Raw genomic sequence first — 144,179 nt, forward strand, 5'->3', positions numbered from 1 at the left:
CTGCTTTTTATCCTTTTCTTTAAAAGAAAAAAAAAAAAACAGGACTAGACCCCAGGCCTTTTCTGTTCTCTAATGAAATTGCAAATTGACTTGTGTTCAAATGGTGACTGAGTAAAATGAACGATTAAAAATGTATTGCTAACAATGAGATCTATCAGCCAGTCTCTTTAAGGATTAATTAGTTGCAGGAACAATCTTTCTTATCCAGTATACCAAGGAGAACAGAGCCATGGTGGGTGGACAAGGATGTGTCAAGGAATAACTTTTTAACATGTGCATGAGCACATATGTATGTGCATATGTTGTCCTACATATACACATATGTAGGACAAGAATGCCCAGATATATGTGGGCATCTTTATGAGTTTAAATGATAAAAATTAGCTGCAGCTTCCTTGGAGGTATTTATTTCACCTTAGCTAGAATGATTCGACTGTTGCTGATTAGTGATCCATTAGTTAGCTTGAAGGCAGCCAACAGATTTTACTGATCGTAATTTATCATTAAAGCAGAGAAATGCTCTAGGTATTTAAATAATGTATGCAGATAAATTCACTCTTATTTTTTAAATTATCCACCTGTACCCACCTTGTAAGAATCTTTGCCCCATATCAAAAGTTTGCTCTCTGAGGAAATTTTCAAAGTTAACTGAAAGGAAAAGCCCTTCTTCCTGGTTTATCAGTTCTGCATGTCAACCCACCACTTTACAAAACATCTGAAATATTTCAGGTTACCTTTGCAGTCCTTAAAAATCCTGAAATTTATCTCCACATTCACTGTTGCAAACTGAGGGCTTATCCTGCAAAATCTGATACCTCTACTGTTTCTTTAGCAAAGATTTCAGATACCATAGAGATAAACTAGGGTCCCCAGGACCCATTGCAAAGCTCCAGGGAAAAATGGACATAGTTTTCTTCTTCACGACTTGTTTAAATAGAGGATGTTCTAGAAAACGTCATTTTTCTTAGGTTGCCCTAAAGTCAGATCTTCTCACTGCCTCTATTGTGCCGAGTCAGCCTAAAAGGGCATTTAGAGTTGAGGCATTTGGTAACTACTGCTTTCTTGGGCTTCATTCTCCCTACAGGGCATTCCAAGAGATGAATAGTAAGTGTGAATAGGAAGAACAAGTTTCCAGTCCTGTCAAACTAATTAGACTAGTGTAGAATGAAGTGAGGTTTGCCGTTAGATTAAGTTGAAAGCGTGTAAATAAAATCATTCAAACCATCTGAAAGGATTTTAAAAGTTTTCATGTTTTTGTTTATTTGTGTGAGAGATATTGTATATGTAGATAATTGTGCACGAATGTATATTATCTTTAAATGGAGAATAGTCCATGTTTTTATAGACCATATACAACATATGTAAAAACAGACATGGCAGGCCAGTTGAAAAAAGGACAGCCACAATTCAAATCACTGCTGTTAAATGAAAACAGACAAGCAAGCATGAATGGACCTGACTCTTTTACTTATAAGAGCAAACCCTGGTTCAGTACTAAGAACTGTGTGCAATGAGCTAATGAGGGGATTCACTGGGGCACAGGGAGTGGTGCAATTTGGTAGTTGTTTTAACCAGGTTCCAGTTTGAGCCATAGACCTTAAGAAAGCAAAGATGCAGGAGAGGGAGAATTACATGGGAGGGCTGAGGTGGTGGAGGGGAGTCTTTCAGGCAAATTTTAAAATGATCTTTTGAAATATATTTCCATATACTCCACTCTATTCTGGAAAATTAATTTTTGGTAACTGAAGTAATCAATGTGTATATCTTTAGAACACTGACTGCCTTGTACCATATCCACAAAGCAGGCTTGACAAAATTCCAGGATGCAAATCCATGTTTTCTATCGAGTACCAAAAGGGATGGCTCCAGCTACCCTAGTCATCCTAGTCAAGTGAGGTGGTTTACCTCCACCATCACGAGACCAATGTTCATTTCATTCATTTAAATCTTACCACATAAATGTTGGTATGTGAGTTCCTTTTTGCAAAGGACATGCAGTCCTGAAACCACATTTTCATATATCCAATTTTTCCTCATCCTTTTCTTAAAACTTTTCCTTTCACCTCACTCTCTTTAACTCCACTTTTCCTGACTTTTAACTTCACGTCCAGTTTCCCCACAACCTAGCATTAATCAACATTGATAGGCCACATTTTAGGACCTCTTCTGTTAAACAGAAGTGGATCTCTAATTTTCAATGGTCTTTCTTCTCTGCTGGTTAATATCCTATCCTGCTGCCTCTTGGGTAGAACTCTATAGCCAGTTCCAAGTAGAGAACTCTGTCTTACCATCAAGTTATTTTCCCAGTTGACACCCCATTTCATTATGTTTCATTCACAAAGTAGAAGGAGACAAAACTGTCCTTATTCTGAGTCCAAATACTGGGATCGCTTTCTCATGTAACTGATGCAAATGTCCCCTGCAAAATGATGATGGTAAGAGACAACCAAGTACCTGTTTTGGCAGGTGATACCAGGATAACTCCAAGATATCCCTACCTTTTGCATGTCAAAAGGTTTGTTTTAACTACCCACCCTTTTTCTCCCCCAGAGAGACTCAACTATCCTTCTGCTACAGAAACAAGACATGTCATCTCCTACACGAAAGAAATTCATGCCCATGATGAGCAACATTCCAATTAAAATTCATCATGAATAGCAAGCTTTATCTCTTTCTTGGATAACATGAATCATTTGTGGTGCTGGAAACAGGCTTCATAAACCTCCACCGTCGGAGAAAAGGGAACCCTCTTACACTGTTGGTGGGAATGCAAACTAGTACAGCCACTATGGAGAACAGTGTGGAGATTCCTTAAAAACTGGAAATAGAACTGCCTTATGACCCAGCAATCCCACTGCTGGGCATACACACTGAGGAAACCAGAAGGGAAAGAGACACGTGTACTCCAATGTTCATCGCAGCACTGTTTATAATAGCCAAGACGTGGAAGCAACCTAGATGTCCATCAGCAGATGAATGGATAAGAAAGTGTGGTACATATACACAATGGAGTATTACTCAGCCATTAAAAAGAATACATTTGAATCAGTTCTAATGAGGTGGATGAAACTGGAGCCTATTATACAGAGTGAAGTAAGCCAGAAGGAAAACATAAATACAGTATACTAACATATATATGGAATTTAGAAAGATGGTAACAATAACCCGGTGTACGAGACAGCAAAAGAGACACTGATGTATAGAACAGTCTTATGGACTCTGTGGGAGAGGGAGAGGGTGGGAAGATGTGGGAGAATGGCAATGAAACATGTAAAATATCATGTAGGAAACGAGTTGCCAGTCCAGGTTCGATGCATGATGCTGGATGCTTGGGGCTGGTGCACTATTCATTTTGATATTTGGCAAAACTAATACAATAAACCTCCACCGTCATAGGACGTCTACTTCCATAAGAACTTGTTTTATATTAGTAAATAAAACATCATCTGACACTTTGTCACTTATGTCTGGGTGCTGATGAAAATAATGGGAATGCTCAGAGGTTACGGGACATTGTTTATCAAGGCATGTAGGTGACACCACCAAGTATAAGTAATGCTATTCAGCAGAATGATTGATCCTGACTGCATATTTTAAAGCCCCTTTCACTGCTTATCGAAACCTTTTAGGTAATGCACTCCTCTCAGGTATCATTTTATGTTTGAAAAGCTTTATAATTCATAATGAAAACTTGCTTAGTTACCCCAAGTGAATCCATAGCTTCAATTATTCTCTGTGCAAATAGTTGGACTCCATTTTGACCAGTGTTTATGGTGTTTGGCAATTTTTCAGTAGCTACTTTGCTCTGATATGATGAATTTCTTGCATAATCCTCTACTTTGCATGTGAGGAGATGAAATAATCTTAGTAGGTAGAAAGAAAATGAAAGACCTGCGTGTTTCAGTTTTGGAAACATCCAAAGCATGACATCACTATGAAAGGGTGCAAAAAACAATACCAGTTAGGCTAGATAAAGACACCCATCAGAGACATGTATGTGTTGATGAGACCAGCCCTGGGACAGCCAGCCTTTGCCTTGGTCTATGGCCAGCTTGCTCTGCCTTAAGACATTGCAGCAGGGAAGAGGAGGGAGCCCAAGAACTTACCAAATTGGACTCAATTGCTAGGAAAATGCTGTCATTTTTCTCATTGGTATCTTTTTCTAAGATTATCATGGGTCTCTTTCTTTAACAAAGTGATGTAAACAAATACTCATATGTATTAAGTGGCTAGACATGAAGCTATTGCCCTCGTACAGAAAGAGTAGAGACATACATAGCTGTCGAGGAAATGAATGAATTTATTGATTCAGGAGCCATCTGTGTGGTGATTAACTGGGCCTCGACTTTGGGAAAGTGTTGCTCTTCCCCTGACCTTAGATGATTTCTGTCTCCCTAACACTGTGGAATTCTGGCGTGCTCCAGCATTTCTGATATTGTCTCTATTTCTTCCAACCCCTTGCCTTCTCTCTGTGAACCAGTGGTATATAATTGTGAAATGATGCCTGTAACAGGAAGTCTGGGGAGAAAGATGAAAACAACATGGGTCTTGAAGTCACACCAACCCAGGTTAAAATTTGCAAATTTCTGATTTGCAACAATCTTGGGAGAATTACTTAATTCCACACAGCCTCAATTTTCCCACCTGAGAAATGGGAATAACAATAGAGACAGTCTGTGTGTACCTTCTAGGAACACTCATTTATTTTATTTAATGCTTTGGTGGTACTTCCTGGAGTACATGCCAGGTTTTGCTCTAAGCATTCAATGTACCAATTAGGTAGCTACTGTCTCTACAGAGGAAGCAACTGAAGCATGAAGGGGTTAAGTAATTTGACCAGGGTCACACTATTAGTAAGTGAAAGAGCCAGGATTAAAACCTAGTCAGGCTAGCTACAGAATCTGTGCTCTCAACTACTGTACAAAGCTGCCTTCTCTCACGGTAGCTGGCATTATTATTGTCATCATTGCTATTATTATCGTGATCACCGCAACCCAAAGCACACGGAAGGTTTGGTGTTAAGGGGAGAAAAATGGCCTATATGGTGCCAGTTAGAGCAGTGTTACTGAGTCAAGACTAAACCCTTCCTTTTCACTCTTAAAGCCTGTGGACAGACATCATCCCCAGTGAGCAGCCCAGAGCTGATGCCACAGCACAGCATCCTCAGTTTTGTAAAGTGATAAGTGTTCCCATAGCCCAAGGGCTCAAGGCAGCTGTAAGCCATTGAATTTTCTTTTCTTCATGTCAAATACACATGTACTCTTGATATAATGTTAAAATATCCCCTCTTTTTAAGATCTTCACCATTCAATGCATGTGTGGGGCATCTTTTATTTAAAATTAATTTTACAGAGGAGAAACATTTTTTCTTATTAAGAGATAGTTCTTTTCGAAATCCTTCATTATGTAGATGGGAATAACAAATGTACTCTCCATTTCAAAACAGAAATTGGCTCAGCTTCTTTCAAAGAGGATGGCCACTTGCCCCTTTCTTGAGAGTGAGAACATGATGTGAAATTATCACCATGAGAGAAAGAGAGACTGAGAGTTGTTACCTGCTGGAGTCATCAGCTAAAGTTATTCAAAAGAGGTGCTGGCTTTGTCAACTCTGCTTTTCCCTAACAGATGTCCCTAAAATCAGTGGAAACCAGGATTTCAAAGAACATGGAAGTAACTGCTGAGCTCAGCCAGATGAACAAGAGATGGACGAGAAAGGGGGAGATATCTCAGATCAAAGCCTATTGTTCAACACAGGAAACAAAGAAATACTTAAAATCACAGATGCTGCTGCTGCTGCTGCTGCTGTTAAGTCACTTCAGTCGTGTCCGACTCTGTGTGACCCTATAGACGGCAGCCCACCAAGCTCCCCCGTCCCTGGGATTCTCCAGGCAAGAATTTTGGAGTGGGTTGCCATTTCCTCCTCCAATGCATGAAAGTGAAAAGTGAAAGTGAAGTCGCTCGGTCGTGTCCGACTTGTAGCGACCCCATGGACTGTAGCCCATCAGGCTCCTCTGTCCATGGGATTTTCCAGGCAAGAGTACTGGAATGGGGTGCCATTGCCTTCTCCGACAATCACAGATGATTGCTATCTAATTCTTGATGAAACAATGTAAAACCATATGGAATACATCTTTGTTTCCTAAAGACTGATCAGAAAGAATAATTCATTTAAAATTTCTATAATTGTCACCACACTTTATTTCTTATCAAGAGTTACTCATATCTAGAGAATTTGTAAAATCAGTTTAAAATGGCAAAATATTCCTGGATGTTGTATGTGGATATTTTTTCCTGCCAATGTATAGAATTTTTTATTACATGAATGTTAATAGCAGAATTACTCATAATAGCCAAAATACAGAAAAAACTCAGATGTCCTTCAACAGATGAATGGGCAAATTGGGGTATATTCATAAAACAGAATACTGTTTAGCCACAAAAAGGAAAAACACATATTGACACATGGTACAACTTGGATGAACCTCAAAAACATTATCCTAAGATGTCAAACACAAAAGGTCACCTATTATATGACTACTTTCATAGGCTATATCCAGAATAGGTAAATCTATAGAATCAGAAAGCAAATTAGTAGTTACCAGGGTCTGGGAGGGAAAAATTTGGAGTGAGTGATTATTCAGTGGATGCAGGGGGCTTTCTGGGATAATGAAAACATGAAACTAGAGGGAAGTGGCAGTTGTGCAGCACTGTGAATACACTAGCTGCTACTGGCTTGCACGCTTTAACTGAATCCTATGCATTGTTTTGTTATTATTTAGTCGCTAAGTCCTGTCCGACTCTTATGCGACCCTACCGACTGTAGCATGCCAGGCTCCTCTGTCCATGGGATATCCCAGGAAAGAATACTGGAGTGGGTTGCCATTTCTTTCTCCATGTATAGAATTAATGAATTAACACATCCACAGTATCCATAATCCTCACAAGAACGGTTGAATGCTTTCATCTTCCAATCTGGACATATGTGAGAGTGAAGGCATCGTGTAAACTCTGCAGAGGAATCCATCCTATCATGGGCTTACTTTCATGTAAGGCTAAAATGTCTCTGGCAAGTTTCATGAAATTCTTTAAACGCAAAGCACACTTGTGTTTGAATCCCAGTGAAAGAAATGGAATATAGTTGCACGATCAAAATTGTAATATCTCCTTTTAATAGTACTCGATTACATGAGGTGAGCAGTAGCATTTGGTTATCAACCAGTAAGAAAAAATTTAAGGACAGCAGGAAAAGGATTTTTGAAAATGGAAATCCTGAAAGGAGACTTCTGCTATGTAGATGTCGGCGTCAGAAAAGACTTTCCCACATCTGAAATGCTGGCCACTTTCCAAAAACAAGAAAGGAGGCTACGTGCACATCTTAATAACTCCCTTCACTTAAGTTTTTCTGTTTCTCCTTCCTCTATTTCTAAAATAAACTATCTTAAAAATCCTAATGTTGAAAGCATGGGGGGAAAAGACACATGTATTGATAATCTGAGATTGACAATTTTTTTTTTAAGATGTAGTATGTCCAAAGCATATGCTGTGCCTCATGGCCAATATGGAAATGTCAGGGGTTTAATTGGCAGCTGTGAATAGCAGCACCTGCAAACAGCTCAGGGCTTGTTCCTGTGGTCTGGCAACATTCTTACTTTCTGCTTTAAATAAAGGCTTACTCACTGGGACAGAAATAACTGACAATGGATGATTGATGATTGCCCATCACGCAAGGGCTGACATCTACCATTCACCAGGTCCGTTTTCCAGTGCACGTCCAGATTTCATTAACAGGGGCGTGACATCCAGGAGCAGGCCTGCTACAGATGGCTCATCAGTAACCTATTCAGAGCACCTAGAAGAGAGAGACCTAGTTTTGTTAACCTGGAAAAACAGAGCACTGGCATTTCCATATGCCTTGGGAAGACGATTTTTAAAATTCTCCTTTCTTTTCTCCTGCTTTCTGTGATGCTTTTGTTTTGTGAGAGTTTGTGTAGTTTCATGTTAAATATCAGGTTGCCTTATACAGTTCTCTGATTCTTATTACAAACTGGCTTGACATTTGAAGGATGTGATCTGAGGAAGAGGCATCCTAGAAGAGTTATATTTCTAATTATTAATGTATAAGACTGATGTCCAGGGACTATTTCAGTTTTGAGTACAGTAATGTTTACTATTTCAATTAAGAGGGACAAAGAAAGTGCAAAGAAATCAATCCACTGTGCAAACAAATGGCTAACGTGCTTTTCCACACCTGGACATCCGTCAGCCCATGGTGGGCCTCTAGGCACAGCCAAAACACACCGGCAAATGCAGTATATTGGAAAGAGCCCTGGTGTTGCAGACCTTGGAAAATAAACATTGCTAAATTAAAGCAGCCCTGCAGTGTTCAATAAAACCCAGAGCGCCTCCAGGCAGGTCTTTTCTAGCAGGAGGCTAACATTTAGCTTGCCTTTCTCCCTGTTTCTTCCCCCCAGGGTTGCTTTTACCCACTGATCATCTTTTGCACATCTGCCTTGAGTACTTCTTCTCTCCAATTAAGGTTTGCTCTTCTCTGATGTACTTATAAATATTTTCAATTTTTCGTGACTAAATCACGGTGTTTCTTGCTCTCTCTCTCTCTTTTTTTTTTTTTTTGTGGTCTACCTTTGGGACAGTGACAATCCCTACATGCAATTTTAGGAGGGTGATGAGTCATTATACTAAGTAATTGGGTCTTCTCCTGGAATTTTGCTCAGGGGCTTAGTATTTCTTCTGCAACTTACAAACTTATTTCTACAAATAGTTGTATTACAGGCATTTCATTCACCAAACCGGAATCAAACAGCCAATTGGTTTTGAGCCCCTTTCTGAGTCTCACCATATTCTCCTAAGGAAATAGGGGAGGCTGATGCACTGTCATTTCCCAGATAGAGAAACTAGACCAAGAGAAGCAAAGCAGCTGGTTCCACCCCTCACACCTCTAGCTAGCAGAGCCTCAGTGAGCATCTGAGACCCTGCCTGGCACCAGCGGTCTTGCCACAGGACTGTTTGTGAGTAAGGATGTGGACTATACTTCACAGATCACGTGCTTATTTGGGTCCTTGACCCATGGGAAACAATTTCCAGAGAATTGCTACCCTGTAAATATCCTAATTCAACCAAAATCATTTTGTGAGCACCAGTGAACAAGGATAGATTCCCTGATTTTACATTACTGCGAAATCAGGGAGGTCTGCCTTGTCTCTGATGTGCTGAATATGCATCCATCTAGTTGGCTGTCCAAATCACTTTTTTTTTTTTTTTTGGCCATAAAATCTGCTGTCTCCCTTTTTGTTTACCTGCATTCAGTTTTACAGTCTCTCCCAGAAAGAGCAGCTAATTATATTTCAGCAGAGAGAGAGGCAGGTGTTAGTTAAGATGTAAGTCCTAGTTTTAGCCTTGACAGTCATGCAGTTCAGCTGGATCCTAGAGTAAAGTCACCAGTCTGGAGAAGTGCCATCTCATCTTTTTAGGTCTTCCTGGGTTTGCAGGGGATCACATGACTATAGATGTGAACTCTGAGGTTGGAAATGACAATAATAATTGGCAATAAAGTTTGAAATGGTTGAGTTGTTGTGTGTGTACAAGGAAACCTGGTTCATCTGTAAATCCAAATGAACAGACATGGAAAATGGCAAAGGTCACTGGGATAAGCAATCAGACTCCTTAGGGTTGAATTGTGTCTATACATTTACTAGTTATGTGACCTTGGGCAAGTCATTTACCTTCTCCACTTCAGTTTCTTTATTTGAAGTAATACTAATATCAACCTGTAGGTCGGGGTTAGGATTAAATGAGGTAAGATATGTAAAACACCCCACTGTGCCTGAGACACAGCTGGGTATACATTTTCTTATTTTCAGAGAGCAATTATATCCCAAAAGGCTAAGCTCTCTGGGACAACAGCAGAGACAGCAAGGGCAGAAATGAGAAGAATATCCAGAAGCAAATCATCTTCTAATAAATGCTGGCATTTCGGAACATATCTGAAATGTTTATCCTTGAAATGAGTGTATTCCTCCAATAGTGAGATTACCTTAGTTTCCAGGAACATGGTAATTACAGTCCAACTGTCCAATCATTTCTGTGAAAATACTCTCAAATTCTTCTGATGTGTTTGTGGGCATCTCTGGGTGTACATGTTGTATATGTATGGGTTTCTTATAGATTTGGACGTAATAGGGGGCAGTATGGGCCTTCCTTCATAGCTTAGTTGGTAAAGAATCCATCCGCCTGCAACACAGGAGACCCTGGTTCAATTCCTGGGTCAGGAAGATCCCCTGGAGAAGGGATAGGCTATCTATTCCAGTTTTCTTAGGCTTCCCTTGTGGCTCAGCTGGTAAAGAATTTGCCTGCAATGCGGGAGACCTGGGTTCGATCCCTGTGTTGGGAAGATCCCCTGGAGAAGGGAAAGGCTACCCACTGTAGCATTCTGACCTGGAGAATTCCATGGACTGTATAGTCCATGGGGGTCCCAGAAGTATGGTGTTGACCAAGCAACTAAACGATTTACTGAATTTTCCCCTTTCTGACTGTTTTAGTCAAAGCCAGTTCTGGTCCAACTCTGTTTGCAGTGATTTCTAGACTGCCTTCATGGAGTAACCAGTTTTCCCAGGAATCTGCCAAGTGCAATGCCCTTGATGGAACCTGCATGATAGACCCTGCATATCCTGTCTCTGGAATAAAGTAGACCATGTATCTGAGTGTTAAATTTTATCATTTTTAGTGATGAATAGTTGAAAAAATTTTAAGACTGCCTCTAGCATCTGCATCTGTATCTACCAGGTTTTCTTAAATGCTTCATTGGAGTTCTAAGGGTCAAAGTTACCCATGACTCCCTCTTCCATGTTCTTCTAAATATGATTCCTTGTGTACAAATCACCTTCTTCTTGTGACCCTAACATGCTACCATTCATATTTAAGATTCTACTCAGGTTTACCTCTTCCTTGACCTCTCCAGAAAAAAATGAATCCCTCATTCTCCAGGCTATTTTCTTACAAATACAAACAAGATTTTATATGTGTTAAGCTGTATAGCCTTTCTTTGTTTTATATTAATATCTAGACAGACGTCTTTTCTACACAGCAGTCTTTGAAAGCAGGGCCATTTCACTTATCTTTATACCTCCAATCCTTGTCAAGACCTTTACACACAAGGTGTGGTGTGAAAAGAGCTCTTAATAGTTCCATAGTTACTCAAGGATTCATCTAAGCAAATATATGTGAATAAAATTGTATTCAATAGAAGGAATAGAAGATTTAGCTTGGGCAAATAAAGCGCTTCTTGAGAAACATGTCTTAGATTGAAATAGTTATTTATCTGATGCCTCTGACAGCACAACCCAAACAATATTTGCATGTGTGCGTGCTAAGTCACTTCAGTCGTGTTTGACTCTTTGTGACCTTATGGACTGTAGCCTGCCTGACTCCTCTGTGTCTGGGATTCTCCAGGCAAGAATACTGGAGTGGATTGCCATGACCTCCTCCAGGGGATCTTCCCAACCCAGGGATCGAACCGGTGTCTCCTATGTCTCCTGCATTGCAGGTGGATTCTTTACCCACTGAGCTACCTGGGACTGATGTTTGTTGACAATCCCCTTAAATTCTTTAACTCACCAAGTCCTGACTGAATAGCTAGAATCATGGCATTTAATTGGTGTGCACACAAGCAAACTTTAAAAATGGTGATAATGACAGCTTTGAGATTTTCAAGTGTTAAGTGACTCAATTCCTAATGTTGGAAAATCACTGTGTTCCTATCCTTTTACAACAACATATTTTATGTGAGTGACTTTCCTCTTAATTTAGAGAGAAGGAGAACACCCAAAGCAATTAATAAGGACAGAATATCTATCTATTTATTTATTTGCTTATTTTATTCTTGGTTGTGCTGGGTCTTCAGTGCTGTGCGAGGGCTTTTCTCTAGTTGTGGAGAGTGGGGTTACTCTCTAACTGTGGTCACATGGGCTCCTCATTACGGTGACTTTGGAGCACAGGCTCTAGGGCATTGCAGCACACAGGCTCAATAGTTGTGGCTCATGGGTTTATTTGCTCCACGGGCATGTGGAATCTTCCTGGACCAGGGATGGAATCCTTGTCCCCTGAACTGGCAGGTGGATTCTTATCCATTGCACCACCAGTGAAGTCCCAGGACAGAATATCTGAAATAATTAAGGAGCAAGCTGTGAGGACTGGGAAACAAACACATTCATTGCTTCTTGGGGTGGATGTTGTTCTTACTGGAGGGTAGTTGGGGGTGGGGGAGAACAGGGATGCCCTCCACACCCTATCGCCTACAGGCTTTTACAGCAGAAAAGTCTTCACAATTTTCATTAAGGACTATCATATCAAAAAGGCCTTCATTTAGCTATAACAGATTGCTCTGGGGTGTAATGTTTTTCAACTTGAGAGTAAGTGTTTCTTCAATCATTTTTTCACAGGAAGAAAGTGGTTATTTTGAATGCATGCAAAATGCAAATAGAGTGACTGTGGATATTTGGGGAGTTCACGCATACTAAGTCCAAAGCATCTTTGATTTAAAAATGGAAAATTGGCAAGCGATTCATCAACACTGGCCTCTAATTGCTTTTACTGTCTTCACAAAATAAAGATGCTATTTTAATGGCAGAGATGTTTCCCTTTGGCAAGTGGTTCTGGAGTAGGCACAGTAAGTACAGGGATATTTTCTGCTGAATATACAATCTGCATCTTCAGTTCTGCATGCCTGTGATTGACAGAAGGCATTTTAATTTTAAAAAATGTTTTCCAAAGTGCCTAAACATATGCTTACATGTTAATAGTTATTGCCTGGTATTAGACAGAAAATACACACAAACTTTAAAAAAAAAATTGTTAACTCTGTGCATGGCCACATAATGGAATATAATGGAAACCAGAGAAGCAGAGGACTTATGTCATTTTACAGGCAAGGCAAAAAATAAAATAAAATAAAAAAGAAGAAAGGAAAAAAGAAACCTTTAACAATTCAGTCATGTTAAAATTAGGAGACAATACTGACAAAAGAAAACACAGCCAACATTAAGGCAGCGTAGTCCTTCTCCATCACAGCAGGTCTAGACAGCTCCCACAGCTGTGTCTGCTCTCTCCACAAGAAATGTGTGGCCCTAGCTGGAGGGTAGCATGAGCTCAGAAGGGAATGTCAGCACAGGGTCTTAATTAACTTCCTTCTGTTGCAGGGGTGTCTGTATCGCAGTGTGGTTTTGCATCTTCTCTCAAGCAGCCTAGTGGGAGAGCCTTAGGTGCACCACACCTTGGCTTACCAAACCACAGGCTTCTCTCACCCTCCTGAGACAACATGTGGTCCCTTCCTGGGAGCGCAATCTGAGGCTTTGCTTGCCCTTTGGGCCAGGTTTCAACCTCCTGAGGTGTTTTTCCTGGTTCTGAAGGAGATTCTCTGTTTCACTTAATGTAGTGTTTTGTTAAGACTATGCTTGGTGTGTGCCTCAATGCACCCCAGATGGGTCTGAGGCTGGAAGACAATGGGTCACTTTCTCCATGCCTGATGGCTCTAGGTGTTCTTCAACTCTCAGGAACAAGGAATCAGCTCTTCTCCCCATATCCCCAGGAATGAAGGTGATAGATATCTTCAGGTTCTAAATGCAGACATCAAAATGCCTGACAAGAAGAGATTGATGTGAAGCAGGGCCCTGTAAGGCTCCTGAGAATGGAGGTCTTTTTGTCTCCCATTCCTTATAGGCATGGAGAAGGCACTGGTGACCCATTCCAGTACTCTTGCCTGGAAAATCCCATGGACAGAGGAGCCTGGTAGGCTGCAGTCCATGGGGTCGCTAAGGGTCGGACACGACTGAGTGACTTCACTTTCACTTTTCACTTCCATGCATTGGAGAAGGAAATGGCAACCTACTCCAGTGTTCATGCCTGGAGAATCCCAGGGATGGGGAGCCTGGTGGGCTGCCATCTTTGGGGTCGCACAGAGTCGGACAAAACTGAAGAAACTTAGCAGCAGCAGCAGCAGCAGCCTTTTAGGCAAGCTCTAGCCTCTATGGCTTTCTCTGAGTTCCTAAGGGCAGAACAGTTGCTAATCAAAGGAGTGTGTGTGTTAGCCACTTAGTTGTGTTTGACTCTTTGAGACCCCATGGACTGTAGCCCACCAGGCTCCTCTGTCCATGGGATTCTCCAGGCAAGAATACTGGAGTGGGTTGCCATTTCCTTCTCCAGAGGATCTTCCTGACCCTGGGATTGAACCCAGGTCTCCTGCATGGCAGGCAGATTCTTTACCATCTGAAGTCCAAATGAAAGTTGTTCAGTTGTCTCCGACTCTTTGTGACCCCATGGGCTATACAGTCCATGGAATTCTCCAAGCCAGGATACTGGAGTGGGTAGCCTTTCCCTTCTCCAGGGGGTCTTTGCAACCCGGGGCTTGAACCCAGGGCCCCCGCAGGTGGCTTCTTTACCAGCTGAGCCACAAGGGAAGCCCAATCAAAGGAAAAGTAGCAACAAAACCACCAGAGGTGAGATTAAAGGGGCCAGAGAGCCCCATCAAGATTGGGAGACTGGAGCACTTAAGACCCTGCCCACACCCTAATCTTGTCAACAACTCCACCCTTTTGAAACTTTGCAGAAGAAAGAATACAAGACTATTACTGCCTTGATCCTTATCACATGCTTCTGTCTGACTATATAACTTCTTTCTACTCATCAGGGAGGGGAGCACAATTTTTAAGGAGCTAGCTTGCTGTGTTCCACCTTTGTTTGGCAAAGTGATAAAGCCACTCTTTATTTCTCCTCCGTAACAGGGTCTCCGTATTTCTGTTTGGCACTGTTGCACAGAGAGCCAAGATGTTGGCAACAAACTCCAACATAAAATAAAATTTTAAAAATGCCAGACAAGAATATTGCTAATAAGATCATAGAACATAACCCATCAAGTCAGGCGCAACTCTTTACTCATGAGCCTGTCCCCCAATTCTTCATGGTAAACAGTGACATTACATCTAATCTAGTCTCTCCTTCAAAGAAAGTAATGTCTCTTTCTTCTGAACTCCTGTGACATTGATGACTAGTCTTTACCCACAGCTCCCAACTCAACTGGTAGGAGTCTGGCACTGTGATGGCCTCAAGGGAGGGTGACAGGCAGGATCCAGTGTTGCAACACTGTTATCAGCCAAAGGGAGGAGGATTTTGTTGAAAGCTTGGATGATCAATGGCAGTGACAGCCCTGAGAATCACCCTGGGGTTTGGGGATAGTAGGGTTGAAAAATGACACAGGAGTGGTAAACGTTTTAGGGCAGGACTGCCGTTTACTGGAAACCTCATGGAGGGCAGGAACTTTTGGTCAGAAACAACAATCTACTACGTCTTCACTGAATATCCAAGTAAAATTGTCTTCCACTTGGATGACAAAATGGAGTTATTCAAAAGGAAGGCTCCTTTTCTTTCCTGAACAGCTCTCTGGTCTGGGAGTCAGAAAAGTTGGGCTCTTGTTCCAGAGCTGGGCAACTAAAGAGTCTCCAAACCTAAGTATTTCCTCCTGAATCTGCTGCAGCATTGGTTGCCCCACTTCACTGAAAGACTAAGAGAGACAAATTTTTTGAAATTATGAAGCTCACCTTTACTCCAGCTTATTCATCTGTAAAATGACATCACCAATGTGACATGATGATTTCTAAGGCTCCTTTTTCTCTAACACAGACCAAGCTATGATTCTGATTATTACTGTCTGTAAGGCTTTCTTATTGTTCTCAGATACTTGAAATAATACACCTTGTGTACTTAGAAGCTGGATATTCAAAATTCTTTTTAGACAAGTGTTTAAGTGGTGTGCCATTTGCAAATGCTTGTGCTTAGTCACTGTTTTGTCCGACTCTTTGTGACCCCATGGACTGTAGCCCATCAGGCTCCTCTGTCCATGGGGATTCTCCAGGCAAGAATACTGGAGTGGGTTGCCATGCCCTCCTCCAGCGGATCTTCCCGACCCAGGGATGGAACCCAGGTCTCCTGCATTGCAGGCAGATTCTTTACTGTCTAAGCCACCAGGGAGGACCATTTGCAAATTCTATTTGGGGCCAATTTTTTTTCTTGTTGGATCTGAGGTGGATCATAGGAGTTTGCCTCCAAATCCCCATTGTACATGCCCAGATCTGAGAGATTTATAACTTACCTAAATGCATCATTATCATTGTCATCATCATCATCTGAATTTCTTCTTCATTTTTCCCCTCTAGATTTAATCTAGTAGGCCACACTGACCGGGTTAAGAATTTTTCAAAAATATAAATGATCTAAAAGTTACTCTACTTGGCAAAACAAAGGCAGAGTAAGTAATTTTTCCAAATATCTCTTCAGACATGCCTTATAAGGAAGGTTTTCTTTCTAGGGGGATTTGGGCTCTCATTAATCTATTTCTGCTTTCAACAGTAAAATGAAAAATGGAATGAGATTATCAAAATGGATAGTCTGGTGTGGACCTGATAACATGTTTTTGAAAAGTGGTTTACATTTGACATTAGTTAAGCTCCCTGGGCCGGAGCATCTCAGGTCTGCTATGTGAGGCCTGTCTCTACTCCCAGCTTGGACACAAATATGCTTTATTGGTTTTAAATGCCTCTCAGGCTGGTTGGAAGGATGGATGAATTCTTAGGGCGGTAAGTATTAAGTCATCTGCAGTACTGTTAATATCCCCTCACCCTATCTTATTCGGTATTTATACAAAGACATTTTTATGTAGCATGCTTTTTCCTCAACCTGGATATATTTATTTTAAAATTTTATTCTCTTCATAGCATATAATTTTTGATGCATGGTACAAAAAGTATAAAGTGAGCAATTTAGATATTTAAAACGTGATGTATCTTCCTTCGTACGCTTTGGCACACTTAAAGTTCAAGTCCTTCTAATATCAGGACAGTCTGAAAGGAGTGGAAAGTCCTATGTTTCTAGCAAATTACAAGAACATTGGCAGTTAAACCAGCCAACTTATCACTTAAAAATAATCTTCTCTAAACAGTATTTCAGAACAGTAACTTAAAGAAAATCAACATGCTGACAACAACCTACCTTTATAATCTTGCTTCACTGGTTATGATGATTGTGCTTCTAATTAAATGTGTGATTAGCAGAAGTGACTGAATCCACACTATGGCAGATGTGGCCAAGATAAGGGTGTCGTCCCTGTATCTCACTCAACTGATTAAAAATTTCTCGAAACCCCTAATGTTCTTCATGCCACTCAGAATCAGGTTTGTGGAGTAAATGATGAAATAAACTGCCCTCTCCTCATGTCCTTTAATGATGGAGCCCAGTCCTGCTCAAGCCAAAGGTCATTGAGAAAAGGTCCATACTAACTTAAAGAGCTTAGCTCTTATTGAGACTAAAATTCAATATCTAGCCAATGATATTTCCCCACAATGTGCAAAGAAACAAAAAGTAAGCAGGGAGCTGCCCAGAATGCAGATTCCCAGGCTCCACACCCTGGGAATTCAGTGCTGATTCAGTGGGTCCTGGGTAGGGCTGGGGGCACTGTACCTTTAAAAACAGGCTCTTGGGTGATGCTGGTGACCATATCAGTGGCCTGAACTTTGAGAAGCACTGGAGAAGATCCTGCTGGGGATCCTTAGGTGGAAGGCTTTGCCCTGGACCTACATCAACCGTGTTTGAGGTCTGGGAACTCAATGTCTCATACCTCCCACAGCAAATTACAAGAACATTGGAGTTACATGAGGATGTAACATGAGGATGCTTGAATGCGTTATCCTTATTGTATGGAAAAGTTCTAGAGCCTAGAGAGAAGTGACTTGCTTGAACTCATGAAACACAAACGGGCAGAACTAACTGAGGAATCCACACTTCTCTACAAAGAACAGACATCTCTCTTTGGCAGAAGGGTCTTGGCACTCAATTCTCCAGTCGAAGACACAAGCTAAATTAATGAGTGAGGTCAAAGGGGATGGAGGTGCTTCAGTCCCTCCCTATTGCTCTCTTTTCATCCTGGGTCTGCTCCCCATTCTTCAGCTCACAGCCCGGGTTACGGAGCTCTCTTCCAAAGTCCCTCCTGCTCACTGTCTCATCACCATTTGACGTCCCCTTTTTCAGTGGATCCGTGATACTTTTACCCCTAAAGTCAAACTGTGGTGCTAAGAGTTCCTAATGTGGCAACACTGCATCAACAGAGGGGAAAACAGGACCTGTAGGCATTCACAGAGCAGCTGCCACCTCCGGTGGGACGTCTCACTAGTTTCTCAGCTGCAGCTGTACAGCTTTTACCTTTCATGCTCTGTAGACATACCTCAGCCGGCTCCCCGACTGGCACCTAGTGGACAGCTCACAGTCCCCTGCTGGCTAGCAGGCTCAGCAGATGTGCTACCTCAGGGGATTGATTTTTATCCATTTGGGAGCGTTTGGGGAAGGATCTTGGGATTTTTTTTTTTTTGTCTGAAGTCATAGACATCTTGTGATATTTCTGCCCAAACTCTGTTTTAACCCAGGATGTTAATAAAATAAAGATGATTCAGAAGTGATATTCCAGGGTGTGGTTGAAAACAAGGATTTAAAAAACTGTTTTAATCTAGTCTAAAAGGCCATTCCAGGACTTCCATGACAGGAAGACAAATCTATGATGTTTTCTACTCCTCTATCATTTCTCAGCTGAAATATCTGTAGCTCTTTATAAATTCTTAACTGTACTTGCAAGTGAGAAAGAAACTCTTCATTTACCCCAAATGTGGGCAATACTTCTTAAGTAAGATTACACTACAGCCTTACCAATTAGCTGGTTAATTAGAAAATTTGGTAACAATTGTTCATTCAACTTCATAAAATATTCATTATTCAAAATAACCATGGAATTGCCAAATCTCCATCCCACATTTTGTTTGACAAAGTTTTGCAAAAGAATTAAAGACTAAGTGTGTGTGTGTGTCTGCGTCTGTGTACAAGGCTGAACCACTGAAGAGATTTGCCCAAGGTCACATAATAGTTCCCTGCCATTTCCTTTATTGTCTGCCCTCAAATCCTCTTTCTGTAGTAAGCAAAGGAAGGGAAATGACACTGGCTTCCAAATTTCATTATAAAAGCTTCCATTAAAACTAAACGTATTGCGTATTATAATTGTAACCAGAAGCAGTGAGGGCAGTGGTTTTCAACCTTGTGAGAATTGTGGGGCTGCTATGAAATGCGACTGTCTTCAATGAACCCCATCCTCTATCCAGCCTGTGAATTATAGGGCATTTTCAAAAAATTACTACACTGCACAAAACCCAGACACATTTTATATCTTTTTTTTTTTTTAGTTACTAAAATGGATATAATTTTCTTAACCAAAAAAAAAAAAAAAATACAGTAATAGTTCTTGTGGTTCACTAGTATTCTGTTTTCCCTAAAGTCCAAGTTTGAGTTTGCACAGACAAAACTGTTTGGAAAAACAAAAACAATAATGTCAATTAAAACCTGTTTTTTGTTTTTTTTTTTTTTATCTCCCAAACAACAAGCTGCTGAATTCAACTGCTATTTTTGTATGTAGTGGTTGGTTGTTTCCAACCTGCTGGTGAATGTAAACACAATTTCTGTCTCTTCTTAAAGTTACAAAGGAGTTCAATGAACTTCAGCCATGGAAACAATGACAACTAACATTTTCTGAATGCTTACCCTGGGCCAAGTCCTTAACAGCCATGAATTTATGTAAGCCTGCCTGGAGAGACAGATATTATGATCTCCCTTTTACAAGTAAAAAATTAGGCTTAGAGAGATGGAGAATTTGCCCAAGTTCACCCTGGCGGGACAGTGGGGGAAGCAGAGCATCTGGGTCCCATGGCCCTTCCTTCAAGCTGCACGGCTGCTTGTCGAGACACTTGCCTCTGATTCACACTGAGGTTCTGAGTCTCTGAAGAGCCTTCTCCACAACCACTAGTTTTACGAAAGATACTTGGAAACCACTATTAAAAATGTGGAGTTCTCCATCAAAATTCTCAAATTAAATTCAAAATCTGTTTTACCCTCATCCATGAAACTTGCAGAAAACACCCAATTCCAGAGGAGTTATTACCCAGGTCTTTGAACTTTAATTACTCCCAGGACTCTGAGCCTCATGGACAAAGCAAATAATGCCATTGAAAGCTAAATACAGGTTCAGCAGATGAAAGAGACATCACAGTTTTCTCCCCTCTTCCTCCTTCTTTCCTTTTGTAGACCTTGCTTTATCAAACTAGTGAAGAGATCTGTTTCATGCGCAAAGAACAGAAAGCAAAGCAGTTGGATGGACATCTTTCTGAAAATCCTATTTCAACTCTAGTCAAGTTGAAACCACACACCTGCAGATTGACACTTGTGTTCCCAAAGCAGATATCTACGACCAATACTCTGAAAAGAAAAGTACTGAATCCCTTCCTAGGCAATGACATGATACTCAAGTTGGGATAGACAATGCAAACTTTAGCTTTTCTGTAATGCACTCAGAAGCCTGGGATGGACAGGCTCCTTCTATCAATAAGATCAACTTTTAAAGCACCAGCAGTCCTGGTGGGAGATGGACAGATCCTGGATCTCCTTCAGGAACTGCAAATAGGGAGTTCTTCCTGTTAGACTAATGAATGGCTTGTCTGGGACATTGGTTGTTTCCCTTAAAAAAATGTCCTTTTATGTATGTAGAGTTGGAACTTATTTACTAACAATTCCCATAACCTGTTTCAAGATTTTTCACGGACTTGCCGTACCTAAGAGACTCTATCTTAGTTTCAAAGTGGAACTAAATATATGGTCCATATTTAATAATCTCACATTTTTGCAAAGTTCTGGGAGATGGAATCATTTTTTCCTTATAAGTAGAGGCCTACCAACCAGAATTTTTCAATCACTTTTACTTTTGGATCCAGGTGAAGGAATAATTGAAAGGTGTATCCCATGTTACACCAAATAGGTGAAAGATTTTTTTGTCAAAGTATTTGATACGATTATGAAAGAATTCCTCAAAATTAAGCTTTCTTTTTAAATTCCATCTTTGGATATCCAAATTGTTCACATATGCCCAGATGAAAAAAGAACAAATTATGATGAATTAAAAAAAAATTATTTAATGAAGATAGCTGATCTTTTTAGAGTTTGTCCAATATGCATGCAGGTCACCAAAATATATTTATAAGTATAAATGTATAAATATATTTGAGAAATCTGCATGCATAGTCATATGTATTTTATACAGATTTAACTTCAGCTCAAGTAGCAACAGTGACCTCTAGTGTGTCATTTTAATTTTCTCACTCTGCAACTTCAACTCATTGTTTCTTTAACCTCTAGGGCATTATTTAAACAGAATTTTCCAGTTCATATTTGTATTTGGTCTAATTTCTGTATTGACTCTATATGCTGACAACTGATTCTTAAGAGACCTTCTTTGATCCTGGTAATGTATGATAAAGTAATTGTGCCTTCAATTCATGACTTAATTATAGTACATAAAGCTGTCATTTACATGAATAATCACCCACCCCTCCCACTGCTCCCTCTCCCCAAAAAGGCCTTCTTTATTTGCAAGAAGAATTTAAACTTTGGCTTGAATGACTCGTTGAGCTCTAAGACACCAGCATCCACACGAAGTCATGTCACGTATGCAAGACTGCTCCTTTTATTTGATGACACCCTCCGTTTCTTTTTATCAAAATGAATTTGAGAGAAAGATCAAAGAATGTATCTGATGGGCAAAACATTATTTTGGTAATTGAGTGTTTGGGGCTTTGTCCTGGATGTGAGCTGATGTCAGGACAGAAGCCACAGAACGAAGGGCTGCAGCTCTGGCAGCCTGTGTCAGCACTTTTATTCCAAGTTCCTCTTTTCAGGAGTTTATAACATTGCAATAAAATTTATTATGGGCTGGGACTTGGCTTACGGGAGCCTGGGCTAACACTGTAAAGTAGTATGGAGAGGTTTCTTTTTTTTTTTTTCCCCAAGCGAGTGCTTGAATCTGTTGTGTCCTGTCTCCCTTTAGAGGGAGTTCAAAATAAAAGTCTAGTCAGACGGACTTGATCCCCTTTAGTCTGTAGGCAGAGGCAGTTGAAAAGAGCCCCCTACCTGCTCTATGGTAAACTCTTTTAGGATGATTTGGAAAGGAAAAGAAAAAAAACGACAATAAAGGAGTAAATGTTTCCTGTAAATGAAGGAGGCTCTTAAAATTGCAGTTGTTGGAAAAGATCCTCTAGGGTTGGAGAGGGAGACATGAAAAGGTATTCGAGATTGTTTTCTGTAATTGGGTGATCTTCAGTGCCCCCCAACAGCTGGGTTTGTTGGCAAACAAGAAGCTGCATGTGGAAAACATGCTTCAATCTGTATAACTAAGCAAGGCATCAAAATAAGCATCCTCCCCAGGTTAAAAGCAAAACAAAACATAAAGAACACAGACCCGTGGAGAATCAGGCAGGAGAATGTGAATCCGTGTGAGTAAATCTGATTTTTAATGAAGCAGATATACAATATATAAGATATGCTGTACATTTGTATTTACTATATATCTTATCATGCATGCCTCCCTTGCTACTGTCTTTCTATTACTGCCATGAGAGTCTGCATCTCAATGACAATTCTGAGATGGCACTTCTCCAAAGAAAGAACAAACAATTGAATCAGAGAATTAATGAATCCCGTGAGAGGAAATTAATTAGAGCTGTATATAGCTCAATAAAGAATTTCCGAGTTGGAAGGAAATTCTCTCGTTTCCTTTGCTTGACCAACCTCCCTCGTTTGCAAGTGAATAAGGCCGAAACCATCAGCTTATCCAATATCAGAGCTAAATTCAGCTAGAACACACAGTATATCCTCACAGGTTGCTTATGATAGGCGTTTGTTCTAATTGGACAGAGCCCAGGCTATCCTGGCCAATGGTTCTTGGATATTTTTTAATATCACCCCTGCCTATGGTCACTTAGTAACTTTCTGGCAAACAGCTAAGTCCTGGGTTTCTCTGCCAGTTGTCAAGAATGGTTCAACTCTAAAATGTGTAACCGCTTTTCCCCATTAGACCCACCCGATTAGCCAACTGCTCTCTACTCACTGCATCAATTCCTCTGCAGAATGAATGCTAATGGCTCCTCACCATGAAACTAAATGCTTACAGAGAACCAACTGCAGCTGTAGTTTGTTTCCAAACTTGCTTATGTACTCATGCTTGTTAATATATTTGTCTCATGTAACATAATATTACACAATCAAAATATGAAGATAGAAAGGGCTATAACCATGAAAAATTAAGCTAAGTGCTTTGGAAAGATTTGATATAGGTGACTTTGTTTTTAAGTTGGCTATTTTAATTGGAGTGGGTAAAACAACTGTAAAAGACTAGAAAAAGCTGTAAAAAATGTGGACGGCTTTTTGGCAGTCACATTGTTTTGCAAGTATCATGAAGTTTTCTCAGAAAAACTCCAAACTGGAAATTGCAGAAATGCATTCTGGCTTGTGGGTTATACAAGAAAGATGTTGTTGAACTCCAAAGAGGATCCAGACAGAAGAAAGCAGCAGGAAGAGAAGCGAATGTGTGTTAAAATAAATGTTTAAGATCACTTCAAATCCTTTCCTCCTTGAACTAACTTTGGATTAACTGATTAACAAGTGGTTTTATGTCTGATAAGAGGGATCTTCCACTATTTTTAAATCTGCCGTGTTGGCAGGAGCCCAGAGAAGACTTTGTGGTCTTCAGTTCTGGGTGCAGATATGGGGGTGGGCATGAGAGTGGAGTCGGTAGAGGTGAAGGATGGAAGCCATGGAAGTGGTGAAGCTTTGAAGAGGAGACTATGATAAATCTGAGTAGATCCCTTGCAGATGTTGTGAATTTAGAAGGCAACTGGCAAAGATTGGTCAGTGGACAATAGCATCAGTTAAGAGTGAATTTGAATGTGAAGGACTCATTCAGAAAGTGGGTTGCTCTCCGAGAACAGAAGGTGTGTGTTGCTCTTAAAGGTAGTTAGGATAAGCATATGCACAGATGCCTTACAGGCTGTCCAGTCCCTCCTACATCTACCCGCTTCCAGAGTATTTGCAGACACGGAGATGCAGACATATCTGGGCAGGTTATTTGCAAGGTTGTTTTATGCCTCCCTTTTATCTGCCTTTGCCGGATGGTTCTCTGGGTAAGATTTGCCAGAATCTTATTCTCTCCAGCCATGAATTTGGCGAGCTCTCTGCTATTATCCTCCTTTAGAGGGTTCATAAAAATGTTTTGAGTCCCTGCAATGGAAACATGTGATGCTGGATATGTTTTGACTTTCCTACAAAGTCACTACTCTATCTTTTAAAGACATAATTTGATTGATTGGAACACAGTTCTTCTGTTAAAACCATTTTGGCTTTAAAATGCTTGAGATTGGGATAGAGGGATGGTGTTCAGTTTGCATCCTCTGGCTTTTGTCAATTTGTGTCAGACCTTAATGTGATCTTCCCTTTTCAGTATAAATAATATAGAAGTTCCTCGTTTTAAAACAACTAATGAAATAAACTTTTTTTTTTTTAAAACTCAAGAAATGAATACCAGGAAGAAGAGCTTCTTTTCTTAATATCTCTTTTTAAATCAGTTTCGATTCTTCCCTTATGTAAAGAAAATATTTGAGTTTTTTTTTAAGTAGTTTTGTGATTTTTTTGAATATTGTGAGATATTCCTCCTTACATGTTGTTATTAATATTTTGAACAAGAGGAAAATATTTACAGAAAAAAACCAAGGTAATTCTGATTTTATTTATTATCACTTTAAGCATCTCATATCATCAATAGATTTCTTTCTAAATTTAAATAATAATGTCACTATATTCAAAGGAGATGGACACTAGTACTACAGCACCGAGATAGAGATGTTTGCCGCAATATTGTTTAAAATAGCAAAAATTGTTAAACAACACAAATGTCTGTTAATTGGAAATTGGTTAAATAAAAATAATAAAATAACAATGCAACAACTAAAGGATGTTGTCATTTATATTCACTGACATTAATTTCCATGATTTTTGGGTGAAAAAAGCAGATAGAAAATAGTGTATGATCCTATTCATATAAAATTACATGTGTATCTGTATACATATACATATTCACACATACATGTATATACACACATATATTTGTACGTCTGTATACATAGAAGAAGAGAGAAATTTGAGAGAATAGATATCACAATGGTAATAGTGCCTACCTTTGGGTGGTGAGATTTAGCTTATCATTATTACTTCTGTACCTACAAAAGGAGTGAAAGTTTCTTGAAAAAGTGCAAAGGACACAGTTGAGGTACACTTGGAGATCCCTGGGGTACATACTGCTGGCTGCTGTGAAAAAAGTAAAAGTGTTGGTTGTTCAGTCATGTTCGACTCTTTGCGACCCCAGGCTCCTCTGTCCCTGGAATTCTCCTCCAGGGGATCTTCCTGACCTAGGGATCAGTCCTGCATTGCGACAGATTCTTTACCATCTAAGCCACCAGGGAAGCCCCAGCATTTATTCCCAGCCCCCTTGTCTGTAAGTACCTACCACTACTGAGACTGGAAAAGGAATACTTTCCATTCCTTGTAATGATGAATGGCCATGTGACACAATTCCAGTACTAAGGTAAAAGGCAGTGTTTTGGGACCCAGAGAAATCTAAGAAAGCTTTGACTTTGTTGTCCAGTCCAGTGACAAGGCAGCCCTTACAGAACAGTCAGAAGGGGAGCCAAGATCAGGCAGAGGTGCTAGTCCTGATGGCATCAAGCCTTGAAATCAAAAAGCAAGCAGCCATCCACCTCTAGCCTTCCCTGTTATGAGACAAAAACTAACCTCTCTTTGTTTTTGGTTTCTCAGATATTCAACTACTTGCAGCTGAAATCATTCCTAATTGGTTAGAGTGAAAATGAAATCACCTTTCAACCTCTCCACCAATACAGCTGTCCAGAGTTTATATCCAGGGCAGCTGGATATAAACTGTATTTATTGTCACTGCATTCTCTCTCTCAATCTGCCTGTGTGGGTCTGCACACACACAGGCACATATACATATGTGTATAATATATTTGAAAGTGTATATTTCACTAGATATCTTGTGTTCTTCAACTGGAAACAATCATATATTACATATTTTAGTATTGTCAATATAATATAATTATTTAAATTTAAATATATTACATATATAAGTTCTCTATAACATGCTTCTATTTAAAATATTAAGTGGAAGCACAGTTACCTGTTTTTGTTGTCTTACATATCTCTATCACATTTTTAAACATTATTGATATTTAATTCACCTCTCATACAATTCTTCCATTTAAAGTACACAATTCAGTATTTTTCACATATGCAGAGTTATGTAACCATCATGACAACTGGTTTTTGAACATTCTCATCACCCTCCCCACACTCAGTAAAATCCCACAACCATTAGCAGCCCCTTCCGAACCCTAGGCAACCACTGTCTTATTCTTCAACATGTGCTTTGATTTTTGGAGATGCACTTAAACATAATCCAGGCATTTACTATTTAGGTCGTTTGCATTTTTTCACTGTCACAGACAACTCTGTGATGAGTATCCTTACATACTTCCTCTTTCTCACTCTATTGCATTGCTTAACTTTTCTACTTATACATATTCCAACTTTAGAATCAGGGGAAGGAATCTGTTTACATGAGGAAATGACGTCATGGGCTGCAGAGAGGTATTTAGGGACAGGGACCAGGCTCTGCTGGGGACTGGCTCCAGCTGGAGCTCTATCTGCCAGGGAAGGTGTGTAACTTGGCTTAGGCTGCATGAGCCCAGGGAAGGAGGCCTTTGAGTAACATGTCTGTCTACCCCAGAGAGTTGTTGTATAGCACATGGTCTGCAGCAAATACAGAGAGCAGGGCCCTGGGAGCAAAGTCATTTAAGGTGGCATCGGCTGATTGAAGGTTTGGAGAGGGTTTCTGGTCATGGTAAGGAGTTTGGATTTTTATTCTGAGTATGTATGACAGGAAGTCATCAAAACCTTTGTGGTGTAGAAATAGCATGATCTGATTTTTATTCTGTAGAGATCAATTTGTGCTATGTGGAGAACTGACTGCTGCTTGGAAGAGTGAAGATAGAAGGTGGGTGGTGGTCCTGGTGAACAACGTCTTCAACCTCAGGGAACTCTATTAGGAGGAGAGAGAAAACACATGTGAGTTACAGTGATGCAAGCTAAAAAGTCATATATGTCATAAAGAAAATCACATAAAAGAGCCACATAAAATGCTTTTGAAATTCAGTGGTAGAAGGGATTGTTTTCAGCTTTGGAGATCAGAAGTGGCCTTGGGATTAAGGATTGTGTTGGCCTTAAAGAATGGGTAGAAAGAGGCTTTTGGAAGAAGAGGAAGAAGACGGTTGGCAGGCGGACACAATCAAGGAGAAAGAACTTACAATCGATAATATTTAGCTCTCCTAAGCTGCCAGGAACTCAGCAGGGGCATTTGAATTGAGGATCCAGCCTCAGACTGGAGTGCTTTGGCCAATGCCACAGGCTTTGGGTCCCATCATCATTCTCTTTCACAAGTGAAGCATTCCTTTAAGTCACTATACTGGGCTGAATTGGTGGCCCTCAAGGATATATTGACTTTCTAATTCTCAGAACCGTGAATATTGCCTTACTGCCAAAAGAATGAATATCAATGTGTATAGCAGAAGATGTGATTAAGGATCTTGAGACAAGGAATTTTTCCTGGGTTACCTGGGTGGGCCTAAATGCAGTCACATACATCATTATAAAGGGGAAACAAAGATTTGAAATAGACACACAGAGACATAGAAGAGAAGAAGCAATGTGAACACAGAGGTGGAGACGGGGTCACAAGCCCAGGAATGCTGGCAGCTACCAGAGGCTGGAAAGATATAGACAGATTCTCCCCTCCAGGCTCAGAGGAAACTTTGATTTCAGTATAGTTACACTGACTTTTAATTCCTGGCCTCCATAACTAAAAGACAATATATTTATACTGTTTTTAGCCACCAAGTTTGTGGTTATTTGTTATTACAGCCACAGAGACATGTATTACTATATGTAATATAGTCACATATATGTGGTGTATGAAAATATCCTAGCAGATGCACTAATTTGAGAATAATTGACTTATTATGCCTCCAAGCTCAGGAAAAGTATTTGTACATTTTTCAAGGACCTTTTGGAAACTCAATGCCTTATTTTGAATCAGTAGGCTTAGAAGGAAGGATTGCAGGGCCATGTCAAGTGAGGGAAAAGATATTTTGAATTGGGGGCAGAAGGCTAATTTGTCGCCATTACAGTGATAACCTTCAGGACCCTGTCTTTTCCACCAATGAGTTTTGATGTGTTTGAGGTCTATCTTAACCACATGACCTTGAAGGACTCTTATCTCAAATAGTTATCTCTAAAATAAAGAAATAATTTTTACTCCAAAAGTAAGATCTAAATATTAAAGGAAATAATATATTTGAATGCATTATGTTAATTGTAATACATTATTAATTTGGTAGCATTATTATTATTTTTGTGCATGAGACCTTTCAGATTTCAGGTTGAGGAGACCTGCGGCATCCTAGGCTAGATGCCAATTATTTCACTGACTTTTTGTAAAGACGAAACAAAAACAAAGCAATTGTTGCCATTATGAGGGCCTATCAAGTAACAAACTTGTATGAAATAACTCACTTCATCCTTAGAACAACTCTCAGGTATAGCTAGTATAGCATCCATTTTACTGAAAGAGTGATTCTATTTAGAAGGGCTTACATAGTCCTGGCATATAATAGGTGCTCAGTAAATGGTAGGGAATTCTAACTTTGTTCCCCATGGGGTCCTGCAATTTCTGCCTCAGCTCTACGTGCATGCTAAGTCACTTCAGTCATGTCTCTTTGTGACCCTATGGACTGTAGCCCTCAAGTCTCCTCTGTCCATGGGATTCTCCAGGCAAGCATATAGGAGTGGGTTGTCGTGCTCTCCTCCAGGGGATCTTCCCCACCCAGGGTTTGAACCATGTCTTATATCTCCTTCATTGGCAGGAGGATTCTTTACTGCTGGCACCACCTAGCAAGCCCAAAACAATGAGAATCTGCTCTGACTAAAATTAATAACGAGGCACAAGCTGCCACTGCTGGCTGCCCCAGCTCCTGAGGTGGGTACATGAACAGAGCCAAAGATCCCTGGATTGTGGTTGCTTCCTCTTTCTCGAAAGTTCTAGGGGAAAAGAATTATGCTTGTCTCAGCCTCCAGAAGCATTCCTCAAGCTTTCCTTTCTCTAATCACCAGAGAGGAAGGGCCACAGGCAGCTTCTCCCATTGCCTGTGCTTTGTGAGTTGATTATCATCTTAGGTAGATGATGGTCCTTAGCTTTCCTTCAGGGCCTCTCTAGACAGTCTTAGAGCTGCATCCTCTCAGGGATCTCTTTCATTATTCATCTTCAAAACCCCTGCTTTGTGGAACTTAAATTCCAATCTCACCTCATGTTGAATGACTTGTGCGCAGGACAGGGGCTTGGATTTTCTCATTTGGTGGTGAGCATGGCTGTAGCTTGCTGTTCAATGATTCAGAAGGCATCAGGCAAGTTGATTTTGGCACAACAGTTGGTTTTATTTTACAGGCAGACCACTGAAGGGCCTTTAGGGAGATGTATCATCAATTTAAAAGAAAAAATATACCATGTCATACATTTTAAGAATAAGACCTTAAATATGTCCTTGACAATGACCCTAAGAAGGAATTCAGTTTCTAACACTGGGGGGAATGCTAGATGCTGTTTATTTGGGAGAAGTGGGAGGGTGTAAGAGACAGAGAGGGGAAAAAAAACTAACAAGAGGGAGGACAAGATGAATAAACAAAGGCATGTGATGTTAGGGAGGGAACAGCAGTGTCCAAAAAGAATGATACCCCAAGGGATAAGAGTTTCTGTACTAGAAGCCTGATGCACAGGAAGAATTTGGGTGTTACCGGGCAAATAGCAGCAGCGTTTATGGAGGTCACAGCATTGAAGTGTTGCCTTTGAAGGATGGGGAAGGTACAGAACAGAAGCTAAAGTGAGCATATACTCAATAAAGAAAATTTCAGATGTGAAAGCAAGAGTATAGGTAAAAAAGGGAAACAAAGCCTCTTAAGGGTTTTCTCCATTGTATGATTCAGAGATTAATATACAGATCATTATAGTGAAAGTGTCAGTCACTCAGTCATGTCCAACTCTTTGGGGCCCCATGGACTGTAGCCCACAGGCTGTTCTGTCCATGGGGTTCTCCAGGCAACAATACTGGAAAGGGTTGCCAGTCCCTTCAGTCCAGGAGATCTTCCCTAGGGATTGAACCCAGGTCTCCTGTATTGCAGGCAGATTCTTTACCATATGAGCCACCTGCGAAGCCCGTATGGATAGCTATTAATTTAGGTGAGGGGCAGGCGGGTAGACCAGAACTTGCCCATGGTAAAGGCTTTAAAAATTCCCATGTGGACACCAAGGAAATCAGAATTGAAAGAGCCATGTGTACCCCAATGTTCATCACAGCACTGTTTATAATAGCCAGGACATGGAAGCAACCTAGATGTCCACTGGCAGGCGAATGGAAAAGAAAGCTGTGGTATATATACACAATAGAATATTGCTGCTGCTGCTAAGTCACTTCAGTCGTGTCTGACTCTGTGTGACCCCATAGACAGCAGCCACCAGGCTCCCCGTCCCTGGGAGTCTCCAGGCAAGAACACTGGAGTGGGTTGCCATTTCCTTCTCCAATGCATGAAAGTGGAAAGTGAAAGTGAAGTTGTTCAGTCGTGTCTGACTCTTAGCGACCCGATGGACTGCAGCCTACCAGGCCCCTCCATCCATGGGATTTTCTAGGCAAAGTACTGGAGTGGGGTGCCATTGCCTTCTCCGCAATAGAATATTACTCAGCTATTAAAAAGAATACATTTGAATCAGTTCTAATGAGGTGGATGAAACTGGAGCCTAGTATACAGAGTGAAGTAAGTCAGAAAGAAAAACACCAATACAGTATACTAATGCATATATATGGAATTTAGAAAGATGGTAATGACCCTATATGCGAGACAGCAAAAGAGACACAGATGTATAGAACAGTCTTTTGGACTCTGTGGGAGAAGGCAAGGATGGGATGATTTGAGAGAATAGCATTGAAACATGTATATTATCATATGTGAAACAGATTGCCAGTCCAGGTTCGATGCATGAGACAAGGGTGCTCAGGGCTGGTGCACTGGGATGACCTTGAGGGATGGGATGGGGAGGGAGGTGGGAGGGGGATTCAGGATGGGGAACACATGTACACCCATGGCTGATTCATGTCAATGTATTGCAAAAACCACTACAATACTGTAAAGTAATTAGACTCCAATTAAAATAAATAAATTTTTTAAAAAAGAACTAAAAAAAAAAAGGACAGCACAAAAAAAAAGAAAAGAAAATTCCTGTGTGGAGACACACGCACATCAGGAATTCATCAAGTAGAAAGGAAATTAGTTGTGAGGTTAAACCCAAATTTAAAGGCAGAGCCACTTGGCACAAACCTGACAAGGGCAAATACAGAGTGAGTTAGACCCCAGGCACCATCCTTGCCCTCAGACTTCTCCCACACGCAGCGACACTGACGTCATGAAACTACAGCACTGACCTTCTACAAAGGAACTTAAGGGGACATGGTCACCTCTGCTTCACATGGAGTTTCCTGCTGCTGGAGCCAAGGTCCAGAAAGTGACCTCCAAACACACACTAAGTAGCAGAACACGTGAGGACGTGAGCTGTTGGCTTTGGGTGGTGAGCCATCTCTCCACTCAGCAGTTACCTTCTCCTGCTGGCAGTAAGTGAGGCTTTGAGCTCATCTCACTGAATTTGAGAATGGATGACCCCAGCAGAGGAAAATCCTTTCCTGGCCCAATTCACCAGTAGGTGGATACCCTGAAAGATCAGGAAATGAGGTTGTCTCTAAAACCTCTCCCCTCCTGATCTGACCCCACTATGCTAGTGATTCCCATAGTGGTTCTTGAGAACCCTTGAGAAATATTATCTAAACTTCATCTACCTCTTGAGAGATAATGCGTTAAATAATTATTGGCTGTTAGTTCCTTACAATAACTGAGCCCATCAGATATTTTTGTAGTGGTAGCCACCTGGGGGAATGTAATAAGTGTAATAAGCAAAGAAGTGGATTTGAAATATTGTTCATGGCAGAGCCTTTTTCAAAAATGTAATGTGAAGCTCTCATCTAATAACATATATTTATTATAAAGTCCATTAATTGGATCAATGGAGTTGCTTCAAAAATCTTTAAATTGGGAATTGGGAAAGAAAGTTGCAGTTTCAGGAAGGCAGAGTATTTAAATCTGGTGTCTGTACAAATCTTGCATCACTGTGTAACCAGTTCTAGAAAAACTCAGATCAAAACCAGTCATCAGACTAGACTCTCCTAACCAGGTTGCACACACCAAGGAATGTTCACGCTGACCATCCACTGGGGAAGGAAGAGGCCATACTGAAACTTGGGATATTTATATAGTTCATCTCATTTTTAAAAATTTCTGGTTTTGACTATGTTTTATATGTAACTTATTTATGTATGTAACATAAATAAATAAGTATACAGGTACTGAAGGATTGCTCAAAAATTTTTGTTAAGAGGATGCATACAGTGTGGACAGAGGTGATTTGAGGCCCCATCCAGGGTAGAAAGAGGCTTGGGTATATCCCCAGAGGGCTTGGTAAATGCAGATCTGAGCTTGTTGGGACCTGAAGCTTATACAATTGGGAAGTCTTTAAGAAAAAGCATGTAAAATTGTGACTTATAAAATTAAGGATGAATAGAATTTGTATTCAGGATGAGAAAAGAGATCACAACACATTACTGGAGGTTTAGGGATCTGAGTTCTTTTCGTCCATGGTTTCTTAGGCCATGTATCAGAAACATAACACAGAAACCACACCTGATTGTAATCTGGCTTCTCCTCCCCTTCTAGAACTCCATCAATGTCCACCACTCAGAGCAGCCTGAATGAGTAAAAGACTCAACTCCACCTGTGGCCACCAGCTCCTTAGAGAAGCTGGGAGAAGAGAATGGATGCAGCAGGAAGGCAAAGGGTCAAGACAGAAGGAAGGAGGGCTTACAGATCCATCTTGTCCAGAACCTCTCTAGAACCCATAGTGCCCTACCTTATTTTGTATGAATTAAATGTCATCTCTGAATTCAGATTAAAAGGGAAACCTGAATGGGCCTGTTCTACAAAGAGGCTAAGCATAGAGGATGAAGCGAGGCAGTACTAATTTTGATTCTAGGCTGACCAATGATCCCAGGGAGCCTGTGACTGTCTTGGTTTAAGCATCATATCTTACAGATGGTCAGCCATTCCCATTCAGCTCTGCTATTTGGTAACCATGAGACTGTGGACAAATCACCTATCTTGCTAGTCCCACGTTTCCTCATCTAGGAGATGGAGGTAGCAGGAGTGGCTGTCTCTATCTTTTGAACACTGAATGAGATAATCCTCACTGAAGGATTCAGAGAAATGTGAGAGGTAGGGCAGGGCCCTGGCAGAAGGAGGAAGAAGCACAAGTTGGAGCCATGGGCACCTTGGCCAACTTCTGTCCAACGCTTCTCAGGATGTCAGAACTTCAGCCCTTCCTTTGATTCTCCGTATTTGCTAATAGGATGAGATTGACTGCATTTGTGTCTCTGAATTTTCATGTTATCTCACGTTTACAGGTGGAGGAATGCTACTTTCTCCAAAGTGTTGATCACCTACAGGAAGGTCTATTCACTGAATCGCCCTGCCAGGTTCTGGGATGAGAACACAGAGGAGGTGATGTGAGCTCCCTCCCCAAGTCCAGGCCTTCTGAGGTTCACCCATCCCCGGTGTTAAATACTTTCATACTTGGTGGAAGCCAAAGGAGTAGAGTTTTGTTTTGTCTTTTTTAGAAAGAAAAAGAATGCATCCAATTAAGAGATTAAGACACAGGAGTGAAAGCAAGTTATCTAGTAGGGAGACGGCAAGTTACAGTAGAAAGGGCACAGGCTTGTGTTTCGGTTTACTTATTTTTGTATCAGGACTGGAATTCTGCTGCACCCAGTGTGAGCTGTGAGACTCTGAACACTTAAACTCTTAGAGTTTTTGTTTCCTCATTTGTGAAGTAGAAAAATGACTATTACATCTTTAGAGTTATTGGGAGGATAAATAAGTTCTATACAAACAAAGCACTGAGCACAGGGCCTTTCTCAGCAAGTGTTTTTGTCTCTGTTCTTATTTTTAAGAAAAGTGACATACGATACTGAAGATTCTCAGATAATTTTGGTAGAACACTGAGTGGAAACCATAGCATTGGAACCTGTCTCTTCTATGTAAGCAGATATGTACTAAAGCATACAGACAATTTTCTGAATTATATGTTAAAATTGAATGGAGGAGAAAGACAACATTCATATGCATTCAATTTTATTTATGAAGGGATCCTTGAAAAGAAGATGGTAGCAAACAGTCTGGGAAACATAATTTCCCCAAAGCACATGTTCCTGTGTCCTGGGGTTCCTGGAAGCAAGGACAAAACTGAGTTTTCATATTAAGGAACTTTGAAAAATACCCTCTCAAAACTCCCTCTTTAGTGGAATATGTGCTATCTGCAATACAACCTCAAGAAACTACATGGGAATAACAGGCAGAGAGTTCTTTTCTTTTCTTTTTTTTTTTTAGATTATTTTCTTTGTCTTTTTTTTTTTTAATTGAAGTATGGTGATTCATTTCCAATGTTGTGTTAGTTTGATCTGTACAGTAAAGTGATTCAGTTATACATATACACATATATAGATATAGATATATAGGGCTTCTCTGATGGCTCAGTGGTAAAGAATCCACCTGTCAATATAGGAAACACAGGTTTGATCCCTGAGTTGGGAAGATCCCCTGGGTAAGGAAATGGCAACCCATTTCAGTATTCTTGCCTGGGAAATCCCATGGGTAGAAGAGCTGTGTGGGCTACAACCCATGGGGTCTCAAAGAGTCAGACACCACTTAGCAACTAAACAACAACATAAAGGTATAGTCTGTTACATATTCTTTTCCATTATAGTTTATTACAAGATATTGTGCATAGTTCCCTATGACACACAGTAGGTCCTTATTGTTTACCTATTTTATTTGTAGTAGCATGTATCTGTTGATCTCAAACTACTTATTTATCCCTCCCCCTATCCCCATACATTTGTTTTCTATGTCTGTGAGTCTATTTTATAAATAAGTTCATTTGTATCACTTTTTTCAATTCTACGTATTAGTTATATCATATGATATTTGTCTTTCTCTATCTGACTTACTTCACTTAGTATAGTAACATCGAAGTTCATCCATGGGGCTGCAAATGTCATTATTTCAGTCTTTATATGGCTGAGTAATATTCCATTGTATGTATATACCATATCTTCTTTATCCATTCATTTGTCAATGGACATATAGTTTGTTTCCTTGCCTTGACTATTTACAAAAGGTAGAGAGATCAAAGCATGCAGACCGCATGTTTGGAGAACCATTTCTGGATCATAACCCACTGTTACAGCACTCTAAACCACTGGGTTGAGAAGAAACATACCTATTGGAGGTTTTGCAGGTGGTTGTTGGATGCTTTCTCTCTCTCCTTGAGCTTTGTGCCAATTTGGAAACCAGAAAACCCTGAAATATGCGTGCTGACCTGAAAGCTATAAACACATCCTACCAAAGGTTGGCAGAAGATGCAAAAATCCTGGGAAAAGGGTTTATTGAAACTTAAGGAGCTTACAATCACATCATTTGCATCCAAATGTAGCTTAGTTATTTAAGGAGCTAAGGATTTTCTAGAAGATAATATAGGTCAAAGACTCATTTTTTGGTCTAGGTTATATGTGCATTTATGATTCCTATGCATTTACATGGAATCAGGAGGCAAGGAAACATTATGTGGCAACTTCAGTTCAGTTCAGTTCAGTCGCTCAGTCGTGTCCAACTCTCTGCGACCTCATGAATCGCAGCACACCAGGCCTCCCTGTCCATCACCAACTCCTGGAGTCCACTCAGACTCACATCCATCGAGTCGGTGATGCCATCCAGCCATCTCATCCTCTGTCGTCCCCTTCTCCTCCTGCCCCCAATCCCTCCCAGCATCAGAGTCTTTTCCAATGAGTCAACCCTTCGCATGAGGTGGCCAAAGTACTGGAGCTTCAGCTTTAGCATCATTCCTTCCAAAGAAATCCCAGGGCTGATCTCCTTCAGAATGGACTGGTTGGATCTCCTTGCAGTCCAAGGGACTCTCAAGAGTCTTCTCCAACACCACAGTTCAAAAGCATCAATTCTTCGGCGCTCAGCCTTCTTCACAGTCCAACTCTCACATCCATATATGGCCACTTGAAAAACCATAGCTTTGTCTAGACAGACCTTTGTTGGCAAAGTAATGTCTCTGCTTTTGAATATGCTATCTAGGTTGGTCATAACTTTCCTTCCAAGGAGTAAGCGTCTTTTAATTTCATGGCTGCAGTCACCATCTGCAGTGATTTTGGAGCCCAAAAAAATAAAGTCTGACACTGTTTCCACTGTTTCCCCATCTATTTCCCATGAAGTGATGGGACCAGATGCCATGATTTTCTGTAAAAATTGACTGATGTCAAGGCCCTATGGGTAGTGGTAAAGAATCTGCCTGTCAGATGCAACTTTCCTCTTTGTAACTCTACCAAAAAGCCAATTGTCCACCCAAATTTTTAAAAATTGATGCTCATCTATTTTCTGAGGTGGAATACATAATGGGGTGGGGTAGAAATTAGTGGAGAATCAATGGAATGAAAAGAGGTGAGGAGGTAGAGGAGAGGGGAGGAGAGAAGTGAGTCTGAAAAGAAAAATGGAAAAATATAGGTTTCAGGTTGATGGTTTTGGAATTTCAAGTGTACACACTCACCACTATTTTTAGCTTTCATTGGCATCCTAGGGAAATATGTAAATAGTTCTGAAATAACTATTTCAAAGGGAGCAAGTGTCAAATCCTTTAGATCTATCTTTATAAAAGATGGCTGATATGGATGGTAAAGACCAAACAAAACCTGGACAGGCTGAATTTGTCTAGTATCTGCCAGATTTATAAGCTTTCAACATGTCCTTCAAGTGTTATCCATGTAACTGTGTATGCCTTCATTCCCTATGCTTGGGGCAAGGATATAAAACTTCCAATTAATTTTAAGAATGAGATAGCCCAAGCTCTTTGGTTACCTAATGTTTACATTCTTTGATATTTATCAACTACAGTCTAACATACCATGCTCTCACAATTTGGTTTGATTTGGGTATTAAGAGTAAAATAAAATAGCCTTTCTTTTTTTAAACTTTTTATTTTGTATTGAGGTATAGCTGACTCACAATGCTATGATAGTTTCAGGTGAAGAGTGAAAGGATTCAGCTTTCACAGAATACACACACACACACACATACACCCACACATTCTCCTCCAAACTCCCCTCCCATCCAGGCTGCCACATAACATTGAGCAGAGTTCCATGTGCTATACAATAGATCCTTGTTGGTTATTCATTTTAAATATAGCAGTGTGTACATGTCTATCCTAAACTCACTATCCGTTGCCCCCATCCTTCCCTCTGGCAACCATAAGTTCATTCTTAAAGTCTGTGAGTCTCTTTCTGTTTTGTGAATTCATTTGTATCATTCTTTTCAGATTCCAGATATAAGGGATGTCATATAATATTTCGCCTTCTATATGTGACTTCCTTCACTCAGTATGACAATCTTTAGTCCATCCATGTTGTTGCAAGTGGCATTATTTCATTCTTTTTAATGGCTGAGTAATATTCCATTGTATATATGTACCACATCTTCTTTATCCATTCCTCTGTCAATGGATACTTAGGTTTCTTCCATGTCTTGTCTAAAAGTAGCCTTTCTTTTAAAGTAAACATCCTCACAGATGTTTAAAGTGTAGAGTAAGATAAGGATGATTAGAGTGTAGAGTAAGATAAAGTGAAAGTGAAAGTTAAGTCGTTCAGTCGTGTCCGACTCTTTGTGACCCCCTGGACTGTAGCCCACCAGGTTCCTCCATCCATGGGATTCTCCAGGCAAGAATAGTAGAGTGGGTTGCCATTTCCTTCTCCAGGGGATCTTCCCTACCCAGGGATCGAACCCACGTCTCCCGCATTAGAGGCAGACACTTTAACCTCTGAGCCACCAGGGAAGCCAGAGTAAGATAAGGATTTGATTAATTGTACTTATCAATCTCAAACACAAAGGACACTACTTTAGGGTCCTTTCAACTCTGCCAGAACATAAACAATTGCTTCTGCATAGAATGCTTTACAATCAGAGTTTTCTTTTATATGATGCACTCACTAATGGATATTCAGTTGCAATAGAAAAGAAAAATAGAAAAATAAACTCAGTGATAAGTCCTTTCCTCTTGAGATTTCTACCCAAGTTTCCAAATAAGTTTTCTTGTCACAGAAACATTCAAACTCTTTTCCATCTTTGCCAATAGTTTTGACCAGTGTATAGTAGAACTATACTGGGAGAATGGCATTGTAATATTTTAATAAATTAGAAAGAAAAAAAATCAACCTAATAAAATAATAAATAAATAAAATGCACTCAATAAAACAGTGACAAAAAATGTAAAGATTCAAATGTTCTATCTGCCTTATGGACAAATATTTGAAAGAGAGGCCAATTTTCAATCTTTGGAGGAAAAAATTTTTAATTTTTCATTGTTATTAACCAAGGCAATCTTGATATACCTTAGCCATAGCTAGTAGTTTAGACATTGGGTAAAATGCTAAGTCCTTAGCCTGATACAGAAGGTGATCATGGCCTAATCTAAGCCTCCCTCTGTAGTAAACAATCCTGCAACATGCATGTGGCATCTGCTTCAGGCAAACTGGTTTGTTTAGGGTTCTGGTCTCCAGATCCCATCTGGAGCTCTCCTTCCTCTGCTCACTTGCTCAGGCTTAGACTCACTTAGCACACCCTTCTGTTTCCTCTGACTTCAAAATCAGCTCCTTTAGATCCAGTGCCAACTTCACATGTTATAACTTCCCTGACCATCTAAATGTAACGTTAGCTCCCCTCCCTTCTGAGCCAATATATTTCTCATAAGTATAATCCACTTGGAAAACCAAGAAAACATTTACTCCCTTGCCATATCTTTCTAAATATCATTCCATGTGTAGTTATGTCTTGTCTCACCAACCCTGTTCTTAGCGTTTCAGGATTAGGAAGCATGTTCCTCGCTGGGTTCCATTCAGTTGACTAGCTCTGTCTATACAAAGCAACAGAAAGAGTCTAAGAGATGTTCAGGTGAGACCCAGAGAACACTTTATCATGGACTTACACTCCTGTAAGTCTCAGGAAATACTTATAATCGGCAGTCTGTATCACTATAAGTTACCAGACAGTAAGCGTGATCAATTAGATAGAAATTACAAAGGAATAGCCTCTGGAACTCTCCTTCTACTAAACAAGCAGATACAGACTTTATAATTCAACTTTTTTTTTTTTTTTTAAGGCCTATAAAATCTTCCTGGGAGGATATAAAATCCATTGTAGTTTCTAAAGTTACAGCTTACTAGAACTATACAGATAAATTTGCTGTCTCATGTTGCACAAAACATTTTAAACCAAAGACATGATTGTAATTACTAGCTTGTGTTTGTAAAAGCAGAACAATAATAGTAAGAGTAGTTTTGCTTTGGGCATCTCTTTGAAGGATCCAAGACTTGCTTACCATATGCCATTTTAACAGATACAAATTACTCTTGTTGACTAGGGTTTTGATTTGTTTTCTAAGCTTGTGGGTGTGTTTCATTGGTTTAATAAGAAAGAAGATCTGAAAATGACTCACAACCAGACTTCCGGTGAGAGGCTTCGTGGATGCACATGCATGCAAGCCCTGTCTCATCAATCACTTCCTCTTCCAACCTAGCATCCTCCACTCCTTAGGTTTCTTGACTCCTCAGAGACACTTGACACTCATCACTTTTCAAGTTAGGAGATGTGGTGTTGACCCTGAAGCTCTCAGTATATTATCAGGTCATTGTTTGGCACAGATTTCAGCTTCTTTTAATGGTGCACTTTACCAGGCAGCTTTTTCCTACATCATTAAACAGCAACTCTAATACGTGTGCCCCCTTTCTTATTTACCATAGATAGTAATGTTTAAGAGCACCTTAAATACTGCACATGCTCCTTGCCACTTGAACAACCCCATGGTAATGAAGAGTCAACAGAACCTCTAAATTAAGACCCTGCGGAGTTCAAAAGATGACTCTGGTCTTTCAGAGGAGACAGGATGGTCATGCTAGGTAATGAATATGCTATCCACTCTGAATTTGGGGTCTCCTTTTCTTTCTCCTAGTGACTTCAGAGCCTACACTGTAAGAACTGTATGATAATCCAGTAAGAAAATGATTGCATTATCAACCACGCCCCTAGACCTATTTCAATTAGCATTTCTTGAGAATGTTGTCTAGGAGAGAAATAAGGAAGCTGAAAACATATGGCCACTGTCTTCAGGGAGTTTGAAAGCAATCATGGAGAAAAGAAAATCCAGTGAGAAAGTGTCCAATACTACCTACCTCTAGGCAGAAGTTTGCAGCTGCAATAATAGAAAGTCACACCAGATTCATACTGCTATCTTAGTGCTTACTAGGTTGAAATCACTTGGGAAATACAGCTGTGGCCCTGTTAGAATGGAAGTTGTCATTCAGTTCAGCTCAGTTCAGTCGCTCAGTTGTGACCAACTCTTTGCGACCCCATGAATCGCAACACGCCAGACCTCCCTGTCCATCACCAACTCCCGGAGTTCACTTAGACTCACGTCCATCGAGTCAGTGATGCCATCCAGCCATCTCATCCTCTGTCGTCCCCTTCTCCTCCTGCCCCCAATCCCTCCCAGCATCAGAGTCTTTTCCAAGGAGTCAACTCTTCGCATGAGGTGGCCAAAGTACTGGAGTTTCAGCTTTAGCATCATTCCTTCCAAAGAAATTCCAGGGCTGCTCTCCTTCAGAATGGACTGGTTGCATCTCCTTGCAGTCCAAGGGACTCTCAAGAGTCCTCCAACACCACAGTTCAAAAGCATCAATTCTTCGGCGCTCAGCCTTCTTCACAGTCCAACTCTCACATCCATACATGACCACTGGAAAAACCATAGCCTTGACTAGACGAACCTTTGTTGGCAAAGTAATGTCTCTGCTTTTGAATACGCTGTCTAGGTTGGTCATAACTTTCCTTCCAAGGAGTAAGCGTCTTTTAATTTCATGGCTGCAGTCACCATCTGCAGTGATTTTGGAGCCCCCAAAAATAAAGTCTGACACTGTTTCCACATCTATTTCCCATGAAGTGGTGGGACTGGATGCCATGATCTTCGTTTTCTGAATGTTGAGCTTTAAGCCAACTTTTTCACTTTCCATTTTCGCTTTCATCAAGAGACTTTTTAGTTCCTCTTCACTTTCTGCCATAAGGGTGGTGTCATCTGCATATCTGAGGTTATTGATATTTCTCCCAGCAATCTTGATTCCAGCTTGTGCTTCTTCCAGTCCAGCGTTTCTCATGATGTACTCTGCATAGAAGTTAAATAAGCAGGGTGACAATATACAGCCTTGACGTACTCCTTTTCCTATTTGGAACCAGTCTGTTGTTCCATGTCCAGTTCTAACTGTTGCTTCCTGACCTGCATACAAATTTCTCAAGAGGCAGATCAGGTGGTCTGGTATTCCCATCTCTTTCAGAATTTCCCACAGTTTATTGTGATCCACACAGTTAAAGGCTTTGATATAGTCAATAAAGCAGAAATAGATGTTTTTCTGGTAGGCAGGGCTTATTTTATGTGCTTTTTATCCCTCCTACCTGGAATAATATGGGAAACTCTTTAGAAATGGAAAAGTGTATGTTGAACCAATCCAATCTTGGTAGTGGGTGGACTAAAAGGAAAAAAACAAACAAACTTGGAGTCGTCTGGTATGGGAGGGCTTTAGAAGCAAAGATCCAAAGGAAACACAAAGGAAATAATTTAAATACAAAGAAACTAGAATTTTCTTTCAAATGTTTCCATTCTATAAAATGCATCACCTCCCAGGAAGGAGAGATCAAATTCTAAGAAGGCAAGCATTCTTCTAGGCAACTATGATGCCGAAGGATGAGGGAACTGGCTGCAAAGTTGTACACCTTGTATCCTCTTGGGTTTTTCCCTCCTTTTCCATTGAAATAATACTCTTGTAAACCTGAACTCTCTACTCATGAAAGCATTTCCCTATTTTGTGATTAGGCCTTCTCTGCAATGGCACCCCACTCCAGTACTCTTGCCTGGAAAATCCCACAGATGGAGGAGCCTGGTAGGCTGCAGTCCATGGGGTCGCTGGGAGTTGGACATGACTGAGCAACTTCACTTTCACTTTCATGCATTGGAGAAGGAAATGGCAACCCACTCCAGTGTTCTTGCCTGGAGAATCCCAGGGACGGGGGAGCCTGGTGGGCTGCTGTCTATGCGGTCACACAGGGTCGGACACGACTGAAGTGACTTAGCAGCAGCAGCATTCCCTGCCAGGTTTCTGGAAGCCTGAAAAGAGTCAGTATCTGCAGTCATGCAGGAAATGGTATTTGTCTTGATCATGCATGCAAAACCCAGCTCTACAAGAATTATTCTGATCTGTGTGGTTGTGGTTTGGAGCATCTGGAGAATAACTTCTAAAGTTTGTCTTTCTCTGTATGTGCATTGGTTAGACTGAAGTGAGAGTGACTGAAGATAGAAAATTTAGAAGTTTTGAAAGGTTCTGGTGATCTGAAGAAAGGCAGATTTTTTGTCCAAAAGGTCCACGAGTCTAGAAGACAAGCCTCAAGCCCCCTCAGCAGCATGGATTCTGTGCCAGAGAAGACATCTCTCATGTTTTTCCAGTAAACTCTCCTTCAAAGCATTCTGAATGCAAAACTGGGGGTTTACAGACAAATCAAGTTTCCCTGAAGCTTCAGGTTTTATTTTCTCACGAGTTTTGCATTTTACTCCTTTATATTCACCCGCATTCCAAAACGTCTGCTCCATACCCTTCTGATTTCTGAGCATATGGCCATTAATTCTCCCTTTGGAGAGAGCCTCTATCTTTAGCTCATTTTGAGCAACAGGGCTCTAAACTATAAGTTCTGAGAGTGGAAATTTCTCCTTCCCATAGTATTTAGTTGCTGAAGACCTATGGCTTCCTCTCCTGAGGCCGTGTAGCCTATCACCAGGCTCAACAGCTATGGACATCTACACATTTCACATTTCTGCTTTCTCAGTTAAATGGCTCCACTTATTCATGATTACGGCCAATACTTATTGTGTATCTACGATAGGCCAGGTTCTGAGCAGGGTCTCTGTTAGATGAAGGAATAAATCACAGTGTAGAAAACAGACAGAAAAACAGTCTTGTCTTCCAGATTCTACCTGGACTAAAGCAACAGTGTCCCCCTTCACCTGTCAGGTGGAGACTTTTGAAACCACTTAGCCTTGATGGTTGAACCCACTTATTTCTGCTCACAACTGTGCTCCAAAAGTATAAAAATAGAAACCTCATTTTCAAAGAATGAGGCAGAAGTCATAGATATTTTTTATGTGCCATACCTTCATTCAAGCACAATTTCACTAATTTTCCCAGGTGATTAATTTGATAGAATTCTGGTTGGTGGCATATTTTCTTTCTTGGCTCTCCTGGGACTATATGGACTATGATTCTCCTACCATAAATCTATAATAGGAAGTTTGATTAATAGAAAATCGTAGATGGCAAATGGACCCAGCAGAGTTCCATGGAGGAGGGACTAAGAAAGAGTGTCTAACTTTTTTGTTTTTTTACTATTTCTACCCCAGTGCCTTTGTGCCAGGAATATAATATTTATGTATAGTGTATAGCCAACTTCTGAAACTTCCTGGCTCGCCTCAGTCTGTAAAAACATTTATTTAATGAAAATCCTGGACTGTTCTGCTTTATACTTCAGTTCATGCTTCGCTATTCCCTTGCTTGAGAAACCCATTAATGGTGGCCCCATGAACCCTTTCTGTGATTGTCAGCCCTACCATCACAGCCAGTATCCTGGGTGTTCTGCTGGTTCTATGGACCGTTTTGTTATCATAGAAGAGGATGTGTGTCCTTCTCACTGAGAGTCCAGCCCCAAATTCTTCCTTCTTTAAAAAACCATTGCCAATCTTATTGACAGGTTAGAGAGTACTCACTTTGCTTTTTCAAAAGCTCATCATTTTCTTAATTTTTCCCCTCTTTCTTGTTCCTCTCTCTTGAGAGAATTACTTTCTATGTCGCTTGAGTCTTCCAAGGGTCACACTGTTTTTAATCTTCCCAATCGCCTTTTAGTATGTTTTTTTATATGCTCTTTTAATATATGCAACTCATCATTAATGATATTTTTTATCATTTTAAGTGTAGTTTAACAAACACACATGGAGTATGTGCATCATGCTAGGCTTGGTGGCAGGAAGAATGGAAGATACAAGGGCGACTTAAGGCCACTGTGGAAACTTCTCTCAAGGAGCCACTTGCTTAGTGCAAGAAAGCAACCACACACATCACTTGCTACAGCCTAACACACCAGGAGATTATCAGCACTATAAAATCTTAGTGGAACAAAAACAAGGGCTTCCTTCCATCTGGAAGGGCTGCAGACTGTTTCACAAGTTAAAGATTTGCAATATACATACATACATACATGTATCAAATCGTTATGTTGTATACCTAAAACTAAAGCAATATTATCTGTCAAATATATCTGAATTAAAAAGAAGGATGATATTTCATCTCAGTAGTGTATCAGAATTTTACTAACAAAAGGGGTGGTGAGAGACTAGCAAGCCCAGCAGAAGGGAAGTGAAGGGCAGAGACATTTGAGACAAGAGAACTCAGGATATATTTTGGAAATGACAAGTCATCTCTTGTGAATGGGGAAGAGTCAGGAGCTTCCATCAAAAATAAGCCTGGAAAGGGAAATTAAAGTCAAAAGAGCATCTGCAGGTTAAATAAGGGAAGGAAGAAACAGAGCTCTAGAAGGTTCTTAAGCTGCGTTGCAGAGAGAAAGTCCCACTAGCATGGCGTGCATTCTGAAAGGCAATTTCACCTTTCTGCTACAGCATATCCAGCTGACTCAAGGCAACCAGAGAGTTCTCCTCTCTGTGTCATCATTTAGCTAACAGTGACTATCAATTTATTTAATAGATTCCTCCAAACATGAAGAACTCAATGTAGCAGTGACTTTGAGCAGAGAACTGTACAGGGTTGTCACCTTCTATCAATACATTCTGCTCCCTACATGCTCAGAGCTGAAAAACACTAAGACCTTACTGTCTGGAAGGGGTGGCTTCAAGGCATTAAACTTTCAGGATTCTGAAGATAGTCTTTATTTTCCTTCATGTCATAAAATATTAGGGAAATAAATAAAAATCCATCTTTATGTTCAAGTTTTTATCTCTCAGTCTTCCTCTTGGTTTTTTCCCATTTTTCCCCCACCAAAAGTAATCATCTACTGAATAAAGTAAACCATGGACAATCTAGAATCTGGATAGAATAGAGAAGAAAACATGCAGCATCTGAATGCAGAGGAAAAAGTGGAATAGATGTTGTAAGCTTCAGAAAAGTGTAGTAAACACTTGCTGGATGGTATGAAGTGGCTCCTAAAACTAGGTGGAGATTATACTCCAGAAGAACCCCAATGAAGCAAGTCTTCTGGGTTTAAAACAGGGTGTGATTCTTCTGAACCTCCGGACCTTCCAATTTCACTTGGCCTTAGCAATCATAAGCTCTGGACTGCTGCACACTGTCTTATGCTATTCCCTTGGTTGTCTTAGAAACAGAGGAAGAATCACTTATGAACAAGAAATTTTATTGTTTTCATCACACCAGCTTCAGTTGGGCTATTACAAAAGACTTTCTTTTATGAAATTTCTCTTCGAAAACAATGGATTATAAGATAAGAGGAAATGACCTCAGGCAAGTGAAAAAAATACTGCTAACGCTGTAAGAAAACTTTGCAGAAGTTTCTCTCTATTTTTGTGTTCTGTCAAACTTCAACCATGTTTCATCTTTCCTTTCTCCAACTCCAGGTAGCAAAACTGTGTGATGGTTAATTTCTCATCTAACATTTATCATCCTGAATGAGAGTGGATTTATTCCTCCCTCACCTAGGTAACTGTCATAACAGAGATGGTTTGACCTCATCTTCTTGAAAGAGCTCCCTCCTTCTAGCCAAGATAAACAAAACAAAACAACAAAGTAACCTTTGAGAAGAAACTGATTTGCTGCTTTCTGCCATTTGGAAAACAGAAAGCAGTGTCTCTGCCCCAGCTCTTATCAAAACCATAAGCAAGTTTGCAGTGCTCTTTTGGGGGTGAACCAGAGAGTTTAGCAGAAGACTGCACAGAGATGGAAAGAGATTCCCAAACCATTGCCTGAACTTTGCCCTCAGCTCTGCTCCCAGCTCTTTTTCTCTAGAAAGGGAGCTAGCAGGTGGCATGCTATGCAGCAAACCAGCAGCAGGCCGATCACAGCTGTGCATGTTTGGCAAACAAATGTTTAATTTTGGAATTGGTCTCAGGCCAGTTCCACTGAGTGGGGGTGGGGACAAAAACCTGTGGCTGTCACGTAGAGGAAGCAGAACACGTCCACAGATACCAAGAACCCAATTCACTGCCACAGAGAGACGCACAGAATCAGCTCCCGCATCACTCTTGTTGCAAGCTTCTCACCCTCTGTCCCAGGCCCTGATGGAGGAAGAGGGTCCCAGGAGAGAAGATCCCCTTCTCGGAAGTAGAAGTCACAAAAAGAGGGAAGTGACTAACCCTCAATGTTTCTCACCATCATCTCTCTTTTACAAAAAGTAGGATTCTGGCATCAGATGGAATCTGCAGGCATTTCTTCCCACCATTGGGAAGTTTCAAGTTCTCAATGTGTCATGTTCCCAGCTCAGCTCCCAGAAACCATCTGATCCTGTGGAAGGAACTCAAAAATAATGTCATCAATGACTGGGTGGTTTTTATCCCTCCAACTCTAATCTAATATATTGGTGCTTCCATTGCTCCATCTGTACAGTTGTAGGAACTGCCATTTTCCCTTTAGATTTCTGAGCATGGGATCTAATAATAGACGTAAAAGTGACCTGAAATAAAAGTCCACTTACTCTTTATCTGTAAGTGCCCTGCATTTGAGGTAGCATCAACTAAGAAAGGTCTAATAGCATATCATTTGGAATCAGTGATTTGGATTATGGCTTGGAATCAGTATTATCCCAGAAGAGACTAACTAGTAGTGAGAAACCCCACATATATGAAATTTAAACAACTGGAAAGTGCAAGTAATTGATCGGTAAGATGGGATTCTAAGTCTGAATGTTTGTGTCCCCTAAACATGATGGTATTGGGAGGTGGGCCTTGGCAAGTGCTTATGTCATGTGGATGGAGCCCTTGTGAGCAGGATTAGTGTCTTATAAATGAGGCTGCAAACCTAGAGAACAAACTTATGGATACCAAGCAAAGGGGTGAGATGAATTGGGATATTGAGATTGATGTATATAGACTACTACATATAAAATAGATAACTAATGATAACTGTTTTCCCAAGTGGCTCAGTGGCTAAAGAATCTGCCTGCAATGCAGGAGACATGGGTTCAATCCCCACGTCAGGAAGATCCCCTAGAGTAGGATATGCAACCCACTCCAATAGTCTTGCATGGAAAATTCTATGGACAGAGGAGCCTGGTGGGCTACAGTCCATGGGGTCTCAAAGAGTCAGACGTGACCAAATTGACTGAGCATGTACGCAAGGAGAGCCTACTATATAGCACAGAAAACTCTACTCAGTTCTCTGTGATAACCTGCATGGAAAGGAAATCCAAAAAAGAGTGGATATATGTGTATGAATATCTGATTAACTTTGTATACAGCAGAAACTAACACAACATTGTAACACAACTCAGTTCAGTTCAGTTGCTCAGTCGTGTCCAACTCTCTGTGACCCCATGAATCGCAGTATGCCAGGCCTCCCTGTCCATCACCAACTCCCGGAGTTCACTCAGACTCGCGTCCATCAAGTCGGTGATGCCATCCGGCCATCTCATTCTCTGTCGTCCCCTTCTCCTCCTGCCCCCAATCCCTCCCAGCATCAGAGTCTTTTCCAAGGAGTCAACTCTTCGCATGAGGTGGCCAAAGTACTGGAGTTTCAGCTTTAGCACCATTCCTTCCAAAGAAATCCCAGGGCTGATCTCCTTCAGAATGGACTGGTTGGATCTCCTTGCAGTCCAAGGGACTCTCGAGAGTCTTCTCCAACACCACAGTTCAAAAGCATCAATTCTTTGGCGCTCAGCTTTCTTCACAGTCCAACTCTCACATCCATACATGACCACTTGAAAAACCATAGCCTTGACTAGACAGACCTTTGTTGGCAAAGTAATGTCTCTGCTTTTGAATATGCTATCTAGGTTGGTCATAACTTTCCTTCCAAGGAGTAAGCGTCCTTTAATTTCATGGCTGCAGTCACCATCTGCAGTGATTTTGGAGCCAAAAAAATAAAGTCTCTCACTGTTTCCACTGTTTCCCCATCTATTTCCCATGAAGTGATGGGACCGGATGCCATGATCTTCATTTTCTGAATGTTGAGCTTTAAGCCAACTTTTTCACTCTCCACTTTCACTTTCATCAAGAGGCTTTTGAGTTCCTCTTCACTTTCTGCCATAGGGTTGTGTCATCTGCATATCTGATATTTCTCCCAGCAATCTTGATTCCAGCCTGTGCCTCCTCCAGCCCAGCATTTCTCATGATGTACTCTGCATGGAAATTAAATAAGCAGGGTGACAATATACAGCCTTGACGTACTCCTTTTCCTATTTGGAACCAGTCTGTTCCATGTCCAGTTCTAACTGTTGCTTCCTGACCTGCATATAGGTTTCTCAAGAGGCAGGTCAGGTGGTCTGGTATTCCCATCTCTTTCAGAATTTTCTACAGTTTACTGTGATCCACACATATTGTAACGCAACTATACTCCAATAAAAATTAATTTGAAAAAGAAGCTCTAGAGAGTTATCTAGTCCCTTCCAATCAAGTGAAGACACAAGAAGGTGAAGTTGCCATTTTTTAAGTAGAAAGTGGGCCCTCAATAGACACTCAATATATTGGCATCATAATCTTATACTTCTCAACATCCAGAACAATAAGAAATAAATTTCTTTGGTTTATAAGTTATACAGTTTGTGATATTTTGTTATGGCAGCCCTGAAGGGAGGACAACACAGGAGGAGAGAAGGAACTCTCCTCCAGTCCTCTATTATGAGAAACACAAATGTATAAATTGCTGTGAGGATCTAGAAAAAAAAAAAAAGAAAGAAATATCCTGTACATGTTGTGTGGTGGGAAGAAGAAGATGCTTTAGAATTCCCCCAATCTCAGTCTCTCTTTTCATTTTTTTTATTACAATAATAATTGATACCCATAATGAGGATAGAATTTCAGTAGAGATATAAAGTAATTTCTGTGCCATCAAATCATTTATTACTTTCAGGAAAATTCCATTTGGCATAAATCCAAAGCTCAGTTGGTATGTATTTTGCCACTCTTAGAAGTAACCAGCATAGATCAACTAACCAGAAAACTCAATTATTTTAAAGAAGTAAAAATGTACATTTTTGCACACCTATAGGAAAAGTGCAACGGAGAAGGCAATGGCACCCTGCTCCAGTACTCTTGCCTGGAAAATCCCAGGGACAGGGGAGCCTGGAGGGCTGCCGTCTCTGGGGTCACACAGAGTCAGACACGACTGAAGCGACTTAGCAGCAGCAGCAGCAGGAAAACTGCAAGTAGCTATCTTGGGAGGGTTCTACCACAATAAGAGAACAGTCTAATTCTCCATATCCAAACTGCTGATTTTACAGAATGACTAAGATATTATCGTAATGGTGAGTACATGAGAATCACATGTCAACATCATAATCCCAGCCTCTTGGTAAACATTCCATGAAATATCATATCTGGGAATGAACTTTTTAGGGCCTCTCCTATCTACACCTTTTGCTATGCAAGATAAAGGTTTCAAGCATTGTCAGGCAGCGATGAGTGTACATTTGATATTTGAGGTCACCAAAGGGGCTTCCCCAGTGGCTCAGTGGTAAAGAATCCGCCTGCAATGCAGGAGACCCAGGTTCAAACCCTGGGTCAGGAATATCCCCTGGAGGAGGAAATGGCAATCCACTCCAGTATCCTTGCCTGGGAAACCCCATGGACAGAGGAGTCTGGCAGGCTACAGTCCACGGGGTCATGAAGAGTCTGACACAACTAAGCAACTGAGTACACACTCAAATTGCAACGAAGGATCAGCATGTTTATGAATTGTGTGTCAACTCCCACGTCCCCACATACATGTTTCATGGGGAAATCAGATGATATACATTTTCTGAAATAATCTTGTTCATTTTTTGTTTTTGCCCGCTTCCCGTCACAGAAAGGTAAACTTCCTGATGGGGCTTGGTTTGCTCATCTGTGTCCCCAGCATCTGAATGTTCAAATATAGACTCCTAGTGGAGAATGCTGCCATGCATGCAAATAGAAAAACAGATGAAAGTTTACACCTATTTGCTTGAATATACATAAAATATCTCTGAGAGCACCATGCAAACCTGATAGCATGAGATGCTTTGCATGTCAGGAAGGAGGGAGAATTTTCACTATCCCTTTTTGTACCACTTGAATTTTGAATCATGTGGTTATAGTAACCATGTAAAACCAAAGGAATAAACATTTTAAAAATGGAGTGCTCTGTTTTTGTAAACAGAGTTTGGCTGTTTTCTGTGACTCTGTTCTAGATGTTATCATACTAAGTGAAGTAAGTCAGAAAGAGAAAGACATGTATCACAATATCACTTATATATGGAATATAAAAAATAGTGCAAATGAACTTTTACAAAACAGAAATAGACTCACAGACATGGAAAACAAACTTATGGTTACCAAAGGGGAAAGAAGGGGAGGCATAAATTAGGAGTATGGGATTAACAGATATACACTACTAAACAAGGACCTACTGAATAGCACAGAGAACTTTATTCTATATCTCATAACAAACTATGATGGAAAAGAATAAAAAAGAATACAGACATATACATATATGTTTGTATAACCAAATCACTTTACTATATACCTGAAACTAACACAATTGTGTAAATTAAATACTTTTCAATAAAAAACAAAATAAAGTTGAAAAATAGTGTTCTATTTTTGCAGAGTTTGGTGGCCTCTGGAAAGTACAATTATTTTTTTGTTCTCGCCAGTCCTATAAGAATTTAGTCTTTTTGCTCACCTAGGGAAGCCCATATCATTCTACGCTCTTATGTATTTTACCTCATCATCTTCAAATATTAGTCAAATATAATAATATTAAAAGTCTCTGACCCCCAATTCGGTTTATTCTATACCATGAGAGAAAAAAATTGAATGAGCCAATTACACAGGAAGGGTGGAATTGCATAATTAAGAACATTCGCGACGGTTTTACTGAACTGCATTAAAACGGTCCATTTTCCTATCATTCATTGCTTTTATTGGACACCATCCTGACTTAATAGAATGGTTCTTCTTAACACTGTTAATTTCTGGAAGGGCTCCAAGGCAAATGAAATCTTGATACTCATGTTCTGGGAATACAAGTTGTGAAATGGTAGAGGTGGGTAGTTGAGGGGGGCATGTCTTGTTGAAGATCTATTTCACCCTGAAATGTGACAGGATGTTTCCTACCTCATCAAGACCTAGTGAATTTATCCCAGCACTTCTTCCCAGCCTCTAGAAGGATGTTCTCTCACACTGAACAAGATTCAGACTCCTAACTCTGAGAGGGTATGGAGAGAAACTAAAACCATACTACAGATCAACTATTTCTTGGTTTTTTACTGTCTGCTTTGCCCACACAAGGGAGTTGTGAATGAAGGACTTCAGCTTATATAATTATATTAATTATAATTGCATTAAGGATATAAATATAAATAACAAAGTTGGGTTGATCCAATATTTTACTTTAAGAGAAGCCAACATTTTTTTCATAGTTATGCTTGGGGTCGTTCTTGCCATAGGCCAGTGGGGTAGGCTGGCTTGCAGTTCTTCATGTCATTGCTTCTTAAATGTCTAAATAGAAATCCAACCTAAGTCTCAGAACCCCGGTCTCTTGCCTACCATCCAGTTCTCTGTTCTCTGATGCATCTTAGGATGTTTAAGTATGATCCTGGCTAATAGAAGATGGGGCAAAAATATCCAAAAAGTTTAGAAAAAACTCATTGTTGAACTCAGGAAATTTTAGACCAACTAATTACCTAACTGGATGTATCTAAATCAGTCTGGGGGAATCATACTAATTTTTACCAAAACATATTTGATATATTTCTGGGTTTATGACATTTCCTATTATATACAAAAATTTGATTCAGACACTGCTGATTCAAACATTGTGTGTATTTTCAGGTAGAAGTTTCTTTTTTCCCTTAGGTGGGGAAAGTTTGCTTCCCCAAATAGAAAAGTAAAAATAATTCTAAAACCAGCAGTTACCTTAGTGAATAAACTCCTTTCAAAGCACCTACTTACTTACAAACAACAGATATTCTTGTTTAGAAGACACTTACAAATAAGAAAGCATCTCACTCAATTCATGTGAAAGAAGCTGCACTGTATTAATTTATAGGAATTCTATAATTAGAAGTTGCCTAAATTATTGCTAATTAATAAGGTTTTATCAAGCCTTACATATGTATTGGGCTTCTCTGGTGTCTCAGCTGGTAAAGAGTCTGTCTACAGGAGACCTGAGTTCGATCCCTGGGTCGGGAAGATCCCCTGGAGAAGGAAATGGCAACCCACTTCATTATTCTTGCCTGGAAAGCCATATGGATAGTGGCGCCTGGCAGGCTACAGTCCATGGGCTCACAAAGAGTTGGATATGACTGAGTGATTTCACTTTCTTTTTCTTCCTTTTCTTTACATATGTATTATAAGTGGAATCTGCACACGGTGGTACTATTTTCAGCTGAGTGCATTGTCAACCTCCCTCTCAAAATTTTCTTCATATCCTGACCACACTGAAACAGAAATAATGAAAAGACAAAATTTCATGATTTTTCTGAAAATGTATCTAAAGACTACATGAAAATGAAAAAAGAAATTATGGTCATCAGCTGTTTGTTTTACTTTACCTAAGTATCTGGTGTCTAAAAATTCTGGATTATGAACTCTGTCTTTAGGGGTGTCTGTCAAGATATTTAGCAACCAATAAAATCAATGTAACAAATAATGAGAACAGGTGCTGGTCTGTGGTTGGCATGTTTGAGTTAGTGCCTACTTAAGAAATATCAATGCTGTATGTCTGGAAGTAGGACTATGCAAAGACATGGCCTAGTTTCTGACCTTGGCTGGCAACAGCACAGTGGCACAGATCCCCAGGACTCACAAGAGGGCAATACATTCCTCTTCTTCTCTTCATGTACCCAAGGTTAACAAATCACAGACAGGAAAATCAACAAGACCAATGGGCACATAAATATTTGTTTATTAAAATGTGCACAGTGGCCATCCCGTTTAGGTGTACAGGTAATTAAATTGTAGATGCATGTTCTTAGAACAAGACAGATTTCAATGTGCTTTGTGGCTGTGTCCATACATTCAGATCACTCTAAAAAACCATCCTTTTGACTGTAGTCAATCAATTAGTGACCAATTATTTCAAATTTCTTATAAATTAATATCCTAACTCTGACTGTAATTTTTAAGTATTTGGGATATTAAAAACTCACCTCACAGGGCTACTAAAATCAATTTTAATTGGTTCAATTCAGACAGTTATCATAGAATCTAAGATTTGGAAGAGACTCCAGAATTATTGGGGCTTCCCAAGTGGTACTAGTGGCAAAGAACCTGCCTGCCAATGCAGGAGTTTCAAGAGACTTGGGTTTGATCCCTGGGTCAGGAAGATCCCCTGGAGTAGGAAATGGCAACTTACTTCAGTATGCTTGCCTGGAGAATCCCATGGACAGAGGAGCCTGGTAGGCTACAGTCCGTAGTCTCTCAAGGAGTTGGCATTCACTCCAGAATTATTGAACCCCACTTCCAATCCTTTATAAAAATCCTTTCTCTCAGATTCTTGTTAGTTTCTGATGACTTCCAGCTGTGAGGAGCTTACTATCTATCATGAATATTTTTCTAATTAGCAACTTATTTTACTCATTCCAGCTGTACATTGCTTTTAATTTGGGAGATTTTGTTGGTTGGGTGGGTATATTGTTACATTTTGCTCACATTATTTGAGCTTGTAAAATGACGTCTACAGGTGGAAAATTACATTAAGTAATGACTACTTTCCAGCTTGTTCCCAGTGGGGGGAATAAGAATAAAAATTTTTTCAGAGCACATTTTTTCATATTCTCTGGGGAAGTCCAAGTCTGCAGTGCATGCAAAGTGGTGAAAAGGAAGTGAAGAAGGTCAAAGATCAACAAATCGATTATAAATGGGTATTTATTAAACAACTATTAATGTTCTCAGAATGCATTAGCAGCTCAGTAGAAAATGGCCTTTAGCATTTAGTGATGGGTTTAAAATGATTCACTGGGATAGTTTGGATACCTGGAGTCCTGAACTGAGTCTTGAAAAACAGCTAAGGTCTGGAGCGGTTTAAAGGGAGAAAAACAATTATATTCTGGAGTCCTGTGAATTCAGGGTGTGAAAAATTGAATATAGAACCTGTGGAGAAGAGAGAGGAAATGAACTTGCCCAAATAGAGTGGGTTGAAGAGTGGAGAGACAAGCTTACTGCCCAGAACAATGAAAAGGCCTGGCATGTAGCTAGCCAAGGTCATTGAACCTTCCAGGAGATGGAAGGGAAATGCCTTTAATGAGTAAGCATTCTGACATCACTTGTTTTAGAGATGGGATCAAAAATATAAGACATGACTCACCCTTCTTGGTAAATTCACGAAATTAAACACAGACGAGAATTGTCTCTACATGCCCATTCTATTCCTTATAAAGACAAAAAAGAATGATTCTAAACGTGGTCATGGCCAAATAATGCGAGGACTCTGGAGATTTATCTCAACCAGACTTTCTCTCAAAGGAACAAGCTACACATATCATGCACACATTTATGTCCCTAACTAATGTTTTTTTTGAGTAGCATTTCTAGTCTCAATGTCACTTTAATGTGAAATACAGTACAGCTAAAGGGTTCAGGGACTAAATACCAACTGTAAGAAAAGTACATTCATTGAAACGCTGGGGAAACACTAGTCGTTGACCATGTAACACAATTTATACATTAATCTAACTGCATGAACTAACATTCAAGCATTTTTCTTACTGCATTACAATTTTAGCCAGGTTCTGATTACTCAAGGTAATCCACTTTTAGTGTGTAATTAAACCTACATGTGTATAGCCTGGTTTGTGTGTACAGGTCACCTGTATTTTGCAGTAATTGGACCACTTCCACAGAAGAACAGAATGCCTAAGACCCATTTATCAGATATGACAATTCTTCTCTTGTTATCACTCTTTGTCCAATGTGACAACCCACAGGCATTTAGCAAAACATAAAGATTTATCACCCGATTCCCCTATTCACGATCACTTGGATATTTGATTTTCAGTTTTATGTCAAGACATCTTCCTTCATTATGTGCCATGGATGAGGCATTTGTGCTATGCCTCCTACACATGAGTTTTTTTAGGTTTTAGGCCTTCTCTGTACCATAAAATATGAACTGTCATGGGCAGGGTTCGGTCTATTTATCTCTGAATTACTGCCCCTCACATTAGAGTTTCCATCAGCTGAATAGAGGGGGAGAGATGGCTGCTTGTTTGCCCTCAGGAAACAAATGTCTGAAGCTGAAACGCTCTTAACAGCAAGGGCTGAAGCCAAGCAAGGGAATGGTGTAGCGATGGTAACTATGAGAACCGAAGTGTGGAGTTGGGTAGGTAACACTCTCAGCACCAACCATCGTTCTCAACTCACCTGTGGCCCTGTGCCCCCTAATTCACATCTTCCAAATAAACACAGGGTCAGGAGACAATAAGTATAAGATCTGGTTTATTGATTCCAGCCAGCACAAGGCCTATTTAGATAAAACTATATTTTATAGCTTCACAAAAAGGAGATATTCTTACATGCAAAAATGTCGGGTAAAACATAATCAAGTATTTACCCAGGGCCTCTGAACGCTTTCTGTCCCACTGGGAGTTTTCATCGACATGTCTCCCCAATTATCCTTAAGCTGAATTTTTAACCATTTAACTCGTCCAAAACTCTTTACATACTGGCTAAGGGAATATTTTTGTCCCAGTGGTTAATACTTCACCCTAAAATGAAGTAAACCTGGCTATGGAGAGGATGCAATTTATGCTGCCTGCCACACTGCCTGGTTGGGTGAGATTTTCAGTTAAAGTCACCCCTCCCTCACTTTCGTTTTGCCCCAGGGAAGGGAGATACATTGGCATTCAGGCCTGACAGGTAAGTGCTTGCCACTTATAAAATCCAATAAATAAATCCTAAATAAATATATCTGCAAATCGAAACCATTTTGAGCTACTTAACCGAGTGCATATCTAGTCCTTTGTACACATATTTGTACAAAGTGTTGCCTGTAATTTTAAAGATGCTTGCCTCCGGGAGGTTTCGTTTTTCCATTGAAGTCCCCTTGATTTACTGTACGCAATATGTTACAGCTTCCTTATTTGCTCCTTTGGGACAGTTACTGACAGTAAATCTCTATTAAAATATTCTTCCATATGGTTGCATGAAAATTTTATTGCAGTGAGCCTGGGGCTGAAGGTCACAGCTGAGTAGCTGCAGTTAAGTATTGCAGTCTATGGACTCAGAGGTACATCTGTTCTGGGAGCTGGAGTAAAATTAGAATTTTACTGTCAATAGCATTTCTCCAAAACTAGTTACATTTGTTTACTGTGGCTGGCTGGGCCTTTTCCTCCACAGTCCCTGAAATGCATGCCATCTAGCCCAGCAGCCATCGCTTTCAGGTTGGAAGTTTTAATACAGAATTTGCTGAACCTGAAGGTCATCTACGAAGTCCCTAATGGATATTTCATTTATGATACATGAAAATTTAATTTTATCTTGTCTAATTTGAGTCCATTGCTCACTCACATTGGCTTTAGCCATAACTCATTGTTGTTCTAAACACTTCTTGGAAAGCACATTGTACAAACTTAATAAATGCTACCAAAGGATGGTTTTTAATCTGCATCTCCAGAGTTAATGAGAGAAGACCCAAGCAAACAAGTTTTCAGTGCTTTGAATGGCTGATTGGAAAGGGTGGGGTGGATTGAACACCATTCACCTGGGATAGGGGTGCTATTAGTTTGGGAGTTAGATAGTACTGTGCTCAGTCACCTCAGTCGTATCCAACTCTATGTGACCCCATGGACGACAGCCCGCCAGGCTCCTCTGTCCATGGGATTCTCCAGGCAAGAATACTGGAGTAGGTTGCCGTTTCCTCCTCCAGGGGATCTTCCCAACCCAGGGATCAAACCCTGTGTCTGCTCCATTGCAGTCAGATTCTTTACCCACTGAGTCACCTGGGAAACCCTCATCCTTGAAAATACTGGGAAAACTGAACAGTGTGCTATCTAGTCTAATTCAAATCCAGCCCAGCCTCTGGCATGTCAAGCAGTGTAAGCCACAAGAAAAAACCAATCTAAGAAGTTCCATGACTTCACAAAGCTCACCAGCAGCTTCACCACAGCCTTCATTCAAAGAGTGGTTGATCAGTAGATTTGGAAATTTGAGTGACTCTGTATCAAGGTTCTTTGATATTGATTAATTTCCAACCTGTTTCTAAGATCCGATTGATTATCTTATACTATTTCCAGAAATTGAGTGAAATGTTAAAGAAAAAAAATTTTTTTTAATTCTCATATTTAAGGATAAATCACCATACTGAACTTTCAGGAGACATTTGAGGAGTATCCAGGGAAAAGGAGAGGAAAAGGCTTCAGAGGAAAATAATAACATTTACTCAGTGCCAACTATGTGCATGTCTAAGGCTTCTCAAAGTACTGCCTCTTAATTCTCACAAGATCCCTATGAGTTAGGCACAGTTATCATTCCCGTTTTACAGATGGCAAAACAATAGTACAGAAAAATTAAGGAATCTGTTTAGTTGCATTGCTAGTAAACAGAGCTGGATTCAAAACAACATGGGCTCAGTGTCGATGTTGTTAACCATATATTCGCCTGCCTCCTCTCTGGAGGAGAGGTGGAGGAGGCATTGAAAGTCCCAAATGATTCCCCAATGGCAAATCAGGTTTGAGATAAAAGTACGAATCAGGCTGTTTTGCCTCAGGATGTAGTCTAAGTCCATTCTCTTTGTCATTTATGATGATAAGGATCGTGCTTTTGATAGCCAGCAGTGAGAATAGATATGGAACCAGCTAACCTTTGAATGCTGTAATAGTATTTTCAAAAAATATATAGTGAAGCAGAAGAGGTCAACTTGATGGATCTGATTAACTGGGTCGAGTTCTCTCCCCGCTAAGAATTTGTTCTTTATAAATAGAAATCTATTTCGGAGATGCAGGTACCACAGACTAAATCTCAACCTCACCCCTCATATTTCCACTCTGCACTTCCCTCCACTAACACACATACACATGCATATGGACACATACATGCACACACACACACACACACTAGCTGGGCAAAAGGAAAACTGGGTGCTTAGATGGTTGAGGAGAAAGATTCCGTGGTTGTAGAAAGAGGTAAATCCATGAGTTAAATATGAGCTAAAGTCTTCAAGGGCTAATAGCCAAACTTTGGAAAAGATCAAATGTGTTTGGCAGAGGACCAGAGGCAGAACCAGGATCTGGGCACAAGACCAAAGCATCTAGTGGTAAAAAGATGCAATTTGTTGTTATTCAGTTGCCCTGCCATGTCTGACTCTCTGCAATTCCAAGGACTACAGCACACCAGGCTTCCCTGTCCTTCAGCATCTCCCCGAGCTTACTCAAGCTCATGGACACTGAGTTGGTGATGCCATCCAACCATCCTGTGCTCTGTCATCCCCATCTCCTGCTTTCAAACTTTCCCAGCATCAAGGTCTTTTCCAATGAGTCAACTCTTCACATTAGGTGACCAAGGTAATAGGGGCTTCAGCTTCAACATCAGTCCTTCTAATACATATTCAGGACTAATTTCCTTCAGGATTGACTGGTTTGATCTCCTTGCAGTCCAAGGGACTCTCAAGAATCTTCTCCAACACCACAGTTCAAAAGCATCAGTTCTTCATTGCTCAGCCTTCTTTATGGTCCAACTCTCACATTCATATATGACTACTGGAAAAACCATAGCTTTGACTAGATGGACCTTTGTTGGCAAAGTAATGTCTCTGCTTTTTAATATGTTGTCTGAGTAGGTCATATCTTTTCTTCCAAGGATGAAATGTCTTTTAATTTCATGGTTGCAATTACCATTTGCAGTGATGTTGGAACCCAAGAAAACAATCTGTCACTGTTTCCATTGTTTCCCCATCTATTTGCCATGAAGTGTTGGGATTGGATGCCATGATCTTCATTTTGTGAATGTTGAATTTTAAGCCAGCTTTTTCATTCTTCTCTTTCACCTTCACCAAGAAGCCCTTTAGTTCCTCTTCACTTTCTGCCATAAGGGTGGTGTCATCTGCATATCTGAGGTTATTGATATTTCTCCCAGCAATCTTGATTCCAGCTTGTGTTTCATGCAACCTGGCATTTTGCATGATGTACTCTGCCTTTCAGAGAAGGCAATGGCACCCCACTCCAGTACTTTTGCCTAGAAAATCCCATGGACAGAGGAGCCTGGTAGGCTGCAGTCTATGGGGTCGCTAGAGTTGGACACGACTGAGCAACTTCACTTTCACTTTTCACTTTCATGCATTGGAGAAGGAAATGGCAACCCACTCCAGTGTTCTTGCCTGGAGAATCCCAGGGACGGGAAGCCCGGTGGGCTGCCGTCTATGGGTCGCACAGAGTTGGACACAACTGAAGCGACTTAGCAGCAACTCTGCCTTTAAATTAAATAAACAAGGGGACAATACACAGCCTTGACATACGCCTTTCCCAATATTGAACGAGTCTGTTGTTCCACGCCTGGTTCTAACTGTTGCTTCTTGACCTACATGCAGAAAAACTGTACAGGAGATTGCTAGGAGTAGTCCAGAGGCATCAGTGCCTCAAATGGGTAGCATGTTCAGCTGGCTTAAAGGATTAGAGATATGTTCTTTTTCCAATAAATACCTTGAAACTCTTTTCTGAAATAATTGTAGAAGTTGCCAAAAAGAAACAAGAGTTTCCAAGTATCTTTTCTCTAATTTCCCCCAATGATAACATCTTACGTAAGATGATAAAAAAAAAAAGGAAATTGGCATTGATACCATATTTTTAACCATGCTATAGACCTTCTTTGCATCTCATCAGAACAAATAGTGTTTGGAGCACTCTTTTTGGTACCTAACGCAAACTGTTCTAGGGGTTGGAGTATAGTCTCTGGGGTTCAAGTGTCTTCAGCTTATTGACAAAAGCTGCAGACCAGTCACATACTGCTCGACTGTACAATTTTGTGACTAGTATTTGGAAAACCTGTTATCTCATTCAGTTGCCATGACATAGGAAAACTATGACACAATTGCCCATCTCTGAGCACCTTTTATTTTACTTAAGCACACAGACTGAATCTGGGGTCTTTGCGTCTTCAAATTACAGAGGAGGTACAATAGTGAAGGATTTCCAGGAAGGTTTTTAGTGGGGAAGATGTGGGAATTGGGGAGTTTTCTTTCCTGGCCTCAAAGAACACAACTGGAATCTTTGAACAGCTTGAATTATGAAAATACTATTTAGAGATCACTGGGGTATTTATGCATGTGTTGATAACTTAAATGCTGCTGCTGCTATTTAGTCACTAAGCCACGTCCAACTCTGTGAAACCCCATGGACTGTAACTTGCCAGGCTCCTCTGTCCATAGTATTTCCTAGGGCAAGGATCAGAGAAGGCAATGGCACCCCACTCCAGTACTCTTGCCTGGAAAATCCCATGGACAAAGGAGCCTGGTAGGCTACAGTCCATGGGGTCACTAAGAGTCGGACACAACTGAGCGACTTCACTTTCATGCATTAGAGAAGGAAATGGCAACCCACTCCAGTGTTCTTGCCTAGAGAATACCAGGGACGGGGGAGCCTGGTGGGCTGCTGTCTATGGGGTCCCACAGAGTCAGACACGACTGAAGAGACTTAGCAGCAGTAGCAGCAGGCAAGGATACTGGAGTGGGTTGCCATTGCCTTCTCCAGGGAATCTTCCTGACCCAGGGCTCAGACCCACATCTCCTGCACTGGCAGGTGGATTCTTTACCACTGAGCCACCAGGGAAGCTTGGATAACTTATACAGAATCCCTCAAAAACTTCGAGCTTTTGTCTATTCTTTCCTTGGTAATTATAGTTTTTATTAAGATACTAAGTAGGAGCCAGCTATTAGATACAGGACTGATTTCTACCTCGTTAGGCTTGTCCCATTCTGAGGAAGCTCATATATGTAGGTGTAACAGGGCAGAACAAACCTAACTCTATCCCATGTCAGATCTGTTTCTTTATATTCTATTGCTTCTGCTCTGAGTTAAGAATTTTGCTTATAGCCTGAAACATAAAGGATAGCCCATTCTCAAGGCTCTGACCTTTAAAGGTATAATACTTTTCCATTCACATAGAGATCAAAAGTTGTTGAACAGAGAATAACATTTGTCTTGTTGGAGGTTTTCAGGAACATCATGACCTGACCTATGTGGACCACTGCAAGAACAAAGGATTCTAACGCCAAGAAGTTTGCGACAACCAACCACACCAGCCCTCCTTCATCTTGCTTTTGAAAATGCTTTGCTGAAACCCTTCAGAGAGACTGGGGTTTGGGGAGCATAAGCCACCTGTTCTTCTTTCATGGCCCTGCAATAAACCTTTCTCTGGTCCAGCTCTAGTGTTCTGGTATTGTCTGGCCTCACTGGGCATCAGGAACATGAACTTATGCTCAGTAACATTGCTGTATACATAAGGTCAGGATTTGTCAATAACTGGATTCATGGTAGGGGGGAATGATCTTTTTAAGAACTTTTACTGTGTTTTTATCTAATACTCATTTTTTTGTTGTTGTAAACTGGAAGTCATTTCAAAGTACTTTATATGAAACATAAGGGCTCTAAAAGAAATGCATAAAATGATTATAGCTGTGTCCTGGAGAGTGAAAGTTAGTCTCTCTGTGTGTGTCCACTTTAGATTCTATTATTTAGGAGTAGATGCGGTAATACTAAGTAAATACATATTTACTAACCACTCATACTTCCATCCACACATGGGTGCCACACACATTGCAGAAATGTGAAAGGAACAGCCAGCAGGCTCCTCTTCCACTCATGCCATGAAGCTCCTTCTTTTGCTTATTTGAGAAGGGGGAAAAGATCATTTTAAAGTTAAATTGCCTGGTGAACCCATCTATCATTTGCAAAAAAGTAATGAGCTGGAGCCGGAAGCCTACATCTCCACTTTCTTCCTTTTTCTCATGGCCAGGATGTAAGAAATAAAAAGCCATTTTTCTTGATGTGTGATCAAACGATGGATTAAGACTTGCCAGGCGTTGGTGATCAATTGTCTGATAATATGTGACAGATCTTGTCAGATTGACGAAAAGGTACCCCAACCCATTGGGAGAGAAGGCTCTGAGCTGTGAAGGTGCTTTCTTAAGCAATTGCCTGAGAAGCAAAGACCTCTGTGATATCAATTATCTTCTGTATCAACACTAAACAGGATTTTTACTGTGAGAGCTGCCACTGTGGGTTGATGTGTGTAAGTTAATAACTAATTAGATGCATTTCAGTAATCACTTCACTTTAATTGGTTTTGTATCTTATTTTTCAAAGGAGGAAAGTATAGACTTGTCCTAATATTTTACCCTAATAATGTTCCACAACACATGAAATGAATTCCCCTCTACTCTCCCCCACATTCTGACAGGCCAATAAAAATAGTATTAGGTGATTAAATAAAGAAAAAAATTAAAGAAGCAGACAGAATGATACATGGTAATAACAAGCAGCTGGCAGGCTCCTGGGTGAATCTGCCACCTGATGGCTCACCCCAGGATCTGGGCAAAGCCTCCAGCAGTATCTTCCTTAGCAGGATCCACTCTCTGCAGCAGCCCCTCTTCTGGGGAAGGGAGGGAAAGGTAACCTTAAGGAGACATACTGTTTATATCTTTCACAACAGTTTCAAACTGGCACATGAATATCCACTCATCTCTGGCCCTGGTTTAAGAAAATGAGGGGAAAAAAACTTCAAAATCACCTGGACTTATTTGGGAGCTCAGGGAAAGTATAAAACAGGGTTAGATTTCCTTTTTCCTTTTTCACTTAGTCCCAACCCACTCCAGTGTTCTTGCCTGGAGAATCCCAGGGATGGTGGGCTGCCGTCTACGGGGTCGCACAGTATTGGACACGACTGAAGCGACTTAGCAAGCAAGCAAGCTTGGGGAGAAAAGCTTTATTTTTACATGAGGCCCAAGAAAGGACTGAAATCGGTTTCAAATTCCTTTTTAGTGCAGGCAAGGAATCTGGCGACTCAGCATTTTCTCCCCGTTTTGCTGTTAAGGACAGTGTGCTGAAGCAATTCTTCCTGTGTAAACAAGCATCTCCCCATGTGAAAGACATTCACATTTGGTGTTTTAGATTCAATCTGAGGAAAGCTATGGCTGAGTCTCTATGTGGTGCAGAGAAAAGTGGGGGGCAGGTAGAGGGTAGATGGTCAGAAGGGGAGGTTAATACTGAAAATTCAAATCTATCACTCACGAGGGACTAGAATCTGAAATAGACACATCTCGTGACAACTGAAAAATCTTGTGTGTGCCCATTCATGATATATATACATGCATACATGTATATACATATATGCATGAATGTGTGTATACACAGACACATCTCATGACAACTGAAAAATCTGGTATGTACCCATTCATTGTAAATACATACATACATGTATGTTTATGTATGTATATATGTATGTATATATATGTGGAGCTTCCCTGGTGGCTCAGTCATAAAGAACCCACCTGCCAATGCAGGAAAAGGGAGTTCCATCTCTGGGTTGGAAAGATCCCCTGGAGAAGAGAATGGTCAGCCACTCCAGTGTTCTTGCCTGGGAAATCCCATGGACAGAGGAGCCTGATGGGCTGTAGTCCATGGAGTTGCAAAGAGTTGGACACAGCTGAGGGACTAAAAAACAACAATGCTTACAGTGCGTGTGTATGTGTGTTTGTGCACACATGTGTGTGTGCTTCCTATGTGTCAGAATCATGCTAAGCCCTGGGGATTCAGAGATGACTCAGGCAGAGCCTTGCCTTTTTGGAACTTGAAATGGAGGCACATTAGAGATGATTTAGCCCAAAGTTTTTGTGTTTGATAAACTGAATTCCAGGGAGCTAACTGGAATTCTTTAAGAAGAATAACTAGAGAATGGGATAAGTAGAGAAATTTAAGCGGATATGCTCTATCCCGTCTCCATCACCGCCCCCCCCCCCCACCCACTATCTTATCCAAAGATCCCATTCTGGTCTTTTTATATAGTGGGATTTCCTGTTAGTCTTCCTTTTTCAAAATAAAAGAGTCCTACTAAAAAAGGAACATGAGGGGAGAAAAGAGAGAGCAATCTAATTTTTTATCTTTTGTAAAGAAAATTTAATTTTTGAGGATGAGAAGCATTTTGTGACATATTTGGTGACAATCTGGGGAGTCCTGCTGGCCCGTGGTCAAGATGTCACAATGGGATGCCCAGGAGGCCAATGTAGCCTGCCCTCTGCCACCTGCCACTTAATCTTTTTGGGAGGTAGAGCTTGCCCACCTGCGAAGAAAGAGGCTTAGAGGCAGGTGTCAGCAGCATGACCTCCTTCCGACAGAACAGAAGCAGGAGCTGCATTCCTGTCGTATTCACTACGGGAGCTTAGGGATGTCTTGGTTTACCAGTTGATTTCTATTTTTCATCTTAGGTGTTCATGCATAGGAGAGCATCTTGCCCTAATCATAAGAAATGCTTGGGAGCTCCTCTGGACTCCAGAGCATTTGCTTGTATTCTGAAGGACATCAACTCTTATTACCAAATTTATCATGAAGCAGGATTTGAAACTCTTAAGACACCAGCGATGATCAGGGTCAACACGATAGAAGGCAAAATTGTGGCAGAATGATGATTCAGTGAACAACAAGGGTGGGGCAGTGGTGAGAAGTCAAGTTCTAGTTGAGGAGCACAGGTGAAATCGATTTATAACAAAATTTGAGTCGTGCAAAATTAGTACATTCCAGGGATCTTCTGTACCATATCATGCCTATATACATAACAATACCATATAGTATACTTAAAAATCTGTTAAAAGGATAGATCTCATATTTAGGGTTCTTACAAAAGTAAAACACATCAAGGACAGGCAAGAGCACTTTCCTTTCCCTCTGCTATGGATAGTGGGCCTGAGTCAGAGAGTGCTCAGTCTTGGTTTGTCTGGTTTGAAAACAGAAGCCACCCTGACCCTTGGGCATTCTCTGTAGACAACCAGAAGCTTCTATATCAGCCCAGGCAACTGGGCCATTTCAATCCTGCCCACTCCCTTTCTGGCTGGTCTCATGCAAAGGTCCAGCTCCTTTTGTTCATTCTTAACATGAACTGTTCTTGTCTTATCAAACTTGGAACTAGAACACCCATTCTTATGTCTATCCTAGAATTTTAAAAAACCTATTTCAAGGATGAAATCCCCAAGGTAAGATACTACCTTTCTGGGAAATTGAAGGAAAGAAGAGGATGAACCTGAGATATTGTGAAGCAAGTACAGGAGATTAAAGAAAGGTAAAAAGATGTTTTCACAGGGCCTAAGACATTGGATTCAACCCTTTAATAATCATTTGTTAATTGAATGAATGAAAGCTGAGCATAAGAAGTTGGATTTTATCAAACTATGATTAGGGATCACTGATCTTCAAACCCTGTATTTGAACATCCAGAAAATTTCCCTCATGAATGGTATGGGCAGGGAAACAGAGAAATCTGAGAAAGGTTGAAATATAGTTCCTGTGGAGTCCCCTTGTACATCCGTTTCCCTTGCCCTGTGTATACTACATCATGGTGTCAGAATGTGGTGGAAAGGAACATTTGCATGGCTTTTTCAATAAGAAATGTAGAAAAGGATGAATTCCTGAGACACTGATCATATTGAGAGAAATAGGAGCTTGCCAGAATGTTAATATAAATGACCTTGGAAAAGAAGAGAAATTGGTATTGAGCATTTGCCATCTTCCCAAGACAGAGTTCAAGTGGATTTGATGTAAACTTATAGAAAGACACTTTAATTGAAGCCTTAGAATAAGCAAAATCCAGTAAGACTCTCAGTTTAACAGAAAAGAAGTTCTGATTAAATTTGTATTCATTTATTCTCTTGAGAGCTTGTATGGGCAATTCCACAAGATCAGAGGCAAGCTGCTCCCTTCTCTTCTGCAAGGCTCAAGCTGAAGTAGAAAGGAGAGGAAATTGCTATGTGGGTGGGTGCTACTCCCCTTCTATCAAGTCCAACTCTGTGTGATCCCATGGACTGTAGCCCGCCAGGCCCCGTTGTCCATGGGATTCTCCTGGCAAGAATACTGGAGTGGGTTGCCATGCCCTCCTCTAAGGGATCTTCCTGACCGAGGAATCGAACCTGCATCTCATGTCTCCTGCATTGACAGGCAGGTTCTTTACCACTAGCTCTACCTGGGAAGATAAGTGTCTTTAATTAGGTGAAAAGAAAAAAGGAGACTTTAGTATTGGATAAATTAGGATAAAGAACTGTCACGTCCAGACACTGAGATTATCTGTAAATAGTGAAAGGTCAGAATTTTCACAGACACATTTTCTTTGAAACAAAATGTTTCTACTTCTGCAACAGGAAGTGAGCTATTTGGAGATTTCAAAAGAAAGCTTATTAGGCTTCATGCAAATTCAGTATTGCTGCTGCTGCTGCTAAGTCGCTTCAGTCATGTCCGACTCTGTGGGACCCCATAGACGGCAGCCCTTCAGGCAAGAACACTGGAGTGGATTGCCATTTCCTTCTCCAATGCATGAAAGTGAAAAGTGAAAGTGAAGTTGCTCAGTCGTTTCGACTCTTAGCTACCCCATGGACTGCAGCCCACCAGGCTCCTCCATCCATAGGATTTTCCTTAATTCTCAGGGGTCCTCTAGCCAAATGACTCAACATTGTTTTACAGACAAGAAAACATAGGCTTTGAGAAACAAATGAACACGTTTCAAAATTAGTGGCCTGACAGTGGCGAGAACTTATTGATGCACCGTCACTGGTACTCTTTTCTTCATGCAACTGCCTTAGTAAAATTCATGAAATATTTAAACTCTGTGTTATGTATGTTCCCCTTGATTTGGGCACCATGGGAGACTAGGAGACAGATGACATCATATGTGCTCACAGGAAGATGTGAACCTCATTGGGAAGAAAAGACATACAACACTATTAGAAATAGCCTTACATGGCAATTCATGTGCCAGGATTAGTGTTGGCACTAATTCCAATATGTATTAATTGATATTTGATCTTCACAATAGTTGTATAAGACAAAGAGACCCATTTGACAGAAATTGAAGCTTAGGCTAAATGATCTGCTCTTGGTCAAATAGCTAGCATGCTGTAGAAATGGAATTTGAAGCTGGTACTTACTTAAAATTGAGGTCCTTCCCACTATATCTTGCTACCTCTCACACTTGTAAAACTCTTGATTTTTCATTAACAGGCATAAGAGGCACAATAATCAACCATCTCTAGACTCTGTTGTCATAAAATTGATAAGGTGAAATAATTTTTTTAAGCATTCGAATTCAGCAAAGCCACTGTTTGAGGAGTGAAAGATACTTGAAAAAATCTGCTGATTTCACTAACTTGTGCACTACTTGACAGGTGTCAAATATCATGGAGATAGAACCTCAATCACTGTACTGAATTCCTGCAGAATCAGAATATTCTGAGGACTGTTTGCTAGTCAGTATTAAACCACAGCATCATTGCAGAACTCATGGGAAACTCATGAATAGTGAATGTCCTTTTACAGGGACTTTTTTTTAGTTTTCCAGATGTGTTTTCTAAAACAGTGAGGGATCACTATAAAAAGGGGGGAGATTTACTACAAAAATGGGCATGATCCATGAACAAAAACGATAATAAAGGAAATAGGTACATTAAACCACAGCTCTGCAACTCTAAAACTACAATGTTAAGAGTCAGCCAAACACAAATCTACAATAAATAGTTTGAGTTAAAATCTAAGCCTGTGCATTTAAAAATACTATAGTCATAAAAGAAAATTAAAAGGAATACATTCTTATTGTAAATAATACTATAAGATTTTGCACTTAAAAAATTAAGGCTAAAATATCATGCTGCAAAGAATAGTTGCATATAAAAATGCAAGCCTTAATCACTGAGAAATTCATGACTTTTTAATTTGCTTTCCAAAATTACCCAAGAGATTTTTCTCAGTGAGAACAAAACACATGGTTAAATTATAGTATCTACTCACCAATTTATTATTGTTTTGTTTGTGGGTTGTTGGATTATTTTTTGGCTTCACAGAAAGCCAAAACTAGTTTGGAAACAAGCTCTCCAAAAATACTAAGCTGGAGATGAAACCAAGCATGGAAAATGTTGGCTTGTAGAATGTGGTTATGAATCACTAAAGATGATACCAGAAATCCACATGAAATATTCACTCTAGAAACAAAATGGAGATATGAAATGCATGAGCTGGGAGAGCATATCTAGTGTCACAGTTATTGAGAGTCAGACAACACCAGAGAGAAAAAGAAACCAGGGTAGAAATTACTGCAGCTTCTGACTCCTGGTGCAAAATGGAATGAAGTTCCCAAAGATAGGGAATTGAAGAATTATATTTATATATTCTGGGGTTTACCAACTGGAATTCTTGAGCTATGTTGGATTTTGCCTTCAGACTAGATTCCAGCAGCCAACTTGCATTTTCATAGCAATAGTAACCCAAACAGGACATCTTGATGCAGTTTAAAGTGATTAAGTTAAAATAGTTATTTCCTCAAAAGAGGAATACAGTCTTTGACCATTGTTTCACTCCTCAGTGCTTCTAGAGGATGACTCCTTAAACTTTTATTTTTATACCTTCTTGGTCACTTTAGTTGCTCAGTGTGTCTGACTCTTTGTGACCCCATGGACTGAGGCACGCCAGGCCTCCCTGTCCATCACCAACTTCCAGAGTTGACTCAAACTCATGTCCATTGAGTCGGTGATGCCATCCAACCATCTCATCCCCTGTTGTCCCCTTCTCCTCCTGCCTTCAATCTTTCCCAGCATCAGGGTCTTTTCCAATGAGTCACTTCTTCGCATCAGGTGGCCAAAGTATTGGAGTTTCAGATTCAACATCAGTCCTTCTAATGAAACATTCAGGACTGAGTTCCTTTAGGAGGGACTGGTTGGATCTCCTTGCAGTCCAAGGGACTCTCTAGAGTCTTCTCCAACACCACAGTTCAAAAGCATCAATTCTTGGTAAAGATGTGTTGAAAGCAACTGCTAAAAATTTTATTTAGAATCTAAAACTCTAAAGCTTGATAACTTCATTTTTAAGCATTTTCAAAATGCTCCCAAGTCAAAATTATGGCATAAGGAATGTCTACGTCAAAAAGCTATACACTTTTTCAGAGTATAAAAGCCAAATGCTATTTAACAAAATATGTACTATATAAGATCTGTATGAAGAAAACTGCAACTTTGATTAAAGATATCAAAGAAGAATTAAATAAATGGAGAGATATTGCACAATCATTTGTAAGAAAACTAGACTGTCAAGATGTCAGTTCTTCCAAACTTGATCTGCAGATCCAATGCGATATACAATCCCCTTCAAAAGACCAGTTAATTATTTGTTGGGTATTGAGAAACTAATTCTATGATTTACATGAAAAGGTAAAAGGTCCAGAATAGCTAATTCATTACTGAAGGGTAAGAACCAAGTTGGAGGAATATACCACTCAAGAGCTACTGTAAAACTTCAGTGAACAAGATGGTAGAGTATTGCAAAAGAACAGACAAATAGATGGATGGAGCTAAATGGAGCACTCAGAAATAGACCCATATTGGTATGGTAAACTAATCTTTGACACAGTAACAAAGGCAACGCAATGGAGCAAAGATAGTCTTTTCAACAAATGGTCAGGAACAGCTGGACACGCACCTGCAAAAAAATGAATCTAGACACAGATTTTACACCCTTCACAAAAAGTAACTCCAAATGGATCACACACTTAAATGTGAAACACAAAACTATAAAACTAGATGATAGCGTAGGAGAACACCCGATTGGTCTTGGGTGTGGTGATGACTTTTTCATACTACATCAAAGGTACAATCCACAAAAGAAATTATTGATGAGCTAGACTTCAAAATTTAAAACCTGCTCTGTGAGAGACAATCCAAAGAGAGTGAGAAGACAGGCTATAGACTGAGAGATATTTTCAACATATACATCTGATAAGGAACAGTTATACAAAATATATAAAGAACTCTTAAAATTCAACAAGAAAACAAACAGCCTGACTTTTATATTATATTTTATATTTTATTGAAGTATAGTTGACTTTTGGAGAAGGCAATGGCACCCCACTCCAGTACTCTTGCCTGGAAAATCCCATGGACGGAGGAGCCTGGTGGGCTGCAATCCACGGGGTCGCTAAGGGTTGGACACGACTGAGCGACTTCACTTTAACTTTTCACTTTCATGCATGGGAGAAGGAAATGGCAAACCACTCCAGTGTTCTTGCCTGGAGAATCCCAGGGATGGGGGAGCCTGGTGGGCTGCTGTCTGTGGGGTCGCACAGAGTCAGACACGACTGAAGCGACTTAGCAATAGTTGACTTGAAATATTATATTAGTTTCAGGTGTACAACATAGTGATCCAATATTTTCAGAGATTATACTACATTTACAGTTATTATAAAAAAGCAGCTATATTCTTGATACTGAACAGCCAATTTTTAAAAGGGGCCAAAGACCTGGACAAGCATCTTACCAAAGAGGACGCACAGATGGCAAACAAGCATATGAAAAAATATTCAGTGTCACATATCATGAGGGAATCGCACATTAAAACAATGAGACAACACTGTTCACCTATTAAACTGCACTCCAAAATGCTGACAGCACCAAGTGCTGGTGAGGATCTGGATCAACAGGAATTGAAGTAAAGTGAAGTGAAAGCTGCTCAGTCATGTCCGACTCTTTGCAACCCCATGGACTATACAGTCCGTTAAATTCTGCAGCCCAGAATAATGGAGTGGGTAGCTTTTCCCTTCTCCAGGGGATCTTCCTGACCCAGGGATCTAACCAGGTCTCCCCCATTGCAGGTGGATTCTTTACCAGCTGAGTCGCAAGGGAAGTCCACAGGAACACGCGTTCCTTGCTGGTGGGAATGCAAAATGGTACAACCACTTTGCAAAACAGTTTGGAATTTTCTTACAAAACCAAATATATGCCTACCTTATGATTCAGCAATCATACTCTTTGATATTTAACCAAATGAATTGAAAATGTATGCCCATCTGCACAAAAATTTTACGCAGCTTATATGTAATTTCTGAGACTTGAAAGCAACCAAAATGCTCTTCAGTTGGTAAATGGATTGATAAAATGTGATACATCAAGACAATGGAATTCAAGACTAAGAAGAAATGAGCTATCAAGCCATGAAAACACATGGAGGACATATAAATGCATATTACTGAGTGAAAGAAGCCCATCTGAAAAGGCTGCATACTATATGATTCCACTTTTACGACATTCTGAAAAAGGCAAAATTATAGGACAATAAAGTGTTCAGTGATCATGCCAAGGGTTGTGGGAAGGGAGGGATAAATAGGTGGAGTAAAGAGGATTTGGGGGGGGGCAATAAAATTATTCTGTATGATACTACAGTGGTGGATACATGCTGTTATGCTTTTTTTGAAACCCACAGAATATGCAATGTGAAGATTAAGTGCTAATATAAACTACGGACTTTGGGTGATCCCGATGTCAGCGTAGCTTTATCAACTGATTGCAACACATGTATCAGTGTGGCACAGAATATCGGTAGTGAGGAAGTTGTTTGTGTGGGGAGACAGGGAGTATATGGTAAGTCTCTGTACTTTACACTCAAGTTTGCTGTAAGTCTACAATTACTCTAAACGTATGTTTATCAACAATAGAAAAAAGCCACGTGCTTATATGACTTGTGTGGAGAGAGTGGGGAGAGGCTGGAGAGTGGCAGTTTCGAAGAGAAGAGAGAAGGAAAGGCCATTCAACCAGAAATCTGCTTATGATACAGTTAACAAAGGAAGTGAGATGACTTTTAAAATATCTATTAACAGTTTAGATATTTGACTTGTCTTTTTGATTATTGGGAAATACATACTGCTGCTGCTGCTGCTAAGTCACTTCAGTTGTGTTCAACTCTGTGCAACCCCATAGACAGCAGCCCATCAGGCTCCCCGTCCCTGGGATTCTCCAGGCAAGAACACTGGAGTGGGTTGCCATTTCCTTCTCCAATGCATGAAAGTGAAAAGTGAAAGTGAAGTCACTTAGTCATGTCTGACTCTTAGTGACCCCATGGACTGCAACCCACCAGGCTCCTCTGTTCATGGGATTTTCTAGGCAAGAGTACTGGAGTGGGGTGCCATTGCATTCTCGAAATATATACTAAAACGGTATATATAATGTAAAAACGCATTTCTTCAAGGTTGGCCTAAAGATGAAGAAACTCTATACAGTCAGCAAAAACAAGACAGGAAGCTGACTGTGGCTCAGATCATGAACTCCTTATTGCCAAATTCAGACTGAAGTTGAAGAAAGTAGGGAAAACCACTAGACCATTCAGGTATGACCTAAATAAATTCCTTATGACTATACAGTGGAAGTGAGAAATAGATTTAAGGGACTAGATCTGATAGACAGAGTACCTGATGAACTATGGACGGAGGTTCATGACATTGTACAGGAGACAGGAATCAAGACCATCTCCAAGAAAAAGAAATGCAAAAAAGCAAAATGGCTGTCTGAGGAGGCCTTACAAATATCTGTAAAATGAAGGGAAGCAAAAAGCAAAGAAGAAAAGGAAAGATATACCCATTTGAATGCAGAGTTCCAAAGAATAGCAAGGAGATAAGAAAGCCTTCCTCAGCAATCAATGCAAAGAAATAGAGGAAAACAACAGAATGGGAAGGACTAGAGATCTCTTCAAGAAAATTAGAGATACCAAGGGAACATTTCATTCACAGATGGGCACAATAAAGGACAGAAATAGTATGGACCTAACAGAGGCAGATGACATTAAGAGGAGGTGGGAAGAATACACAGAAGAACTGCACAAAAAAAGATCTTCACGACCCAGATAATCACGATGGTGTGATCACTCCCCTAGAGCCAGACATCCTGGAATGTGAAGTCAAGTGGGCCTTAGGAGTCATCACTACGAACAAAGCTAGTGGAGGTGATGGAATTCCAGTGGAGCTATTTCAAATCCTGAAAGATGATGCTGTGAAAGTGGGGCACTCAATATGCCAGCAAATTTGGAAAACTCAGCAGTGGTCACAGGACTGAAAAAAGTCAGTTTTAATCCCAATCCCAAAGAAAGGTAATGCCAAAGAATGCTCAAACTACCGCACAATTGCACTCATCTCTCATGCTAGTAAAGTGATGCTTAAAATTCTCCAAGCCAGGCTTCAGCAACACATGAACCGTGAATTTCCAGATGTTCAAGCTGGTTTTAGAAAGGCAGAGGAACAAGAGATCAAATTGCCAACATGCACTGGATCATGGAAAAAGCAAGAGAGTTCCAGAAAAACATCTATTTCTGCTTTATTGACTAGGCCAAAGCCTTTGACTGTGTGGATCACAATAAACTGTGGAAAATTCTTCAAGAGATGGGAATTCCAGACCACCTGACCTGCCTCTTGAGAAACCTGTATGCAGGTCAGGAAGCAACAGTTAGAACTAGACATGGAACAACAGACTGGTTCCAAATAGGGAAAGGAGTGCGTCAAGGCTGTATATTGTCACCCTGTTTATTTAACTTCTATGCAGAGTACATCATGAGAACTGCTGGGCTGGAGGAAGCACAAGCTGGAATCAAGATTTCCAGGAGAAATTTCGATAACCTCCGATGTGTAGATGACACCATCCTTATGGCAGAAAGTGCAGAGAAACTAAAAAGCCTCTTGATGAAAGTGAAAGAGGAGAGTGAAAAAGTTGGTTTAAAGGTCAACATTCAGAAAACTATGGTCTGAATTTAGGTCAACATTCAGACCATGGCATCCGGTCCCATTGCTGCATGGCAAATAGATGGGGAAACAGCGGAAACAGTGGCTGACTTTATTTTTCTGGGCTCCAAAATCACTGCAGATGGTGACTGCAGCCATGAAATTAAAAGACGCTTACTCCTTCGAAGGAAGGTTATGACCAACCTAGACAGCATATTCAAAAGCAGAGACATTACTTTGTCAACAAAGGTCCATCTAGTCAAGGCTATGGTTTTTCCAGTAGTCATGTATGGATGTGAGAGTTGGACTATAAAGAAAACTGAGTGCCGAAGAATTGATGCTTTTAAACTGTGGTGTTGGAGAAGACTCTGAAGAGTCCCCTGGACTGCAAGGAGATCCAACCAGTCCATTCTGAAGGAGATCAGCCCTGGGATTTCTTTGGAAGGAATGATGCTAAAGCTGAAACTCCAGTACTTTGGCCACCTCATGCGAAGAGTTGACTCATTGGAAAAGACTCTGATGCTGGGAGGGGTTGGGGGCAGGAGGAGAAGGGGACGACAGAGGATGAGATGGCTGGATGGCATCACTGACTCGATGGACATGAGTCTGAGTGAACTCCGGGAGTTGGTGATGGACAGGGAGGCCTGGCGTGCTGCGATTCATGGGGTCGCCAAGGGTCGGACACGACTGAGTGACTGAACTGAACTGAAAGGAACAATTCAAAATGCAAGAAGACAAATAGGTTTTACTATAAGGGTATTAAAAATTCATTGATATAGTTCTAGATACCCCGTTGCAATCACCTTTAAGAAACTACCACCTGTCAAGTTTGGATATAATGCCAAAGAATATCTAGAGTTATAAGAAAAAGGAAATCTCTATTAATATAGTCTGAAACTATCCAATCAATTTGCTAAAATGAAAAATTTTGCCACTTCCCTCATTCATTTTTGTTTTACTCTGGTTTCTGTTTCGGAAATATTCATTTTTATAAGAATAAGTGATTTATGTCATCGGGTAAGTTCATTATTTTAATTTTCAAATAAGTAGGGAGAAATATTTTTAATTGCTCAGTTTTCATTTTGAATACAGTAAATGTCATCAGACATAACTCACAAAAACAGAAGTTTCTTGGAGTCTGCAATGATTTTTAAGAGTGTAAAAGGGTCCTGAAACCAACAAGAACCAATACTATAAAAAGATAATAAAACAAATACTATGTACCTAACAGAAAGATTAAAAAATGAAACATGAGTAACACTTCTGAAGCCTCTATATGTCCCACCCAGAATATAGCTCCTTCCCTTCTCCCGAAGCTGAGCATATTACATTCATCTTAAATTAACCATTGGTTTTCTGCACAGTTTATCTCACATGCATATCTCCCTATACAATAGTCCATGTTTCTGTTTTTGAACGGCATATAGATGGCACTATCCTATATGTCATAGTCTGGGTTTCCCTGAAAGCAGGGCCCGACTTGGGTGCAGGTAGTATATTTTGGAGGTGATCCCAGGAAGCAAAAGTGTAGGGTAGAAATAGAGCTTAGAGAAAGGACAGAACAAATGAAAGTACGTTATCTGAGCTGGGTGCTGCAGTGGGCAGCTGAGGCATAGTCACGCCCTGCACTCTCTGAGGTAACGTGTCAAAGACGTTGCAGAATCAGCCTACCAGACCAAAGGGAAAGAGACAGGGCTTTATTCCCTGACTTAATCTCCATTTGCTAAAATTTGATCTTGGGGTCTTAACTCCCTTGCTTATTTAGGCTGAGTGGCTTCTCATGGTTCTGAGAAAGACCTGAGGTAGAAAAGCAGAGTACCACCCCCCGCACCTTTGATCTTGAGGTGTACTAGGCATGACTAGCGGAGAAGGCAATGGCACCCCACTCCAGTACTCTTGCCTGGAAAATGCCATGGACCGAGGAGCCTGGTAGGCTGCAGTCCATGAGGTTGCGAAGAGTCAGACACGACTGAGCGACTTCACTTTCACTTTTCACTTTCATGCATTGGAGAAAGAAATGGCAACCCACTCCAGTGTCCTTGCTTGGAGAATCCCAGGGACGGTGGAGCCTGGTGGGCTGCCATCTATGGGGTCGCAGAGTTGGACATGACTGAAGCGATTTAGCAGCAGCAGCAGCAGACATGACTAGTGTCCACCACAGCTGCCTGAAATCAGGTGAGCTAAAGGGATAGGGTGAGGGGCACCACAGGTGTCAGCCACACCGTTGTTGTTCAGCCACTCAGTCGTTTCCAACTCTTTGTGACCCCATGAACTGCAGCACGTCAGCCTTCCCTGTCCTTCACCATTTCCCAGAGTTTGCTCAGATTCATGTATACTGAGTCAATGATGCCGTCCAACTATCTCATCTTCTGCCACTCCCTTCTCTTTCTGCCACTCCCTTCTCTTTCTGCCACTAATCTTTCTCAGCATCAGGGTCTTTTCCAAGGAGTCAGTTCTTCACATTAGGTGGCCAAAGTATTGGAGCTGGAGCTTCAGCTTCAGCATCAGTCCTTCCAATGAGTATTCAGGATTGGTTTCCTTTAGGATTGACTGATTTGATCTCCTTGCTGTCCAAGGGACTCTCAAGAGTCTTTTCCAAAACCACAATTCAAAAGCATCAATTCTTTGGTGTTCAGCCTTATTTATGGTCCAACTCCTACATCTGTACATGACTACAAGAAAAACCATAGCTTTGACTATACAGACGTTTGTTGGCAAAGTGATATCTTTGCTTTTTAATATGCTGTCTAGGTTTGAGGTCTGTCATAGCTTTCTTTCCAAGAAGCTAGCATCTTTTAATTTCATGGCTGCAGTCACAATCCACAGTGATTTTTGAGCCCAAGAGAATAAAATCTGTCATTACTTGTACTTTTTCCCCTTCTATTTACCATGAAGTGATGGGACCATATGCCATGATCTTAGTTCTTGGCATGTTGAGTTTCAAGCCAGCTTTTACACTCTCCTCTTTCACCCTCATCAAGAGACAAAGTTTTAGTTCCTCTTCACTTTCTTCGATTAGAGTAGTATCATCTGAATACCTGAGGTTTTTGATATTTCTCCCAACAATCTTGATTCCAGCTTGTGACTCATATGGCCTGGCATTTCACATGATATATTCTAGACATGAGTTACATAAGCAGGATGACAATATGTAGCCATGTTGTGCTCCTCTCCCAACTTTGAGCCAGTCAGTTGTTTCATGTCAGGTCCTAACAGCTGCTTCTTGACTTATGTACAAGTTTCTCAGGAGACAGGAAATATATTATTTTATAACTTTCTTTTATCACTCCAGAGTATGTTATTGAGATATTTGGAGTTAATGGGGAGAAGGCAATGGCACCCCACTCCAGTACTCTTGCCTGGAAAATCCCATGGACCGAGGAGCCTGGTAAGCTGCAGTCCACGGGGTCCCGAAGAGTCGGACACGACTGAGCGACTTCACTTTCACTTTTCACTTTCATGCATTGGAGAAGGAAATGGCAACCCACTCCAGTGTTCTTGCCTGGAGAATCCCAGGGACAGGGAAGCCTGGTGGGCTGAAGTCTATGGGGTCGCACAGAGTCGGACACGACTGAAGCGACTTAGCAGCAGCAGCAGTAGCAGCAGTGAGTTTTAGTTAATTCAATCGCTGCATAGTATTCCATTCTCTGTTTCACAACTTAATTTCCATTGTATTGTTTGATATTTGATTTATTTCTCCACATGGAAACTTTCGTTAATGCTACTTCAGAAACAAAATCACATAAACATTTCTACGTCTTTGTATTCTATCTATAGTTTCCATAACCAGTAGAAATGAGTTCTCCACCTCACTGTATTTGCATTTCAAATCTTGCATGAATTTGATTGGCCAACCTAAGTCATGTCTGGCTGCAATGGATTCTGGGAAATGGAGATTTTAGCCTTTTGGCCTCTACAGTACAGGAAACACTCTAGAAATAGCACCATACCCAATACACCAGGCAATCGGGCAACAGCTATGAAAATATAAAATGCACACACCCCTAGATACCATGATTTCATTCTCATAATCTATTCCATAAGAATGAGTGTGTTAATATAAAGGAGCATATGTACAATGACATTTATTGTAGAACTGTTTGTGGTGAACTAGAAGTGAATGTTCTTTAATAAAGAAATGGCTGAATATGTTGAAATATAACCAAATATTGGAATATTATGTGGTAAAAAAATGAATTAGAGTAATACCAGATGATTTGGAGTGATTCTCCATTGAATGAGAGAAGCAAAACACAAAAATGTGCATATTATATAAGCTCATTTTTTGTAAAACAATGGCCAAAAAAAGGTTATATGTGCATATATATGTACATATGTGTGTGTGTGTGTGTGATTCCCAGACAGTAAAGAATCCACCTGCAATGCAGGAGACCTGAGTTTAATCCCTGGGTTGGGAAGATCTTCTGAAGAAGGGAATGGCTACCCACTCTAGTATTATTGCTCGAGGAATCCCAAGGACAGAGGAGCCTGGAAGACTATAGTCCATGGGGTTATAAACAGTTGGACATGACTGAGTGACTAAGCACACACACACACACACACACACACACATATATACACAGGGAGAAAGTGACTATAGAAGGCCACTCATTAGGCTGTTAACAAAGCTAAAGGTATGGTTAGGAAAGTAGTATAAAACTAAGGTGAGCCAAAGAAAAGCAGAGAAAACATATACATAAAAATGGATGGCCCCCTCAATGTGATTATTTTAGGAGGTTGGGATTTTAAGCAAGCTTTACTTACTTTATATTTGTGTGTACTATTTATTTATAAATAAATTTAGAAATTTGTATGTTATATTTAAAATTATTTATAATGTTTGCATGTGTGCTCAGTTGCTTCAGTCTTGTCTGACTCTTTGGGACCCTGTGGACTGCAGTCTGCCAGGCTCTTCCGTCCATGGGATTCTCCAGGGATTCTCCAGAATACTGGAGTGGGTTGCCGTGCCCTCATCTAGGGGACCTTCCCAACCCAGGGGTAGAACTTACATCTCCTGAGTTTCCTAAATTGCAGGAGGATTCTTTACTGCTGAGCCATGAGGGAAGACCCTTGTTTATAATAAATGTATATTATTTACACAATCAGTATAAAACAATAAACCAATTTTTAGTGTTAAAAATTTCTTATTTCTAATGAAATTGAGGATAGAAGAGTGGTACAAGGATTATTATTTTATATCATCTGCTTCTGTACTATTAAATTTGATACCATGTGCATTTCTATAACTTTGAAAAATGTTTAAAGAAATAATGTTTTTAAGATAGTAAATAAATTACCCTTGTTTGGGCTAAGGTAGATTCTGACACTGTGCTCTGGAGCTCATCCAATTCTATCTCCTCATTTCATTCATTAAACTGCTTTTTTCATCAACCATCCATTCCCATTGGCTTCTTCTCTGGAGGTTAGAAAATGCTCACCTATCTCCTAGCTTAGAAGATCTTGATACTTATTATATCTAATAGCCAGGGTCTTTTGACTCTACCTCCTAAATTTCTCTCAAACCTTTCCAATTAGTTGCCCCTCATTTGAACTCATACAATCTTTTATCTCTAGTGATACCACCTTCAAGACATCCTTCATGTTGTCATCAGTGTGAACTTTTGCAAATGTAAAACTGAATAAATCACCCCATGTTTAAAATTCTTGAATAGCTTCCCATGACCCACATGTCCAAGTTTAAACTACTTAGTATGGCATATAGGACCTACCCAGCTTACCTTTCTGAAATATGTTACCACTTAAGCACATGCAACTGACCTACCCTTCAACATACTCCACTGTTTACATTTCCAAGTCCAGCTCCAAAAACTAATCTATGGCTTTGGGAAGATATCCTCTACCTGTGCATACTTCTCTGGTACAACCAAGCCCTTGCATAATTCCATGTTACCGCTAGACTGTGAGCACCTCCAATCGGGCTATATTTTACTTCCATTCATAGCACATGCTGGATATCTGCTATATTTGCTACGTTTTATTTGTTTAATATTGAATGATCTAATATTTGCATATACAGGCACTGAATATCAAATAGGGAAAAGTGACTTTCTCAGGTCATATGACAAGAAATAAGGCCATGCGAAATAAAACCCCACTCTGGCCTGGAATCTCTGTTGAGTGCTTTTCTCACCATAAACCATGTCCTTCTTGTTAGTTATATAAACCTTGCAAGATACTTTCATCTTAGACCTCAATTTTCTCATCTTTGGGATAAATATTTCCAATAAATCATTCAACTCTGGTATTTTCTTTAGCATGGTAGTAAGTTCATATCTCCACTCTATCACTGGGGAAAGTGTTACTTTTCTGTGTCTTGGGTTTTTTACCTATGAATTGATAATAATAGTAATCTAATTCAGAGGGGTCTTATGATGATTAACTGAGAGAATAATTTGAAGGGCTTAGGAGAATGCCTAACCTATGATAAGTATTGAACATGTGTTGGCTATTACTATATCCTACATACATATGGAGCCAAAACACTTGAGCTCTTCTACAATTGAAGTGGTCGACCAGCCAAACTTCAGCTAACTGGCTGTTTAAAAGCAACAGCTTAGCCAATTGATTTTTGAATGACAAACATAGATCATTATTCTTAGCTTGTAGTTAGCTTTCCAAATAACCCCTAAGGCAGTAGAATATGTAGAGAATCTCCACAGCCAAAAATCCTATATTAAAAATAATTGTCAAAAAATGGCAAACACATTATCATACTTGGATAGGTCTTTCCTCAACTATTTTGGCTGATTTAAGGTCTAACTGCGTTGCTAGTTTTATCTCACCTAAATATTGGCAAGGTAGTTTTGAAAGCTAAATGCCTAATGTTTCTAACATAATTTTGCCAAAAATTTCTACCAACTCTAATATAAGCTTTCCCCCCCAAGCCTACAATGTATATTTTCATTTAAAAAATTGAAAAAAAAATTAGTTATATAGAAGCTGAGTTTTCAACCTCTAAATTCATGCTTTTGGGATTTTCTCTTTGTTTGGTTACTGTAACAGAAGATGGTTAAATACTCATCTTTGAAAATGTTGGAAAACATAGAAACTAGAATCACTCCCACATCCGATCAAAAAAACAAGAGAAAAGTGTCATTCCACACAATTACATGAGGCTGTATATCAGACCATCTAGAATTGCCCCATCTTCAGACTGGCAGTCTGTGTTTCAGATGCCCTAGACAATACTAAATCAAAACTATCTTTGCCAGTGTGGTCTATGCCAGTGTGTATTCAGAAGAAAATCTAATCTGTATATGCCTCATTCATTTATAAATCATCAAATATTGATTTAACATAGCTGGTGCATCACCAAGAAACATCTAAGTTGTTTTATGATTCTTTTAACCAGCCACCAACCCCCGAACAGAAAGCTATATTTTGCCTGCCATACACAAGACAGAATGTTGAATTTTGAATCACACATAGAAAGGGCCAGGCCAGTGCAACGCAGAACAGCATTTGATTTTGATGTTCCAGGTTTTTCTTGCTCCTGCTGACAGAGAAGAAGAATCAAAAGCCAGAAAATAAATAAAAGTAAAACAACAGCGACGGTGTCTGTCTTGGTTCTCTACTAGGGGAGTTTGGCTTGTCTTATCTTAGGAGTCAGTACGGCAGAAAGTCTGTGTTTTCTGCCTGTGGATGTTGGATTGTATCTGGCAGGAGAGGAGGAGTGGGAGCCACAGGAAAATGAATGGCGATCCAGGAACATCTGCCTAGCTAGGATGCTGTAGGATGCCCCTGGTGCATTCCCAGTGGGCACTCTGGGTCTAGATAAGCCGAAGAGGTGTCAGGTGGCAACCAAGACAGTGTGTGCCTCCTGCATTCTCCACATGCCTGAGGCAGCTCAGGAAGCTAAGAGATGCTACCAGAAATGGCAACTTTTTCTTTGTCAACACAATCACAAACATGAAATGCAGCCGAGTAACTGGTTGTAAATGGGAAATCGTGCTCTGCTGGTGGCTGTGAGATGGGGCACAAAATTCTCCCCCGCTCCGCCTGTTCCTCACCACGGGACTGCCATAACTGTTTGTTGAGTGCCAGCTCATTAGCACCTCTCAGGCAGGGCAAACTATAGTCACCTCTGCTTTTAAACACCAGAGAAAAACACTAAAGACTACAGAAAACACAAAGCAGAAGAGCCTCTGAATGCCCCTAGGCTGCCTGTGACTGTCATTTTGAAAAACTGTTATTACTCTATTTTGATGCCAATGGACATATTGAACTTCTTTCCTCAGTGCCATTGGTGTCAGCAGGATCAAAGGTGTGTGTGTGTGCACATCTGTGTGTCTGCCCAGGCCTGGCAGGAGATGAGATGGATGAAATGGGAAGAGAGGAGGAAAAATGGGCAACTGAAGAAGGAATGAAAGACGAGGGTAGATGAGAGCCCTGATTGAGGTTATACTGCTCATGGAAGATGAATCATTCTATAATATAGTTCAAAGAGGGGACCAGCACACATATCTCTTTCAAAGGCATTCTGTCCCCAGTGAACCACATTCTCTGAGCTTATTGAAAGAACCAAGAATCCCATTTATTGTGGGCAAGACTGATCCCAGATATAGAAAATGGAGCATTGGACAGACTCAAGCTAGCTGTCAGAGCTGTCATGAGAGCAGATGAATCTTTACATACTTCTCTGAATGACGTTTGTTTGGTATCTGCTATCCACCAGGCACTGTGATCAATGTCGGGCATATAAAGATGAATAATAAGGTCTAGGCCAATCCAAAGGGGATGTAGAACTATCCCCTTTATAATATAATCGAATGTATCTTATAAAAGGCTGAAGAATGCACAGCTAAGGAAGGAAGCATACAGGAGCAGTACTCAACCTAGAGGAAAGAGTTCCCAAAGGACACCTGAAGAAGAGAGGGAAACAGAATTCAACCAAGTGGACAAAGATAAGGGAGTTCTAAGCAGAGAGAATAATCACAGCTAACACTTACATACCATCTGTACCAAGAACTAGCCTAACCCTTTGCATATCATTTACATATCATTTAATTGTACAACAACCATAATGGAGACACCAAATCATGATGCACATTCCTGTTTTACAGATAAAGAAAGCGGGGCTGGAAGAGAATAAATAACTTGATTAAGAGCAAACAGCTAACAATGGGCAGAAGCAGAATTTTAATCCAGGTTGTCTGTGTTTGGAGTCCATGCTTTTAAATACTGTCATACACATACTGCCTTTTCTTGCTAGGGGAAAAAAAAAAAAAAGAATAAAAAATGGAGTACTGAACTGCCTTTGGTTCAGTTCAAACAGTTCATCTCTGTGGATCAGGTATTGCACCAAATGCTGATGTTACAAAGATGAATAAGGCTCAGTTCTTACCCTCAAAGCACTTGAAATATATCGAGAAAGAATCTTAAACAGGTAATTCCAGTGTAATGTGGACTAATGTTTAGATATGTTAGCTGATTTTCTTTTCAGTCCCTATAACTCTTTATTTTTAGTCTGTAGCTGTTTCCCTTGCAAGCTAGATATCAGAATTGTTAAATCAGAAATTCAGAAGAGAGGCTTTTTGAAGCCCTTTTGTGACTGTGACTTCCATATTGCTGGCAAATTCTCTTTACTGCCTACTAGGCTTTGGCACCCCACTCCAGTACTCTTGCCTGGAAAATCCCATGGATGGAGGAGCCCGGTGGGCTGCAGTCTGTGGGGTCGCTAAGAACCAGACACGACTGAGTGACTTCACTTTCACTTCTCACTCCCATGCACTGGAGAAAGAAATGGCAACCCACTCCAGTGTTCTTGCCTGGAGAATCCCAGGGACGGGGGAGCCTGGTGGGCTGCCGTCTATGGGGTCGCACAGAGTCAGACACGACTGAAGTGACTTAGCAGCAGCAGCAGTAAACATATAGTGCTCTTTACTTATGTGAATCCAGTAAGAATCTCAGTTCATTAACTCAGTTGTTCAAGAAACAACCAATTAAAACTTCTGAATAAAAATGAGTCTCTCACCTGACTAGTGAGAAATTAGAGAAAGGCCATTATTTGGAGTACTTCTCCATCAAGGATCACTATAGAATTCTGTCTGAAAGGTGGATAAAAGGCCATTAACTTCAAAAGCAGTGTAGCTATTGGTGGCTCCTCAGTGCCCAGGCCTGCAGGGGCCCTTTGAACATGGAGTGTGGGTAGTAATCTCAGGGCACTTCATCTAAGGAGCAGAAGATAGAAATCTGGACCTTCTCTGTCCCTCATTTATGGTGGTCCTTGAAAAAAACTCACTCACCCTTTTAAGGACTTTGTTTTCCTTCCTGTAAAACCAAGGGCGAACACATTTGTATTCCAACTGCCTCATCAAGAGGCACACAGGTGGCTTTCTCTCACTTCTACACACCTTTCAAAATGAGTTCTCATGTAAGCCTTCTGGGAGGTAGGCTGGTCAGGAAACCTTGTGCCCATAGGATTGATGAAAAAAAGGAAAAATTGTAACATTGCCCTATGAAGTTCATTTGAGCACAGAGATGTCATGTCCACAGCCAATTTAGGGTTAAAATGAAGAGTTCTCGATACTTAATTCAGCGCACTGGATTCTTCTCTTTAAATTTGTTTTACTGAAGTATAGTTGATTTACAATATTGTGTTAATTTCTACTGTACAGCAAACCGATTCAGTTATACATATGTATATACACATTTGCTTTTTAGTATTCTTTTCCATATGTTTTATCACAGGATATTGAATATAATTCCCTGAACTATACAGTGGGCCCTCATATATAGAATGTTGTTTATTCATTCCACGTATAATAGTTCAGTGCACTGCATTCTTCTATATTGCACTGTAGCTGCCCTAACAGTCATCATCAATTGTTATACTCCAAGTAGAGATTAAAATATGCATATGAAAGAGGGCAAATTATCGCTTACATTGCACTTCAGGTGGACTAGCTCTAGCTGGAGAAGGTTATATATATAGATATAGATATAGATATAGATATATGTCCAGGGAGGGAACTGGGACTAAGAAGACACTGGAGAGCAGAGGTTGGCCTTTGTGCTCAGTTGATGGGGTCGGTTTCTACTGTGCCATTGTTTTTCATATTGGATCTTTCTCTGCAAATGTATGGATATAGCACAGAGACATCTATTACTTGTTTCTGAAACATCATCAAAAGCCCCGTGGGCAGCAGAATATAATGCAATGTGCCAGCATGACAAGTGTAAAGTGTGTCAAGTCAGGGAACACCATAAATCCTCTATTCAATTCTCAAAGAATATGATACACAAATGTCCATTTGTCTTGCTCTCTCACATCTTCCAACATTTTCAAAGAGGGCTCTGATAGGCTAGTGAGGGCTGCCTCTGTGCTGAGCTCCTGAGGGCAAGACTCATTAGCCATGTGGCCGTCTCTAAAATTATTACATCCAAACACTCAGGGAAAATAAGAACCGGAGGTAGCACACCACGCCTTGCTGCTATCATTTGTCAAAAAGTGGCACCAGTTAGAAATGACACAGGATAACAAGTCCAGAAGCCTCTAGAACAAACAAGAATGATCCATCACTGAAGACAAGGTGAAAACACACTCCCATCCATCCACACATCAGTTGTATCAGCCATAAAAATAAATACCAGTTCACATTCTCAAGGCCTGAAAAAAAAAAAAAAATCAGGTGGACCACAAGGGAATTATATTATAGTTAAAATAGAAAGCAGATCTGAGAAAAAATTAAAATGTGTTGTACTCTGTCTGTATGTGTCCTCATCATTAGTTCTGGTTTTTAAGGCAAAAAAATTACTTTGTGAGCAGAAACTCAGACTACAGAAAAATTAATGCTTCTCTCACCCTTAATGTGGCAACATTCAAAGAGGTGAAGAGAGGCAAAAGGGATATTTAAGAGAGAGGAACCCTTTGGCTTATCCAGGACTTGGAAAGATGACCAAGAGGAAGAGGCTCTCCAAGACCATAGAATGGGAAAATGTGAACAATAATAGCTCAAGTATAGGAAGCGCACCCTTGGTGCTCAACTTTTCACATTTACTTTATCAATTTAATGTCACCAACAATATATGAATGATGGTTGATACTAGGATTATCTCATTCATTGTTGAGAAAACTGAGGCAATGGAAGGGTACATGACTTGAAGATTAAATATTTGAATTCAGGCAGTTTGCCCCAGAGCTCATATTACTAATATTGACAACCAAGCCAATAGTTTTCAAACTTTTTCATATATCAAAATTCGCTAGTGGGTTGTTAAATCCCAGATTGCTGGCCACAACCCCAAAGCTCTTGATTCAATAAGTAAGACCTAGAAATTTGCCTTTCTAACAAGTTCTCAGATGATTCTGATGTTCCTAGTCTGGGGACCACACTCTGAGCACCACTGCATTAAGCTGTGTTGTTCTTTTAGCAAGTGAGCATTCTAGTTTGAGGGGAATAACATCAGCAAATTCATTGATTAAAAAGTGAACTGTCAGGTAACAATGAAGAAACATATCTCGCTGTAGCAAATCCCTTTTTCAAAAAAACTGTCACAGCTGAGACTTGAAAACCCTAGATTAAATATTGCAGTATACAGACAAAAATGCTGTCCTTTTTATACATAAAGGATACAACTCAGGGGACCTACAAATGAGGTAAGAGCAAATGAAATTTTGCAAGTGAGGTAAGGCAGATAGCTGCCTTAGTAAAAGCTTCTAGCATGCCCTCACCCCAAGTATGCTTAAGTTGAAAGAAAAAATGACAAAAAGAATACTCTGATGCATGCGTGGCCATGCTACCACATGCTGTATCTATATTATAGTCAGCCTGTTAAAAAAAAAAATACTAAGCAACTTCAGCAATGCTCTTCAACTCCATGTCAAAATCTGAGAATTTAATTTACATTTAGGAACCCATTGGACTCCATTATATTTGGAATGGACAACAAGTGTTACTGAGACTCATGAAAACTTTTATTCTTGGAGTACAAGAGACATATATTTAAACAGAGATGTTTCTCTTAAAAAAAATATATATATATATAGTGTGTGTGTACGCGTGTGTGCACACATTTTACATTTTTTAATGCAGTTTTTCCTGTAGTAACCAAAACCTTTCCAAGCATGAATACTACTTTTATTTCACTATAGTTTTTACATAGAAAAGCGTGCATAAAATAAAATTGGCCATATAATCATTCTTTAGACACTTTCTATGACACAAAGCTCTGGAGAAGGCAATGGCACCCCACTCCAGTACTCTTGCCTGGAAAATCCCATGGACGGAGGAGCCTGGTCAGCTGCAGACCATGGGGTCGCTGAGTCAGACATGACTGAGCAACTTCACTTTCACTTTTCCCTTTCATGCATTGGAGAAGGAAATGGCAACCCACTCCAGTGTTCTTGCCTGGAGAATCCCAGGGACGGGGGAGCCTAGTGGGCTGCTGTCTATGGGGTCACACAGAGTCGGACACGACTGAAGCGACTTAGCAGCAGCATGACACAAAGCTCAGAGGACACAAAGGGTTTGATCATTATGACTGTCATGATGAGGTTACAGCCTAACCAGAAAGACTTAATATTTTTTAATATGTATGAGTATGCCTTTATCTCTCAGAGTGTCTTAGTTTAATCCAATCATGAATATGTACTGACCAGAGGATGGTGCAAAACATCCTTTCCCATGGAATCCCACATAAAGCCTAACTGCACTGTGATAGCTTGTGTCTTTTTTCCCTTGGATCATTAAGAGGGAGTCAAAGATATCAATGAGGGGAGAAGAATATTATTTAGCCTGATAGCTAGATAGTAGAATATGTTAAGTATCATATACATTGTGCAAATAATAGGTCCTTAAAAGCGCAGAGGACAAAGATATGGAGATCTTAGCAAAGGCTCTGAGAGACCATGGGACTTTAGATTTGAAGGAAAGTTGAGAGATATCAATAGGGAAAGAACACAGCAGATAGGAGGGTCCTTCCAAAGCTCAGCAGGAAAACTCGATCTAGTGCATTCCATCATGAAGAAGGCATTAAGTGCAGTCACATGATGGGGACAGCAATGATCTAAGGAGGGAAAGTGCCTAAGTCTAGTACAAAAAACCATTCCTGAGCAGATCAGAAAGGGACTGGTTGTCATACAGATATTTGAGAGGAGTAATGTAAACAAAGTAATGGTTTAGACAGATAAGATTGCAGCATTTTATGGGACACATTTGAGGGGAGAACGTCACCTAGGAAATTACTGCAACTGCCCAGATGTGAAATAACAAGGACTTAAGCGAGCCGGGCCAGCAGGACTGTGAGCCGGGAAACTAAGGCGAGTATCTGCATTGGCTCCGTCCATGTCTGGAGGAGAAGGAATAGCTGAGGAATGACGTCAAGCTGTTCAGTCTCAGTGTCTGGCCAGAAATAGCAACTCTGGCCCAGATGGGTTGGATCACTCGCCCAGGCTCAGGTTTAATTGATGGCAGGGTAGCTTTTAGATGTTAGGATCTCGGCTCAACCTTTGGCCCAGTATGTCAGCTGCTTTTGCGTGTTTCCTTCAAAGATTTTGCATCTTGACATTACTCCACATCATAATAACTCTAAAAGCATGTGGATCATCTTAGAACAAGAATGAAAATCAAGAGTACTTTTTTCTAGCTCCCAAGTTTTAATTGAAATGAGTGGCTTTAAAAGACATCTTTTATTTCTTGAATCCTAATATGTTATCTATTTTATAATGTCATTTATAGACTTTTACTAAACAGAGGTTCTGGTACCTCATTTCCTAGACAGAGTAATCTCTCCCAAGTCCTCATTCTTCATTGATTCTAAAGGTTCTTTTGAGCAGGGTTCCTCAACCTTGGCACTTGACATTTGGGGCTAGATAATTCCTAGTTTTGGGTGTGATCCTGTGCTTTGGAGGATGTTTTTAGCAGCATCCCTGACCTCTACCCACTAGCTGCCATTAGCACCACCCACCCCAGGTGTTACAATCAAAAGAACTCCAGGCTTTGCTATATATTCCTAGTCAATATCCACTGCCTTAGGGGTATTTTTTTAAACTTACAGTAATGAAAATATCATTTCTATTCTGTAGTCCTCCTATTGGGAAAACTAAGTTCTGTCTTGAGGTGGTGGTTTTCTTGGGTACGGATGGGGGAGTTGGAAAGACAAGACTCAGTGAGCGGTCACCAAGTTTTACTTCAAAGTTCCTCTTCATGGGATATCACTATATGCATGCGTGCATGCAGGCGTGTTAAGTCACTTTAGTCGTGTCCAACTCTGTAAGACCCTATTGACTGTAACCATCCCTAGGCTCCTCTGTCCATGGGATTTTCCAGGCAAGGATACTAGTGTGGGTTGCTGTGTCCTCCTCCAGGGGATCTTCCCGACCCAGGAATCAACCTGCGTTTCTTATGTCTCCTGCATTGGCAGACAGGTTCTTTACCACTAGCGCCATCTGGGAAGCCCAGATATCGCTGTATCTGGAGTCAGATAGGAAGCTGTTTGCTTACAAATAGAACCCAACTGTCTTCTGTGGTCTTTAAGAAAGAGGACAATGAAGTTCTTTCTATAAGCCTCTAATCAGGAAGAACAAATCTGATTCCATATTAGATCTGTTTCTTTTACTTTAATCTTTGTATTCTATTGCTTTTGCAAGTTGAGAATGTTTCCTATGCCTGAAACATACAAGATAGCCCATTCTCAAGGCTTTGACCTTTAAGGGTATAACACTTTTCCATTCACATAGAGAGAAAAAAGTTGTTGAACAGAGAATACATTTATCTCGTTGGAGGTTTACAGGAATATTGTGACCTGACCTACACGGACAGCTGCAAACAAAGGATTCCAACACCAAGAAGTTTGCAACACCAACCACATCCCTCCCTCACCTTGATCTTTAAAATGCTTTGCTAAAATACTTCAGGGGGTTCAGGGTTTTAGGGGGGCATGAGGCACCTGTGTCCTTGCATGACCCTATGATAAACCTTTCTCTTTTCCAAACTCCAACATTTTGGTTTGTTTGGTTTCAGTGTGTGTTGGACACACAAACTTGCATTTAGTAACAAATCCACTCTTCATTGAAAATCGTTTAAAAATCATTTTTGTCTATTTAGAAGAGATCTTTTCTATTGCAACAAACAAAATTGCAATAACCTTCAACAAATTTAAAGTTCAGATTATGAACTCCCAAAGGGGGCTCACAGTGGAGGACAGATCTGAGCTCCCTGGTTTATCAGACCAGGATAACCTAATGGCCCTGGTCTATCAAACAAGACCAAGGAAATGGCCCTTTATCTGAGAAGGACATGGCTATTGCTGCACACTGATCATCTACCCCAAACAGACAGGCCTGGGAAGGTGTAACATAACTGATGAGACATAATGTACCATCAACATCAAACTCTATGGCTTCACCTTTCAGATTGGTCAGGAATTGAGTAAAGAAAAAGGAACTTGTTAGGTTTAATCCTAAACTGACAAGATATTTGTATTTATGTGGCAAGAAGTTACATCTGCCAACCAGGCTCCTGGCTGCCTTAAGTAAAAGCTTCGTGTCAGCTCTTCTGTTTACTCAATCGCAGGCTGCTTTCTGGTCGCACTTGCCTTCCCATATATTTATATTGAAAGAATACATTCTCAGCAGCTTTTAGGGTCTTAAATGCATTTCAAGAGGAGACCAAGCCCAATCACTGTTACTTAATTAACACAATTGTGAAGACTTCAATCTAGCTGCACAATAGCTTTCCTGACCTTGCAGAAGGAGGCAAGACTTCATTATTGAGTATATTGTTTCCTATAAACATATAAAACCCCTACAATAACAATCCCATCAGCCGAAATGAAGTTATCTGAGAACAGAATTAAACTCTAAATGACCTTTTGCTCTACTCCGTAGCCCCCTATTAATAATTTCTAATCTAATCAGTGTGGATAAATGTACTAAGGCTGGTCATGCCAGGCACAGGGCCAGCCCGGCCAATTGCCGTCCATCTGATTCATTCCAGTCCAGAGCTTGTCTGGAAAAGACGCATCCCTCGCGGAGAGGCCACTGCCTGATTTCCTCTTTTGTTATCTTTTAGCGGCAAAGTCATGTCCTTGTAACTGATAGACACGTTTCTTTGTAAATAATCCTGGAGTGACTGATAGAGCTTTTGCCAGACAAAGGCAGCAAATAGCAAGGCATTACTCATGCCAAGCCAGAGAACACTGTGTCACGGCTGACAAATTTATGGGAGATATGAGCTCACCTCTTGCACAAATATATACTTTCCTGGCAAATTCATCACATGCTTTAATGGCCTCGTACTGCATTTGTCAGCTGTCTGTCCCTGTGCCTTGCTGCCTTTGGTTTCCTGTCAAGGATTGTTTGTTGAAATCATCTGGCGGCCCCATTCTTCAGCAGTGAGACCCAAGAAAGATCAATGATGACACCTGTATTGATAATATTTTACATTCAACTATTTGGCTGATAAATCATTTTAACAATGCTGATATGTTTATTGAGTGTCTGCCGGTATCACAATTATACGGATAGCGATGCCAACTTAAATCTTTGCTTTGTTGGTCTGGATTTTATTTCTTTCTTTTCATTTTTCCATAATTAAATGTGCCCTGGAATAGGTCTGACGTTCCCATCTCAAAAGAGAGTATGTGAAAAAGAAGAGGTGACCTTATACTTCTACACATTCATTTGTTTAAAAGAAAACAACAGAAAGAAATGGTAGCCTTGTGGTCATCCTTTGTTGACAGGGGAGCCAGTAGAAGGAAGAACAGGGGGTTACTAGGGTCCTGGGAACGTTCCATTTCTTTTTTGTGTTTTTTGTTTTCTGGGTTTTGCTTGTTTGTTTGGCGTTTTGTTTTGTTTTGTTTTGTTTTAGGCCTTGCAGTGCGACATGCAGGATCTTAGTTCCCTGACCAGAAAACAGACCCTTCGCCCCTGCCTGGAAGCGTGAAGTCTTAACCACTGGGCCACCAGGAAAGTCATACGTTCTGCTTCTTGACCCAAGTGTTAGGTATAAAGGTGTGTTCAGTTTTGAAAACTCTCTGAGCTCTTCTTTACCATATGCGTACTTTTTTAGCATGTATTATACACTGTACTTCAATAAAAAGTTACACAAAATTAGCAGACACACATATATATTCTTATACTATGAATACACAGGCTCAGATTCAGTGTTTGCTAGAAACTCTATTACAATATATTATAGAAACTCTATCATAATCCCTTCGTTTTTCTCAGTAAATGTTGTATGTCTAACATAGAAATTATGTCTGACAAGCATGTTGGAGGTGATCATTTTATCATCAATACCCCAAAATTTCAAAGAAAATTTTAGGGTTCTCCAATTCCTTAGCCTTTTACTTCTCTGTAAGACAATTTTGTCATGGATTCCAAGGTATCTAAGAGGAAATAGAGACTACATCAATAAGATATAAAATTCTCCCTTGATTTCCCATTCAAAGGACCTTTGATTCAAGTCATGTGTTCAATCTATATCTAGGGAAACATTCAGATAACTATAAACATTCAGATGAAAAGTGAAAAAAACAATCTCCTGAATCGACTAAGTCATCAAAAACACCTAGATGTATGGGCTTTCCAGAAGCCCTCAACAAATCTTCACTTACTTTTCACTGACCAGAACTGCATCATATATCTCCTCCATCTTCAACAAAGTCTGGGAAAGAGACTATTAGGCTTCTTCAACCTCTATATTAGAGTCAGGTAATGAGATGGCCTTTGAGAATCGTTGTTAAATTGGCCAACACATAGTTTCAGCTCCATGAGCAGAAGCCAGAGCAGGCCACAGGTAAATGAATATACAGGGAAAGTCCAGGGAAGAATTCTTTAAATTAGTGGTTTCAACCTTGCGTGCTCATTGTAATCACTTGGATGTTACTCACAGGGATTCTAATGTAATTGGCCATAGGTTTGGCCTTGGAATCAGGATCTTTAAAAGTTTCTCTAAGTGATGCTAATGCTCAGCCAAGATTGAAAGCTCCTGGCTTAACCAGATAATTCTAATGATTTGTACGCCCAAAGAAAATTGCGAAAGTATTAGACATATCACCAGCCATTACCTTTGTGGATATGAAGTTGAATATTAAATAAAGGTTTAAAAAAGAGCCTTTAATTGAAAAAAGAGTAAGAATTTGGAAAAATTATCCCCGAATTTTGCAAACACTTGAGTGACAAATGGGCAGTAGCAGAATATGAACAATTTTATTTTTTAAAGTGATATGTTGATTAGTTAACACTCAATTTAATACTTGGATCTATTAGCATAAAATGTAGGCAATCTTATCTCTATAATTAACTGGAAAACTTTGACACAGTTATGTATCCATGTCTTGGCTCCATCACTTCCTAGCAATAGTCTCATGTAAAGAACAAACATCTCTGAAAGCCTCAGTTTTCCCACTTACAAAGTGGAAGAAAGTATTGGAAATATCCCAAAAGGTTTGTTGTAGTGAGGACTGAGATGATCTGGATAAAACTCTTAGTTCATGGTGACAGCTCAATATGATCATTGCTCTTGGCAACCCATTCAGCATTCACTAATGTCATTTATGACATGAGTGTTCCCAAGAATTAAGAGGAATTGGACCTTACAGACACCGAGAAGACAATTAAACAATTGTTATTATATGAGGCTTGTGATCAACTGCTAACTGCTATCCAGGAGTAAAATATTTTTAAATAGATAGAAACTGCTGCCGAATTGACTTAAATTAATGTGAACCGTGAACTTCCTGATGTTCAAGCTGGTTTTAGAAAAGGCAGAGGAACCAGAGATCAAATTGCCAACATCCGCTGGATCATGGAAAAAGCAAGAGAGTTCCAGAAAAGCATCTATTTCTGCTTTATTGACTATGCCAAAGCCTTTGACTGTGTGGATCACAATAAACTGTGGGAAATTCTGAAAGAGATGGGAATACCAGACCACCTGATCTGCCTCTCAAGAAACCTATATGCAGGTCAGGAAGCAACAGTTAGAACTGGACATGGAACAACAGACTGGTTCCAAATAGGAAAAGGAGTACGTCAAGGCTGTATATTGTCACCCTGCTTATTTAACTTATATGCAGAGTACATCATGAGAAACGCTGGACTGGAAGAAACACAAGCTGGAATCAAGATTGCCAGGAGAAATATCAATAACCTCAGATATGCAGATGACACCACCCTTATGGCAGAAAGTGAAGAGGAACTAAAAAGCCTCTTGATGAAAGTGAAAGTGGAGAGTGGAAAAGTTGGCTTAAAGCTCAACATTCAGAAAATGAAGATCATGGCATCCGGTCCCATCACTTCATGGGAAATAGATGGGGAAACAGTGGAAACAGTGAGAGACTTTATTTTTCTGGGCTCCAAAATCACTACAGATGGTGACTGCAGCCATGAAATTAAAAGACGCTTACTCCTTGGAAGGAAGGTTATGACCAACCTAGATAGCATATTCAAAAGCAGAGACATTACTTTGCCAACAAAGGTTTGTCTAGTCAAGGCTATGGTTTTTCCTGTGGTCATGTATGGATGTGAGAGTTGGACTGTCAAGAAGGCTGAGTGCTGAAGAACTGATGCTTTTGAACTGTGGTGTTGGAGAAGACTCTTGAGAGTCCCTTGGACTGCAAAGAGATGCAACTAGTCCATTCTGAAGGAGATCAGCCCTGGGATTTCTTTGGAGGGAATGATGCTAAAGCTGAAACTCCAGTACTTTGGCCACCTCATGCGAAGAGTTGACTCATTGGAAAAGACTCTGATGCTGGGAGGGATTGGGGGCAGGAGGAGAAGGGGATGACAGAGGATGAGATGGCTGGATGGCATCACTGACTCGATGGACGTGAGTCTAAATGAACTCCGGGAGTTGGTGATGGACAGGGAGGCCTGGCGTGCTGCGATTCATGGGGTCGCAAAGAGTCGGAAATGACTGAGTGACTGATCTGATCTGAACTATGATAAAAAATAATTAACTATGGTGGCAACGAAACATCATAATCCATTACTACAAGAAGAAATGGCCTCTCCTTTTCAGAAGACCTGCCTTAAGAGGAGATGTTTTCATCTTTTTAGAATCATATGAACCAGAAGTGTGTTGAGTAAATTAACATTCAACATCCTTTTTAAACTTTATAACTCAATAATTGCTGCTGCTGCTGCTGCTAAGTCACATCAGTCGTGTCTGACTCTGTGCAACCCCACAGACGGCAGCCCACCAGGCTCCTCTGTCCCTGGGATTGTCCAGGCAAGAATACTGGAGTGGGTTGCCGTTTCCTTCTCCAATGCATGAAAGTGAAAAGTGAAAGTGATAGTTGCAACTGATAAATATCAACTCAGGGAGATGAAATTCAGATTTCAGTTTAGACATGATGTTATTTCACTTGCACTGAGATCACTGATTTGTTTGTGAAATGCTACAGCAAAAGCTGCCTTGCCTCCAAAATAAGAAAGGTCTTGGTCTGAACAAACCAAGGCAGAGGACTCACTCTATAAGAGCAGCACCCCCAAGAGTCTGTGGGCAGAACAGATGCCATTCAGGTTGTCCTGCCTGCCCCCAGAACACTGGCTCTTCCTCTCCATCAAGTTGCAGTGCACAGCCAGGGCCACACCATCCCAGGTGATTTGGGGTTTTGCTCCCCTACTTCAAGCACTCTTTAAATAAGAGACCTTGTTGGTTTCTATTAGGTCTGGCAGAGAGTAGGCGCTCCATAAATATTTGTTGAATGAGCCTGATCATTCTGATGAAAAGAGCCTCCTTTGTTCTCTTGGGCCATTGGGTTTACCATTTACTCAACGGCCTGTGGCTTCCCGGTCTGACAAATTTATAGCAACTGTTTATGTCTTTCTCACCCACAGGTTTCAACGGAATACCTGTGGCTATACTTACAAGAGGTGGCCAGAAGGATCCATCCATTTTGGCAAGTACCTCTGGTCTGAAAGGTCCAAATCAGAACTTTCACCACATTCCATCTGGCACTCATTGGTGATGCCAACACCTCAAAAACCCTGCTTGGGCTATTTGCACCATGTGGACACACACAGACCACTGATGGAAAATGGAATTTTTGAGCCAGTTTGAATGACCAGTCCATGTGTGCAGACAGCCATGGTCACTTTTTCTCCATAGTACTGAGTGTGCTAATTTCCATGCAGTTCCTACTATTCTGTTATTTTCCTTTAAAAGTAAAATTTCTTTCAGAAAGCTGGAAATTTCTGATATAATTTCACATCCATTCTTTCCCCTTGCATTCCAAAAGAACTGCTCACAGTCTGCATGTTAGTCAGCATATAGAAAGAGAAAAAAAAACCCTATGGTTATGACCATTATCATCATCATTATTAGTTTTCCATAGAATCCCAAGGACTTATTGATATAATTTCGAGTAAGGCATTAGAAGGAAATCATTATTTTCAATGTGACTCTTCCTGTGGAGGAACAGATGGAGAAACCCTGTTCCATCTTTCCTAGAAGTGGATACTAAGCCTTTAAGAACAATGCATGTTCTTCAAATCATATAAAATTAATACTATGATTAATCAGTAGTAGGAATAAATCTATTATGCTCTGATTTTTTTTTCCTACCACATTTTTCCATGTCTTCACCAGTAAAACTGGTTTTACTGTACCATTTTCAGCTTTCTTTCTTTCTAGTTCTCATGAGGAAAAATTATGGAGTTCTCTGGTGCCATTCGCAAGTGACAAATGTGCCCCCCACACCCGACAAGATAGAAAAAGAACCAGAGAATAATTAAATATTCCATTATAATTTCTGCCTCAGAAACATCTGGTACTTAACAGTACAAACATTCCACTCCATATTAGTTATCTTTTTTATGTATGAATCTTATCTCTTCATATAATAAGCTCCCTGAGGAGAAAGAGACCACCGTTTATTGAAAACAAACCACAGCCCATTATGCAGTTCATTCTGTGTATGACCAAGAGCCCTGTGAGTTCTTCAGAGATGAGGAAAATGTGAGCGATGTGAGTCAGTCTTCTCAAGGTGCAGAGCAACTCCAAACTTGATCTTGTCCAGGCACTCTGAGAGTTTGCTAAACCACCCAGACCAACCTCAATAATCATGGTCAAGAGATTAGTACTGAGAGCCTGGTATTTCCAGGAAGTCTGTTACTTGAGTACTCCTGAGGCCTCTGGAGTCACCTTTGGCCCTAAGAAAAGCCTGTTTAAACATCAGCATTGGTTCAAACTTCCATGTGACATATTTTGTGAAACCCAGCATCCCGCACCCTACCCCAGTGTCCCCTACTCAGTTAAAGCCAGTGTTTATTGTGTACCTCCGGGTTCCAGGCTTTATGTTACCTACTTGGGAGGGAATACCAAACAAGGCAGGAACTCCTTTCCTCCTTGGAGCTTACATTCTACTGGAGATGTTAATTATTCATTGCTGTGTCACAAATTACCCCAAAACAGAGTCGATTCAAACAGCACATGTTTATTATCTCAGTTTCTGAGAGTTAGCTCAAGGCCTCCAACTCAGGGTCACAAGGCACAAAGTGTCCGCTAGGGCTGCGTTCATCTCAGGCCCAACTGGGAAAGAATCTGCTTCCAGCTCGCTTATGTGGCTATTTACAGGCCTTAAGCCCTTGCTGACTGTGGGCCAGAGACATCAGTTTCTTACCAAATGGACCTCTCCACAGGCTACTAGCAGCATGGTGGTTTGCTGCTTCCAGAGCAAGACAGGATGCAAGAGAAGGCAAAATGGCTGTCACAGTCATTTTTGTAACTAAATCCCATTCCTTTTGCAGATCCTATTCATTAGAAAGGAGTTACTAGGTCCCACTGACACTCAAGATGGTGGAAATTTTCACAGGGGTACAAATAGCAGAAGGCAGAGATCATTAGCCATTTTAGAAGCAGCCAACCTCAGAGAGACAGGCCATACACAAATAAATAAAAATGGAAGATAACAAAAAGTTAAAAAAAAAAAAAGGTAAAGAAAAGAAGGGGTTGAGGAACAAATATTTTAAACAGGGAAGCCAAGGACATTCTCTCTGCAAAGGTGACATGTAAACTAAGATGTGAATGACGTTTGGGAACTAGCTATGCCAGAATCTGGGTAAAGAGCATACCAGACAGGAAGGGCAGAAAATGTAGAACCCTGAGATGGTAAGGAGTTTGCCATGCTGGAAAAATGACAAGGAGGCCAGTGAGGACAGGGGTTACAGAGTGAAAGAGAAGATGTCAGATGGCAGCTGTGAGCCAGGGCACACAAGATCCTTTTGACCAAGGCATAGAATTTGGGTTTTATTCTAAAAGGGATGGGAAGTCATCATGATCTGATCTGTATTTCTTCCCAACTTTATTGAGGTATGACTGACAAATAAAACTTGTATACATTAAGGTATAAATGATATTTTGAGATGTATACACATCATGAATTGATTATCACAATCAGCCAATTAAGAGTTACCATTTTATGTGGTAAGAGCACTTGAGATATACTATCTTAGCAAATTGCAAGTATAAAATACATTATTACTAACTATAGTTACCATGACGTATATTAGCTCTTTAGAATGTATTCATCTTACAAGTGAGAGTCTGTATACTTTGACCAGTGTCTCTCAGTGTCTCTCTCCCCCAGCCCCTGGTAGCCATCATTCTACTTTCTGTTACTCTGAATTCAACTTTTTTAGATTCCACATGTAAGTGAGATTCTGCAGTATTTGTCTTTATATTGGCTTATTTTACTTAGCCTGTGCTGAAGGTGTCAAATGCAAAAAATCTTTGCCAAGACTAATGTTAAGTAGCTTTTTCACTATGCTTTATTCTGGGAGTTTTATCTTTTCAGATCTAATGTTTAAAGTCTTTAATCCAATTTGAGCTGATTTTTGTCTATGATGTTCAACCTCATTTTATTTGCATGTAGACATACAGTTTCCCAATGCCATTTAGTAAAGAGACTAACTTTTCACCATTGTGCATTCCTAGAGCCTTTGTTGAAGTCTAGTTGACCATGTATGCATAGACTTATTTCTGGATGTTTCCTTAAATTCCACTGGTCTGTATATCTGTTGTTTATATCAGTACCATACTGTTTTGATTACCACAGCTTTGCAATATAATTTGAAATCAGGAAGTGTGACTCCTCCAGCTGTTTTCTTGCTCAGGATTGCTTTAACTCTTCAGGGTTATCTATATTTCCATATGAATATAGTGGCTATTTTTTCTATTTTAAGGTAAATGCCTTTGGAATTGTGACAAGAATTGCATTGAATCTGTGGATGTTTTGGATAGTATGGATATCTTAACAATATTAATTCCTCTGATCCATAAACATGAGATTAGATACCTTTCCATTTATTTGTGATTTCTTCAATTTATTTAATCAATGTTTTATAGTTTTCAGTATATAGATGTTTATCTTCTTGTTTGAAAATACTATTAAATGTGTTATTCTTCTTGATGCTATTGTAAAGGGGATTGTTTTCTTAATTCCTTTTGGGGATAATTCATTGTCATCATATAGAAATGCCACTGATTTTTTAATATTGATTTGTATACTGCAATTTTACTTATTAGTTCTAACACTTTAGTGGTGGAGTCTTTAGGCTTTTCTATTTATGAGATCATGTCATCTTCAAAAAGAGACAATTTTATTTCATCTTTATTAATTTAAATGCCTTTTATTCATTTTCCCTAACTAATTACTGATTAGAATTTCCAGTCCCATGTTGAATAGGAGTGGTGAAAGTGGATCACTCTCCTGATCTGAGTGGTGTCTCATTCCTGAGCTTACAGGAAATCTTTCAGCTTTTTACCTGTGATTGTGATGCTAGCAGTGGGCTTGTCATATATAGCTGCTATTACATTGAAATATATTTCTGCTGCTGCTGCTGCTAAGTTGCTTCAGTCATGTCCGACTCTGTGCGACCCCAGAGATGGCAGCCCACCAGGCTCCCCGTCCCTGGGATTCTCCAGGCAAGAACACTGGAGTGGGTTGCCATTTCCTTCTCCAAAATATATTTCTATTAAACCCTACTTGTTGAGAGATTTAATTATGAAATGATACTACATGTATCAAATGTTTTTCCTGCATTGATGAGATGACCATATGATTTTTATCTGTTATTCTGTAGTTACATTTGTTAATTTCCATATGTTGAACCGTTTTCCCCTCTCAGGGATAAATCCCACTTGATCATGGTGCATGATCATTCTAATGTGCTGTTGAATTCCATTTGCTAGTATTTTGTTGAGGATTTTTGCATCTATGTTCATCAGGGATACTTGCTGGCCTGCAGTTTATTTTTTTCACATAGTTTCCATACCTCTTATTCCCTCTTGAAGGAAAATTGTTTACACTGTATGCCTTCTTTCAGTCCTACAAAACCAGGCTAGTGCTGAGAGCCTCCTGAGAGCAGTGCTCTGAATTGCTCAAGTTTGTGTGATTTCTCCTAATCCTGTAGAGTCAGGCCAGTTTTCTGTTCTCTGTGTGTGCTTGTGAGCCATCTGTAAAGGCTTGGGATGGGGGTGGCATGGCTTGAGAAGCCAGGGAGTCAGTGAGGCACACAGAGCATTAGGAGGGTCTGTGAGCAGTCACCAGGGTTGGAGGGCGGAGTGTCTTCAAATGATAAGCCCCATACAGCTTATGGGCCGTTCTCTCACAGCATCCATAAGTAGTTTAGTAATATCTGTGATCCTTTGATGAGTTACAAGTTCTGATTGAGGCTCTCCTAGACTCTCCCGGCCCCTTAACTACGCTTATCATTTTATCTCAGCTCTTGGCCTCTTAGGCAGCATTGCATGAGGTGGGCAAGTTGAGCAGTCACTCACCATGTTCTCACTTTCCCCTGTGGGAGAAATGAGAGTCTGAAGGGGCCTCTGTTGGTGCTTTGGGGAAGAGGTAGCATGGACAAAATGAAACTATTTTTCTTACCATCTTTAAAGTATCTATTCTTGAATTTTTTACTCTAACAGTGCATTGGAACATCTCCACTGAACTACCAGCCTTCTCTGTCGGTGGTTGTCAAAAAACCCATGTTCTTTTGGAAACAATGGTAGAGAACTCTGATTCCTCTTTCTGCTAATTTATGTCTTTAAAAGTCCATCTTGATGGGTTTTGTGGAGAATGGACTGTAGCAGAGCAACACAGGGAATAGCAAGACCAGTTGAGAGATGATCTTAGCATCCCTGGGAGGTGGATGGCAACTCAGACAACAGTAGAGGAGTCTCATGGGCTTCGTTGCCTCTTTATTCCCTCCTACTCTGATATTCTACTTTGTCTGAATTCTGATTCTCTACCCACATCTTTTCATGTAAGAGCAGTTCAGGGCTCCCTTATCTTGCTTTCCTCCCTCTGGATTCTGCTTGCATGCACATTAAGTTGCTTCAGGCCTGTCTGACTCTTTGTGACCCTGTGGACTGTAGCCCATCAGGCTCCTCCGTCCATGGGGATTCTCCAGGCAAGAATACTGGAAAGGGTTGGGTTGCCATGCCTTCCTCCAGGGGATCCTCTCCAGCCAGGAATTGAATCCATGCCTCTTTATGTCTCCTGCACTGGCAGGTGGGTTCTTTACCACTAGTGCCACCTGGGAGCCCCCAGAATACTGGAGTGATTAGCCATTCCCTTCTCCAGGCAATCTTCCTGACTCAGGGATCAAACCTAAATCTCCTGCATTGCAAGCAGATTCATGATCATCTGAGCCACCAGGAGAGAGCTAAAGCCTGAGTTGGGGCTTAATGTTTCAGAACCAAGAACCCCACAAGGTCTTTTGCCAAACATTAACAGTAATACATTTTCTTCAGCAGGACTCTTGAATATTTTTATACCTCTCTGATATTTTGTTGGAAGGTTAGGAAACAAGGGCAGAGATGGACTGAAAAGGACTCAAGAAGCAGATTTAGAGCATACAGCACTCCTTGAAGATGGAAAAAGTAATGAAAGAAGCTGAATGCAAATCATTTCCAGCAACAATGTCTCCTCGCCAATATATACTTGTGTTTGGTGTTTGTTATCACCCAGGGAACACAAAAACCGCTATGGACATGAAAGTCATAATAATTCCATTTTGCCCATCCCTGAAACCCCAACCCTTTGGCAGCCTCATACATTTGAGTCATTATAAACTCAATTCTCCAGAAAATTTCAAGAAAACTAATTTACTTCCCTCTTCAGCCATTTATACTCATTTTATCTTATTGTATTAAGAGCCTAGGTATCTGTAGAAGGTTCAGACTCTGTTAACAATGTCACAGTTCAGAAGTATAAGAATGATTGAGGAAGAATTAATTTCTGATTCATGCAGCAATAAATTGAGGCATGTTGACTTGAGTATTCATCTCACCAAGAATTTTGCTGCCAGATTTTATTTACAGAATGTTAACATTTTCCAAAACATGGTCGGTTCTTTTTTCAGATCGTGCCTTCTGACAAGAGCCAGTAATTTGGGGAGGATTTATACATAATGATAGCCTGAATCTTTTCATTTATAAAATTGCATAGTACTTGGCTCATTAATGGATGTTGAAAATGCTAGTCTAATAAAATCATAAGAGCTTTTACTTGATACATTTAATTGCTGAAACCAAGTTGGACTCATTCCCAAATATCTTGAAACAAACAATCAATCCTGGTGCTAGATGTTCCTCAAGGCAGATGTTGGGAAGCACAGCTCTGACTGGACAGGCAGCGTGGTGTCTTGGGGCTCTAATCACTCAGTATAGTTGGAGCAATCACCAACCTGTTTATTCAACTCCATTTGGGCAATTGTGAAATTCCATTGAGGGCACTGACAAGATCCCACATGGCAGTAAAATATACACAATTTAATCCTGGTTTAAAGGATTTAAGCATCTGTCAATGCCCTAGCAATGACATTGGACTTTCGTCATTAAGCACATAGTAAAGTTGTGAGCTGGAAGTTAAAGATTAAAGGGATACCAGGTAAACCCTTCTCTTCAATTCTTGATCTTAACAGCCATCTATTTTGTTTTGTCCTTGCATTTCAGGCTCTGAATTGATACCTTTTAGTAAAAATACTCTTACTCTATATTCTGCAGAAGTAGACCTACAGATTTATTCCTGAAGTTTGAGGAAGGGCAGCACCAGATTTTAAGGGAAAAGGATAAAGTGATGTAGCCCAGACTGAATATTAATTTCCTCTTGATAATTGTGCATTTATGTGTGTGCACGCGTGCATGTGTGTGAAGAGTTTGCAGATTATTTCCAATAACTAAACTTATCATCAGAATGACTTAAGGAGCTTTTGAAGTTTCCAGATGACTAGATCAACCCATCCTGAGACCCAGGAATCTGTACTTGTGTGATTACTCATGTTTAGAACCTTTGTTACAATATCCATTCCTCACCTCACCCTCACCATTTCCTCTACTGGCTCTCTTCCAGTATTTTAGTTTCTTAAAGTTTCTATTATCTTGTCTCCTTTATATTTTGACATGCATTTGGTTCATACAAACTGTTTCTTGGGCTTACAAAGGTGTTCATCTTTCCATGTGAAACTATTACTCTTCTAATTTATAAAAATTGATAATAACCTGTTAATGGGATAACTTGATAAATGGATGTTTATTGAGTCCTGGGGACACTTCAACTACAAACTGGTCAAGCATAGCCCTATGAACCACAAATCCTTATCCAAACTGATTCTGAGACAAATGGAGAGAGGGAGAGTATAGGGCAATACCTAAGTACTGTCCATAGCTCCAGCATCTTAAAAAAACTTTTTTTTTTAAATTTTCAGATAAAATGTAGCAAAGAATTGTTTTCTTCTTTGATGATGAGAACAAGCTTAATATGGATTACACACAATAGTAAAGTACATGTTTTTACAAAACAATTGCTTCATGAGCTAATTCTAAATGTTAGTTATAAATGAATCAGAAACATGTGGCTGCAACTTTCCTCTAAACACAAAGGAGACTAAAAATTCAGAAACAAGAGCTAGAGACAAACATGAAGAAGATTTTCCAAAGGCCTAGATGCTGAGCAACGGTTTAAAATACTTTCTGGAAATTCAAAGCTGTCAGATTTAATCAACTCTATTTTTTTGGCTTAGTTATCAGAATCTACAGACATCTAAGAAGAATCAGTGTTAAATGAAAGTTTCTAACAAATTCTAACTAGAAGCAGTTTTCAAACTATAATCTAATTATGATAAAGTTGCTAAGGACAGAACATAAAATAAATGAAGACATACTCAAAAACCCAAAGCTGGGCATCCAACAACTTTCAAGTAGCTTTTAATAAAGAGAGTACTTCAAATTGAATGATGGTTGAACAAATCAATTGTTGCTGAAGAATTTTTCCCTAATTAAGTCCTGATGGCTTTACAATGAACAAAAGAATGTACTAGGCTTTTGACAACTCCTTCCATTCCCAGTGAAAAGGAAAACCAGCCCAGAAAATCACTTTGGAGGCCCGGACAACAGATGGTACACCAAAACTGAACTGAACAATGCTCTCAATAAATGAGGCCTCAGAGACATGGTGAGACATTCCACAACTGGGTATCATAAAACTTGGGTACCAGTGGTGCACTGGTCTGACGATCAACATTATGTTCTTGAGTTACAGGCCAGTATGTATGGTCAAAGTCCAATCACAAGCTGGACAAAGCTGTAGGAAGTATTTGGGGCTGGGAAGGAAGCAAACCTTCTCAGGTTTGCTAGAGTATGCTGCTGCTGCTGCTAAGTTGCGTCAGTCGTGTCCGGCTCTGTGCGACCCCATAGACGGCAGCCCACCAGGCTCTGCCATCCCTGGGATTCTCCAGGCAAGAACACTGGAGTGGGTTGCCATTTCCTCCTCCAATGCATGAAAGTGAAAAGTGAAAGTGAAGTCGCTCAGTCGTGTCCAACTTGTAGCGACCCCATGGACTGCAGCCCACCAGGCTCCTCCGTCCATGGGATTTTCCAGGCAAGAGTACCGGAGTGGGGTGCCATTGAGTATGACTGTTACCTTAAAGTAATCAAAATCCCATGTCTCAAGTACCTGTGGAGTGAGAGTAAATTCATTTCTTCTACCCACCTTACACAAGGATCCACAATGAAAAAAGGAATTTCTTTTAAAATGGAAGCATGCTGTACTTAAGTCAACTAGTATTTTGTTAAAAGAAAAAGACAAATTTTAAGCTCATATTTTTAATTCACTATGCTAGATTATAGATGACTACAAATTCTTTGACCATCCTCCATTGAGAAAAGGGACCTATGGCCTCTCCTATTTAAAATGAACAGGCTCTGTGACTATTAGACCAGCAGAAAATGGGGGTGGAAGTGATACTGGTTTCTAGGTTCAGGGCTTGAAGAGCGGCTTCCACTTTCTTTTACTTGAAAGACTTAGAAACTAGTCTTCAGGCAGTGAAAAAATCAAGCAGCCCCATTATAAAACCCAGATGGAGAGAAATGTAGCCTGTAGCCAACAGCCTTGGTTGAGCTCCAAGCTAACTGCAGTCATGTGAGTGAGCCATCTTGAAAGACGATCTGCCCACTTCCAATCGAGATGCCCAGCTGATGACACTGATTCTGCCCAAGTTGCAGATTCATGAGCAAAATAAATGGCAGTTATTGTTGTTTTAAGCCACTAAATTTTGGAGTGATTAATTATGCAGCAATAGATAGCCAGAACACCTACTATGTTGTATAATAAAAATTATATAATATAATAATATTAATTATATAATATAATAATATTAATTGTATAATATAATAATGGGCTGCTCTGGTGCCTCAGCGGGAGAAGGCAATGGCACCCCACTCCAGTACTCTTGCCTGGAAAATCCCATGGATGCAGGAGCCTGGTAGGCTGCAGTCCATGGGGTCGCTACAAGTTGGACACGACTGAGCGACTTCCCTTTCACTTTTCACTTTCATGCATTGGAGAAGGAAATGGCAACCTACTCCAGTGTTCTTGCCTGGAGAATCCCAGGGACGGGGAAGCCTGGTGGGCTGCCATCTCTGGGGTCACACAGAGTCGGAAATGACTGAAGCAACTTAGCAGCAGCAATAGCAGCTGGTGCCTCAGCAGTAAAGAATCCGCCTGCAATGCAGGAGACACAGAAGATGTGGGTTTGACCCCTGGGTCAGGGAGATCCTCTGGAGGAGGGCATGGCAATCCACTTCAGTATTCTTGCCTGGAGAATCCCGTGGACAGAGGAACCTGGCAGGCTGCAGTCCATAGGGTCACAAAGAGTTGGACAGGACTGAAGCAACTGAACACATATGCATGAATGTAATAATATTATGTGTAACAATATAATTATTATGTCATTAATTTATATACTGCTTAAGCATTAACTATGTTCCAGGCAGTATTTTATGTGCTTTGTCTGCAGATTTTCATTCTTAAAAATCTAAAAAAATTTTAGAGACTGATTAAAACAGTCTAACCACTTAGGCACACGGCATAACCAAAGAGAGAAGGAAACATCAAGAAAAGCTGGACAATTTTCTCAAAATAGGAATAAAGATAGAAATATCATGATAGTATTATTAGGGAGCTCTTGCTTCTAGATACCAAATTTCGTTGCCCTTGAAACAGATTACACAAGTCAAGTGACTCTGGTCCTTCACACTCATCCAGGAACAGAAGGTAGAGCCAAGGGTAGGATCTGTGCTAGACTCAAGGGTGAGATGAGTTTGTCAGACAAGAGCCTGGTTTCACGATCACCTCTGTTATTTCAGATAATTGATCAGAAAGATTGGAGGCATCATAGTGTTCTCAAAGGCGTTGCCGTCAACTGGGGTGATTTAAATATCCTGGAAGGAACCATAGCTTCACATCTGTGGTACTGAGAACACAATCAGATCATCAGGCACTTGGATGGGTGAGAAGAATGGCACAACAGCCAACACAGCAGAAGGGACCAGATGCCATTGATACCTGGACCAGCACAGTTACCAAGGGTGAAACTGATGTGAAAAGAAATATTTTCAATCATGTAAGAAGAATAAATTGGAGGTAAACAACAGAACAAACGACCCGACCTTCAAATGATACGTGTTCAGGCTCTATTAATAGAGGTCATGTTGTATGGAACTCCAATTCCCAAACTTAGGCTTTGGGAAGTCAGAAGCTTAGGAAAACAGAGGAAGAGGAGCACGGAGGCTGTTTTTAGAGGAAAGCGTATTACATCCCAAAGCTGCCATTCTCTAGCTCAAATCATAGGCTGACATGGCCAAGGATCACAAGGCCACAAGACCATTGGGCAGATTTAATATGCTGATAGTGCGCATCAGAGCTGACATACAGGGATCCCACCCAAACCACACCCTTCCCTGAGGGCAATGCTTGAAGCACTGTTGTTCTGGATGTTTTGCCAAAAGAAACATTCGGATGTTAACACTGTTGGGAAACATGACTGAGCAAAGCAAAATATACAAAGGCAGCCTGAAGTAGAGAAAAACTGTAAGACTCAAGAAAAATCATCATTTTGTCCATCAGGCAGGACAAGGCAATAAATGTTCCACTGGGGACTGGGCTACAAAAGAAATAATAGAGTGACTGGTTAAGGTTGGAAGCATGTTTCCTTAGGTGACCTCCAGATAAATGTTAAAAGAGACAGCTAAAGGAGAGGCTATGTGTATGATGCATGTCAATTTCCATTATTTTGATAAATCCACATTGCAGCTGGTAGAGCATAAAACTCTGGTTTACATTGGGCTATTATTTAATTAGGCCAACCCTTAATGACTCATGGTATTTTGTCATTTTAATGAGTCTTTATTTTTCTCACATCTAATTGGTAAATCACTGCTTATCAGATTTTATGGTCTCTTTCTTTACCCTCTTCTAGCGCTGTCCAAGGTAATGTGAACTTCAGGCTATTGACTTTCCTCATTCCTCAAGGGAGATTGTCATGGAAAATTAAGTTTTTGACAAATCAACAGCCTATGTGCAATGCTTCTTCCTGGATGTAACTTTGAGGAATTTGGGAACTGTCTCTAGTTTTGGCCTGGAGTCACACTGAAGCTTGAGACCCTGTCATTTACATCAAGCTTGTAAATATACATCTTGATACATTACAGTATTTCTTGGACTCTGATGGTATCTGTGAGCATGATGAAAAGGGTTTTCACCACCAGATTTGAAATGTTCAGCTTTTTTTTTTTTTTTAATCACAGACTTCTTTTGTTTAAAACAAGTTCAGACAGTAGGCAAGAGCGAAGAGAGTTCAGATTTACTCATATGATATTTTCTCAGAAGAGTTGCTTTTTAAAGAAGCAATTATTAAGCCATCACATTAGTCCCATGCAAATGAAAAGATCAGAGTTAATTAATCTTGTCCTGAGTAAGAGAAATGACGAATAGCAATTAAATATTTTGTGTTCCTCAAGGAATTTGCTTGCTTACTTACTCCTTGTTTCTCAAGGGAGGGAGTTGCTCTCATAATATGAAAAATGCTTGGTGGAGAGGGCTAAAGCTAATGATTCATATATCCTGATGATTTTTCTTCAACATAGCACAGGAAACGTAATGAGAATTTTTGGAGTCACAGAGCACTCGCTTCTAATTTATAATCTACCATTTGCTAATTATAAAATCTTGGCTAATTGGGACTTCCCTGGTGTGATTAAGACTCCACACTTTCAATGCAAGGGGTGTTAGTTTGATTCCTGGTCAGGGAACTAAAACCCCACATGCTGTGTGGTGTGGCCAAGAAAATATTAAAAAAAGAAAAGAAAGAAAGAAACTGGCTAATTTACATGAATTCCTCATCTATAAAGCAGAACTATATGGTTGACAGTCCTCAGTGATCACGAGGTAGCCACCTATTTCTCCCTGGGCTGGAGCTAGTTTAAAAGAAGGCCCTGTAAGAGTGTGACTTGAACCCAAAAAGGTTTATTCAAGAACAATTAAAAACATAAATTGTTAAGTATTTCTAATACCACACTGCTTTGTGCTTTATTTTATGGAATACTTTGAGGCTAAGTCTATATGCCAGAATGTTTAAATTTATTCAGACAAAACCAGATCAAATAATACCAAAATGATAATAATAATAATCACTGATATATTATGATGATGAAGGAGAGTAGAAAGAAAGTACTCTTTTGACTAAATGACCTCAAGTTATTGGCTTCCTCACTAGTCAGTTGATCTTTGAGGCACCATTAGACTTAATGACCAATGTCTATATCAAGGAAAATAATCAACAAGTATATTAATTAGACACTGTTTACACTTTTACTGAAAGTCTAATGATCTGTTGATTTTAAGTTAGATGGCTGTCTTCATTAAATTCATTAATACTCTAAGTGAATTTGTGCTTGAAATTCTTTAAGTATTTAGAAATTACACACATTTTTCTTTATATTGGGACCCTTAGGCCATGAACATTTTCCTGTTACAGAATCTAAAGCTACAAGCAGAGTTCTTCAGGCATTTGTTCATAAATGCTTTGCCTTCACAATTGAAAATGGAAATAAAACAAACACAAAAGTGTAAGGCACAGAACCATCAATAAAACTGCTTGGATATTAACTTTTCTTGGTATAAATATGTATCTCCTGTAACTGGCCACAAATAAGCACAGTTTGTAAGCAAGGTGTGATTGACATTGATATTCACTACTCAGTTCAGTTCAGTCACTCAGTCGTGTCCAACTCTTTGCGACCCTATGAATCGCAGCACGCCAGGCCTCCCTGTCCATCACCAACTCCCGGAGTTCACTTAGACTCACGTCCATCGAGTCAGTGATGCCATCCAGCCATCTCATCCTCTGTCATCCCCTTCTCCTCCTGCCCCCAATCCCTCCCAGCATCAGAGTCTTTTCCAATGAGTCAACTTCGCATGAGGTGGCCAAAGTACTGGAATTTCAGCTTTAGCATCATTCCTTCCAAAGAACACCCAGGGCTGATCTCCTTTACGATGGACTGGTTGTATCTCCTTGCAGTCCAAGGGACTCTCAAGAGTCTTCTTCAACACCACAGTTCAAAAGCATCAATTCTTCGGCGCTCAGCTTTCTTCACAGTCCAATTCTCACATCCATACATGGCCACTGGAAAAACCATAGCCTTGACTAGATGGACCTTTGTTGGCAAAGTAATGTCTCTACTTTTGAATATGCTATCTAGGTTGGTCATAACCTTCCTTCCAAGGAGTAAGCGTCTTATAATTTCATGGCTGCAGTCACCATCTGCAGTGATTTTGGAGCCCCAAAAATAAAGTCTCTCACTGTTTCCACTGTTTCTCCATCTATTTCCCATGAAGTGATGGGATCACATGCCATGATCTTCGTTTTCTGAATGTTGAGCTTTAAGCCAACTTTTTCACTCTCCACTTTCACTTTTATCAAGAGGCTTTTTAGTTCCTCTTCACTTTCTGCCATAAGGGTTGTGTCATCTGTATATCTGAGATTATTGATATTTCTCCCAGCAATCTTGATTCCAGCTTGTGCTTCTTCCAGTCCAGCGTTTCTCATGATGTACTCTGCATATAAGTTAAATAAACAGGGTGACAATATACAGCCTTGACGCACTCCTTTTCCTATTTGGAATCAGTCTGTTGTTCCATGTCCAGTTCTAACTGTTGCTTCCTGACCTGCACACAGATTTCTCAAGAGGCAGGTCAGGTGGTCTGGTATTCCCATCTCTTTCAGAATTTACCACAGTTGATTGTGATCCATACAGTCAAAGGCTTTGGCATAGTCAATAAAGCAGAAATAGATGTTTTTCTGGAACTCTTTTGCTTTTTCCATGATCCAGCGGATGTTGGCAATTTGATCTCTGGTTCCTCTGCCTTTTCTAAAACCAGCTTGAACAACTGGAAGTTCATGGTTCACGTATTGCTGAAGCCTGGCTTGGAGAATTTTGAGCATTACTTTACTAGCATGTGAGATGAGTGCAATTGTGCGGTAGTTTGAGCATTCTTTGGCATTACCTTTCTTTGGGATTGGAATGAAAACTGACCTTTTCCAGTCCTGTGGCCACTGCTGAGTTTTCCGAATTCGCTGGCGTAGTGAGTGCCGCACTTTCACAGCATCATCTTTCAGGATTTGAAATAGCTCCACTGGAATTCCATCACCTCCACTAGCTTTGTTCATAGTGATGCTTTCTAAGGCCCACTTGACTTCACATTCCAGGATGTCTGGCTCTAGGTCAGTGATCACATCATCACTACTCAGTCTTCACCAAAATACCAGAAGATGTAGGACTCAAACTTTCTCAGACCTTATTGTCTGGTAAGTACAACTATATTACTTTTATAGTACATATCTTCAGCCTATGAGCCCCATGCAGAATCTCCCTCCCAAGTGGTTTTTTAGGGGCCTTAGTGGAAGTGTAGTAGCAATAATTGCAACTTTTTTCTAATACCCACTCTTTTAGTAATTTTTGGCTCTGTGGACCACTGATGGAGCCAGGGCTATAGTATGTGAAGACATTGACCTTCCCTTGGACATCTGACCTCTAGGCATCTTCAACTATACCCAGAAGGAAAGCTCCTTTAGTTCTTATGATCAACTCTTTCACAACTTTCTCACAACAGAATTGTCTAGATATTATGGGGGAAGGGAAACGAGAAGATGGAGTGATGGGGGTTGGTGAGATACAGAAACATTTTATGGATAGAATAGAGTTTGTGATTGGCCTAAAAATTATAAAAATTGGAAGGGTTAATTAAAATATCATTTAGTTATATTCTGGCTTCCAGGTGGTACAGTGGTAAAGAATCCATCTGCCAGTACAGGAGATGCAGGATACTCACATTTGATCCCTGGGTTGGGAAGATCCCCTTGAGAAGGAAATGGCAACCCACTCCAGTATTCTTACCTGGAAAATTCCATAGAAGAAAGAGCCTTGTGGGTTATAGTCCACAGAGTCGCAAAGAGTCAGACATGACTAAGAGACTGAGAATGATAGTTAATTCTCATACAAGAATCTGTACAAAGAAGTTTTACTCATAGTAGCCCCAAACTGGAAACAATCCAAGTGTCCTTCAATGAGTGACTAATTAAGCAAACTATGGTACATTCATACTATGAAACACTGTTCAGCAATATTTTATTTATATATTCATTCTATTCATGGCAAATAGATGGGGAAACAATGGAAACAGAGACAGTCTTTATTTTCTTGCATTCCAAAATCACTGCAGATGGTGACTGCAGCCACTAAATTAAAAGACGCTTGCTCCTTGGAAGAAAAGCTATGACCAACTTAGACAGCATATTAAAAAGCAGAGACATTACTTTGCCAAAAAAAGGTCCATCTAGTAAAAACTATGGTTTTTCCAGTAGCCATGTATGGATGTGAGAGTTGAATGATAAAGAAAGCTGAGCACTGAAGAACTGATGCTTTTGAACTCTGGTGTTGGAGAAGACTCTTGAGAGTCCCTTGGACTGCAAGGAGATCCAACCAGTCCATTCTAAAGGAGATCAGTCCTGGGTGTTCATTGGATGGACTGATGCTAAAGCTGAAACTCCAATACTTTGGCCACCTCATGCGAAGAGTTGACTCATTGGAAAAGACTCTGATGCTGGGAGGGATTGGGGGCAGCAGGAGAAGGGGACGACAGAGGATGAGATGGCTGAATGGCATCACTGACTTGATGGACATGAGTTTGAACAAGCTCTAGGAGTTGGTGATGGACAGGGAAGCCTGGCATGCTGCAGTCCATGGGGTCACAAAGAATGAGTGACTGAACTGAACTGAACTGATGGTACATTCATACTATGAAACACTATTCAGCAATAGAAGTTAAAGACCTACTGGTATTAGCAACAGCTCTAGGGAATCTCCTTGGGGCTTCCCTGGTGGGTCAAATGGTAAAGAATCTGCCCACGGTGAAGGAGACATGGTTCAGTCCCTGGGTCAGAAAGATCCCCTGGAAAAGGGAATGGTAAATCACTCCAGTATTCTTGCCTGGAAAATTCCATGGACAGAGGAGCCTTGTGGGCTACAGTCCATGGGGTCTCAGAATCGAACATGACTGAGCAATTATCATGCCTAGAGAATCTTCAGGAAATTATGCTCAGTGAAAATTCCAATAGCAATTCCAAAATATTACATACTATATGATTTCATTTACATATCATTTTTGGAAAAACAAAAATTAAGAAGTAGAGAAAAGACTTTGTCAAGGGTTCAGAGAGGGATCAGGAGACAGATGGGAGAGTTATAAAAGGGAAATCCCAAAATTCTTGTGGTGACAAAACTATTTAGTATTTTTACCATGATGGTAGATACTCAAAGCTACATCAGTTCAGTTCAGTTCAGTCGCTCAGTCGTGTCCGACTCTGCAACCCCATGAATCACAGCACACCAGGCCTCCCTGTCCATCACCAACTCCCGGAGTTCACCCAAACTCATGTCCATTGAGTCAGTGATGCCATCCAGCCATCTCATCCTCTGTAGTCCCCTTCTCCTCCTGCCCCCAATGCCTCCCAGCATCAGGGTCTTTTCCAGTGAGTCAACTCTTTGCACGAGGTGGCCAAAGTATTGGAGTTTTAGCTTCAGCATCAGTCTTTCCAATGAACACCCAGGACTGATCTCCTTTAGGATGGACTGGTTGGATCTCCTTGCAGTCCAAGGGACTCTCAAGAGTCTTCTTCAACACCACAGTTCAAAAGCATCAATTCTTCGGCGCTCAGCCTTCTTTACAGTCCAACTCTCACATCGATATGTGACCACAGGAAAAATCATAGCCTTGACTAGATGGACCTTTGTTGGCAAAGTAATATCTCTGCTTTTTAATACACTATCTAAGTTGGTCATAACTTTCCATCCAGGGAGTAAGCGTCTTAATTTCATGGCTGCAGTCACCATCTGCAGTGATTTGGGAGCCCACAAAAATAAAGTCTGACACTGTTTTCCCATCTATTTGCCACGAAGTGATAGGACCAGATGCCATGATCTTAGTTTTCTGAATGTTGAGCTTTAAGCCAACTTTTTCACTCTCCTCTTTCACTTTCATTAAGAGGCTTTTGAGTTCCTCTTCACCTTCTGCCATAAGGGTGGTGTCATCTGCATATCTGAGGTCACTGATATTTCTCCCGGCAATCTTGATTCCAGCTTGTGCTTCTTCCAGCCCAGCGTTTCTCATGATGTACTCTGCATAGAAGTTAAATAAGCAGGGTGACAATATACAGCCTTGACATACTCCTTTTCCTATTTGGAACCAGTCTGTTGTTCCATGTCCAGTTCTAACTGTTGCTTCCTGACCTGCATATAGGTTTCTTAAGAGGCAGGTCAGGTCGTCTGGTTTTCCCATTTCTTCCAGAATTTTCCACAGTTTATAAGCTACATACCTGATATAATTGTATGGAACTAAATGCACACACACACAAGTGAGTTTACATAAAACTGGGGAAATCTGAATAAAATATTGTATCAATGTCAGATCCTGGCTGTGATACTGCCCTGTAGTTTTGCAAAATGTTGCCGTTGGAGAAACTCAATAAAGGATCCAAAAGGTCTCTCTGTATTATGTCTTACAAATGTATATGAATATATAATTACCTCAATTTTTAAAAATCAATTTTAAAAAAATGGGATGTCATTTCAGATAATGGGGTATGGTATAGACCAAACAAGGAAAGTTTACATCAGTTCTAAGACCAAATTTCGATGTAGTTGGTTCTATAAATATTTCTTGACCTGCTAAGGTACTTTACATCAATTTACAAGTCAAAATTTTATGAATAGAAAGTAGGATAATGTGGCCGGAAAAAATTTCGTAAGACATTCAAACTTTCAAAGAAGATGATTTCATTTCATCAACTTACACTGATTCCAGCTTGGAGAGACCACCGCCATTTCATTGAAATGGTCATAGGTTGAGATGATGTCTTGAACAAAAACTAGTATAACTTAACCCTCAAATTTAAACCCCCCCAAAAAAAATTAAATTAAAAAAAATAAAAAAATAAACCCCTACTCACTAGTGTCCAATTAGCCTAAAGGTTGATATACATAAGATTGTATATCTTGCATACATGTAAGATTGTATATAAACAGCAGTATACATAAGATTCATATTAAGATGTGAAAAATACAGACTTCTAGACCCACATGTGGAAATTCACATTTAATAGGTTGCCAATGCAGGAAACTCAAGTTCATTACCTGGGTTGGGAAGATCCCCTGGAGAAGGAAATGGCAACCCACTCCAGTATTCTTGCCTGGAGAATTCCATGGACAGAGGAACCTGGCAGGCTACAGTCCCTGGGATAGCAAAGAGTCAGACATGACTTAGTGACCGAGCACAGAGGGTTACATAGGGTCAGGAATTTTCACATTTTATAAGCAACCCAGGTCATTCTAATCTACCTGGAATCAGGAATCAGAGCCAATTGGAATGCTTGTTAAAAATGCAAATTCTTTTGAGAATCCACTGCTTGGGTTGTACCAGTCTGTTTTAACTTTATTCTGATGACTCAATGGAATTTAGACAAAGAGGTTTGGGTACTTAAAGTCCTGGGTTATGTTCCTATATGGTTGGGGGTGGAAAGAGAGAAGGAAGCTGTCAAAGAATAAAACCTTCCCAGCCCTCCTTTTCCAATCACAACTCATCAGAGAGCATTTTGCACAGGGAGATCAAAGGCCCTTGCCAAGGAGAAGTTGAAAGACTTTGCTGTTGTAATTCTGGGGCAGAGGTGCTTGGATATAAATGATTCCTAACTGGGGGTTTGGGGGACCCTGCTACGTAGAAATGTAAACACAGATGTCAGGCCTTTTATCCCCACTATGTAAACATACCAGCTGCCAGGGAAAGAAGGAGAAACCCTACGGAATTAGCTGCATTTTTTTGCCATCTAGAGCATAAAAATTGGCTTCACGCTTGAATTTCCACCAGTAACACAAAGCACTGTTCACCAGAATAGGGCTGAACAATGCAGGAAACCTCCACTCGCCGGTTGCCGCTTTTCTCTAAGAGACATTCCCTTCTTGCCCTTCTCTAATATGTGAGCAACTGTCCCAGAAGAGGATAATGAGAAGAGATGGTAGCACCCTATAATAAAACTGCTGGACTCATGGAAAAAGGCCCGAAAACAATATATGCCCATTTGCTCCCAAGAGCCTAAGACTCATACTCCTGACTAACCCAGACTTAAGAAAACTGGAAGAGACAAACTGTCATGACTTTTTGTGAGAAATTCAGAATGGTTTCCTGTAATAAAAAAAAAAAAAAGGATATGATTATTCTAATGCATGAATATTTGAAGGGCCACAACTGCTTTAGCTATACCCAAACCACAACGGACCTCTTCTCATACTATTAAATATTTTTTTTTAAAAAAGAAACCATGAAAGGAATCATTTCTGAAAAAAAAGTAAATGTGAAAAAAAGTATAATGGGAAATGTATTTCTAAACAAAACACTTCAATCCATGGCGAAATGTGTCTTCAATTACATCTTGAGCTAGCATTCCAGCTGGCATATGCGTGTAAGCCTCATGTTTTCTGCAGAGTCTCAGTTCTGAAAGACCCAAAGAATTGTAGCAAAAGCGTATATAAAGTGCCTTCACTGAAAGGGAATCTTTTTTTTTTTTTTTCTGAAGCTGATTGTTAGGCTATTAACAATATACAACAGTCTATGGTGATAAAAAATAAATCTAAAATTACCAAGAAGCCCACATACATGAACTTATTGGGCAGAGGCCACTGTGGTTTAGGACAATTTGTTCTAACAAATGCTCCACCAGAGTATTGTAAAAGGACTATCACAGCGAGCTTTTTAAAGGATTCTCTTGCTTAGAAGGGGGCAGCCAAACTGGTGATATGTTACAGAAAAACCAATCAGCTTAGGATAAATACTTCATAGGTATTAATGAGAAATTCTGTTCTGCTGGTGCTTGGTTTATGAGACACTATTTTCCATAGTCAGGTTATGGACTGCAACTAAAGATCTGTGGAAATGCTATCTTCTACTTACAAATACATTAGTCTAGGAAGGCTGTTCATAAATCCATTTGTTTCTAAGTTCAAAAGACCACAAACAACTCATATGTAAATTTTTCTGCTTTTACAAGAGAGTTCTAGCTGCTGATCACAGTCCATCTGTCCCCTCTTCCTTATTTCAAAAACTCAAACCAAAACTCTGGTAACAACCTAGAGGGGTGGAATAGGGAGGGAGGTGAAAGGGAGTTTCAAGAGGGAGAGAACATATGTATACTGATGGCTAATTCATGTTAGTGTTTGGCAGAAACCAACACAATTCTGTAAAGCAATTATCCTTCAATTAAAAATAAATATTAAAAAACTCATGCATATATGTATGGATTGATGGGTATGTAATTATATTTGTGTGTATATGTGTATGCATGGATGTGTGTATGTGTGGTATCTGTTTATAGGTATGTGTGTATGTACCCCAGATTCAAACACAACACACACACCAAAGCATCTTGAAAATTCAGACTTCAGATGGCTATGCATGACTGTGGGTCCAGGCAGAGTTGACCTAATGTAATTAATATTTAATATGCAAAAAAATAGGGGCTTCCCCAGTGGTTCAGTGGTAAAGAACTTGCCTGCCAATGCAGGAGACATAAGAGACACAGTTTGATTCCTAGGTTGGGAAGATCCCCTGGAAGGCATGGCAACCGACTCCAGTATTCTTGCCTAAAAAATCCATGGACAGAGGAGCCTGGAAGTCTATGGTCTATGGGATCACAAAGAGTCAGACACAACTGAAGCGACTGAGTATGCGTCATACGCATATAGTTCATTCTGGCTTAACTCTCCAGACTTCTCTCTTACCCATTCTGTGCTGCATTCAATCAAACTGGTTCATTTGTTTTAAATTTCCTCAAAGCACTATATTTTTTTGGCCTTCAGTCATTACTTTCTTCCCTTTATTTTCTTTGAGTCTTATCTTCACAAATTAAATGGTTAACATATTTAGTTTCAGACCTTCTTTTAAAAAAATGTTTGGAAAGGTATAGATTTTCTTATGGTATGGCTTTTACATCCCCACAAGTTTTAATAAAGGAATATTTTGGTTATAGTTCATTTCTAAATATTGGGTTAATTTTCATAAAATTGCTATTTTTGTAGGTCAAAAATTGTTAAATGTTGGCAAATTTGTTGTTAAATTTAATATAGTCTATTTTCCATTGTAATTTGTTTGTTTACCTATTTACCTGCAATTAGTGGAAAAGTGTGCTCCTTAATTTCCAAATGTATGACTTTTTTCCCAGCCAATTTTCTCCTGTTGATCTCTAAGAATTTCACTGTGGTCAGCAGAACTATACATTTTAACAGTGGCTCAACACAGTAGATCTTTGTTATCTCTTAACAGTCATGAGAAAATTCATAATTTAGGCAGGGTTAATCTCCTTTGCATGGTCAGTCAGGGACCCAGTTGACAGGAGCACTGCTTCTTAAACACATAGCTTTCAAAAGCATCTCCACTGAAGTCAACGAGAAAGAGAAAAGAACCTGCAAGAACATACATGAAAGGTGTATCATGAACCAGTCTAGAACAGGCACACATAATTTCTGTGTTCATTGATTGGAACGCAAGTGTTTTGGAAATAGAGAGCTTGGATTCTTTTGAATAGCTAGTACTTTCTGACAAACTCTTTCACTGCTCATTCTAGAAAACGCTAGATCACTTCGCTCTATCCTCCACTTCTCTTAATTTCTCTTTCATTTTCTCCATGACTTTGCATCTTTCACTTTGCTGCATTCCAGCGACTAGAGACATAGTAACTGGAATATATCTTCTATTTCGTTAATTCTGTTAATTCAGCTAAATGTACTCTGCCACAAAACCCAACCATTAAGATTTTAATTTCAATTGTTCTATTTTTAATTTCTAGAAACTTTATTTGGTACCTTTTCAGATCTGCATGGGCTTCCCTGATAGCTCAGTTGGTAGAGAATCCTCCTGCAATGCAGGAGGCCCCAGTTTGATTCCTGGGTTGGGAAGATCTGCTGGAGAAGGGATAGGCTACCCACGCCAGTATTCTTGGGCTTCCCTTGTGGCTCAGCTGGTAAAGAATCTGCCTGCAATGCAGGAGACCTGGGTTTGATCCCTGGTTTGGGAAGATTCCTCTGGAGTAAGGGAAAGGCTACCTACTCCAGCATTCTGGCCTGGAGAATTCCACAGACTGTATAGTCCATGGGGTCGCAAAGAGTCAGACACGACTGAGTGACTTTCACTTTCAGATCTGCAAGGTCACTTTTTATAGTTTCTGCACTCAAAATGTATTTTTAGTCTTGTTATATTTATTTTGACTTGTTAATGATGTGCTGTGCTGAGTCTTTTCAGTCGTGTCCAACTCCTTGCAACCCTATGAACTATAGCTGGCCAGGGTCCTCTGTCCATGGGATTCTCCAGGCAAGAATACTGGAGTGGGTTGCCATGCCCTCTTCCAGGGGATCTTCCCCACCCAGGGATCAAACCCACTTCTCTTATGTCTCCTGCATTGGCAGGTGGGGTCTTCGCCACTAGGGCCACCTGGGAAGCCCAGCTGTTTTAAATAATTCTCATATAGGAAGTGTCTAGGGGTCTGATTATTCTCTCTTGTTTCTACTGGCTTTCACTCATGCTATTTTATTTCTTTAGTTGTTACTGTAAGGGAGAGCATTACCAACTTGAAACTGATTTGAGCTAATATCTCTTCTTTAGCATTTTTTTGTGGGGGAAGGGCAAAATCACCTAAGTTTTGAGCTTTCAGAATTCTAAGATATTGGGGGGCTGGCTTAAGTTACTATTTCTCAAGGGAGTCTCTTTCCTCTTCCACCCAGAGCTAAGATTAAAAATAACAGATTTATTTGCAGTCTCCTGGAGTAAAAAGAGAGTTGCTGCTACTGCTACATCACTTCAGTCATGTCCGACTCTGCGCGACCCCATAGACAGCAGCCCACCAGGCTCCCCTGTCCCTGGGATTCTCCAGGCAAGAACACTGGAGTGGGTTGCCATTTCCTTCTCCAAAAGAGAGTTGAGGTATGCTTATTTCTAGTTTACTCTACACTGTGGGTATCCAAGCTCAGTCTTTATGGTTGACCTATTAGATTCTCCACATTGTGGGGACCACATTGGGAAGTCTTCCGTTATCTGTACATATAAGTCTGTGAAAAATGAAGCTCAAGTTCACCCTGCTTGGAGAATGCACTTAGAGCAAAAACTAGCTTTTTTGTTCTGCTGATCTCTCTGTGTTCTTGTTTTCATCTAGTTTTCAGACTTAATTTTGTTCCTGTTCACTGACACATGTAAAAAAAACACAAGATTTTTCAAATAGCTAATAGACCATTTTGGGGTGTTTTCAATGAGTGGGTCAGCCAGAATATTTCATTTCTCCTGCTAGAAAAGGAAGTTCACTTCTACTGGTCTAGTGCTGTCAGCTCATTTCCTTACATGATTTCCTCTCACAAGCTTCCTGACTTACCTTTCCTGAGTGCTCCTATGGCATTTGGAACATACTTTTATTGTAACAGAAAGAACACATCTGATTCCATATTACAGTTGTTCCTTTTACTTCAGCTTTTGTATTCTATTGTTTTGCTTCGAGTTAACAATGTTGCCTATAGTCTGAAATACACAGGATAGACCATCCTCAAGACTCTGACTGTCAAGGTATTAATGCTTTTCTTTTCAAGGAGAGATACAAAGCTGTAGAACAAAAAATAACACATTTGTCTTATTGGAAGTTTACAGAAACATTGTGATCTGACCTATGTGGGCAGCTACAAGAACAAAGAATCCTAATACCAAGAAGTTTGCAGCAACCAACCACACCCCTCCCTTTATTCAAATACAAGCCTGAATTCTGACTAAGGTAAGATGGTTCTCTAGAATATTAGTCTACCATCTTCTTAGAATCCTGGCTTTTGGAATAAAGTACTTATTCCTTGCCCCAACACTGTGTCTCCCAACTTCATGGCCAGACATGTGGCAAGCAGAACAAATTTGGACTTAGTAACATTAGATTACTACTTACCACATGGCATTTTGTTCACATTCTTGGTAAACTGCAAGTTTTGAGAGAGTGGGAATCATAATTGTCTTGTTATTCATTATATCTCTAGTGAAGATCACAGTGGTTTCAGATTTAGAGAAAGCACTGAATAAATATTCACTGAATAAATGAATGCATATGGAAATTAACCTCTTTCTTCCACTTGCATTATCTGCTCTGAGTGGCTCCTGGACATTTTCTGGGATCTTTTTGTTAAAGTTCACTATCAGTTTTAGGATGGTTTGGCCTTTAGGTAATGTGTTGCATAGGGGGAGATACAATGAACTCGGTAAAAATTAAGTATGTACTTTTGAAATCAATAACATCCTCTGAAATATATTATACTATTGGTTAAATAATTTTCAGGTGGTCCTTGAAATATTGTATGACTATTGAGGCACTTGGTTAATTAGGCACTTGGTTAACTAATACTTAAATTTTATGGTCAGATAGTTAAAGGGGTTTGGAGAAAAGCAAAGGATGGTTTTGCTGCCCTCTCAGTTTTATTGTGCAATGGAGATTTCTGGAACCATATCCTCCGGTTGAGGAGGTAGTTCCTCTCCCACCCGCTCCACCTTCCCCATTAAAAGTCTGTTCAGAAACATGTAGTTATCATCCTAAGCTGTTGCTGTTCAGGCTTGTTATCATTTCCTGTCTCTTCTGTGACTTATTCTTGTTCACCTTCACCTTTAAGGCTTCAACTTCCTCTCTAGTCCTCTGAGTACAAGAGGTTGTTAGCAAAGTTCCACCCAGCCATTTCATTCATCCTGTAGAGAATGCTGCTTTCGGAGGATTAAAGACCAGAATGTCCTGATTAAACACTTAATTAGACATAATAAAAAATATTGCCAGTTTTAAATAATTGATTCACTCATTAGTTTAATATGCTAATGACAGAGCCTTGAGAAAAGGAAATGGAATAAAATTTACCCTCTGAGAAAGTGGGTTGAAATTAGATTTTTACACTAAGATTTTTCAGAGTAAATTACCAGCTCCGGATAGATGAGAGCCGTCTAACTAGTATTTTGTTCACTTCATGGACCTCTAATAGCTAAACTTTTTGCAAATGACAGCATACAGGACTAGCCTTTCGTTATTTACTGTTAGAAACTTCCATAAGCTGTAAGATATAATGGAAAGAGCCCTGCACTCAGAGTCAACAGGTCTGTGTTCCAATATCTGTTACTCCCTAATGTGTCTGGAAAAAGCCTCCCAATCTCTTTAAGCCTTCAGTCACCTTGATGTTAAGATGAAGACCAAAACTGTGTCCTAGACAACTTTTTGTCTCTGATATTTTTCTTGGTACCTATCAAGCATTAGTCATTCAGTAAATATTTATCAAATCAATAAAACAAGAAGATTAGAACTGGTGATATCTTAAGTATTTTTCAGTTCCAAAATTCCGTGATTCTCTCTGATATTTACCTTTTCATGACTTTTGTCCCAAATTTCTAGGCAAAATGACTTTTGAGGCCTGTGCAAACAAATGACATATGGACACATAGAAAATTCTGATTTAGCACCAATAGGGAGTTGAACTTGTAAAAAATCATGTCTTAATTATTTCTACTGACATCTATGATCTGGAATATAATATGACAAAGTTATAAGAGGGCCCATTTATACCACAGGTCTTATTCTTTGCCAGCCTCATGAGAAGTGCAAGAGAACAAGGAACAAAAAAATTGCAAGCTGGAGAAGACTATGTTAAATGTCTGTTGAGCTGGTACATGAAGTATTACTACAGAAATAAAGCAAGATACAGAGAATAGCCCATAATATAATCCTATTTTAATAAGAATAGAAAATAATTATAAACATTCTTACATATTCTCTGTGTGTTGGTGGGAGGTATATATTTGTATGAGCTTAGGAAAAATGTATAGCTGACTATCCAACAGATCGTTGACTTCTGTTTCTAGGAGTGAGGCGTGTGGGTTAGTGTTTAGATGTAGGAAACTGGGAGGGAGGCATGGGAGGAAGATGGTTTTGCCTTTTTCTTTGCCTACTTCAATTTTGTTTGGCTTGTCTTATAAGCAATTATAATTTGCACTGACTTCCTTCTTCAAACTGAGGAGTAATACATAGTTTGTTCCCAAAATTAATTGTAATAGTATTCAAAATAATCCGTAATGCAAACTAAGTGCCTAGATTGGCCTCCAAGGCCCTTATGTTCTGGCCTCTCACTACCTCTGAGTCCTCGTCTCCTGTGAGTCTCCCCCTTATTTATTCCCAGTTACTCTCATCCTTCTTAACAGTCTTCAAGCACGCTAAGTTTCATCCTGCCACAGGGCCTTTGCACTGACTGCCCCCTCTTCCTGGAAACTCCTTCCTGGAAACTTCCTCCCATGTCCACATGGCTCTCTATTTCATGTTGTTCAGGTTTCTGCTAAAATATCATCCTTTGGGCCACTATATATTATATCCCTCTTGGCCGGCACTCTTTCACCTGCTGTATTCCACTTTCTTTTTCTCCATAAAATGTACTGCTATGTGAGAAGCTATATATTTACTTGTCCAGTAGCTTACTGATCTGATCTCCTCACACTAGTATGTTTCCTAGTGCCCAAAACAGTGCAAAACATACATGTGACACTTAGTTGATACACACAATTAATAGATACAAAGATGAATAAGTCAACAGTGGTCCATTCTCATGGAGCAGTCTAGTGTCATCTGGGACATTCATTCTGGCCTCTACATTTTTTTTTTTCCCAAAAAGGCAACAGAAACAGTAAAAAGCTTAAACTCAGGTTTCTTCTGCTCCTAGTCCCTGATATCTAGTGATGTCACTCAGGTTCTCTGTTAATCTGGAAAGACTTATTACCTCTACTCTTTACTTGAATTTTTCAGGTTTATTAAACAGGATCAGACTGAGCAAAACCATGTCTTTTGCTTCTCTATCACGATGGTGTGATCACTGACCTAGAGCCAGACATCCTAGAATGTGAAGTCAAGTGGGCCTTAGAAAGCATCACTACGAACAAAGCTAGTAGAGGTGATGGAATTCCAGTTGAGCTATTTCAAATCCTAGGAGATGATGCTATGAAAGTGCTGCACTCAATATGCCAGCGAATTCGGAAAACTCAGCAGTGGCCACAGGACAGGAAAAGGTCAGTTTTTATTCCAATCTCAAAGAAAGGCAATGCCCAAGAATGCTCAAACTACTGCACAATTGCACTCATCTCACACGCTAGTAAAGTAATGCTCAAAATTCTCCAAGCCAGCCTTCAGCAATACGTGAACCGTGAAATTCCAGTTGTCCAAACTGGTTTTAGAAAAGGCAGAGGAATCAGAGACCACATTGCCAACATCCGCTGATCATCAAAAAAGCAAAAGAGTTCCAGAAAAACATCTATTCTGCTTTATTGACTATGCCAAAGCCTTTGACTGTGTGGATCACAACAAACTGGAAAATTCTTCAAGAGATGGGAATACCAGACCACCTGACCTGACTCTTGAGAAACCTATATGCATGCCAGGAAGCAACAGTTAGAACTGGACATGGAACAACAGACTGGTTCCAAATAGGAAAAGGAGTACATCAAGGCTGTATATTGTCACCCTGCTTATTTAACTTATATGCAGAGTACATCATGAGAAATGTTGGGCTGGAAGAAGCACAAGCTGGAATCAAGATTGCTGGGAGAAATATCAATAACCTCAAATATGCAGATGACACCACCCTATGGCAGAAAATGAAGAGGAACTCAAAAGCCTCTTGATGAAAGTGAAAGTGGAGAGTGAAAAAGTTGGCTTAAAGCTCAACATTTAGAAAACGAAGATCATGGCATCTGATCCCATCACTTCATGGGAAATAGATGGGGAAACAGTGTCAGACTTTATTTTGGGGGGCTCCAAAATCACTGCAGATGGTGACTGCAGCCATGAAATTAAAAGACGCTTACTCCTTGGAAGGAAAGTTATGACCAACCTAGATAGCATATTCAAAAGCAGAGACATTACTTTGCCAACAAAGGTCCGTTTAGTCAAGGCTATGGTTTTTCCAGTGGTCATGTATGGATGTGAGAGTTGGACTGTGAAGAAGGCTGAGCGCCGAAGAATTGATGCTTTTGAACTGTGGTGTTGGAGAAGACTCTTGAGAGTCCCTTGGACTGCAAGGAGATCCAACTGGTCCATCCTAAAAGAGATCAGTCTTGGGTGTTCATTGGAAGGACTGATGCTAAAGCTGAAACTCCAGTACTTTGGCCACCTCATGCGGAGAGTTGACTCATTGGAAAAGACTCTGATGCTGGGAGGGATTGGGGACAGGAGGAGAAGGGGATGACAGAGGATGAGATGGCTGGATGGCATCACTGACTCGATGGACGTGAGTCTGAGTGAACTCCGGGAGTTGGTGATGGACAGGGAGGCCTGGTGTGCTGAGATTCATGGGGTGGCAAAGAGTCGGACATGACTGAGCGACTGAACTGAACTGAATAACCTACCATGTATTTATTTTATGTCTCCAACTGTATCTTCTCAACCTTGTTTTAATATATCCAGAAAGGAGCATAGACTCATTCAAGAGGCAAAGTGAGCAGTATATTCTCACCCCTGGCTTCTTCACTGAGCTACTCTATCTCCAAAACTTTTATGTCCATTAGGTAAGCATGTTCTATTTATGCTAAGATGTTCTTTGGTACAAATGAAATAAAACACAACTTCATTTGGGTTAACCAATCAATACATATTGGTCCTCAAAAACAATTCAGTCTCAAGGAACAGCAGTTTCATGGTTGATGGATCCACCTTCTCAGTCATGTCTCCAAACACCCAATTTCTTTTCATTTTTCTGCTCAGTAATCCTGAACCTGAGTTCCACCCTCATATCTACTCTCCTAGTTGTAGAAGGATAAGCGCCTGACAAAGTCAGAGATATAATCATCCTTGCCCAAGTCCAGTAGAAGAGATTCCTTCTGACCCAGTATTCCAACAGTGCTAAGATATACAATTTTAGGGCCAATGTGGGGCATATGTCTTCCCCAGAATTAATGACCATAACCAAAGGAATGAAATGTACTGATTGGATTAAGCCAATCCAAGACCACTCTTAGAGCAAGAGTGAGGTCAGCTTACTCTAAAGTCTATTGGAGGAGAGAAGAGAATTCACCTATGGAAATTAGGAAGCTCTTAGAACAAATGTTCACTACAAATATCACTACAGGGAGGGATGTGAGGGCAAAGGACAGGGGGTCATCACAACTCTCTATAGCCTCCAAAAAGTTCACAACTACAGCTATTGGATTCCCAATGTTCTAAGTCTCTCTAAAGCACATTTATTTTTCTGGAAATCACATGGAATCCAAGAGAACTAAGTTTGAATCTAGTTGATGGATGTGGTCAATGCATAGGGATGGTTCTCAGGAATTTGCCTCTACAAAAAGGCCAAAGAACTGCCTGATAGAAACAGCAATGTTAGAAAAAATTAAGTTTTTTTCCTCCTAATCCCAGTTTAGAAACTAGGGATGGGAAGGAAAGAATTCATTAGAACAATAAAAACTAAATTTTGTATATGTTAGCAATTCTTCCCCCATTTAAGCATTAATAATCTTCTACCGTAAAAGCAACAGTGTCTATAATCCCACTCTTGTAGGGATAATCCAACTTGTCACCAAGGAAGAGCTAAGAAAGTTCCAAGAACCAAAGAAAACGTTCAATGTAAATTGATAGCATTACTTTTTTCTTATTGTGGAGAATTTCAAACACGGAGTCATACAATGAACTACTATGTAGCCATAATCCAGCTTCAACAGTGATCTACTCTTGGCTAGTCCTGATTTCAGCAACTCCTCCTTCCACATTATTTTGGAGCTATCAGATCAGATCAGATCAGTCGCTCAGTCATGTCCGACTCTTTGCGACCCCATGAATCGCAGCATGCCAGGCCTCCCTGTCCCTCACCAACTCCCGGAGTTCACTCAGACTCATGTCCATCGAGTCAGTGATGCCATCCAGCCATCTCATCCTCTGTCGTCCCCTTCTCCTCCTGCCCCCAATCCCTTCCAGCATCAGAGTCTTTTCCAATGAGTCAACTCTTCGCATGAGGTGGCCGAAGTACTGGAGTTTCAGCTTTAGCATCATTCCTTCCAAAGAAATCCCAGGGCTGATCTCCTTCAGATGGACTATATGTCATATCATTTCATCTGTAGATACTTCAGTATGTTAACTCATTTCTCTCTAAAAGATAGTGAATCTTAAAGAAACCACTATACTATTATCACAGCCTTTAAAATTAGCAATAATTTGTAAATAATTTTCAAATATCTAGTCAGTATTCACATTTAGAGTTCTCATGTTGTAATTCAGTTCTCATCTCAATGTTGTAATTTTTAAATGTGTATGTTTGAATTAAGAGGCAAATTAAGAAGTCCACATATTATAGCTCATTTATAAGCATTTAAAGTATCTAAGGGTTCCTTCTCACTCCTCTTTTGTCTTTCTTATTATGTGTTAGGAAATAAACTAATATGCCCTGAAGATTTTTCCATAGTCTGGATACGGCTGAGCACACCCTCACAGTAAAGTCTAACACTTTCTTCTCTCCTGCAAATTGGTAGCTGGAGCTATAATCTTAAGATGCAGGTGTGGATGGCATTTTGAACCATCAGTCAAGAAAACATTTTCATGTATCTTCTCATAGATAAATATATTCAAAAGTGCCTGAACGAATCCAAGCTGCCATCTCATTAACAACAAATACATAACCCAAATGGAGAGAGTTCACATGGCAGATTGTTATTTTGAAATTTACACAGCTAACATTTCCAAGTTGAAGGAAAGTAAACTACACAAGAGTGATTTTGCAAGACCTTACTGCACTCTGTTTTGTAAAGATGCAAAGACATTGCTGGATGATTCCATTGATCAATCTACTGAAGCCATGGTGTGCCGAAACCCAGTATAGAACAGATATAAATCACTTTTCATCCTGAGTGTACTTGTAAAAGGAAACATGACTGCCACTTATAAACGTGATGAAGATGCTGTTAACAAGGAGGTTGATAATGTGAGGAAGATGAGAATATTGGCAGTACTGACGAATGACACTGATGATTCTAGAAACAGTACAATATGCTTTACAAAAGAAGCTGTTCTCTTTTTGCCAGCTTAGTCTTGAGTTGTGTCAGTTGGTGTGAAATCATCTTTTGTTGCAATCTACCATTCCAATTCTAATTTTGATAGCAAGGCTACATTTGACTATTTCATACTTCATGTCAATGGCTTAATGAATTTACTTTTTCCAGTGGAACAGCAGCAAAGTTTGTGTTTTGATGCTAATTTACATGGGCTTCCCTGGTGCCTCAGCAGTAAGGAATCTGCCTTCAATGCAGGAGACACAGGAGATGTGGGTTCGATCCCTGGGTCAGGAAGATCCCCTAGAGGAGGAAATGGCAACCCACTCCTGTATTCTTGCCTAGAAAAGCCAAGGGACAGAGGAACCTGGCAGGCTATAATTCATAGGATCGCAAAGAGTCAGGAGCAACTGAACACACACATACAGAGTTTTACTAATATACTTTGGCTGGGGACACATGGAGCGCTCAGGCAAAGCACAAAGAACTGAATGCTTTCTGCAGAGTTTATTTTCCTTTAGTAGCTATTGTCCCAATTTCACTCCTAGAAGCTTGGCTTCTGGACGGAGGATAATACAAGTCTAACCTTACCTCCAACTGAAGAAGCAATGCACATGTATATAACCAATACATATGTGTGTGTGTGTGTGTGTGTGTGTGTGTGCACATGTATATAACCAAGATAAATGAGATTATTTTGACAATGCATTTCTACATCGTTCTAAACTCACAAGAGCGCATGCGCACACACACATACACATTCCACTTTATCCTGCCATTTTACTCTTAAGCTTGGGAAAATTGAAGGTGTGAAGGCAAGCATGTTCTCAGTTCCACTCTGTAGAGGCTTGAGCTAAAATGACGGCTGGAAAGCAAATGCAGTGACCTTTAAAGGAATCAAGGAAGCTATTTCCAGCACATTACTAAATGCTATATTTTAAAGGTTCTAACCTTATTTGCTACAAGTATATAATATTGGGAAACCCTCGTGAAGGAAGGGTCCACATTCATCACAAGGCACAAGTCTTATAGAGAGTTGCTAAAGTTATTACTTTCCAACTGGCAGACACCAAAGTTCAACTCAGCTCCTTCTGTTTGCTGCATTAAATAAGGTTCAGAGATCACTTTGAGAATTACAGGCTTTCTGACCTAACAAAAATATAAAGATTTCTGCAAATAACAATAGCCATATCATCATGCAGAACAATTTATGACACAAACACACATGCCACCTTTTACAGTTCATGCCAGCTGGCAAGACTGACCCTTCATGTGTCTATGGTATTAATTTACTCTTCCAGGTGATTAATAATAGTAATTGATCTATGAGACCTCAGTATCAAAATAAAGAATGGGTAAGCAGAAGAAATTATCCATTGGAAAAAAAAAAAAAACCCTAAAACATGGTCTTTGAAACTAAAGTTAGACTTCATTATGCAGGCCTGGAGGACTATTTGCAAAAAAATAAAAATATATAATATTGATTATCTTGACATTTAATAGAGTGCTCAGTTTAGATGTCATAGAATACATAGATAGATAGGTGACTGATCAATTGATCCTGATATTGCTGACAATAATGAAACAAATTACATCTGTATACTGCTTTACAAAACACTGGTGTTTGGTACTCTTTTTTATTCTTAACCTTATCATATATTATAGATTGAAAGTAAAGATTTCCAGCAAGTCAGCTTCAGTGGATCTTTCCCACGCTGATTGCATAACTCACATCTGTGAAGGAGTAAGTTGCCAATTATCTCATGGTTGTAGGATTTATAAATCAGCCAAGTCAATAAAACATAGTGTGGGGCTTCCGTGGTCAGAAGTGTCTCCTGTTGCCCTTTATGCTAAGTGGAGCTGTCAAAACATTAGTAAATAACCCTGATTATCTAACAATGTGCTGGCCTCTATTGCAATAGTCGGACTGATTTTTAATAGCAGACTGGAGAATCTCTTTCAACCTAGTTAGCATAAAACCATTTGTTGCCATTTATTGGTTTTCCATACTTAGAGTTGAAAGATTGAGGCCACCAGCAGAAAGCAACTATAGGGGCCTATGCCATGGGTTTCCAGGCTGGGGGGAGGCTCTTAGTCCAGCTTATATCATGATCAGAGAACAACTGTGTGAGGGTTTTGAAAGTTCTCATTTAACCAAAGCCCCAGGCAAAGGAAATCAATGAGGGCATCGCTCTCTGAAGTGGCAATAAGCAAAGTCAGAGAAGGAAAAAAATCAAATGGTTAAAGACAGCGAGCAAACTACACTCAAAAATTAGTTCCATTTCACAAATAAGGGTAGGAAAAGCTGAGAAACTCAGCCATAAGACATTAAATCAAGAAGTCACTTAAACCCAAAGATCTTCCCAATGGTTCCCCTGTGACTTGGGCCATCACGGCTACAAAATACCCTTGACTGAGTTACAGGAAATCTAAGATCTGTTGTTAGTGGCTGACTTCTAATGGCACAATGAGTATCCTAAAGCATTTTAGGCTACTGTTGTCGAAACGCTCTAGAAGGAAACAAAATACACATTGATTTTCAGTATGGAGATCCCAGTATTACTGTAAGTCAAAAAATATTTCTGCAAGATAATTCCTGTAGCCTGGGACATAACAAAATAAACCCAGGGAAGTTCAGGGCTGGGAGTCATTCGCACTAGCCCATCTTGAATTATCTTGGGCTGCTCATTTTTATTCCATGCTACCCTACCCATTTTATTCCATGCTACCCTACCCTTTTATCTGCTACTCATGTCTGGGGAAATATCATTCCTAAGATGGCTGTATTTAATCCAAACTCAGTAAAGATAATGAAACTGTACTGAAGAGTACACATGACACATGTCAGGCCTCTGCTACATTTTGTTCTTTGGCAAAATTGGTTGTGGGTTTGCCAAGGGAGACTGGAATAGGGTGTTTTCAGTGGAACTTGAGGCTCATAAGACTTCAGTGGAAGGATGTGCTCATTTATCTCCTTATAAGCATGCTGTATATTGTCATGTAGGGATATGCAGCGAATTCACCATTTCTAGGTTTCAGATGGCTGTCATGCCTGCTTGTGTGCTCAGTTCCTTCAGTTGTATCCAACTCTTGATGACCCTATGGACTGTAGCCCGCCAGGCTCCTCTGTCCATGATATTCTCCAGGCAAGAATACTGGATTGGGTTGCCATTTCCTTCTCCAGAGGGTCTTCCTCACCCAGGGGTCAAACCCACATCTCCTGCATTGTAGGCAGATTCTTCATTGCTGAGCCATCTAGGAAGCCTGTCATGCCTACTGCTTCTAATAGCCAGGCACTGTTGACAACCCACTCCAGTACTCTTGCCTGGAAAATCCCATGGACGGAAGAGCCTGGTAGGCTGCAGTCCATGGGGTCACTGAGTCAGACATGACTGAGCGACTTCACTTTCACTTTTCACTTTCATGCATTGGAGAAGGAAATGGCAACCCACTCTAGTGTTCTTGCCTGGAGAATCCCAGGGACGACCAAGCCTGGTGGGCTGCCATCTATGGGGTCGCACAGAGTCGGACACGACTGAAATGACTTAGCAGCAGCAGCAGCAGTTCTACATACTCGGTGTGGGATAACTCATTTAATCGTCCCGATAATCTTCAGCAGTTGCTGCTGTGATTATTCTTATTTTTTCCTATTAAGGAAACTGAAGTTCAGAGAGGCTAAAAGATTTGCCAAAGTCACACAGTTAGTGAGTGTGAGAGCTGGAATTGGAACCCAGGTTATGGACTCCAGGGATATTTGTTGCCTCATAGAGTTTTGTGAGGATTCAAACATTCCTGATACACAGTACCAAAGAAATGTTAGCTACTATTTTTTGTTATTTAGACTCATCCTATTGCTGTTGTCCTATTTTTATTAACTCAGTTCAGTTCAGTTCAGTCGCTCAGTTGTGTCCAGCTCTTTGCAACCCCATGAATCGCAGCATGCCAGGCCTCCCTGTCCATCACCAACTCCCAGAGTCCACCCCAAACCATGTCCATTGAGTCGGTGATGCCATCCAACCATCTCATCCTCTGTCATCCCCTTCTCCTCCTGCCCTCAATCTTTCCCAGCATCAGGGTCTTTTCCAATGAGTCAGCTCCTCGCATTGGGTGGCCAAAGTTTTGGAGTTTCAGCTTCAGCATCAGTCCTTCCAATGAATATTCAGGACTGATTTCCTTTTATATACTATTTTAAAGATTCTGACTTATATGTTCTTTATACCCTTTCCTTGGCTTATTTTCCCCAAATAGTGAACTTGACCTGATGCAAATGTATAATATTTAATCTACTAGCTGACAGGAACCTGTTGTGATGGTTAATTTTATGTGTCCACTTGCCTGGGCCATGAGCCCAGACATTTGGTCAAACATTGTTCTGGATGTTTCTGTGAGTATGTTTTCTGAATGAAAATAACATTTTGAGGAAAGCAGGTTGCCCTCCACAATGTGGGTGGGCCTCATTCTGTCAGTCGAAGGCCTTCATAGGACAAAGACTGACCTCCCCAAGAAAGAAAGAATTCTACCTACAGGTGGTCTCCAGACTGAACTGCAACATCAGTTTCCCCGTGGGTCCCCAGCCTGACGGCCCGTCTGAAGGTTTTGGACTTGCCTTTAAAGCTGCCTGAGCCAATTCTTTATATGTGTGTGTGTGTGTGTGTGTGTGTGCACGCACAATTTTTTTATTACACACACATGCACATCCTACTGCTTCTTTTCTCTGGAGAACCCTGACTAATACATGCATGAACTGAAATGTAAAAAACAAGCCTGAGTATTTTTACCAGCCTACACAAATTACTTCACTTCTCCCCATCCATCCTGGCACCTTGAGAGTGAGAATTTCTCCTTGGGGAGTAGACTTTCGAAGTATCGTTTGTTGCCCTTACTCCTTGTCAGTTTGCCTACAGAGAACTTCAGGCTGCACGATAAACAACGAATGCCAGCAGTGCGACCAGATTGCCCCGAGTTTCGGCTTGTTCTGGGACTTTCTGGGTCATCCTTTGAACAAGCTCACACAGCTGGTGAGGAGGGCAGCCTAGTCCCGTCCCTTCACTGCATCTGCCTTTGCCACAGATGACCACAGCCCTCGTGTCAGCTGAAACCAAGATGTGATTGATTAAATATCCTGCCAGAGATTTTATAACTAATTATTTATGTTCCCTAAGGCTAATCTTTTAAGAAAACAGTGGAAAAAGAATGTCAATAGCTTGCAAAAGATAGCTCTCACACCATCAAAAGCAAGTGTAGCATTTCACCCAGTTCCACTTGTTAATCCCCCAGCAAGGACGTCCTTTTCATAAGTTAAAGATTTCTTATAGAATGGAATGATGTAAGTTATAAACAGCTGGTGGGTGGTTTAATATAGTTGCAGGTGACTGGATCTCCACCCTTCCCCCACCCCACACTTTCTATTTTCTTGCTCTTGTCACTTTAAAGATTAAAAAAGCTACACCCTCCAGAAAGCACAAGATATAAAACCAATATGTTTGCCTTTCAATGAAAAACCTCAGGCTCTCAGCTGGAGTGCAACACCCTAACATCAATGAGAAGGTTTTTCTAAGAACTGTGAAATGCAGGACCAGGAATGTGACTGTTTCTGTAGGGGAATCCTGCTAATGAGCTTTAATGTCCCTGACAACTCAGATCCCTCTAGGCTGAAGCATCTTTTGCATATTGTCACCTCAGGCATGCTTTTGTTTCCTAAAATCTTAATCTACTAAGACATATTTGAGATTTAAGAATCAAAACGTTTACACGAATTGTTTTTTACATTCTGGCCAATGGAATGATGAAAATGACACGTAGGTATAGTCCAAACTTCTCTTTCTTTTTTTTTTAAACTGACCTTCTCTTTTTTAGAGCAGTTTTAGATTCACTGCAAAATTGAGAAGGGAGAGAGATTTCTTTTATACTTCCTGCCCCTACACATGCTATCCCCATTATCAATGTCATCCACCAGAGAGGTACCTTTGTTACAACTGATGAGCCTATATTGACACATCATTATCACTCAAAGCCCACACTTTGCTTTACAGGTCACTCTTGGTGTTGGACGTGTATGGACTTGGAGCAATGTATTGTGAAATGAAATATTTTCTACTCTAAGCTCTACCAGTAAACAAGACTTTTCCAACTGCAAATTTATGAGCCCAGGTGAAGCAAAGCCAACTATTTGGATGCCATCACTACCTCCTCCCCAGTAAGCACTGAGGAGCTGGGGGGTATGAGAGGTGGCCATTTACCACATTCAACATCTCTTACAGAAAGCAAGGACTCCAAAAAAAAAAAAAAGAAAGAAAGCAAGGACTTAATGTGTGAACAACAAAGAAAGCACGATTGGCCCCCAATAGCTAGATGCATATGAAAGAAATGATGTCAGCAAGCCCAGATGCTTGCATCTTCCCATACACAGAACACTAAATCTCTTCTTTTCTTAATTAACAGTAATCTTTTAATATTCAGATTACCTGCCCCTTGCTGCAAACTTATATATAGCCTGTCTCCTCCCCTACCTCCTCAGAGTCAGCTCTCCTGGTTCACCTAAGATACTGTCTTCCAGGCTCAAGTCCTAACATTCCCAATGAATAAAATCTAACTCCCAACTTTTACATTGTGTGTATTTTTTTAGTTTACAGTATGATAACATGTACCCACCATTATATGCAGAGTAGTTTCACTGTCCTAAAAGCCCTCTGTGTCCTTCCTGTTCATCCCTCCCTCCCTTCTAACCCTTGGCAATCGCCTATCTTCTAACTGTCTCTATGGTTTTGATTTTTTCCATAACATACAGTTGGAAGCATGCAGTATGTAGCCGTTTCAGATTGGCTTCTTTCATTTAGTAATATGCATTTAAGTTTTCTGCAAATCTTTTCATAGCTTCCTAGCTTCTTTCTTTTTAGCTGAATAATATTCCATTGATGGAATGTATGATAGTTTTCTGTTCACCTACTGAAGCATATCTTGGTTGCCAAATTGCCAACTTCTCTTTTGAAATATCTTTTTGAAAAATAAAGGGATTAGTAGCTCACTTCCAGGAAAAATAAAATACTATATTTTTAAAAGATATATTTGTGGATCAAAGGCTACAAATTTAGTGGATGTGTTAGGCAAATTGGGTGGCAGTGGCCTTGAATGAAGAAAACCAATGAGTTATAAAAATATTAGTCTTCAATATGATTTAATCTGGCTTAATCACTCAATGTTAAATAGTGCACAGAATTAAGAATTTTGAACATACGTTTAAATATCTCTAAAACTATGGCATTTTTGGGCAATTCCAGATTTTTACCTAGTTAGCAACTAACTTCATTCAAGACTTTAAATTATTCTGTTGACTAATACCATTACCTTAAAAGAAAACAATATTGACTTTCATTTTCAGAAGAAAAATGAAGCAAAGTAACTATAAAAAATAGATTCCTGGCATGGTACATGTCAGGTATAAGGTTTACTTACTTTGTGCCCTCCTAATGACACACATAGCAATCCCTTTAAGAAATTTAGCTGGCTGCCTAGCTAGTTGTTTGCATCACATAATTCAAATTAATTTTTTTTTAATCAAACCAACCCACTGTCTCTGACATCTCCATGATAATGTAAGCTCCATGAAGGCATCCTTAGTTTCCTGGTTGAGTTCCTGGGCCATAGTCTTCAATAAATATTTGCTGAATGAATGTCCATTTGTTTGTTTGTTTTAAATGAATAAAAACTGTGTCTGGTTCACAGGGTAGCTATACCTGCCAGCATATTATAACCAATACAGCAGATCTGGGAATCAGCCCTTGCCAACAATTCTCAATCTGGGCAGAGTTATGTTGGGTGTACTCTAAAGGGCACCATTTTTATACATGACAATGATGGGAATTGTGGTCTCTGGAGTTAGTGTGGCAGCCCTAGTTGATTTTTCTGATTATCATCAACATCCCCTGAGAAATGCTGTATAGTCAATGTTTACTTCTAATCAAGAAGCAAGATGAATGAACGGTACTTTCCATGTGTCTCGAGATTTTTACATGCTATATAATTAACTACTACTACTAAGTCACTTCAGTCGTGTCCATCTCTGTTGGACCCCATAGACAGCAGCCCACGTCTGCCAGGCTCCCCCGTCCCTGGGATTTTCCAAGCAAGAACACTGGAGTGGGTTGCCATATCCTTCTCCAATGCATGAAAGGGAAAAGTGAAAGTGAAGTTGCTCAATCGTATCCGACTCGTTGCGACCCCGTGGACTGTAACCTACGAGGCTCCTCTGTCCATGGGGTTCTCCAGGCAAGAATACTGAAGTGGGCTGCCATTTCCTTCTCCAGGGAATCTTCCCAACCCAGGGATTGAACTCGGGTCTCCCGCCTTGCAGGCAGACGCTTTAACCTCTGAGCCACCAGGGAAGCAATTCTATAAGGTAGGTATCAATCCTATAAGGTAGGTATAAATAAATAAATAAGGAAACTGAGGCACAAACAGGGTACACCCATCACCAGTAAGTGAAAGAGCTAGGACTCAAATAGAGACAGTGTCTCCAAAGCAATTGTTCTCAATCACTGCTGCTGCTGCTGCTAAGTCGCTTCAGTCGTGTCCCACTCTGTGCAACCCCATAGACGGCAGCCCACCAGGCTCCCCGTCCCTGGGATTCTCCAGGTGAGAACACTGGAGTGGGTTGCCATTTCCTTCTCCAATGCATGAAAGTGAAAAGTGAAAGTGAAGTCGCTCAGTCGTGTCCGACTCTTAGCGACCCCACGGACAGCAGCCCACCAGGCTCCTCCGTCCATGGGATTTTCCAGGCAAGAGTACTGGAGTGGGTGCCATTGCCTTCTCCACACTATCATAAAAAAACTACAAAGAAATTACAAAAGAAAACAAAGAATGTGAAGAGTTACTTATAGAATCCGCATTTTCTACCTGGATTTAACTTGTAAACTGAAAGAAAATTATCCACATCATCTAAAGTAGATTCAGTGGGAGGAATCAGGATGAGAAACAACAATGACAAAAAACAAAGTCCCCATCTCTTAATATAGTCATCAGTTCAGTTCAATTGCTCAGTTGTGTCTGACTCTTTGAGACCCCATGGACTGCAGCACTCCAGGCTTCTCTGTCCATCACCAACTCCCAAACTTGCTCAAACTCATGTTCATCGAGTTGGTGATGCCATCCAACTGCCATCCACTTCTCCTCCTGCCTTCAATCTTTCCCAGCATCAGGGTCTTTTCCAATGAGTCCGTTCTTCCCATCAGGTGGCCAAAATACTGGAGTTTCAGCTTCAGCATCAGTCCTTCCAATGAATATTCAGGACTATGAATATAGCCTTATCTGCTCATATTATTATGTTGGTTTAGAAGGAACACACTGGAAACAGACTGAGGAATGCCAATGTGAGGCATTTCCAGGGTCGAGCTCACTCTAAGTAACCTGAATGAAGGCCCAAGTCCCACTTCTGTGTATAAGTGGGAAAAGTCCTCTAAAGACTCCAGCCCTTGCAGGTCTGTCTGCTCCTCCCTACTCCAACGAAGCTGACTCTGCCCTCTAGAGGTGACACTGGAGAGAGGCCACAGGACAGAGTGAAGATGCAGCGCCGGAGCCCCCACTGGCTGGGGACTCAGAGAGAACTGAGTGGGAATCCAAGCTCTCCTGGAAGAGCAGTCCTGTCGAGTTCCTCAGTCACGCCAGCTTCAGGTCCTCTACCTGAATAATGGGAGAAATATAGCACTACCTAATAGGATTGTTATGAGAGTTAAATGAAATGATTCATGTATAGGTAACACTATTCTGTGATAAGCTAAATGGGAATAGAACTTGCAAAAGAAAAGATACATGTATAACTGAATCACTTTGTTGCACACCTGAAACTAACACAACACTGTAAACCTATGTGTGTGTGTGAGAGTGTGTGCATGCGAAGTTGCTTCAGTTGTGTCTGACTATTTGTGACCCCATGGTCTATAGCCAGAGTACATCATGAGAAACGCTGGACTGGAAGAAACACAAACTGGAATCAAGATTGCCAGGAGAAATATCAATAACCTCAGACATGCAGATGACACCACCCTTATGGCAGAAAGTGAAGAGGAACTAGAAAGCCTCTTGATGAAAGTGAAAGTGGAGAGTGAAAAAGTTGGCTTAAAGCTCAACATTCAGAAAACAAAGATGGTGGCATCCGGTCCTACCACTTCATGGGAAATAGATGGGGAAACAGTGGAAACAGTGTCAGACTTTATTTTTCTGGGCTCCAAAATCACGGCAGATGGTGATTGCAGCCATGAAATTAAAAGACGCTTACTCCTTGGAAGGAAAGTTATGACCAACCTAGATAGCATATTCAAAAGCAGAGACATTACTTTGCCAACAAAGGTTCGTCTAGTCAAGGCTATGGTTTTTTCTGCGGTCATGTATGGATGTGAGAGTTGGACTGTGAAGAAGGCTGAGCGCCAAAGAACTGATGCTTTTGAACTGTGGTGTTGGAGAAGACTCTTGAGAGTCCCTTGGACTGCAAGGAGATCCAACCAGTCCATTCTGAAGGAGATCAGCCCTGGGATTTCTTTGGAAGGAATGATGCTAAAGCTGAAACTCCAGTACTTTGGCCACCTCATGCGAAGAGTTGACTCATTGGAAAAGACTCTGATGCTGGGAGGGATTGGGGGCAGGAGGAGAAGGGGATGACAGAGGATGAGATGGCTGGATGGCATCACTGACTCGATGGACGTGAGTCTAAGTGAACTCCGGGAGTTGGTGATGGACACGGAGGCCTGGCGTGCTGCGATTCATGGCGTCGCAAAGAGTCGGACACGACTGAGCGACTGATCTGATCTGATCTCTGGACTATAGCCTGCCTGTCCACAGGATTCTCCTTTGTCCAGAGGATTCTCCATGCAAGAATACTGGAGTGAGTTGCCATGCCCTCCTTCAGGGGATCTTCCCAACCCAGAAACAAACCGGTGTCTCTTATGTCTCCTGCATTGGCTGGTGGGTTCTTTACCACTAGCACCACCCGGGGAGGCCCGTAAACCACTTATACTCTAGTATAAACTAAAAATTTTAAAGAAATAGTTTATACTATATGACTTTCCCTCCCTGAAAAATAAAGATGACACTAAACCTTGGCACATAATAAGCACTCAAAAAACTATTTGCTACTAGTATTATTTACCCCATACTAATCAATCATATCTCAGCAGGACCATGTACCTCATGGGTGGGTTTCAAACACTTGCTTTTCTGTATCTACCTTTGTGACTAGCACTTATGATGTTCAATAAACACACATAGGCAGATAGACTGGCCAGGAAGGGGAAAACTGAGAGCTCAGTTCTATGACCATAAAGTTGCAAAACAAAGATAGTAAGTGAGTGGATTGCCATTTGGTCTTTTCGTCATTCTCTTCAGATTTGTACAATCAGATTTCTTCTCTTTCATAAATCTCAGGAATAACTTCAGGAAGCCTAAGACATCCTCATGTAAGGTTAAATATTTAAAACAGAGCTGCCTGAACCTTGAAAAGATCCAGACAAACATATGCTGAGAACCTTTGGCAAAGCCCACTGCAGCACGATGAGCGAGGCAAGGCTGAGCACCCCTGCACCCAACATCGGGAGCCATCCATCTTGCACACAGCTTGCAGACCTCTTCTCAAGAATGAGGTCACCCAGAGCCCAGATGGGCAGGTGGGCTGTAGAATAAGATATGTCTGGGTGCAGATGTGAAAAGAATTGAGGCTAACAACCATAATGGAAATAGGAAATGAGAGTTAGGTCAGCCCAACTGCACAGTTGTTGAAAAAGCAAAACTTAGCCATGTGGTGTAATTTTCATGCTCCATGATGTTTACCACCAATCAGCCAGCTTTACCAACAGATGAAGCTGTCACTATGGAAAAACCCTCAAAGGTGTCTGTCAGACCTCCTTCACCTCCCAGTCTTCCTAATTTCCTTCCTGCACTCCGTATCAATAATCACTAGATCTGAAGGGTCATTGCATTCAAATGCTTCCATCCACTGCTTTCTCCTTACTATTTAAAGCCATTACAATGAATTTGGCAAGGCCTTTGAAGACTCAAGGGCTTCACTGATATATGAAACAAAAAAGAAAATAAAAATGCATTGCTATGAGTGAGCCCCTTCCTTACTGTCTACTCAGACATGTATGTTCATATCAGGCATATCAGTTCAGTTGCTCAGTCGTGTCCGACTCTTTGCGACCCCATAAATCGCAGCACGCCAGGCCTCCCTGTCCATCACCAACTCACAAACTCACACATACACACTCACACAAGCAGACACACACAGTGCTTCTGCCCTTTATGTTGTTGTTTAATCGCTAAGTCATGTCCGACACTTTTGCGACCGCATGGACTGTAGCCTGCCAGACTTCTCTGTTTATGGGATTTCCCAGGCAAGAACACTGGAGTAGGTTGCCATTTCCTTCTCTCGGGATCCTCCTGACCCAGGGAATCTTCACAATCCAAGGATCAAACCTGCCTCTCCTACATGGGCTGGTGTGTTTTTTATCTCTGAGCCCACCAGAGAAGCCCCTCTGCCCTTTTTATGGGGACTTATTTTGTGAAAATTGTGAATAATTAATCTCTCAAGATGGTTAGCCTATGCTTGCTGCTATTATATTATGACCTAACCTCCCAGAGTACATCCAAGGCTGTTTGTCAACCTGAAAACTTTGAACGCTCTCTGTCACTCTGCCCTTGGCCTCACATGGACCCTGATGCCTTTTTAGCTGATGATAATGGTCATGGGCAGCTAAGATGTGGTCTCACAAAATTACCAGAACCAAGCTCTGCTATTTTTTAAAACTATCTACAACAGACTGGTTCCAAATAGGAAAAGGAATACGTCAAGGTGTATATTGTCACCCTGCTTATTTAACTTACATGCAGAGTACATCATGAGAAATGCTGGGCTGGAAAAAGCACAGCTGGAATCAAGATTTCCGGGAGAAATATCAATAACTTCAGATATGCAGATGACACCACCCTTATGGCAGAAAGTGAAGAAGAACTAAAAAGCCTCTTGATGAAAGTGAAAGTGAAGAGTGAAAAAGTTGGCTTAAAGCTCTCAACATTCAGAAAACTAAGATCATGGCATCTGGTCCCATCACTTCATGGGAAATAGATGGGGAAACAGTGGAAACAGTGTCAGACTTTATTTTTCTGAGCTCCAAAATCACTGCAGATGGTGATTGCAGCCATGAAATTAAAAGACACTTACTCTTTGGAAGGAAAGTTATGAAAGCAATGTCAACAAAGGTCCATCTAGTCAAGGCTATGGTTTTTCCAGTGGTCATGTATGGATGTGAGAGTTGGACTATAAAGAAAGCTGAATGCAGAAGAATTGATGTTTTTGAATTGTGGTGTTGGAGAAGACTCTTGAGAATCCCTTGGACTGCCAGGAGATCCAACCAATCAATCCTAAAGGAAATCAGTCCTAAATATTCTTTGGAAGGACTGATGCTGAAGTTGAAACTCCAATACTTTGGCCACCTGATGCGAAGAGCTGACTCATTTGAAAAGACCCTGATGTTGGGAAAGATTGAGGGCAGGAGGAGAAGGGGACGACAGAGGATGAGATGGTTGGATGGCATCACTGACTCAATGGACATGGGTTTGGGTGCAGTCCGGGAATTGGTGATGGACAGGAGGCCTGGTGTACTGCTGTTCATGGGGCTACAAAGAATCGGACACAACTGAGTGACTGAACTAAACTGAAATGATAGCACTACTGTTTCTAAAAATCTGTGATTCTACTCTTTAATACATACCAGCATGTTTAAAACTTGGGAGGCCTCCTACACAAACTGCTTCTTACTTCTTTGAACTTTCTGTAGTCATTTCATTTTCTGAAAAGCCTAGAGTCTATGTGCCACAGTACATAACTATAATACATCTTATACAATTCTCCCCTAGTTTCACTTTATTAGGCACCTGCTTCCTCAAAGGAATTGGGGCCCAGAAAGAGGAAAACTTCAGGGAAAGAAACTTTTTTTTTTTTTTGCTATTTTAAAGTGAGAATAGTAAGGAAGACAGAGACTGATGAGTTCATTAGCTTGTAATTAATGTATATCAGAATTACATAAAATGTCCCTGACTTCATTTTATCTGTCAAAGATAAAGATGTTGAATCTAGAAAGATGAGTATGGACAAACTTAAGTGAGAGAAAATAGAGTCTAAGTCAAGAGTCAGATATAAGACTAACAAGCTAGAGGGAATGAATTGAAATCCTGTAGCTCAGAAGAAATTATACACTCAAAGTAAAATTGTTGAATTTCTTAGGAAACCAAAATGCATAGAGGAGATCTTAGAAAAAAAGAGGATCAAAGAGTTTGTCTGACTACAAACTCAATATAGCCTGTTTGTTCAATAGTTCATTCATTAATGGAGAAGGCAATGGCACCCCACTCCAAATGTGTGTCTGGAAACTACTAGTGCCAGGGGCTACTTGATATGTGTCTGAAATTATTCTGGGAACATTTATACAAAAAAAAAAAAAGTTTTCACTCTGATGGAACTGACTTTCTAGACATAGAATCAGAAATTTAAAAAATGAACAAATAAACATATTGGCAATTGGTGATAAGTGCCAGAAAGAAAAATAAGAAAATACAATGTGAATGTGGGAAGATGTAAGTTTTCTATTTTAGATAGAGTGGTCAAGTGTGAATTTTCTGAGTGGGCAACATTTGAGCAGCAACGAGTTAAGGGAACAAATCAAGAAAGGATCTAGAACATTCCAGGCATAGGAGGCAAAATGTAAAGTGTCTTGAGTACGGATAAATCTTAGTGTGTTTAAGAAACAGGAGTCTCCCAGTAGCTGGAGCAGAGGAAGGGAAAGAGTGAAGTAGAATAGGTAAGCAAATCACAGAGGGTCTTGGTGCCATAGTAAAGACTGAGTTTTGTTTGTGTGAATTGGAGGATCCTGAAGGGGTTAAAGCAGAGAAGCATCATGATGTGATTTACAGTTTAAGAAGATTGCTCTGTCACTTTGTGGAGCATATATTAAAATAAAAGCCCAGAGAGCAAACCCTAAGACAAGTTAAGAGGCTATTTGATCAGCCCAGAAGACAAATGAAGGTGACTGGGGAGGTTGTGGTAGAGAGGACGACATCACTGAAAGGAATTACAGATGGGACTTGCCAGTGTGTTGCTTGAGGAGTCGAGAATGGTAACTAGGTGTTGGCTGGAGTGACTGAGTAAATCATGGAGATATTTACTAAGATTAGAAATGTTGGTGGAGGAACAGAATTGGTAGTAGAGTAGAGAATCAAAAGTTACGTGGGTGATGAGATTAATAGCAATGAAATGAAATTGCTAAAAACAACAACAAAACAAAACCACCAAAAAACTAATGAGATCCTTGACTAGATTGACAGAAATATAACATCCAGTTCAAAGGACACAGCACACCTCATCTACTGTGAACTGTTTGCACCACATCATAACTACTCTGTTCAATGTTAGACCCTATGGTCAAGAGAGATATTGACAAAGAGATCCACTTGCAGAAAATGGAGTCCAGGAAGGAAAAGATGAAAACTGAAAACAGAAAGATGAACATAGCCCAAGCTGGTTGTCTTCAAATAGTTTTAAAATTTAACTTATCTTCTGGGATTACAAAAGTTGCTTGAATAAAAGTAGGTAAAAGATACCAGGAGACAGATTTCAGAAGGAAGTCTATCAATTAGAAAGCTGTTTCAGAAGAGACTAGCTCAGCATTCATCAGGGGAGTATCAGGAGGTTGGACCACATAATATCAAAGTCCTTTCCATCATGTGGTTTTCATCACTCTAGATGTAAACTCTTTCTGTTTAGAAATCATCATAGTATTTTTTTAAGTCTCTAATAAGGTACATAGCATAGGTTCAAAGTATACCTAAAAATTCAAGTTCTTTTTTTAACTTGGCAGGCTTATGTAGCCAATGAAACCTTTTAAGCTGTTAACATTTTCTTTTTTTGTTACTGTATTTTGTTTTTTCT

The sequence above is a fragment of the Bos javanicus genome, chromosome 11 (assembly GCF_032452875.1).
Source record: "Bos javanicus breed banteng chromosome 11, ARS-OSU_banteng_1.0, whole genome shotgun sequence".
Taxonomy (NCBI): Eukaryota; Metazoa; Chordata; class Mammalia; order Artiodactyla; family Bovidae; genus Bos; species Bos javanicus.